Below are 131,466 nucleotides of genomic sequence, written 5' to 3'. Positions count from 1 at the left end.
GAGAGAGAGAGACAACAGCAAGTGATGAGAGAGAGAGAGAGACAACAGCAAGTGGTAAGAGAGAGACAACAGCAAGTGATGAGAGAGAGAGACAACAGCAATTGATGAGAGAGAGACAACAGCAAGTGGTGAGAGAGAGACAACAGCAAGTGGTGAGAGAGAGAGACAACAGCAAGTGATGAGAGAGAGAGACAACAGCAAGTGGTGAGAGAGAGAGACAACAGCAAGTGGTGAGAGAGAGAGACAACAGCAAGTGGTGAGTGAGTGAGAGAGAGAGACAACAGCAAGTGGTGAGAGAGAGAGACAACAGCAAGTGGTGAGAGAGAGAGACAACAGCAAGTGATGAGAGAGAGAGACAACAGCAAGTGGTGAGAGAGAGAGACAACAGCAAGTGATGAGGGAGAGAGACAACAGCAAGTGATGAGAGAGAGAGACAACAGCAAGTGATGAGGGAGAGAGACAACAGCAAGTGATGAGAGAGAGAAACAACAGCAAGTGGTGAGAGAGAGAGACAACAGCAAGTGATGAGAGAGAGAGAGACAACAGCAAGTGATGAGAGAGAGAGAGACAACAGCAAGTGGTAAGAGAGAGACAACAGCAAGTGATGAGGGAGAGAGACAACAGCAAGTGATGAGAGAGACAGACAACAGCAAGTGATGAGAGAGTGTGTGTGTGTGTGTGTGTGTGTGTGTGTGTGTGTGTGTGTGTGTGTGTGTGTGTGTGTGTGTGTTTGTGAAAGAGAGTGTGTGTGTGTGTGTGTGTGTGTGTGTGTGTGTGTGTGTGTGTGTGTGTGTGTGTGTGTGTGTGTGTGTGTGTGTGTGTGTGTGTGTGAGAGAGAGAGAGAGAGAGAGTGTGTGTGTGTGTGTGTGTGTGTGTGTGTGTGTGTGTGTGTGTGTGTGTGTGTGTGTGTGTGTGTGTGTGTGTATACACTCACAGTGCTACAATGCCCAATACCACTTATGTTTGTGTATGGTCAAAGCATCTATATTAGCAACTGTTAAATAGCCTGTTTAGGTCTGTTCCAAACATGCATAGCAAAATCCCTTTGGGGAAAAACGTGTCTGTCATTAATTTTTTTCTGTTATTATTATTGTATGTTGTTGTTGACTTCAAGATCTTTTTTAAATAATAATCATTACACTTGGTATTTCATGTTGTTGTGCAGTCATTTTATTGTAATTTTAGATTTCAGCATTTGCTTATTTACAGGGAACCATTTTCACGAAACCTACAAAAACTTTACTGTTCACTCTATAATCTACTACGTCAAAATGCATTTGTGTAGTGGCATCTAGTGGTGAGATTGCAGATTGCAGGGTATTAACTCCGTAGAAAGCTTAGAACAAAACCTAAAACATGACATGGCGTTGTCAAGGTAGCAATTTAACTGGATCTAAACAAATCAATCTAACCATAGACCATGTGACCAGTAGCGGTGGCTTTCTTAATATATTTAAAATAATTTTGCAAGGGTTCTATGACGTTAGTAGTATATATTTTTTAGCAAATGTTTGACCAAATGACCACCGAGGGTGGTCTACGAAATTTCCCGGTAGATTTTTTGGTCCCACTCCGCCCCTGGTCTTAAGCTTTGACTTATGTGTCAAAAAATTCTTAGTAAAAAGTAGGACTTCTATAAGAATAGGAGACTTTTATAAAGAAGCTAAAAGCAACTCTCAGTAAAGTCTAGGACTGATTCTTAAGTGCTGACTGAAGTGGCACTTAAAGGACAAGTTCGGTATTTTACACTTAAAGCCCTGTTTTCAGATCGTTTCTGAAGAAATACAATGGTTAAGATTGAAATTTGGACAAATGCTGCTGGCCCGAGAATTTTCGGTTTCTTTCGCTTTCCCCCCCACCCCCACAATGGTTGCATAGGTGCATATGAACAATCCTTCCTAATGATCTTTTACAATGGAAATGAATCATCATCGAACTTACTTAAGCTGTACAATGGCACTATGTTCTTCTAGAGCTGCTGTACAGCCCAAACTAACTTTGTTGCATTATTTTCCTGTTATCACTGTAAAGCTGCTTTGAAACAATCTGTATTGTAAAAAGCGACTTGACTTGAAATAATTTTGTCAGATAAATATCTTCACTAAGTTTATTTTTATATTTATATATTTTAAATATTTTAAAATATGAGGGAAGAACAAAACACAATTTTCTTCATATTTTGATGGTTTAAGCAAATTTGTAGGGTCATTAAAAAATAAAAACTACGCACATCACTTTTAGCCACTACTGTATTTGGTGTGGTCAGTGCCACAATAGTGCTATTGAGACCCTGCTTACAGTGGACTGATAAGCTCAAGTCATCACCGGTGCACTGCTGCTTTTTTCCAGTCGGCAACAACGTAATTATTACTTTCCTTTCTTTTCATTGCTATAAAATTTCTTAAAAGTCAGTTCGAAAAAGGATCCCTTGATGATCAAACTTTTATTGTTTGATCAACTCCGTCATCATTTACTGTAACTCCAATACATCATATTTTCATTGAAAAGTGTGTGGCCTCCTTCTCTCTGCGGCCATCTTGTTACTCCTAACTAGGTTAGGAGACCTCTTCAGCTCTCTTAAATAATTTAGGAGCTGAGACCTAGTCTTGACACTTAGGAACCTTTATGAATCACACTTATTTTTAAGTCTAGGAATAAAAGTAAAGTGACATCATTCTTAGAATTTTGAGAGACTTAAGACTAAAATTTTACTCTGAGTGGCTTTATTCATACGGCCCCTGGGCTGCGTTTCCAGATAAAGATGGATCTTAGCATTTACGAGGATTTTCTACGAACAACTTTACGAACATTTGTGTTCATTTCACGTGCGTTTCACAAAAACACACTTAGCACGATCACATGCAGCTGTGCTTTAAGTGCAACTAAAGATGGCGGCGCGCACGAGTGCAGCGGCTTACGGCTCTCTAGCATGGTGCTTAGTATGGAGTTTTGTTTTGTTTTTGATAGTTGTTTTGGAACACTGTCAAGCAAATTATGTCTATAGTCATCACAAACTTATAAACTGTGGATTACAGCTCAATGGAGTGATTACTCAGGACTTCCATCGACCTAACAACATTCCCCCGGCGATAGCGAGACCACCGGGCTCTCCCTGGATTGTTGTCGGCTCCGTCAAACAGCAGAGGTGGCATAGGAAGTGGAAGCAGAAGCAGAAGCAGGGCTGCAGAGCCGGACTACTGTCCAGGCTACGGAAACGATCGCACAAGCCACCGCTACCGAGCATATTTCTCTCCAACGCCAGGTCCTTGGTCAACAAAATGGACGAGATGGAACTACAGCTGGTGAAAAACAACTGTTTGCGGGACTTCTGTGTGCTAGTGATAGCGGAAACCTGGCTCCACCCGGCTATCCCCGACGCTGCGGTACAGTTAGCGGGCCGCACAACGCACCGACAGGACCGCAGCAAAGACTCCGGTAAGACAAGGGGAGGAGGACTGTGTGTATACGTGCACAATGCTTGGGGTTCGAGCAGCAGAATCATACATAGCTATTGCTCCCCTGACATAGAGGCTCTGTCAGTCATGTGTAGACCGTTTTATCTACCTAGAGAGCTGACGGTTGTAATTGTCACGGCTGTATACATACCCCCAAATGTTAATGTTAGCTCAGCACTAGTCCACCTGCACTCCACTATAAATAGACAGCTGCAGGCTCACCCTGACGGTGTCCACATCATAGCTGGAGACTTTAACCAGGCACGTTTAGGGACTGTACTACCAGAATTCACCCAGTATGTGAAATGTGCCACCAGAGGCCAGAACACATTAGATCATGTTTATTCAAATATTAAGCATGCATACAGGGCAGTTCCCTTGCCACACTTAGGACTCTCAGACCATATTTCACTGCTCCTTATCCCAGCATATACATCCCTTAGGAAGAGAGCTAGGCCTGATGTAAAGTCTATTAAAACCTGGCCAGAGGGGGCTCTTACACAGCTACAAGACTGCTTCGAGCACACTGTGTGGGACATATTTGCACAACCGGACTTGGATGAATACACCCAAACTGTGCTGTTCTACATCACAGCTTTGTTGGACACAGTCACTGTGAACAAGAAAGTCAGGGTTTTTCCTAACCAGAAAACCTGGATGAATAAGACAGTACAGACTCTTCTCAAAGCCAGAGATGTTGCATACAGGTCTGGGGATACAGCCAGGTACAGCTCAGCTAGAGCTGACCTGAAAAGGGCCATTAGGGAGGCGAAACAGGACTATAAAGGACAAATAGAAGATCACTTCACAGACAACGACACAAGGAGGGCATGGCAGGGAATAAAGAACATTACAAACTACAAGGGCAGCAACTCTATGCTCTCCAACACAGATGCCTCGCTAGCAGAGGAACTAAACAGTTTCTTTGCTCGCTTTGAGGTAAAAAGTCCAACATCGGGTGTGCTGTCTCCACCTGCTTCTAGCACCTACCCACTCACTGTGCAGGAATGTGATGTGATTGTGGGTGTGGATGTGGGACAGGAATGTGGGTGCTCAGTTCAGTGAACCCAAGAAAGGCTGCCGGTCCAGACGATGTACCTGGAAAAGTGCTTAAAGAGTGTGCTGACCAGCTTACCGCTGTGTTCACCAAGATCTTCAATCTGTCACTCGCCCAAGCCGTCATTCCATCATGCCTGAAGACATCCACCATCATCCCGGTTCCAAAAAAAGCCCTCCCCCAGCAGTTTGAATGACTATAGACCGGTGGCACTACCCCAGTAGTTATGAAGTGCTTTGAGAGGCTGTTATCAAAGCACATCAAAACCAGTCTACCATCGACCCTAGATCCACACCAATTTGCCTATAGAGTGAATAGGTCAACGGATGATGCCATCACCATAGCCCTTCATACAGCCCTAAACCATCTAGAGCACAGTGGGACATATGTGAGGATGCTCTTTGTAGATTACAGTTCTGCATTTAATACAATCATCCCAGACATCCTGATCAGGAAGCTGACTGACCTTGGACTCTGCTCTCATTTCTGCTACTGGATTATGGACTTTCTAACCAACCGGCCCCAAAGTGTGAAGCTCGGCCTCCCCAAATCCTCTACCCTTACTCTCAGCACCGGCTCCCCTCAGGGCTGTGTGTTGAGTCCTCTGTTGTACTCATTGTACACCTATGACTGTAACCCCTCCTACCCCAGCAACACCATCATAAAGTTTTCCGACGACACCACACTTGTCGGACTCATTTCAGGGGGAGATGAGACAGCCTACAGAGCAGAGGTCCATAGACTGGTCACATGGTGCACAGAAAACAACTTGACTCTCAACATCGGGAAAACCAAAGAACTAATTATAGACTTCAGGAAGTGCCGTGCCGACCACCTCCTTCTTTCCATCAATGGGTACCTAGTGGAGAGGGTTCACAATTTTAAATTCCTGGGAACCCTCATCTCGGACCAACTCACATGGACGGACAATACCACAGCAGTGGTAAAGGAGGCACAACAGCGCCTTTATTTTCTCAGACTTCTTTAACCCTTTCGCACGTATGATCACACCGGTGTGATCAGTCTTGGCTGGTCCCTGGAGCGTACGATCACACCGGTGTGATTAGAACGGTCAGTGCATCACGTGATCAACTGCTAAATTCAAATGCGCTTTTGCGCATAGGCTGGCACTGAGCCAGAGACAGGCACGCTCAGAGCTGTCATTTATCACAACTTTTCAGTGTTTTCAACCACATAATGTTTATTTTAGGTTTCAGCCATATAAATTCACACTGATGTCTATTGGAAGAGCCAATAATAATCCTTTCCATTATAATTAGACACGTTTTATTCATATCAGTGTAACGACAATGACTATGACATGCGGTCACATGCTGTTCAAATTAGTAAATCCTGATCTCCAAACACATCCTTCGTTGTCTCCTTAGACAACGAGTTTGTTCATGGCGCCTCTAAGTCTGCTTGAACGGTCAAAATTGCATCTTTGTGGCTCCCTAGAGGGACATTTGAGTCACATAGGGAACCCTGTTTTGGAGAATCCCCTCTAAAACCCCCAGTTCAGCGTGGACTCCCCGTGACTTTTATAGACTCGTGACATTCCAGATACGCACACACACGTACATACACACACACACACAAACATCCTTTGTGTTTAACTTAACATCCTTTAATGTATGTAACTCAGACTTGTATCTGAACTTCCTGTATGCATGTGTGATTAATGTTGTTTTGATCATATAGTTATGATCTTCGAGTGTTTGGCTCTGAAAGGTATTTTTGAAGAATGTTCTCCCAGTAGAATCGCATCCCGTAACCCGATCTCATTGGCAGGTCATAAAAGTTGACCACCAAGCTCATCCAGCCCTATGCAAAGGAGACCACGGGTGCGCAACATTCCAACGCACACACACAAACACACTCTGGACTTTGAAACAGAAACCCCCTACAGAAAAGGACTTTTACCCATAAAGTCACTCTTAACTGTACTAAAAATATCCCTTTTTGTGTTAAGAGGTGTGTGTAAACCATAGGGAAGCATATATGTCCTATTGTAACATTAATAGAACTGCAAATGCCTATACTAATGCATAATAATGTATCTTTGCATTGCTACAACGTCTATATTCTATTTTTGATATCTCTGTAATCCTCTCCAGTTGAATTCCGATAGCAGAATGCAGTGATGCGCATTGTTTTATACAGTTCATATGTCTGGAGAAAATCCTCTCAAGTTAAAGTCAATCATGACTCATTCGAGTGGGCGTGTCTAACCGGACAAAGGAATCTTTCCCGCTCGAAAAATCTCGACAGATGATTTGCCCTTCACGCAAAAGGAGGCGTACACGGGATTCCCTCAAAAGACGGGACTCGCCTGTTACACACTCTCTCTAAACTCTCTCAACTCAACGCTCTCAACCCTCATCTTCCTCTCCTCTACGCGCAGCGCTTCTCCTCCCAACGCAACCAGCGGGACAGGCCTCGCGCTTCCCCTCTGGGACGCAAACCCGCGTCATGTAGAAGCTGCCGTTCTTTTGCAACTAAGTTCCTACTCGCCTTTCCCCGCCACAAGGGAAATGATCTGAACTTTCTCAGTAACGAGCCTTTACATCGTCTTGCGAAACGACCCAAAAGACGAAGCTAGACGCAAACCAGCCGGACACGTGCACGCGCGCGCCCCCTCTTCAGCACCACACTGAAAGAGCACAGAATCTCGCAAGTAACGCTACCTCTCTCTAAAAGCTGATTTCAGGTGTCCAGCTCTTAGGTCTGTGAATTAAGTTACCCTCTATCTCTTCTCTCTGTCTTTCTTTCATTTCATTTCATTTATTCTGACCACGCGATGTTTTATGTTTTGTTTGGTTAAATGTTGTCTGTTTTACTGTTTGCATTTTTACGTACGTTTATATTGTAGCTCATATAATCTCTAGTTTACATTTATTAAAAATCAATTTATACTTTTAACTGTCTCTGTGTTTGAAAACCCACCTTGTAAGTCAATGAAATCAAAAGATCTAAGCTACAAGCTCGATATTGACTACCTTGAGTAGTTTTAATTCATAAACTCAGAAAGTTTTATGTTCGTGGCCAGAAGATAAACTTTCTTGGAGTTTGTAAACAGGAAAACTCCTTCTTAACTGATAATCTTACATTTATTCGCTGGACGAATGATTGATGACGAGACCAGTTACAGAACGAGGTATTTCCGAAAATTAATAAAGTAATGTATATGCGATTTATGAATTATGACCATGAGTTATGATTAGTAATATTTCCCAAATTCCCTATATTCTTGAGCTAATTCGCATTGACCCAGAGTCGTTTACGTTACATCAGATACACATTGTGTAAATAACTTTAAAGTTTACTCTATTCTTCTCCCAGTTCAGCCACTTACTTTTATGTATTTCGGGAGAAGTGGATGAATTCACGTGTTGTAAATCCAACAGATCCGATTCTCTGAACTGCGTCTGCGGCACAAACTAACATGTCGCCGCCCATCGCGCATACAGTTCAAGTAACGCGATCGTTATAAAGGTGTTTAAACAACAAAACACTTCCACTTACATATATTTGACAATCGGAATATCAGATATTTCATGCCATAGCTAACAAATTTGTGAATATTTTGAATAAAAAAGATAAATGACATCAAAACAGATCATCATTCATTCAGCGCTGTTGCAGAGCCCGTCTACGGAGAGCCTTGGCACTTCCTATTAGCCCCATTGTATCGATCTTGGTTGCAGTTCCATTAGAATTCCACTGGAGGTGATCACGGGCGAGTGCAGACTGAATGGGAGTCTATGGAGCTAGACGGCTAAATGTATCTCTTTCTCCTGCTTGTCGTTGAATCAACGTAGATGTTATTGTTGATTCCGCAAGTTCAATATAGATTATAGTCCAAAAGTCGAATGAATGAGTACTTATGTCCTTTCGATTTCTTACAGGTTGGGCCGTTGTTGGCCGGAACACGCTAGCATTCTGCTAATGAATGCCGATTGGTCAGTGACGGACTTGCGACTGATTATGACCAGAGACCCCGTTTGATGGCACCTGAAGCTAAAGCAGAATCAGACACATTATCTTAAGGAGGACTTTCTGTCGAAGTTCATTTTTGCGTACTGTATTTATATTTTCCTGCGGGCACTTTTATTTTCATATCGTTATATATGTATTGTAAAAAGTACATGGGTATAAATGGAATATGAGTGTTTTTTCTATTCTTGTGTTCAATGTTCAATGTGTTTATATACATGGTACGGTATGACAACCTTAAATAATAGTCAATATCCCGCTCAATAACATTTCATTGATCATAGCATAAATTAGAAATAAAGATTGAAAATGCCTTGTAGGTGTGCAGCAATACATTGTTCCAACAGTGGGAATGGATTGTCCTCCTTTTCATTCCCCAAGGACAAAAAAAGGTAATGTTCTTTCTTGCTCCTGTATAAATGGCCATAGGCTACCGGAGGGCTGCACCTGGGAGGAAATATTGGCAAAAACTGGAGAGCGCATGTAAAATCGCACATGAACTATTCAAATTGCGCGCTGCCAGAGCCCGTCTATTAGACATTCTCTGGCGCTACCAAGTGTTGGGACTCGAGTACTTAACTTACCTTAACCAATTGTTCCATACAGATCAGTTGTTTAACAACTTCAACATCTGCTATAGACTGTATCGTTTTTTAGGACTTACTATGTCATGGGCTAATGACCTTGCACATAGTGAAAACAATCTACACCACTTCTCATTGATTTCTATTAATTCACTGATCTTTACAGATGGGTTTGTTGTAAGCCATTGAATTTAATTTGAATTAACCATCTGCCCTGCAACACATTATAAGCTACACATGTTTGTTAAATGAGGAACATGGTCTAGGCTACATAACCTCCTAACACAGACAGATAGATAATCACATTGAAACAGTAATTATACAAAACATTGCAACGGGCAAGTTTATTCACAGTTCAAGAAATAAAAATAAAAGGCATCAAAACATTAAGATAAAGACCAAAAGAAGAAGTCAAGTCAAGTCATCTTCATTTATATAGCACTTTTAACAATGTAGATTGTTTCAAAGCAGCTTTACAGAGATAAACGTATAATTTAAGGTAACAGAGATTGTTTTGGCTTTATAGCGGTTCTTTAATAAAGTTATTTTCCAGCTAAAGTTAGTTTTGATTGATTCGCTTCCGTCGCAACGATCATTTGTTATTAAATTAGGGGCCGCTAAGACGACACCATTCTCTCTACACAGACTTTAAACGCGAACCTGTGAGAAACACTTATGGCGTTCACATGCGCATTAAGAATTGGTTCTATAGTTATGTGCGTTTGAATATATGTGCGCAGGTTTGGAATTCCCTACAAACCAAGCCTAAACAAAGTACTGGTCTTTCCTTATAATTTTTGATACAGAATTTAATTTTATTTGATCAATTCGGTGTAGATACGCAAATTGAGTTTCCCGACGACGCTTTATCTGTAGAGTGGTAAAAGGATCCTCCATAGGGAGAGACTAGTTGGCACTTCAGCACTGCGTTGTCATCGGGTCCAGGCGCAGGTCCTTCATCAGATCTGGATACGGCCTGGATCCGGCAGGCTGCGGGAAAACCTCGGGATAAACAAAGACACTAAAATTAGCGTAGATGCCATTCTTCTTATGATGTAACGAGTACATCAGGATTTATGGGAAGTGTTCCCGGTTCCAGCTGACCTAATCTATGCAGCCTAACATTAAATTATAGAAGTCTATAATGTATTATGTGAATGCTAGGTCAAAGAGATGTGTCTTTAGTCTAGCTTTGAACTGACAGAGTGTGTCTGCTTCCCGGACAATGTTAGGAAGACTGTTCCAAAGTTTTGGTGCTAAATAGGAAAAGGATCTACCGCCAGCAGTCGATTTTGATATTCTAGGTATTATTAACTGGGCGGAATTTTGAGATCGCAATAGACGTGAAGGACTATAATGCGTTAAGAGCTTTCTCAAGTACTGCAGAGCTAAACCATTTAGTGCTTTGTAAGTGATCAGCAATATTTTAAAATTGATGCGATGTTTAATAGGGAGCCAGTGCAGTGTTGACAGAATGGGGCTAATATGATCATACTTCCTGGTTCTGGTAAGAACTCGAGCTGCTGCGTTTTGAACTAGCTGTAGTTTGTTTATTAAGCGTGCAGGGCAACCACCCAGTAGAGCATTACAATAATCTAGCCTTGAGGTCATGAACGCATGAACTAATTGTTCCGCATTTGTCAATGAGAGCATATGGCGTAATTTAGATATATTTTTAAGATGGAAAAATGCAGTTTTACAGATACTAGACACGTGACTTTCAAATGAAAGATTGGTATCAAAGAGCACACCCAGGTTCCTAACCGACGACGAAGACTTAACAGAGCAGCCATCGAGTGTTAGACAGTATTCTAGGTTATTACGTGAGGATGTTTTTTGTCCAATAATAAGAATCTCTGTTTTTTCTGAATTTAGAAGTAGGAAATTACTAGTCATCCAATTTTTTATATCAGCTATGCATTCCGTTAATTTTGTGAATTGGTAAGTTTCGTTAGGTTTTGAAGAAATATACAGCTGAGTATCGTCGGCATAACAGTGAAAGCTAATGCCATGCTTCCTAATGATATCTCCTAATGGTAGCATGTACAGAGTGAACAGCAACGGTCCTAGTACTGAGCCTTGTGGTACGCCATACTGAACTTGTGATCGATGAGACATCTCTTCATTCACTGCTACAAACTGATAACGGTCAGATAAGTATGATTTAAACCATGCTAATGCAATTCCACTAATGCCAACATAATTTTCGAGTCTATTTAAAAGAATGTTGTGGTCGATAGTGTCAAATGCAGCACTAAGGTCGAGTAACACTAATAGAGAGATACAACCACGATCGCATGATAAGAGCAAATCATTTGTAACTCTAATGAGAGCTGTCTCAGTACTATGGTACGGTCTAAATCCTGACTGGAAATCCTCACAGATATCATTTCTTTCAAGAAAGGAACACAGTTGTGAAGATACTGCTTTTTCTAATATCTTTGACAGATAAGGTAGATTCGAGATCGGCCTGTAATTGACTAATTCTGTAGGATCAAGTGAAGAAAAAGATGTTAATCTATAATCTATATAAGTACATCTTATACTACATCTACAGTACAAACATCACACATTTTGAGGAATGCTTCCTTGTAAAAGTGAGTTGTGCATTTGGAAGGAAATGACAATTTAAATAAAAATAATACAATAAATAATACAATTAATAGAATTACTGATACATTGTGCTGCGTGCTTCAAATAGCACAATGGAAAGGCGGCACTCACCAGTGATGCCATCCTTACATTGGTAGATTGCAACAACCCGCCACCACTTGCCTCCCCACCTCTAAAAAGGCGGAAAAAAACTGAAGGTAACAATGACAACTGAGGTCAAGACCATACAAATAATTAAGACAAGACCATGAAATTAGATTTACATTACATTACATTACATTACATTACATTAAATTAATTAACTTTAACTGATCCTTTGATATTAATTGACTGATTCAATTCTCAAAAGCTAAGCAGAGACAATCTGAGGAGCAGGAAGAAGAGAGGGATATAATAGACACAGAGGGAGGGACAGAAAAAAGTACAGAGGAGACACCAGAAATTATAGAGGAAAGGACAGAGGAGACTCTAGAGACACCAGTTGAGATAGAGGAAAGGACAGAGGAGAGCGCAGAAGGGACAGATAATGAGTCAAATGGAGGCACAAAAGATCAGGCTCAGGTGACCATTCCACTCAGCAGTCTCCAATAAAAATACCAGGTGATGTTCTGATCTTCTTCAATTTCAAGATTGTGACTGTAGCATTATCACAGACACACATACAGGATGCCTTTTTTGTTATTACAGAGAATTAAACAACTAGAGGCACGCCTTGCACGGCTGGAAATGCTAAAACGGAGGAAAAGGAAGCCAGCTGCCAGGCCTAAAAAACCCAAGTAATGTCAATAAAAGGCAAAAAAAGCTGCCTTTAGAATTATAAACCCTTGATTTAACAAAAAGGGTATGCATCTTAAATCTTAAAATCTACTTGCTTGTTCTTCCGTAGTCCCCATGAAATCATGGCTGAGATGCTCCAGAGGTGTCCTGAGGGCTGCCGGAACTTCATTAAGGCACAGCTGTCAGGGGCAGGGAAAAAAGACAGAGGAAGAAGGTTTGACCGGAACATGAAGGATCTGGGGCTGCAGCTTTTACACAGCAGTCCAAAGGCGTAACGTCAACTGAAGACGATATTTGCTCTTCCCTCTAAAAGAACACTTAGGCGTTATGTCACTGGACGTGTGGGATATTTCTCTGTAAATACCAATTTATGAAATTAGACTACTCAACTTCGACCAGTTTCATAATTTGAAGATATAACAAAATCTGATTATTCAACTTGCTTGTTCCGACAGCCTGGCTTCCTGCAGGGAATCATCTCCCAAATGGGAGTCATCGCCACCACTATGACCCCTGTGGAAAGAATGTGCACAGTAGTCCTGGACGAGATGGCAATCAAAAAACTATTTGATTATGACCGGAGAAATGACACCATTTATGGCGTATCAGGAGCTGCTGCCAAACAAGCAATGGTCGTCATGGCTAGGGGCATTTTGGGGAAGTGGAAGCAGGCAAGCCATACTTTAGAAAAACATTTTTTTTGATATTGCTGTGTATATCCAAACGCATTTACCTAAACCATGTCTTTCAACAGACCATAGGATATTTCTTTTCCCCAAATTCAATGCCAGCGGAGGAAATTTCGGCCATCATTAAAGATGCCATTCGCCACCTACAACACATAGGGCTGACAGTATGTAGTGCACAGAGTTTTTTTTTTTTTTAAATAGCAGCATTAACAAATGCATTACTGCATTGTGTGGACTTCTACTCCAACCTTGTATTGACAAAATGTATTAACCAATTTCAAAGGTGTAGGCAGTAATATGTGACCAGGGAATCCCTAATGTTAAGGCTGTGCGTAACCTCGGGGCTAGCCTGGACCCTCTGGGAGGTGAGGAGTCCCACTGCATCCTGGTGGGGGTTCAGAGGGTTCCAGTGATCTTTGATGTACCTCACCTTCTCAAATCAATCAGGAACAACCTGTACAAATATGGCCTACAGGTAAGCACAGTAAACAAAGCAATCACAATTGCAATGACTCATACTGAACATAAAATATATGTAGCGTCTGGACCAATCAGACACACAAATTATTCATTTATTTAATGAATAATCTGTGTAAACTCACTCTCCCAAATAAGGCCTGTGAAACGTTCCCCAAATGAAGCTAACACACTGGCAGGACGCGGTGTCTTGTTACAGGACACACACTGAAACTGATTTTACAAGCAAAAGGAATGTCCTGAGATCTGCGACTCCGGCGTGCGTGCATGTTAATCAATGAGTGCATTCACACCAGGATGCAGGAGCAGCCCGTGAGCGTCAAGCAGGAGCGTCGCGTGAAATGCAGTGAAGCGGGGGTTACTGTCATATATTTCGGGAGACATGGATGATCTTGCATGTTGTAAATCCAGCAGGCTCCGAGTCCGACTCTCCATAAGTATTGTAAACAAATAATGGCGGAGCCCATAGCCCGTAATAACATTCCGATCAACATGATCTTTTTTCTCCAAGTATTAAAACCACATTAGGAGTTCCCTTACATATGTTTAACGATGTTAATAACTACAAGTTTGTAAATATTTTGTATAAACAAATAAAAAAAGATTTTAACTGTCATGCATTGCAAGTCTTTTTTCCCGCTGACAAGTGATGTAGAGCTGACGTCACCGTAACCTCACACTCGCCTTTTATCTAATTTAAAGACACAACTTTAATCAAGCTCACCAACTTCAGAGAAAATGAGGAAATTGAGGAATTTTTTTTTAATTCTGATGAGGAGATTTTTGACAGCGAGGCAGAGAGTGACAGCGATGAAGATCTTCCCCCAAACCTTGAAGCTCTTGACAACATTGCAGATGAAGAGACGACACCAGTCCTAAATGAGGCAGAAGTGGTAAACTCATTGTCATGGAAGGCAACCAACCTTTTTAATCCTCCTGGCCCAGGCAATTTTGACAACCAGCTCTGTGGTGTGCAAAATCCACCAGAATCACCCAGTGAGGTCAATTGTTTTAAATTGTTCCTCACAGAAGATGTCATGGGAGAAATTGTGGAGGAAACAAACCGCTATGCCTCTGACTTGCAAGAAAGGGAAATGAAAGGAAAGCTGGTTAAATGGGTTCCAACAAATATCCCTGAAATGTACACATTTTTAGTGTCAGTTCTCCTAATGGGGGTGATAAAAAAACCATCACTTTGTGATTACTGGAGCACAGACCCCATGCTCTTGACCCCATTTTTTGGGTCTTTGTTCTCACAGGATCGCTTCCTTCTGCTCCTCCGCTGTCTTCACTTCGCAAACGACCCGCTGAAAAAAATCAGAAACATATTCACTGCTCTCACCTCCTCCTTTAGTCGCATTTTTGTGCCATACAGGGATCTGTGTGTGGATGAGTCTCTGATGAAGTGGAAAGGCAGGCTGGCATTTCGTCAGTTTATTCCATCTAAACGGCACAGATTTGGGGTCAAGTTTTTTGTTTTGTGTGATGTGCTCACTGGTTATGTGCAGGACATGATCATTTACACCGGATCTACCACTGACATCCAACATTACCCAGGACTTGGGATTTCTGGGTCCGTTGTGATGACATTTTCCTAGGTAAGGTGCTAGAATTGTCATGTTCTTTATGTGGACAACTGGTACAGTAGTCCCACACTTTTCCAGCACCTCTTGTCACTTGGCACTGGAGCTTGTGGAACTGTGCGCGCAAACAGGAAAGGGATGCCAAAGTTCACCTGTAAGATGAAAAAAGGTGAGGTGGAATTCGAAGAGAATGGGTCACAGTTGGCAGTAAAATGGCATGACAAGAGGGATGTTCATGTCCTTACCACAGTCCACCCAACTGGTATGGCAGCCACAGGGAAGCTGGATCACATCACTGGGCAACCAAGGATGAAGCCAATCTGTGTGCTCGAGTGCAACAAAAAGATGGGGGCAGTTGACAAAGCTGATATGATGACTGGTTTTCATGAATGCGCCAGAAAGTCTACCAAGTGGTACAAGAAAATATTTTTTCATGTACTTGACACTGTTTTACTCAACAGCCACATCGTCTACCGGCAAATTACTGGTGAGAAATGGATACAAATCATCTAATAATAAATATAAACAAGATAAAAAGTGATAACATTTTTAATTAATGTAATCTAAAGTGTTAACAAATTCACAATAATAAACAGACCACACTGTCACATACTATTCTATTCTCCTCACTCCCTATTGATGTGCTCTACTATGAGTAGGAAAGGAAATCACCTCCCTACAATTCAGGACAAACCTGATGAGAGGGCTGCTGGAGGAGTACAGCACATTGCGCGGTCCAACTAAAGGAGGGCATCCTACCTTGGACACTCCTCTGCGCCTTACGGCCAGGCACTTCCCATCTGAAGTCCATCAGACCACTTCCCAGGGCAGCAAGACCAGGCGGCACTGCAAGGTCTGCCTCTCCAGCACACGCAAGGGCAAGCAGAGGCGCCTCACCAAGCACATGTGTGTGCCATGCAACACTCCCTTGTGTGCTGTCCCATGTTTTGAGGAGTACCACACACTGAAGCATTATTAAGCCTGTAAAAAGTCAGAGTATATTAACTAATTTATGATGATACTATTTTAATGATTATTTATTGTAATTATATGAAGTATAAAGGTATGTATAATAGTTTGTTTAAAAAATGTTTTAATCAAAAGTCAGAGTATATTTATAGATGTTTCGTTTGTTTGTTTATTATGATACTATTTTGATTGTTATTCATTGTAAATATATTTGTTATCTGTTTTGTAATTATATTAGTAAGTATAAACGTATTGTATTAAACAAAAACATTTAACTTGCATTAAAATAGATTTAATAAAACATACATGAAAGGTGTACACTTTGTGATTTCTTTTTAACAAATGTCATACGTTTGAATTGTATGAATAATGCTAAACTTATACTATACATATCTCTCACTAGCAAAGCAGAGAAAAGCTACATGGTATGACATCGTTAAAGGGATAGTTCAGGTTTGAAACAACTTGAGGGTGAGTATATGATGACAGAATTTTCATTTTAAAGTGAACTATCCCTTTAAATTATATTTCCAACAAACATTTGAGCAAGCTAATAATATAATAAATATATATATAATTGTATATATGTATACGGTCACACAGCTTGCTGGGAACTTGGGGGAACACCATATCAACCATAGTCGGTACACGCAAACAAATTATTTGAGAGGTTTTGAATAAAAAATAAAGCAAAACATTCAAACTACTCACCTGCAGACGGTAATCCATCGTGTGCGCCATTGTGACTGCGAAATGTCACGTGACAAGGTTCATGCGTCTCCATGGAAATTAGAACGCAACTGATTGCAAAATAACGGTCGCAGAAAAAAATTCACGCCAGGCTGCCAGTCTGACTATTTTAGAACGTACGTGCGAAAGAGTTAACACCAGTGAGAATAAAAAAAAAACTCTGTAAGTAATATACATTGTGTAAAATATTCGTGCATTTTCCTTTTTACATTAGCTAAGTAGAACTCTTTGTAACTCGTGTATTAACCGAAAGAGCCTTACCTCAAATAGCAGCTGGTGTTATCGTTGCCGATGCCACGAGAAAGGAAGCCATGAAGCGGAAGTGCCGAAGTGACTCAGAAATTGCCGTAAAGCAGCACCTCAGGCAGAATGAAAATATGTGACGTCATCACATTTTTTGAACGGATTTTTAGAACAGGTAAGTGAACTTAAAAATGCAATTTTCAGCTGAGTGCATTATCTTAGCCCCCCCTTTTGAATGCAACTTTCAAATTATTTGACAAAAAATGACATCCTGAGAAAAGTGGATTCTGGGGGTGAAACCTACGGTGACCGGGAGGGGACATGTTCAGTTCACTTATTTTTGTCGTGGCCACAACATATAAACTCGTGGGAACGTGATATTAAGTCGTGGGAACGTCATATTAAGTCGTGGGAACGTGATTATAAGTCGTGGCCACGAGATCATTTTGTTGAGGTAACGACATCATGTCGTGGCCACACGATGCAAAGTCGTGGCCTCGAGATCATATGTTGAGGGAACGATATATTTTTCTCGTGGCCACGACTTCATATTTTGAGAGAACGACATCTATTTGTCGTGGCCACGAGTTATGTCGAGGGAACCACAGCGGCCAATACTGTAACCGTACCATAGCCTATAGACTGGGCTACAGCAGAGATGGAGATGCCTGAAGAAATTACATTTTACTTTAAATTAGGAATGTCATATAAAGATATAGTGCGGTCTTTGGCATTAAGACATGGGTACATTATAAGTGAAAGACACCTGAAGCGCATTCTTAAATTGAATGGGCTTTTTCGTCGGACATTTGCTGGCTAGAATGAAATACTCGGATTCATCATTGACCAGTTGAACGGTCCCGGACGCCTCCACGGATACCGCTGGATGCATACAAAATGCCTGGAAAATGGTATACGTGCACGAAAAGAAGATGTTCGAATAATTTTAAAAGAGCTTGATCCAGAAAGTTCATTACTTCGTTGTCGACGCCGACTTCATCGTCGGCAATACTTTTCTCAAGGACCCAATTATATTTGGCATGTAGATTCTTACGATAAACTCAAACCATACGGAATCTGTATTAATGGTTGCATTGATGGATTTTCTCGTAAAATCATCTGGCTCAAGGCAGCACACACAAAAAGCAACCCTGCAATCATCGCTGGTTACTTCGTGGAGAGTGTGCAGCAAACTGGGGGATGTCGACGAATTATAAGATGCGACATAGGAACAGAGAATGTGATCATGCGTGACATCCAAATGTTCTTCAGACGAAACGATGTTGATGAGCGGGCAGGGGCCCGCAGCTGCATTACTGGTGTTAGTACAGCAAACCAAAGAACTGAAAGTTGGTGGGGGTTGATGCGCAAAGAAGGGATTGAATTCTGGATACAGTTCTTTGGAGAGTTAAAAGATGAGGGCCTTTTTGCTGGAGATTTTCTTGATAAAGCATTGTTGCAGCTGTGCTTTCGAAATATTATTCAGGTAAGCCAAATGCTATTTTAAACAACCTTTAAAAGGTTTTATTTTATTTTATTTTTTTATCAACTTGTAGCTATTATTATAGCCTACATTTACATGTGACAGTCCCCATGATGTTTCTATTGATTCATTAATTGACATTAGATTAAATAAACTAATTTACTTTTATTACAAAACGTTCGTTTTTGCGGCACAAATCAGCACAAACATAGCTACAAACTAATGTTTTGAGGATTATTTCACTAGCTTTTTTATAAAAATAAATAAATAAAAACTATTAGGCTATGTGTCTGTAAACAAATAATCAGTTTTGTTAATTGCCTAAATTGCGCAAATGTTGTCGTCTACTTTTGTTTTATCTCAGGAGGAATTTAATGAGATCGCGACTGTTTGGAATGCACACTGGATTCGACCTTCAACGAACTGCAATGTTCCTTCCGGGATCCCAAATATCATGTTCATGGCACCTCAACTATACGGCACAGAAGACTTCATTGTACATCAGGACAGAGATGATCTACAGACAGCTGAAGACGCATGCTTGTTCCTGTCAGCAGTGCCTTGTGATGAGGAAGTGTTTGATCTGTGTACAATCTTCATGGAGGAGCGTCACTTAAGCTTCCCCAGGGACAGACATGAGGCATTAGAGCTATATGTAGAACTCAGGAATGTTGTCCGTCCCCAGATTACAGAATAATAGATCGTTTAATTGATAGGATAATTGAGATTTGTAAGTGTCTTTCAAAAATGATCAATTAACAGAATATCTTCAACAATGTCATTATGCACAGTGTAATAGAGTTTGTGCAGTTGCAAGCATGATAGGCATATTGAATGCCAACCTGAGCACTTGAGACTGATCACCTTGAATATACAAAATAGATCTTATTAGTCTCAATAGTCTTACCGATCTACATACCTGTTATTAGGTTTGGATTTTGTGTAGATAATGATTTACTGTCAATACTCAATACCATCTTCTTTAAAGTTGATTGATTTCAAAACTCTGTATAATTTCAACAATAACACTATGTACATATAGCCCAGCATGTGGCAGAAACAAATAAAGAGGCCAATAAGAAAAAATGTCTGAACTCTTTACACTTATTTTAATAAACATTTTAATAAACTTTGAATCCATACATAAACATTTAAACATTTCTTAATAAACATTTTTATAGTTGACCTAAGATTTAAAGATGTAATTCATAAACATTTTAAACATTTCAACTTGACCGGAGATCGTTTTTGATCGATCGATCGAGATCGAACTTTTACAATGAAATTTTAAGCTATTTTAGCAGCAGTCTCTGTAACAAGCTTAACGTGCAATGAGCATACTGGAGAACTGAACTTTTCTGGAATTTTAATGGGTTAGTTCACCCAAAAATGAAAATTCTGTCAGTAATTACTCTCCCTCATGTTGTTCCAACCCCCGTAAGACATCCGTTCATCTTCGGGACTCAAATTAAGATGTTTTTGATGTCAACAATATCTTAATTTGTGTCCTGAAGATGAACGGAAGTCTTACGGGGGTTGGAACAACATGAGGGAGAGTAATTACTGACAGAATTTTCATTTTTGGGTGAACTAACCCTTTAAACTAAGACTGTTAAAGGTTTTGTTTACATTCAATTCGTCTGACATTAAATGCCAAGTTTAAACTGTGTTTGTTATGTATGACACTAAAACTATAAAACATATTTTTTCAACTCAAAACAGTTACCTAAAAGTAATATTATTTGGTCCTGAAATGCATTTTTGTATGAGCGCCAGCACGAATGTTTCGTTTAAAGCATGTGAGTGTTGTATAAATCCTAGGAGTAGCCATAACAGTTAATGAACAAATCTTTTTTTAAATGTCACATAACCATGGTGTAACTTAACAAATCACAAATCAAGTCAATCAAATCACTAAAACAAATTTAAAACTTGAATTTTCAAAATATAAAATCTGAATCTTCCCGAATTAAACTAAATTTAAAGAAAGAAAGAAAATATACATTCACACACCCTAAACATTTTCTAAAATAGCTGTTACTATTTTTAACTATTCCAATTATGTTGAAACAACTATACAAGTACATTTATGCTCTTTTACATTCAATGAGGCAATAGTTGAGGCATGTTGAAAGTGGTATCTGAATGTTGATTGAGTGTGAATCACATTCCAGCTATTGCATAACCTGAAAAAGCAATAAACTGGTTAGAAGGAGACAATTTGAACAATCTCCTTTTTTCAGTGGTCTATGGAAATGTGTATTGTTATGTATTACGATACTCACCAGAACAACGTTTACACAATATCCATCAACCAAACTGAACTGTTAAGAACAGCATTGAAGTCACTGCGGAGGTCTGGATAGTTCTGGTAGTTTAAAGGCAACATGAGATAGCAACCACACGTGTGAGCTTGTGGGCAACACTGGAAGTCACTTGTTTCAATGAAATTCACCATAATATGATTCCAAAAGAGCAAATCAGCCCCTGTGCAGAAGCGTAAAAAGTTTTTTAAGGTGTTCTTGTCTAATTCCATGATGTATTTCTTAAGGAATCTTGATACACAGCTCTGCTGGGCTGTCATGACTTCTGGAAAAACAAGGATTTGCTTTACACGCTTAGGTGTTGGTTTTTGCTCTTGTAAAATCTTTGCTAGATTCTGTGGCGGCAAAGCACTAGCAAGATCCTTCAGAATAGGTCTCCAAGATTCAATCACAAACATAGGGGTTTGGATGAGAGCTTTGTTGCCTAACTGGTCCAAAAGTTGAGGCAAATTTTCTTCAGTGGGCCTCTGATGACAATCATTGGAATCTAGAACATCAAGAAGTGACTCATGATCAGCTGAATTGAAGTCTGCCATTGCCTCTTCAATGACATCTCTCTCATGTTTTGCTATATAGTGCATGAACAAATCTTTGACACTGCTATATGCAGTACCATATAAAGCTTCTTCGAGAAATGGCAGGGAAAGATGTATAGGGAAATACTTGACTGCATGCCATCCTTTAACCAGTACTCTTGCAATAGCTTTCCATTCATCACTCTGAAATTCATGTCTAAGGAATGGGACCTTGACATCTGCACCCAAAGCACATCTGGAATAGAATTCATACCAGAAGTCAGTCAAACAGTCGCGAAAAACACCTGACCCAGTGCCTTCTTCAATCTGTCCATTAGGGAGTTTCATTCGAATATTGATCTGTTTGTCCATCATTGCTGGGCCACTGAAAGCTTGCATTAGATCAGACAGAGCGTGTCCTCTTCGCACCAAAATAACAGTCTTTGACACATCCTCAATTGGAATTGTATCATCCAAACTCCCAAACTCCGTTGAACCTCCTCCAATTGTGACCTCATTATCAAATGATTCCTCAAATGGTGTGTCTTCCACATAAGTTGCAATCTCTGCATTTTGTGATGTGGTATTGGTATTGATTGAATGCCTCTAAGTTCCATTCTTCTTGCACTGTGTTCACATTTTCAGCAGTTAAACTACTTTCCTGACTCAGTGTCTTGAAGATGTCCTCCTGGTTCTCCATCTCAATATGACCGATCATTGTATCAGTCTGCATGACTGATATTTGCTGGTCCATGACATTAAGTGGATCATCTAAAAATGTGAGGTCAATTGTTTCAGATTCTTTGATGCTAGAGCTGTTGGATGCTTGGTTATCTTCGGCACCTTCGTTCAACATGGCATCTGCTTCAGGATGTGTGACTGAATGTTCTGTAGTCTTCTCCATTCCGATGCACTTTGTACATTCTGATTCAATCATTCTATGGGAGAAATCTCGAATGTCACAGTCAACACTTTTCAGATCCAGATGTTTGGATTTACCATTTGGAAAAAACAGATCTTCTGCAATTTTCTGTACATCCTTCATTGTTGACTTCACATCTATGGAGACATGTCTGGTTCCACCACCTTTTGCAGACCGAACTGGTTTAAAGTCATTGTCTCTTGCAATGAAGTTCATCCATCCCAGTTCCACACGTTTAGATTTCTTCTTGGCATTTGTGTTTCCAACACAATTGTCGATGTTCTTCTTTGCCACTTGGGGTACATACTCGTTTTCTTAATCTCTCAAACAATTTACTTTTCCTGGCTGTATTTTCCATGGAACACTGTTTTCTTCGACAAAATGCCACAGTTGCCACTCTGTCCCCATAACAGGGAATGTATTTGGCTAGCTCTGTCTCTGACATCAGTGGTATTACAGATGCATCAATCTGTTGAAATAAATAATTGAAGTTAAAGATTACAAAGTTTGCCTAAAACTTTTGCATTTCTACACATTCACAATATATTCAGTGTATAAATTATTAAATATAGGCTAATTAAAAGATAATACTTTATTATAATTTTTAAATCTGATTATATTATAACAAAAAATACATGGGGTACTTCGAAATTGTACACTAAAATATATTTTCTCCTACTTTAGTTTCAAACTTACAGTTATTTAGACTTAGCAATAACATGATATTTACTAAATGTTTGCATGTGGCCTTCAGGTAATACAAAAAGCAACTAAAAGTGATTAAATTGTGTTTAATATTGTTTTATTCTGATTCCCTTTAAATTATGAATGGCATGACACTTTTGGATTCTACATAAATTAAATTAAATTTTGGGGGAAAAAATTAGATGACGATTCTCTCATAATTCTGAACAATAATTAGCTAAACATAATTACTAGAGGTTTTGATAAAATGATAATTTCTGCAGTCTATTTAAAAAAATAAATTATAATTTGAATTAATAATTGTAAAAAATCTGTTTGAATGAATGATTCAATGACTTGCTCATAAAGACTAGACTTGTTTCGTTACTGGATGAAACAGCGTTTTTGAACAAATCTCTTGAATGAAAGATTTAACAGTCACTTTTAGCCACCTTGTGTCGTTATTGATAGCTACAATCTTTATTTGAAGAAGTTACTTTCAAATGGTGATTTACTCTATTTTAATCGCTACCGTAGACATCAGTGTTATATCTGAACTATAAACTTTTATCCCCGTATTTCACTGACAATTAAAATTATTGTAAGATAAAAATAAAGATAGAAATAATGAGTTTTGAAATTTGCCTTTCTATCAAATCTTTGACAAAGTCACAATGGGACATAACGATTATTGTGCAGCTATTTATCAAACTTAACATACATAACGAATAAAACTGACCCCTTACATTGTAAATGTACATATTAAGAAACAATCAAATTGCAAATCTTTACCTTGTCTCGTTCAATTTTGGTAATGTATCCTCCTCTATGTTGCAATGGCTTAAAAAATCCAAAAGGTCGTGCGAATCCATGTCAGGTCACGAATAAAGTCCCGTTTAAGGCAATGAACAAAAACAAATTATGATAAACTTAAATGAACAAGAAATAAATTAAAGTAAATTATGACCGGGGTAAAAGGAGGAGCCAGTGTACGTTGCGTGTGAAGATTCGATTATTCCCACATGTAATAAAACTCGTGGCCACGAGAAACGGATGAAACATTAAGTCATGGCCACGAGAAATTTATGCTGTTCCCTCAACATATGAAGTCGTGGCCACGAGAAATAATATATCGTTCCCTCAACATATGATCTCGAGGCCACGACTTTGCATCGCGTGGCCACGACATAATGATGTCGTTACCTCAACAAAATGATCTCGTGGCCACGACTTATAATCACGTTCCCACGAGATATTATGACTTTCCCATGACTTAATATCTCGTTCCCACGAGTTTATATGTTGTGGCCACAACAAAAATAAGTGAACCGAACATGTCCCCTCCCGGTCACCGTAGAAACCCCATAGACTCCCACTCATTCTGCACTCGCCTGCGAGCGCCCCCGCATGGACAGAGACGTGTTACTGCAGCCAGTCCAGAAACCGGAAGTAACCAGAGAGTGCCAATTCTCTTCCTATTAGACATTCTCTGGCTGTTGTTGCTGCGGTGTGTCACGTGACAAGCAATGACGCATCACCATGGAAACCATAAAGTGACACGTTCTTAATAACAATCGCCTTGAAAAACTCATGCTGGGGGGTCAGCCAGAATATTTTTAACTTGTGATGTGTGAAAGGGTTAAAAAAAAACATCTGTCTGAGAAGCTGCTGGTGCTTTTCTACCGTTCCTCCATAGAGAGCATCCTGGTGTACTGTGTGACTGTGTGGTACGCTGGATGCTCTGCAGCAGACAAGAAAAGAATACAGAGAGTGATCAACACAGCACAGAAGATCGTCGGTTGTCCTCTTCCCTCACAAGAGGAAATTGCCAATTCAAGACTGCTTTCAAAAGCCACCAGAATTGCACTTGACTATTCTCACCCTGGTCATCCACTGTTTGAACTCTTGCCCTCAGGGAGACGTTACAGATGTCAAAAGACAAGGACTAGTAGATTTAGGAATAAATTATTTCCCAAAGCAATAACAGTCCTAAATGAAGCGAAACTTTTTTTTTTTTTTACTTTAATGATGCAGTTTGCACAGTTACTCAGCACTTTATCATATTAGAATATTTATTAGCCACTTAGTAGGAGAGCGGGTAAATTGTTTTTTTATGTTTTGTGTTATGGTGTGCTTGAGATGTACTCGAGGTGTGTGTGTGTGTGTGTATGTTTGCGTGTGTATGTTTGCAATGAGTTTTTATATACTGTATATGTGTTATAATGATGCACCTTACATTTACATTTATTCATTTAGCTGACGCTTTTATCCAAAGCGACTTACAATTGCTAATTATGTCAGAGGTCGCACGCCTCTGGAGCAACTAGGGGGTTAAGTGTCTTGCTCAGGGACACATTGGTGTCTCACAGTGGATTCGAACCCGGGTCTCTCACACCAAAGGCATGTGTCTTATCCATTGCGCCACCACCACCTTACTAGAATGGCTCTATAATTTCATTGTATTTAAATGCAATGACAATAAAGGCATTCATTAAAAATTGCTGTCTGTTTGTCAAATGCTGAATGTCATCTTGTAGAATGGCTCGTAACTCTAGCACACGCTAGTATTTTAAAATATTTAACCAAATTGTTTTCATCTGATGTGCATTTTCTACGAGGCCAATAATCTATTAAAGCACAAAGTTACGGGTGGAGACACCAGCAAAATGGCTGAACCAAAAAAAACAAAGAAAAGACATTTCTCCAAAAGAGGAGATTAATGTCTTTTTAGAGGAGGTGGAACTATACAAACATATTATGGGCAGTCATACAAATAAACAAAATCAAAAAATCGGGGAGGATTTTGCTAGAAAACTGACTGCAACTATGGGCATTAAAAGATCAGGGAAGAAGGTCAGGAAGAAGTTGCAGGACTTTGCCAGCCCTGCTAAAAGGAAAAGGGCTCTGCAGAGGACACAATTTAATAAAACAGGTGGTGAGCCCAATGATTCCCCCATTCTCACAGCAGAGGAAGAAAAGGCCTTGTCACTACTTGGCACAAGTGCTTCAGATGACATTTGTGGTGGTATTGACATCCATGGAGGAGTGATCCAACTCAACCTGAGTCTGAGTCAGAATCCTTCATGCTCAGAAGTACTATCAGTTTCATCTGCCATCTCTCAGCACCTACCATCTAATAGTCCTCCAAACAACCTTCCCAGGCCTCAGCCTCCATCTTCTGTTGTCCAGACTGCAGCCACAACACCTCAGCAGTTTGAGAATGTTTGTAGTTGTAGTCAGGAAATATGAGAGTGTCCTTACTAAACAGGGAGGAAGATGAAGAGGTGGTGGAGGAGGAGGAGGAAGACGAAGATGGCATGGGACTACATGATGGCCAACCAAGAAATGCCCAAAACTTGGCTGGTTTTCGTGCACATCAGCAAGTTTTTTTTAGTTCATCCCTATTTTACCCACTCTTTGAAGCAGATTACATCTTTTATTTTATTTTTGTTCATTCATTTAATTAAAATTATTAGATAAAATTATTTCTATTTTGTTTACTGCTCTTTTTAATTATTTCATTTATACCCAAAATAAAGTAATAAAGTGTACAATAAAGTACAATCAAAACCTTATATTATAATCACATTGCACTTGAATAAAGTTAAAGGTGTAATCTGCCGGTTGTCCTGCAGGTGACCTCATAACTCTGTCTTCTTACAATGCACTTGGGGATTTATGATTACTCCAGAGCACTCGTAGATCTACAATGATTTTCAAGTGCTACTTAAATTATGATGATTTTGGGGAACAGACCGTAATATTAAGATCAGTTGTAGGATCGTTTTTACAATCTACTTAGGCTTACGATGCTTTTGGGAAACGCAGCACTGGTTGACAAGTGTCAGAATGTCACACCACACAACAAAACAAATCAAAAAGTGATAAGACCCCAGTTCTTCAGAAAGAGCTTGGGCCTCCACTTAAGCAATGGGGTCAGACAAACTCTGCTCTCCCACCTTGTGTCACTCCATGATTTAACATGGAGTGCAATCGTACAATCACACCGGTGTGATCAGTCTTGGCTGGTCCCTGAAGCGTACAGTCACACCGGTGTGATCAGTCTTGGCTGGTCCCTGGGGCCTCATGTACAAAGACTTGCGTTGAATTCATACTAAAACATTGCGTACGGACAAAGCTGTAAATGTGCGTACGCACAAAAAAACCCAGATGAATGAATCTCTGCGTACGAAGGATCCCACGCATATTCTCTTTGTACATCCCAGTTAACGTAAAATTGAGCGCACATGCACGAGCACAACGCCCCACCCAGTCTCCTCCCTTAATTAAATTAATTTAAATTTGGTAATGAGTCCACTTTGGCAAAAGAAAGCAGTAAGAAAATGGCGGCAAGAAACGAAACTTTACAGAAAGTGAATTGGAGGTGCTACTATCGGAGGTAGAAACGAAAAAAAAAAATTATTTGGAACTTTGTCCTCCGGAATTAATAACAAAAGGAAAAAATATGAGTGGGAGAGTTTGGCTGATGCCGTCAATGCGGTGGGATCTGAAAGTCGCACTGTAGAGTACAGTTGAGACACTTTTTGCGTTTTGATTTTTCACACAAAAATAGACACTGAAAAGAAGTGAATTTCCACATGACATGCCACATGACATTTCATTACCTTGTAGACTCATAAAAATAAGGTGCTGAACAACTAAACAATGTGTTTCCTAATAGAACTCTATCGGGGCTACAGTAGATATGTGTCTCAACTATCCCCCGCTGGCCACCTCGCACATTTCTCTAGATTTTGCAATTACCTTGCATGACACAATACCATGAAATACAGAATAACGTGGTGATACCAGTTACGTTTAACAGTCACATAAGGATAATAAGCTATTCATTGTGGAGAGTGCATGGTGAAGTGAACGTCATATCTTAGAAAAAAAAACTTTCCCCGATATCTTCGGATCGGAGATGCGTCCGTTGTTCAAATTTCCCACGATCAAAGAGGACACTAATACGCACGTGCACAGCAAAAATCGTGCACAGCGAACGCAAGTTATTTAAGGTGTCTCAACTGTACACAGTCTACCCTAAATGACCTTAAAAAGAAATGGTCTGATATAAAGGTGGACATTACACCAAAGCTGTCACTGCCATAGACTAAGGGTTGTATCAATTTGCATATGCTTTTATATGTTCTTACTTAATTGCAAAATTGATAGAATATTCCCATAAGGCTCGACAATATGTCAATTATAATATAAATTGCAAATTAATAGCATTGCTTCCCACAGGTGGTGGTGCGATAGACTTGTAGAACAATTCGTTGTGTAATGTTTGCAACTTTACTTCATTGCCTGTAAGAGTCGCCAACGGACAAAAACAATGAGAAATGTACGTACGCCAGACATGAAATTGGCGTGGAGGATCGCACATTCTCGCGTTAATTTCACTGTTAGTACATACGACCGTAAGCGTGAAAGCTGGCGTATGCAACGTTTTTGTGCGTACGCAAGATTGATACATGAGGCCCCTGGAGCGTACGATCACACCGGTGTGATCAGTCTTGGCTGGTCCCTGGAGTGTACGATCACACCGGTGTGATCAGAACGTTCAGTGCGTCACGTGATAAAATGCTAAATTCATAATGTAAAATCTGCTTTCGCGCTTTGACTGGCACTGAGCCAGAGACGGACTCACTCAGCACTTGTCATTTATCACAACTGTTCAGTGTATTTTAATGTTTATTTTAGGTTTCACACACTTTAAATGACATTACACAATAACAAAGATACTTGTAAGAAATAAATATAGTTTGTTATTGCACACTAATATCTATAACAGCAAGATAACCTTTTAAACATCATGTAATATTTTATTCTTATTTCAAGTCTTTTTTCCCCGCTGACAAGTGATGTAAAGCTAACGTCACGGTTACCTCACACTCGCCTTTGTTCTAATTTGAGACACAACTTTACTCAAATTCACCAGTTTTGAACTTCTTCAGAGAAAATGACAGACAATTTATTCAAAAGAAGACAATTAACAAATGAGGAAATAGTTTTAAATTCTGATGAGGAGAATTTTGATGGCGAGGCAGAGAGTGACAGCGATGAGGACCTTCCCCCAAACCTTGAAGCTCTTGACAGCGTTGAAGGTGAATAGTGTTACGGAAAAATTCAGTATTACTTATATTCATTTGTTTCCAAACTGTTAATTTCATTTAATCATCTATTTCTGTGAGGGTTTTCTAGCAGCTGAAGGGGAGGACAAGCAAAACAAACGTAATAAAAGCAGATGGGCCAGGAAGATAGACACCTAGGGCACGAGAAGGGATCCAGGCAGGAGAATGCAGGAGGTAATTTAGGTCGTAAACGAAAGCCTTTTGGTATCTCAGAGACAAAGAACAGTTTGACCAGCCAAGGGGGGTAGAAAACCAGTTGAAGATATCCCATATCTTTAAGGAAAACTACAGAAACTTGGAAGGAGGGGTCATGATGACAGAGAAAACTGTATAAAATGTCTATGTTTTATTGGGTCACCAGGCATTCTGTTTCAAGGCTGGGTGGCTGCGGTCTGTGGAAAGAATCCTCAAAGAATAAACCTTTTCTCTTTATAACAATTTTGCCTCTTGAAAGTTTCTTACACCTTTGATGCTGTTTTTATTAATCTCTGAAAATTGCTCTTACAATAGACTTCATCCACAACATCAGTCCATGTTTTACCCATGTCAAATAAGGCATATGAGGTAAACTCGTCGTCATGGAAGGAAACCAACCTTTTTATCCTCCTAGCCCACACATTTTTGACGATCAACTGTGTGGTGTGCAAAATCCCCCAGAATCCCCCAGTGAGGTCAATTGTTTTAAATAGTTCCTCACAGAAGATGTCATCGGAGAAATGACTCTGACTTGCAAGAAAGAGGAATGAAAGGAAAACTGGTTAAATGGGTTCCAACAAATATCTACACATTTTTAGTGTCAGTTCTCTTTTTGTTATCTCGGGGGACCAAAAAAATGGCGCTCCCCTGTGTGCGACATAGCGTAGCTCTCCGAGTCAAGTTTTATTTGAATTTTGTATTGGTAGTGTCGTTACTGTCCTTTCATGTGAGGTATGTCAGAGCTCATATTAAGTATGATCGAGTGACTCTGTTACAACTAAGAGAACTGAACAACAGAGGTAATTTTGATACAAACGCTCTCAACTCCTTCCCGGAACTACATCTCCACGCTGGAGTGACGCTAGGCCGGGCCACAATAGCGGGATTTCCTGGCACCGGGAGACCGACACGGAAGCGCGGTAGGCGAGGAGGAGGGGGACGAAGACTCCGCCGACTGGTTAGCAAAGGCCGGCTAACTCTTCCGATCATACTTTTCGCCAATGTTCAGTCCTTAGTAAATAAGATGGACGATCTTCTTTGTCGGATGGCTACGAAGAGGTACATTAAGGACTGTTCTGTTTTATGTTTCTGTGAAACATGGCTTGGAGAGAGGACCCCTGATGAAGCCATAACACCGGCAGGCTACAATGTTTACAGAGCTGACCGCAGCGAAACGGAATGCGGTAAAACTCGCGGGGGTGGAACGGCTATCCTTGTCAAACAATCCTGGAGCACCGACAACACGGTAATATCACAGTCATGTTCTGAAAATGTGGAGTATATTACTGTGAAATGTAGGCCATTTTATTTGCCTAGAGAACTGCAGTGCGTTATATTAAGCACAGTGTATATTCATCCCGCGGCTAACGAGTATAATGCACTTAAAGAACTGCACGATATGATTAGTAGGCACGAAAACTCATATCCACATGCTGCTATGGTGGTTTTAGGAGATTTTAATCACTGCGATCTCCGAAAAACTGTTCCCAAATTTTATCAGTTTGTTAATTTTCACACTAGAGGAAACAGGACTTTGGATAAATGCTACAGTAACATTAAAAGTGCCTATACTGCTGTCTCCAAGCCACATTTTGGGAAATGTGATCATCTTGCAATTCTACTTCAGCCCATTTACATCAAGAGGCTTAAAGCAGACCCAGACACAGTTAGAACTGTGAATATGTGGACAGATTCCGCTTTGGAGGAACTGCAGGGCTGTTTGGAGGCTACAGATATGAACACTTTTAGAGAAGCCTCAGAAAACATCCACGAATATACAGACACTGTTAGCAGCTATATTGAATGGTGTACCTCCATCTGCATCCCTTCTAGAACTATTAGAGTTCTCCCCAATCAGAAGCCCTGGTTTAATGCGGATGTGCGCATCAAAATTAAAAACCGCAGTATAGCCTTTAAGTCAGGAGACATCATGGAGTATAAGCATGCCAGATATGAGCTCCAAAAATCCATCAGGGCCGCCAAAATGGCATATACCCAGAGACTCGAGAACTGTTACAGAGAAAATAACAGCAGAAGGATGTGGCAAGGAATACATTCAGTCACCAATTACAGGAGAGTAGCAAATAAAACTGTGATCCAAGACTCCTCTCTACTGGATAATCTCAATACGTTTTATGCGAGATTTGACCAAAATAATGGAGACATACCCTTGAAAGCTCCCCATAACTCAGAGGAGACTGCATTGCAGGTGACACACTCACAGGTCCTTAAAGCTCTGAGAAAGGTGAACCCCCGTAAGGCTGTAGGACCCGATGGTGTGGCTCCGAGAGTCCTTAAAGTCTGTGCTGAACAGCTGGCGGAGGTGTACACGGATATTTTTAACACTTCTCTCCTCCAAGAAACAGTTCCACGTATTTTTAAGTCCTCTATTATAGTGCCGGTTCCGAAAAAAACAAACACAACTGCAATGAATGATTTTAGACCAGTGGCGCTTACTTCGGTCGCTATGAAGTGCATGGAGAAGCTGGTCCTACAGCATATTAACTCTGTGGTTCCAGAAACAGCAGACCCTCTTCAGTTTGCCTACCGCTCGAATAGGTCAGTGGATGATGCGGTGGCACTGGCACTTCACTATATTCTGCAGCACCTAGACACTCCCAATACATATGTACGAGTATTGTTTCTGGACTACAGCTCCGCTTTTAACACGATCCGGCCGACGAAGCTGACGGGCAAGCTGATAGAACTGGGAGTACCAACTACCACTTGTAATTGGATAACAGACTTCCTCACAGATAGGCCACAGGTGGTGAGGATGGGAAAGAAGGTCTCAGCTGAGCTCACAGTAAGTACAGGAGCCCCACAGGGATGCTGTCTCAGCCCTATACTTTTTTCATTATATACATATGACTGTGCCACCAACTCGGACAATAACAATATCGTCATTAAATATGCAGACGACACTACTATTCTTGGCCTCATCAAAGGCGGCAATGAATCATCATATAGGGACATGGTTCACAGAGTCACTGTCTATGGGGAGGACAATGATCTTGTTCTCAATATAGACAAAACAAAGGAACTCCTTCTGGACTTTAGGAAGAGTGCTTCCCCCCTACAGCCTCTAGCCATCAAGGGGATTGAGGTGGAACGAACTGACAGCTATAAGTTCTTGGGACTTCATATCTCCGAGAATCTTAGCTGGGCTAAAAACACTGTTGCAACAGTGAAAAGAGCTCAGCAGAGGCTGCACTTCGTTAGGGTATTGAAGAAGGCCGGACTTAAAAGCCAACCTCTAACCCATGTTTATAAAGGCCTTGTCGAAAGTATCCTCACCAGTGGTATCACAGTGTGGTATGGCAATACCACCCTGGCTGAGAGGAAATCACTGCAACGGGTCATTAAGACTGCTGAGAGGGTTATCGGCTCTAACCTCCCCTCCATGGACACCATATACACCCAGCGTTGTAAAAGAAAAGCACAGAGCATCCTTAAGGACAAACACCACCCAGCTTATGCTTTGTTTAAATGGGTGGACACAGGCTATAACCTGAGACATCGTAGGCCTGTGAGCATTAGCACCCACAAGGCCCGTCTGTTCAAAAGTTTTTTCCCAGCCACTGTCAGGCTAGTGGCACAGGACATTAAGGAGGGAAAAAAGTATCCTATTCCATGTTTTTAATTATTGTAATGATCAGTGTAATAGTAATTTATCCTATTAAGAGTTTTATTTTTTGAATGCACAACATTATTATTATTTATTATAATGTGTATTTATCTAAACTAGAAAGGTTATTTATACATCTGTTCTGTATCTCTTTCGTATTCCTTTCTGTCTAGTCGCTCTTTGCTCTACCTCATGATGTGTATGTGTGTGTATGTATATGTGTGTATGGTGTGCGTGTGTGTATGCACATATATGTGTACATGTATATATGGAAGTATGTGTACGTAGATGTATGTATGTATGTAAGCTATGTGTGGGTGTATGCATATATTTTATTTTTTATACATTATTTTTAATTTAGAACTTGACTTTGAGAAACGCATAAGAATTCCAATGTACCTGTACTGAAACGTACCTGTGCAAATGGCAATAAACTTTAAACTAAACTAAACTAAACTAAACTAAACTAAACTAAACTAATGGGGGTGATCAAAAAAGCATCACTTCGTGATTACTGGAGCACAGACCCCATGCTCTTGACAGCATTTTTCAGGTCTTTGTTTTCACAGGACTGCTTCCTTCTGCTCCTTCACTTCACAAACAATGTGACAGCAGTTTAACGACTTGCAAAAAAAAAAAAAAAACTGAAATGTATTCACTGCTCTCACCTCCTCCTTTTGTTGCATTTTTCTGTTTGGTGTGAAGTGCTCACTGGTTATGTGCAGGACATGATCATTTATCACATACTACTCTATCCTTCTCACTCCCTATTATTGTGCTCTGCTAGGAGTAGGAAAGGAAATCACCTTGCTGCAATTCAGGACGAACCTGATGAGAGGGCTGTTAGAGGATTACAGCACATTGCGATGTCCAACCAAAAGGAGGGCGTCCTGCCTTAGACACTCCTCTGCGCCTTACAGCCAGGCATTTCCCATATCAAAGTAACTCATTCTGACAGACTGTTGTTTAACTGTCATCCACTTGCTATAACTCTGCCATTTCATGATCACTACATGCTAGTGATGTGACATTTGAACCGAGGCGTCGGAGCTTGTGTCGAGCAAAAATGGGCGTGCCAGATGAAGCCGCGATTCGAGGCTTGTATTGTTTAAGTGAAAATCACGTGACTGATGACAAACGAGGCCTCGGTTTGTGTGGATACGTCATCGGTTCGGTCTGAGTGTCGCTTCCGGATAAAAGGGGTTCGAAACTCGCGCCTCTTTGTGGGTGTTGTCAGGAGTTGTAGAATCAGTTGTAGTAGTGTCAGAGAGTTAGAGTTAGAGAGTTAGAGAGTTGTGTCATCATCGTTATTGTGTCATATATGTGTTAGGGCTATATATTATTACATTATATCAGGTTAGACTAGTTATAGTATATTGTTATTATTAATTATAGTAGCTATATTATAGTATTATATTACTTAGATAAGATTATTTGGATTGCTTTGGATTTTTGGACCTGGACTGGACTGCTTTTTGATTTGGATTGCCCTTTTGGATTTGTTTGCTTTTGTGACCTTTTTCCTTGTAATGGAGCCAGCAAGAAAGAGGAAAACCTCCCCTGTCTGGGAGTTTTTTGAAATGGTTGGTCAGAATAAGGTATATGTATTATTATTATTTAAAAAATAATAATCTGTCTTGATATTAAAATAATCCTCACTATATGGCTGTATTATATTTCATGTCTATTAATTTATGTTTCAAGGTGAAATGCTTGCTGTGCCTAAAGGAGCTGACATACAGCAATAACACCTCCTCCATGCTCAGGCATTATCGAGCACTGCATGAGCAAGCACAAACTACTACCAATCCACACAGGAGTCAAAGTAATTGATAATAATTTGTTTTAATTTTTTTTTACCACATTTAAATAATATTATTTAGGATCCTACAATACACCTGCATTTTATTTCATTATAGATTCCAAAAAAGAAATGGTGAATGAGGCCCTGGTGAACATGGTCATCAAGGACTCCCAACCCTTTTCCATTGTGGATGATGATGGGTTTAGGGAGCTCCTGCATGTGTTGGATCCCACTTATGTTATCCCAACGCGAAAGGTATGTGATGAATAAAGTGGTTCATCATTATTTAACAAGTTACAAGTAAGAGTATTTATTTTCTGCATTTATTTTTATCCACAGGCTTTGAAGGTCATGGTTGATCATAAATATAAGGAGGCTAAGGAGAAGGCCAGAGAGCAGCTGCAGAAAGTTGCGGCTATAAGCCTTACCTCGGACATGTGGACATCCCTAAACATGGATGCCTACCTAGCAGTAACTTGCCATTTTATAGATGACAATGACAAGCTCTGCACTATTTTACTAGGTGTAGAGCATTTCCCTAACAGCCATACTGCTGAGAACTTGGCTGCTGGACATATCAAGCTCATGGAGGAGTGGGGCATAAAGGATAAAGTGAAGTGCCTGGTAACTGATGCTGCAGCCAACATGATAGCATGTGTAAGATCATTGAATGTTAGGCATGCGATATGCATTGCACATGCACTAAACCTTATTGTGAGGAAATCTTTTGATGACATCAGCACCTTCAATGACATTCGATCCAAATGTAGGAAACTTGTGACCTATTTCCGAACCAGCACTACAGCAAAAGAGAGACTGGCCCAAGTACAGGAACAGATGGGGAGACCAGTTCTGAAAATGATCATTGAAGTGGACACTCGCTGGAACAGCACTTTTAACATGCTGGAACGTCTCTATCAGCTGAGAGAGCCAGTGGGGGCAGCCCTGGCCTCTCTAAAGACTGACATCACTCCTCCTACAGCCCTGGAGTATGAGGCAGTCCGGGATGCTTTAGATGTTCTTGGCCCTTTCCGCCAGGCTACAGTAGAGCTTTCGGGAGAGAAAAGGGTGTCTGCCTCCAAAGTGATACCTCTGATGAAGATGCTTAATCACGCTGTCACGAGCAAGCTTGAAGGCCTCAATTCAAATCTAACAAAGCAGCTGGGTGACAGCCTTGTACGGAGGGTCAGGGAACAAGCAGTAAATTTAGAATCAATAAGTGTGATGACCATGCCCACGTTATTGGATCCCAGATTCAAAAAGCTGGGATTCTTAAGTCAAGGGAAACTGCAAGAAGCGGTATCAAGATAAAAATCTGAATGTGCTACTGTAATCAGAAGTTCTGGTCTCCAATCTGCTTCCACCAACACACCCCCAGCTCAGCTGCCAGCCTCTTCAGAAGCAGGTCAATCTACAAACAACAGTAAGTAGTATATGTCTTTGTTGTGTGAATGTTCACATTAATGATTAGTACTGTGAACCATTCTTAATGGATTTATTTTTTCTTTATACCTTTATTATTAGGTGACCTTTGGCATCTACTGGATAGCACGGTGGATCACAGTAGAAGGAGCTCAAGTGCAACAGCAGATGCTACTGTAGAAGTGGACCGATATTTAACAGAAGTGAATCTAACAAGATCTGAGGATCCACTAGTATATTGGGCTCAACATAAGCATCAGTATCCTCATTTATATCAGCTGGCACTGGCGTTTTTATGTTCCCCTGCATCCTCTGTTCCATGTGAAAGGATCTTTTCCAAGGCTGGAGAGGTTTTGTCCAAGAAGAGGAATCGTCTAAACCCCAACACACTTGAAAAGATTCTGTTCCTCAATAAAAATAATTTGTAATCCTTCCTTCACCCACCTCAAACTGCAGTGTTGCAGTTTGCTCCTCTATATCCCCAGTCCCATAAGCACAACACTGCACTAAAACTAGTAACAGTTCAATGCACTAAACAACCCAGAAACAATTCTTAATCTTTCCCACCCCACACTTTTCCGTTGTAGTTAGCTTTATTACACTCCCTCCACCATAAGCACTGCACTCAACACAATCTCACTTTTGTTGTTCATACTGTCACTATCCCAACAATTTATGAATAATTAATGAACTGTGTGTTACAGTTGTCTCTGCACAAGTAAATTCAGACAGAGAAAAATACATATTTTATTTTATACAGGCAAAAATGTCTGCTCAGGTTTTTTTATTATTGCAAATGAAAGGTTACAGACATTAACAGTGAGAAGAAAAAAATAAATAAATATATAAAACAGGAGGAGGAGGGGGAGGGGGAGGGGGGGTGACACTGGTTCAGAATGAATTAATTTGTCTGCTATTTCTTTGTACAGTAGCTAGGTGTCACTAGTGAGCAATGTTGAATGAAGCTTTGAGTAATGAACCTTTGGCTGAAGCAATGGGCTGCGAGGTATCAGCGGTTCAGGAAGCCTCATTTTGCCATCACTACTACATGCCTTCTGTAACGTGCTGGAGAAAGCAGGCGAAGGCGAGGAGCTATCTACAGGGTTTTAATGAAATAACACAGAACAAATAATAAAGAACTCCAGGGATAAAGAAACAAAACCATGAGAATGACCAAACTAGAAGCAACCATACATGTACAAAAACTGACAAAGTAACAAGTGAAACACAAGGGCTATAAATACACAGGGGCAAACAAGCTTAACTAGGAAATTAGGAAACAAGATACACCTGGGGAGACTAATCAACATGAAAAACTACATAGGACTACAAGACTTAGCACAAGACAGGAAATGACAAAAGTACACACAAAACAAGTGCAATCAGGAATCATGACACCTGCATACTTGTGTCTTGTGAGATAAATGTTTTGTGTTTTGAGTTCTCTAACAGTCTCTGTAGCAATAGTCGCACGTTTTTTCAATAAAAATTCCAAATTCTATACAAATGATCTCTGTTGCAGTCACAGCTATGTCTATTTGTGTGTTTGTTTCATATTGCATTTGTGCTCTAGAACCAGGCATTAATTTTTGTGTGGAAATTTTCAGATACTTAAAGTGTAAATCTCATGCCATTGATATGTGAGGAACCATGTTTTTTATTTAAGGAGAGTTAAAATGCAGGGTTTAACTGACCCCAAATACTTCACTTACTTTTACTTAACTTTTATGTAAACATCCTCTAAAAAGTGTGAAACAAGTGCAATTAAATGTGTGCAATTAATATTTAATGTTGACAGTATCTACAGTAGTTTCTCACTTCTTTTTACACCTCTTGTTTCTCACCTGCTGGTTTATATAAATACAAAAATATCAACGTGTTGTTTCATGCTGTACCCACATAGTGTATGATGAGTTGTTCTTATTATAAGCTTTTTAAAGTTTAATTCTTCTCTCAAGCCTTTCCATTAACATTTTTGTAAATTTCGCGGAAGTCGATTATTTCTTGCTTTGAACATTACTTGTGCCGTCTTCAATTTAACCATATCAATGAACTTCAATATATGTGACTTTAAGAATAATAAATTGGTCTGTTCCTGATATCCAACATTATAATGATTCTGATTGCTCTCTTTTGTAATGTGCATAATGACTGTAGGCTGGTTTTTTAATTGTTTCCCAGATTTCCACCAAAAAAAAGCGTCTGCCAAAATATAAAAGCAACATAACGAGAATTACATCCAGTTTATTAGCAGCACTGTGCACGAGCGTGAATCCCGCGATATCCATCTTTGATCTCGCAGGTGTCAGATCCACTGCGAGAAGAGAGAACTGTCCGGCTTGCCTGCGCTTTTTTCACTCCTCCTCTCACTGCAGCCGCCTACTCTCGACTACATTTCAGGCGAGGCAAGGCGCATCTCAAACAAGCCTACTGTGTGAATGCAGCGGGAGTAATGGAGGTCACAGCTCTTGGAAATAAGCAGATTCTCAGTCTGTGGGGTTTTTTTCATAGCCCTGTACATTTAATTATCTATAAGCGTTTTACTGATTTTTAAAGGGTCATGAAACCCCCCTCTTTCAGCGCAAGTCTAGCTCACACTGTTTTTGAAAAATGCAACTGAAATGGGCGTGGATGGCTGTGAGAAGGGGAGGGGAGTGTGGGTGTGGTATTGCACGGCAGGGATAACTGTCATTGTATGCAATGACAATGTCATACGCTGATTTCACGCAGCCACCATTTTGAAATCGAAAGTGAGGCTCCGGTGGGAAGAACCCCGGAAGTAAAGATAAACAACAATGCCTTGGATTACCAACCTGAAGCTGCTGCCGCGATTTACACTATTGGATGTTAATATTCAATATAGGATATGTATATAGTTCATTCCTGCTTCTTTTTTTACCTTCTGAATTATGTATAAAAAAAAATATTTTCTTTATAAATGAATTTCACTGTATATAGTCTAAAGTATTAAAGAAATGTATGTACATTTTTAGAATTGACACAACATCATTAAACACAACAATATGCCATCGCATTCACGACTCTCCTGTGATTAAAGGCGACACTTCCGGTTTTCTGCCCACCGGAGCCTCGCTTTCGATTTCAAAATAACGGCTGCGTGAAATCAGCGTATTACAAATGTGTCGTAAAACGTAAGCAAAAAAAGTTGTTTTTTTAAAAGCTGGCAATACACTGACACTATTTCTGTAATTTCAAAAGTAACTGAACGCCCTGTCATCAAATTCTATCGAATAAAACATATTAAATGTACATATTAATTATAATGTCATTATAAACAACTATATATTTTATATACACACTATAAATTAATATATTTGCAAATAATACATTTCCTGTTCAAAAAAAATTCCGTGCATAGCCTAGATCGACACGCCACCTGAACAACAATAGTAAAGATGGACAGCGACATAGAAATATACAGTGATGGCAGCACGCAGGGTTCTGTGGAGGTGGAGGACTTCTCTCCTCCTGCATCACCAGGGCAAAATAGCGAGATAAACGATGGCGGTGCAGGTCCTCTGCCCTATTTATTTGAACCATTAGCCCTTCCCGTGACTGTGGAGGAAAACATGGGCGAACCGGAGGCCGCGCGGATGGGAGAAGTGTCAGAATGGTAGCGACTTATCAGATAACAAAACCCCTTCTGCAGGCAAAAGTCCGACCTGAAATTAGCCTAACGTTTTTATTCATAAACGTATAATTTTGCAACAGGTGTACCTGTGGTCACTGTACCAGACTGTCTCCAAGAGAAAACTTGTGCTGTAGGGAAGTTGCACAGGTAAACGCATCTTGACACTCCTTCACTGTATTGCATTTTAGTATTAATTACATTTTTTATAAATGAGATGTGTCCGTTGTGGATGGCCAACCAGCCGCACGGAGCCAGACTCTAGCCCTGGCAGCATCGCGGGGAAAGCTATGCAATGCGCTTGAACTTTTGCACCACGAATACAAACACTTGCGTCCCATGATCGCCTCTCTCATCGACTACGCAGTGTCACAGTTTGTTTGACAGGTCTATCATTGGAAAGATCCACGTGGTATCATGATTAATTCAGTGAAGTGTCTTCTCATTGGATATGAAGGCTCAGCCTCATTAATAATTATGAGACAACGATGAGTCATCAACGGACGATCCGTACAGAAAAACGTCACATCCTGTGACGTGGACTCGATGAAGATTTCAAACCCGGAAGACGAAAATAGCCGATACAAACTCAAATTTAACCATTTATATCCTATTATTAAATTTTACAGATTATAACATTGTATTCTATGGTGTTCAACACACCTACCTCTGTTAAAATCTCAGAAAAATTGGTTTAGGGTTTCATGACCCTTTAATGTCAGTAATATGTCAGTGTTATACTACTACGCCCGTTTCACACATACTCCGTTTGCAGTGCGTATGCGGTGCAGGAGCAGCACGCGCTATAATGCTTTCACTTATGTTGCGTTTGCAGTGCGTAACTGATCCACGGCTATACCACAAACACATTTACTCACTATTTGTATTTCAAATCTAGAAGTTATCAGCAACTTTTATTTAAAAAAAAGTTTTGTCAGTATTGCGATTCTCTTTGTACACATACACTCTTTAATAGATGTATTCAAGTTTAAACACAATTTAAACAACGTATTATTCAATGCATTACTTCTATATATAGATTATATATTAAGTTGCTCAAGCAATTGGTAACATATTTAACCATGTAGGCTACTTATATTAAAATCGCAAACATTTTAAATTAAAACTTAAAATTGACAAAAACAGCAGACTCATACATTTTCTTTTGCATAATTTAAATCTGTATACAATAAATCTTGCATGTCACAAATAACTTGTTTCTCCACCTCCACGAATGAGACGAGTGTCGTTGATCGCCTTGTTGAAGTAAATGTTGTTTTCCTTGCTTTACCCAGGTCTTAAAGTAAAAAGATGACTGTGAAAAATAGTAGTATTTAATTCAATGCATTTATGGTGGGATTACTACATTTTCATGTCAATTTGTGTTCATTTTGACCACGAAACATGCGCTGTCACTTTAATTCAGCACGTGCAGCACACACAGCAAAAATAGACTCGGAACGGAAACGATCACTGCACTGCTGTATACGCACCGGAACGGTTTCACCGGACCGCATCCGTGTGCAGTGTGAATGCTCTAACCTGTTAACATTGGTACAGAAAAAAATACGCACCGCAAACGGAGTATGTGTGAAACAGGCACTACTGTGTCATGGTTATACATATGAACTAAATGCATGTATTTCCATTCAAATGGATGTAAACCTATAGAAAAGGATTGGGCTTAAACGATTCTTTATCCTGTGGCTTCCTCTAGTGGGCAACATTAATATCACAGCTTGAACCACTAATTATAAGATAGTCCTTATGGATCCAGTAAAACATGCTACAACCATATAACATTTATGTGATATATAAATAAAAAATTGTACAACTACAATACAGTATAAATTTCATGAGATATAAGTGTAATATAAGGTCAGATGTAATAGTTTGCATATTATTATTACTATTGTTAGCCTTAAAATACATTTCAGTATATTTAATTAATTACACTATCGCATGGCTTTGCTTCAGAAGGCCTTTATTAACCCCCCGGAGCCGTGTGGAGCACTTTAATCATGGATAGATGAATAGAAACAGCCATTCACTGCCATTATAAAGCTTGGAAGAGCCAGGAATTTTTTTTATATAACTCCGACTGTATTCGTATGATAGAAGAAAGTCATATACACCTAGGATGACTTGAGGGTGAGTAAATCATGGGCTAATTTTCATTTTCGGGTGAACTATCCCTTTAAGTATGATATAGGCCTAGAAGTAATATAACTGAATAAAATAGTATAGCTTAAATTGTAAATAGTAAAATAAAAATAGTAAATAAAATAGTGAGTTGTGAATAGTACAATAATATACAAGTATAAGTGGTATAGTAATAATAGGCAGCAGAAGTCTCTTGAGCCCCTTTCACACAGCGCGATGATCCCGGCAAATTGCCAGAGTGCCTTCTGTGTGAACACAAACACAGCGGCTCAGCTTGTTGTTTTGGCCTGTGAATGCGACAAAGTTCACATGACGCAGTTGTCTGGCTGATATCTTGGTTTATTCTCGGCCAGTACATTACTTCTCTCGCCCGACGTTTACACTTGACTTCTCCGAGGTGGCCTTCGTGTATCTTTTGGAACATTTGTTGACGTAGTGATGATGGAATAACAAACTTGCTCCCCTTCAACACTATGTCATCCACCACGGTGAGTTCTGCTCTACAGTTCCAGTAGTCTTGTATTTCCGTGGGGCAGTCCTTTTTATTTTCAGGCCATCCTGTCTGCACTGTGTTCTTGAGTTTTTTCATTGTTTCGTCTGCATTTGTCTCTCTCCGTATTTGTTCTGTTCTATCAGCTGTTACCGGCAGAGACGTCACAATCATGTCCACATATGCCTGTATTTCTGCGGTATTCTCGCTGTCCGCACGTTCCTCCTTATCCACTGCTCTAGACAAGGTGTCAGCGGTGTACATGTATTTCCCTTGTGTATATATCATGTGCACGTCATATTTTTGCAGCCTGATTAGCATGCGCTGTATCCGTACAGGACAGTCATTCAGCGGTTTGGACATGATGGACACCAGAGGTTTATGGTCAGTTTCTACTTCAAAAGCTTGACCATAGACGTATTGATGAAACCGTTCACAAGCGTACATGCTCGCTAACAGCTCCTTCTCTATTTGAGCGTACCTGGACTCGGCGCTTGTCAAGGCTCTAGATGCATAGGCGACAGGTAGCCACTGCTCATCGTGTTGCTGCAGCAGCACCGCTCCCAGGCCGTACTGTGACGCATCTGCTGAGATCCTTGTTCTTTTCTTTGGGTCGTAAAACTTTAACACTGGCTCCTGTGTCAGAATCTCTTTCGGTTTGACAAAGCATTGTTCCTGCTCGTGGGACCAGATCCATTCGTTCTTTTGTTCAAGAAGACTCCTTAGAGGTGCTGACTGCGCTGACAGCTGTGGGACAAACTTAGCCAGATAGGTGACCATACCGAGAAAACGTCTGACCTCATCTTTGTTGTTTGGTCTTTCCATGTTGTTGATTGCTGACGTTTTTCTTGGGTCTGGCTTCACCCCCTCTTCACTGACAACATCTCCCACAAAGGTAAGTGTTTTCACTCCAAACTCACATTTATCTTTGTTAAGCTTCAGATTCACTTCCCTTGTCTTGTCTAGCACTTTTCTCAGTCTTTCGTCGTGTTCTTCTCGAGTCGACCCCCAGACTATGATGTCATCCATCATTGTCTCTACTCCTGGTATGTGCTCGAAGATCATGTGAATAGTCTTATGGTAGACTTCAGGCGCTGATAGGATACCATACGGCAGACGAAGAAACCTGTACCTGCCCTCAGGTGTGTTAAATGTGCACAGCTTCGAACTCTCCTCGTCCAGCCTTAGCTGCCAGAAACCTGACGAAGCGTCTAGTTTACTGAACCATTTAGCTCCAGCAAACTGTGCCATGATTTCTTCTCTCGTTGGTAGCTTAAAGTGTTCTCTTTTAATTGCTTTGTTTAAGTCCCTTGGGTCCAAGCACGTTCTCAGAGCACCTGTTTTCTTTTGCAGAACAACCAGCGAACTGACCCATTCAGTTGGCTCATCTATTTTCTTGATGACCTCTAATTTTTCCATGCGCACTAGTTCCTCTTTCAGTTTTCCACGCAATGCAAAAGGGATTTTCCTACAAGGATGCACAACACTTTTATCCACACGTATTTTGTGCTCCCCAGGTAGACATCCAAGTCCTTCGAAACAGTCTTTATACTCCTCCATGAGTGAGTCATGATCATTTGCCGTATCTGATGATGTCACTACAAACACTCTTTTTACCAGATTGAGCTTTGTGCACGCCTTGAGTCCCAGGATTGGTTGTGCATTCGTATCCACGATCAGTAGCAATGCTCTTATCTGCTGGCCTCGGTGTTTGAAGGTTGCGAAGCATCTGCCTTTGACAGGAACGCGTTCTCCTGTGTATCCTGTCACTTTTGTTTTTATAGGATGAATTTTGCTTTTCACAGTCAATGTTTTGTAATCTTCAAAAGATAGAAGGTTTACATGGGCGCCTGTATCTAACTTGAATGGTATTAAAGGGGAAATGAAACGTCCATGTTTTGGCACTGGTAGTAGCTACATATATTAGAAAAATCACCTTGCCAAAAATACGCAATTGATTTGAAATGGAGGAAGACGAACTTGAGAGACCTGTTGAGCCTGTGTGTCCCATTACTTATGCATTTGAGTCGATACGGCGTGGGAACCGAGCAGTGGTACGTCGCTATGTCGAACAGCTGGTGATACATGGCCGTAGCCAGCTATGAGGTCACCGAGGTCCGGACCTCGGTCATTTTTTTACATTCAAAAATAAAATTTCAAGCTCTCTGAATGATTAATTAGCCGTTTAAACCACCTCATATGAGTGTTTGCAATTCATTTTGCTGCGAGAATCTAGCGCAGTGAACGGGGCTTGAGAGCGCGTTGTGAGGGCGCGGATGCGATCCAGTGTTGCCAGATCCATCTAATGGAAAGGTGGCAGTAGTCTTCTGGACTTGTTTTTCTGATTTAATGTCACACTTTAGGAAGTTATTAAAGTGGAAAGTTGCATGTTAGGGTTCGTGATATATTAATCTTATTTCCAAAACACAAGCTTTGAATTTATTTCGGATTATTATAAAAAAATAATAATTGTTGCTTGTTTTTCGTAGCAATATCTGGCAACATTTTACTGTCGGCATTATTAAAAAAAAGCTTATAGAAAAACTGTAATTGCTGACAGGAAGATACCACATTCGGTAAGACAAACGCAATGATCATCGTGATTATCTGTAAGAAATGTATAACACTATCAAAAACAATAGCACAATACAGATCTGTATGTTACAGAATCAAAAACAATAGCACAATACAGATCTGTATGTTACAGAATGAAGCAGGAAGACGGCTTTTTTTATTGAAGAGTATGATTGAAGAGTAGTCCACACACACACACACACACACACACACACACACACACACACACACACACACAAGCTATAACGTTAGCAAATAGCCTGTAAATAGTTTGTAACATGTCTGTAAAATGTAAAACATTATATTGAATAAAAAATTATTTCACAAACATCTACAGTGTGCATGTGCAGTTTGTTAACATAACGTTAGACGTCGTCTTTTTGTCTGGTACTAAGTTAGCGTTATTTAGCTAGTTCATGCTTACAGCTGTTAGCTAACAATGACTGTACCTAACGTTAGTTGTTCGCTGGTTCGACCAGCACATGCATCTTGTTAACGAGCCAGTGTGATGCAAACATGTATGAGAGGTTTGACATGATAATATGATAGCAGATGAACGCTTTTTATGCGTAGTTTAATGTTAAGTTTTATGTCTTTCACTGCGTTTTACTGAACTCAGCCCAGAGACTTTAAAGCCAACCAACCAGTGTTGTGCCTGAACGCGTTCATTGAACGATAGTTCATGAACTCGTTCATATTTTGGGCGAACGTGAACTGAACGTACTCTATTACTGCCTGATGAATGTTACTGTGAACTCGTTCATTCTGGTGGCTGTGAACGGCACGCTCTCTCAGTTTAACTTCGTTCATAAGGGTGCAAGATTTCTATAGAAATGTATTTGTCCCGTTCGGAACCTCCGTTGTCTCGTTTATTGACGCTGATCTAACCACTGATGTATGACTGAATCTGATACAACAGCGGCACTTGATCACGACACACCGGTCATCATCCAATCACAGTCCACACTCACGCGCACCAGACCATACGAATAACAAACTCTAAATTGAGAATTAATTATTATTTTGGGACAAATCATTGTTTGATTTGCGCACAGAATCCTCCGCTGTCTGGTCGCTTCGATCCGGACTCGCGCTACCGGCAAATCCCTTTCACTGTCCGACTGGGTTTTGATTTCGGCAAATCAGTTTTGACGAATTCAAACAACGTGATTATTGTGAGTCCAACATACACCCAGCCACGCAAGAAAGCATGAAATCGTCCTGAGGGAATAATATACTGATGTGATTTGCTGCCCAAGAAACATTTCTGATTATTATTAATAAAAAAATAAAAAAAATCAGGATTTTTTGATGAATAAAAGGTTCAAAGTAAATTTATCCGAAATAAAAAAAACGTAACATTATAAATGTACTTTCTGAATAAAAGTAGGCTATTCATTTCTTTAATTTCTTTAAAAGTAGTGTATAATTACAAAAGCTTTCTATTTCAGATTTAAATGCTATTATTTTGAACTATGGTTTGTGTGTAATATAACTTTAATCAAAACAAATGTGTTGTCTGAAAACCTTTTAAACACATACGAACCTGAAATGACATATAGGCCTATAGTGTTATGTTGGCCTAGCCTATAGCCTACAAATATTTTGAGTGTCCCTCATTTTCCTGTAAAGAACCATGCACGATTGTCCCGCATTTGTTTAGTTGGCAACCCTACCCTCAATGCTATGTAAACCCTGGTTGGATAAGGATTTTAAAATTGGATAAGAAGATGAAATCTGACACATAGTTTCAGTGTTAAAACTGATAACATAATTGCTGTCTGTGGTTTTATATGGGCTGTGGCAATAATTTTGAAAAATAATAGCTCGCAGCAACATGGAAAAAAAGAACTGAACTAGTTCATTTTTTGGAACTGTGAACTTTAGTTCAAAATTTTGAAGTTTGAACTATGAACTGAACTAGTTCATTTTAAAATTTGTGAACTGAGCTTTGAACTAGTTCATGTAGAAAGTGAACTTTCCCAACACTGCAACCAACCCCGTGACATCACATGTTAGAATACTGCACAATGGCGGCGCCCTGGCCGTGAAAGATATAAAAAAAAAATCTTTTTTCTTTTATATGTTTACATTTATCATGTTTCTTATATAATTGTTGATTATAGTGGAAATCCATTTTGTAAATCATGTAAACTTGATTGACTGCTTCATTTCCCCTTTAATGTCTCATTCACCTCAATTGGCACAATCCATTCCTCTTTTTCAGTTGTATGAGCCTGCACCACATCCACAATGAACTCCTCATCATCCTCTTCTTCCTCATCAACTGCGTAGACTTTCTGCTTAGAAGCTGATTTGCAACATCTTGCATAGTGATTGCTCTTTCCACAGTTGTTACAGGATTTTCCAAATGCAGGACATGATTTTGGCTTGTGGCTGCCTCCACATTTACCACATTTGAACTCTGCAGATTTCTCTTTTTGGTCTTTTTGTTTGGTAAATGTTTTCTTTTTCTTCCATTCTTTATTTATTGCATGCACTGTTGTTTCACCCCTCCGAAGCTCTTTTGCTTGTGCTCGAGTGGTTTCTGCTGCTCTACACATTGTGACACACTTATCTAGTGTAAGTCCAGTCTCTCTGAGCAGTCTTTCTCTGAGTGTATTGTCCACTGTGCCACAAACGATCCTGTCTCTCACTAATGAATCTCTCAGGGTGCCAAATTCACATGTTTTGCTTAGTGTGTGAAGCTCTGCTAAGTACTGATCAAAAGGTATTCCTTGCTTTTGGTCATGGGTGAAAAACTTGTACCTCTCAAATGTCACGTTCTGACTAGGCACAAAGTACTCTTCAAACTTTGTAATTAGCTCTGCTAAAGTCAGATTAGCTTCATCCAGCTGAAAGCTATTATATATGTCCAAAGCATCTTCTCCCATAACATGCAAAAGGATGTGAGCTTTCAATTTTTCATCATCACCCCCTGCACCACTTGCTGCTAAATATATATTAAATCTTTGTTTAAAACGCTTCCAATTATCAGCAAGATTACCAGTCAGTTGCATGGAAGTGGGTGGACTTAGCCTCTCCATTACTGCACGTCGGGGTACCAGGACTTCCTCAGCTCTCTCCTGTTGCTGGTTGTCCTCCGATTCGGGCACAAAATCCTCTTCTACTTGTTCGATCTGTCCCTCATCCCCCGCTTCACTTTCACTGCCACTTGTAGACATCACACGCCGTAGCAAACTCGTTTAGCATGTTGCGTTATTAACCCTTTACACTCACGCGACCGGGGACTTTTCCGTCTTATTTTCTCTTCTTTCGTGACTCACCCGTGGCAATTCTTCTCTCCTAACTGCTCACGGCCACTTCTGACACCATGTGTTGTTTGCTTTGTCTTATAATAAGCAGACGAGACGTGATTGAAGATCTCTATATCTTTACTTAACAACCTGCATATCTCCACAACTCTGTGCTTCCCCTATGCTTCCGCGCATGCTCCACACAGGTGTGGCATGCTGGGTAATGTAGTTCTTAAACTAATGTACTCATAACATCACAGGATTGATGCCGGCATCGATGCCAGGTTGGGGACCTAGTAACATTGCCGTGTTCAGTCCCGGAATGCTCGCTGTGTGAACAAAAGCCGTAATCGTAGTGATAACGCTGAAGCCATGATCGTTCGCGAGCTAGTTAAATGGTACGTAATGCGCAAGTTTATGATCGAATCAGAGAAAAAAATGCCCAAGCGTGGTTTCTCACATCAATGTCATGTGTCTTTGCGGGATTTTTACGCGTAGTGTGTGAACACACTCTCTAATTCTGGAAAATCACTGGCAGTGTGAATGAACCAAAATCAAACGAACCCGGGTCACTTTATCCGTGTATTTTCCGGAATCTCTGTGTGAAAGGGGCTTTGGAAATGCAGAGAACAGTCTTTCTCCAGCCTTCCTTGAGGTTTGAGTGTCCTGGTTCCACTGGCTAAAGGCGGGCATATACACTGTGCGATGTCTGTGCGATTTCAGCAAGGTACCTACTCACACTGAACGAGTAGATCGCATGTGATGTAAAGCCAAAGCTCAGGATTTATGTGCTCACACTATACGGTCCGAACGTCGAGCTGCGACTTCACTTCTCACACTATACGTGTGAAATATGCGCGAATCAGCGCGATAAACCCTCGTGCCGGGTTGCGCCTATAGACAATATCATGTTTCCAGAGATATTGTCAAAACAAGCATCAGCTATCAATATCAAGATGATTTAGCATTTCCAATTTATGTATTAAATTATTATTAGTATTATTGTATTATTATTATTAGGGAAGGCCCAGGCTACTTTTATTATTAAAGTGATAGGCTGTTATAATTTAATTGCCACGCAATAATTTTATAGCGCATCACCGCAAAACCAACGCGCTGTGAGGATAATAAAATATTAAGCTTACTCCTCCTTATTGAAAATTGTCTAAAACATTTAGGTCGATTACAATGAATTATATATAATTAATTATTAACAGTCTATAATATGTCCGAACACTGCAATAATTCATCAATGAAAATTAAAAACAGCTTTATTTTAAAAACATTGTTTAACAAATTAACAAAAGAGGCAAAGTGTAGCTAGGCCTACATCGCAGGTGGCTTGGAAGAAGTGGGTAATGGTTAATCCATTTTGCAACACGAACTGGAGGTAAGCAACAGTAATTTGTAGCTTTGAACTACAGAACTTAAAGATCTCCCTTTTTGCTTTTTTTTGCTTTTTGTGCTGCAGATGAAACTTCTGTTTTCGCGCAGGCGCAGTGAGGGAAAAAACACTGAGTTTAGGACAATCGGTTCTTAGCTCTGTTTCAACTGTGCGATATAGTCACGAGGAGCGACCAAAATTTCTAACATGCCAGAAATTCATCCAACCATCCAATTGCCGGTCGGGAGAGGTTAATCGCCTCTCGTTTCCCCCTGTACACTGCACGACAAACGACGCACGACAAAGCTGAAAATCGGCCCGACCCGAAAAAGAGTCGCACGAGTCAGAATTCGGCTCAAAATCGGACGAAAATCGCACAGTGTATGCCCGCCTTAAAAGAGGGGAAATATATAAATGAGCCACGATTAGATGACAAGCAATCAAAACACATCTGTAATTCTGTCCTGTCAGTCATCTGATCACTGGATTGCACTGAAGACTTGCCATTTACATTAGTTCATAATATAAACAATAAAATAAGCTCAGACTTCATTAGAATTGTGTGAACATTATATTACCGCTTATAAAGTCAAATTTTTCATAACTATCGTTATTGCTAGCTATTAATAGTTTGACTTTGGTGGCCAACTAGCTGTCAACATAATGTTATAATGAACCAATACAACCAAAACAACTGTTCAGTCTGACCTGTGAAAGCTAATTCCCCGAGATCTGATCTGGATCGTACGGCGTTTTGTAAAACCTCAAAATAGTCAGGCACCTTTTCTTCAGTCTACTTGGCCGGCAAATATGGCCAGCAGCCAGTGGGCAGTCTATGTATTTGTTATGTCTATGGTCAAAAAAGTGTTGATGCAAGGAGAACATAAACATGTAATGACAACTTTAACAAACCAATTTGTATGAAAGTCTCTAGAATCTACAAGCCAGTAAATACCACATGTAAATACTAAATGCCTTAATATTAAGTATCTGTATAGTGTGTGTTCTTTTAGTAACATTTTTTTATTAAGTTATTTTTTATTGTTTGTCTAATCAGGTGATTTAAGTCCATTAACTCTCACTCTGACTGACTCTCTTAACACTGAACTACTGAACTAGAGCTGATTGAGACGCACCCAGAGATTTAGTTTGGATTTATTTTTCCTTTCTGTTAATTATTCTCATCTTATCGTCCAAACGCACAGAAAAAGACACTATTGTAAATAGTGACACACTATTATAAAGATGGCGTTAATTAAAGAGGAGAGTGAAGACATGAAGATTGAAGAAACATTCAGTGTGAAACAAGAAGATACTGAGGAACAAACAGGTTGGTTTCATTCTCAAAGCTGAACTCATTTGATCCTTATTAAAATGTCCAGCTCTACAGAAATGAATTATATTTTTGAAGAATGTCATATTAGTGTGTAACATTAAACCCAATATCTGAACTGGAACAAGGAAAACCATGTATGCCTATCACTAAATTATGCAACATTAACAAAGCATGGACGTTACAGTAACTAAAATCCAGAGGGTCAAAACATTTTAGACATTACCATAATAAATATATTAACCCCTTAACGCCGTTTGTCGCGAATTCGCATCAAACCCCTCCCATTCAGACTGCAGGCGAGATAGCGTGTGTATTCCCCCCAATGCCTGTTTGTGCACATTCGATATACCTAGGAACCTTTTGCACGCACTGGCATGGTTGCCAAGGTAGCGGTTTTCCCGCACAATTGGGCTATTTTAAAAAAGGAGTCGCGGGAAAAATTACGGAGTCGCGGGTTGCGTTTTTTTGGGCTACATTTATAATGTACCGTGGGTGCAAAAAAAATAAAAAATAAATTGTAGACAAAGATAAAACGAAAAGGGAACCTTTTATTAGTGGGTGTTGATCCTGGGAATGAATACTTGGCAACAACCGCTGCTGCTCGCGAGACGCGAGTAAGCGCATCACATGTGCTTTTGACTCAACATCACAAATCAAGCATCATCACATCACTCACATGAGAGCGTTGTAGAAGCGTCGGTTCGGTTGTCCGTGGATGAACAAGCAGCATTCTAAAATGTCAGGTAAATGGGGAAAGTATGGAAAGAAGTATAGTAAAGAATGGGAGACAGAGAAAGGATTAAATGAGTGGATTTGAAGTGTTCCAAATGATGATAGAAAAGCGTTCCGCAAATATTGCAAATGTGAAGTAAGAGCTCACCACGGTGATAATTCTTTGCTAAATATAATGAGGATTCGAGCTTACATGCAAAGAAGAAACATATGCTGCCATGAATTTAAACCATCACCATGGATGCTTTCTCTCTTTACTGCTGAAATCTATTCAGCACCACCTAAGAAGTGTGGGGAAGAGAGCACAAATGTCTAAAATAAAACAGCCCTGAGATTGTATATAGTTCTGTTCAAAGCTGTAATCAAAATGAGGCTGCACAGTTAGACCATCTAAGAAGAAAATGTTGTGAAAAGATCTGGAAAAAGAGAAGACAAACAACAACAAAAACAAAGGGACAAGTGTTCAAGTTCACCCAGTAAGCATTTTGGTAATAATATTGATAAAATCCAGTGTATGTTAATTTAGTTTAACAGTGTGTTAATTTTAATATTGATGCTTGTGTGTAAACAGAACAACCGCAGATCTGGAGAGAAAAGCATCAGAGATAAGTGCTCAGAAGGAGGGTCAGAAAATATCAGAGAGGACATGTTCTTATTTGACCTTTATTGTATGAGATTGTGTATAAAAAAAACACAGTGAGTGATTTTAAGAATTTGGGTAAGACAAAAGGCCAAAACTTTAAACTTAAACTTATACATATATAAATGTATTTTAAGGCCCTTTGTGGGAATCCACCCGTTGTCTAATCTGATTGGACACTGGAAAATTGGGCTAGTTTTCATTCCATTTGGGCGGGTTTTGAGTTGTCATTGGGCTGGAAATATTTCTGGGACCTGGCAACCCTTCTCGTGGGACCGTTCGGAGTGGGAACTACATCTGGTTCACGGAAGCTAATATTTTGGTTAGCAAAATCCGCATATCAAGGCCGCAAATGTGGAGAAATTGCCCAAAATGAGGTAAGTTGTGCTAAGATAAAAAAATATGTACCAGCTTATTGATTGCTTCTATAGCTATGTTATTCAAATAGACTTCATGTGACGAATATTTTTTACGTACTTTTGTAGATTTCTGTTTGTAGCGAATTCACGACATTCGTCCATAACGGCTGGATTCGGCTATAATGGTTACCAATAATAATGCTGTATTTAGAAGGCTTTCAGCACTCACATGCATTACTGTGACCCTGGACCACAAAATCAGTCTTATGTGTAATTTTTTTTTAATTGAGATTTATACATCATCTGAAAGCTGAATACATAATCTTTCCATTGGTATTAGGTTTGTTAGGATATGACAATATTTGGCCTAGAATCAACTATTTGAAAATCTGGAAACTGAGGGTGCAGAAAAATCGAAATATTGAGAAAATCGCCTTTAAAGTTGTCCATTTCTATAGGCGATTGTGCTGCATCCACTCACAAGAATGAATTTTGTATATATTTAAGGTGGGAAATTTACAAAATATCTTCTTGGATCATGATCTTTACTTAATATCCTGATGATTTTTGGCATAAAAGAAAAATCGATAATTTTGACCCATACAATGTTTTGTTGGCTATTGCCACAAATATACCCTTGCGACTTAAGACTGGTTTTGTGATCCAGGGTCACATTTTATTTAGGCAGATAATTTCTATAATCATTACAAAAATAGCATGATATAAAAGCAATTCCTGTCCTTTGTTTTAACACAGAACATAATGAATGCAACAACGTTCTATGGGAAGCGACCAGGCGGACTTAAAATCAGGATTCCATCAGTCGAAAGTGACGACAGCTGTCTCAGTGACAGTGGGGATAGTGATGAAGACTACACTTCTACACCAGGTGATGAAAGCAGCGATGGTGAGAGTACTGACAACAGCAACAATGATGAAGACTCCGATGGAAATCATGATGTATTGTACATCCTAGCACCAGTGCTATTGCTGCAAGAGGGAAATCAGCTACCACTACAAAAAGAAAAAAACAAAAGGTAGTATGGAAGACAGTGAAGCAAAATAAGTCTGGAAAAGACATTCCAATTTGGCAAGGTGCTCTTCCAGATGCTGATGCAATCAGATTGCCCATTCAATACTTCAGAGACAATACTTTTGATTCTGATCTTTTGGATACTATTGTGGAACAAAGCAATCTTTATTGCACACAACAAAATCCAAATGGTGCCCTCAAATTGGATCAGAATGAACTGGAGCAGTTTATTGGCACTGGAGTGTACATGAGTGTTTTCCATTTACCGAGGTCAAGAATGTACTGGTCCCCAGTGCATGTCGAGTACCGCATGTTGCTGATGTGATGTCCCGAGACAGATGGGAAGAAATAAAACATTTCATTAATTTCAATGACAACATGGCACCCAACAACAGTGATAGACTTTTCAAAGTCAGGTCACTTATTGATTCACTCCTCCCCAAATTTCAGGCTGTCCCTCAAGACTAAATGTTGTCTATTGATGAACAAATGGTGCCATTCAAAGGAAAAGAAAAAGGTCTCAAGCAATATATCCCCAATAAGCCATACAAATATGGATACAAGATCTTTGTGCTTTGTGACACAAAAGGCTTGGTGCATTCATTTGACATCTTTGCAGGGAAAATTGAGCCTGTACCAGGACTACCAGACATTGGGGCAAGTGGAAACATTGTGCTAAAGCTTGCACAGGTTATCCATGGTGATGTCAATCATCTGGTGTACTTTGACAACTGGTTTTCCTCCTTGGATTTGTTTGTTGCTCTTGCAAACAATGGGATACCAGCTCTTGGGACTGTACGGCAGTGTCGCCTGCGAGGGTGCAGTTTCAGTGCAGACACAGAAATGAAGAAGAAGGGAAGAGGCACATTTGAAGAGCAACAGGTTGTTGTTGACAATGTGGAAATAAGCAGTCGATTGGTTTGACAACAGAGGGGTGATTGTTCCAAGTACTTTTGCCAGTGCACAGCCTGTTTCCAACAATGAAAGATGGTATAAAAATCTGAAACAGAAAGTGACTGTGGAATGCCCAAGCATCATCAGCCTGTACAACAAGTTCATGGGTGGCGGTGGCGGCGTTGATGCTCTTGATGCACTGATTGCATATTACCGCATCCACATAAGGTAAAAAAAGTACTACCATAGACTCTTTTTTCACTTTGTGGACATGGTCATTGTCAACAGCTGGTTGTTGTATCGGCGGGATTGTGAGTCACTGACAGTCCCAAGAAAGAAGCAGAAGGATTTGCTTGCTTTCAGAACATCTATTGCACAGGCACTCTGCATGCAAGGCAAGGATCTGTCAAAGAAGAAGAGGGGGCGGCCTTCATTGGATGTTGAAAGGGAGTTTGAGAAGAAGAAACATAGAGGGGTCCAGCTACGGTTATGCCGACACAGGAAGTCCGTTCAGATGCTGTGGGTCACTGGCCAGTGGTTGAAAGTGAGCGACAACGCTGCAAACTCCCACATTGCAAGGGCCAGACTGTAATCAAATGTGCAAAGTGCACCGTTCACCTGTGCCTCAACAAAAACAAGGACTGCTTTCGTGAATTCCACAAGTAAGACTGTTTCATGCAAAGGCACTTCAAGTGACATGGTCACTTTCCACATGACCCAGTTTCACATGACAGATGAAAAGTTCAGTAATTGTTTGTATCCTGAGAACTTTGAAATCTAAAAGCAGGCCAGTAAAGTTTGAGAAACCCTGCCCGAGTGACTCATGCATTCACTAACTGTTTCATGTATCTGCTAGTGATCGACCGATATATCGGTCGGCCGATATATCGGGCCGATATTTGCGGGCTGCTGCGTTCGCCAATAGTTTTTTCCCGGCATTATTTACAGACAGGCGTCCGCAGGCAGCTCTGTGTTGCTGGAGACGCTGCAGTTCACGTGCAGCTCATGCACTGCCCCTCCCACACTAGCAGAGTGCTGGAAGCCTCTTCAAGACAATGGTAAGTTTTAAACTCTCAAAGCATCTTTTAACTGTTTGACTTAGCTGAAATATTGCCATACACTTTGAAAGTGGAAACACGTTGCTCTATATGTGCGTGCAACTATAGCTAAGCAAGTTTGTGGGTCCAAATGGAAAACACGAATGCCTCATCTATAAAACTGCTTGTCATTGTATTTAGGGAGCTGCAAATAGCTAAGTTTGAGGCTAAATTTATCCATATCCAAACGCCAGCTGTTACGAACACTGGTCATAGGATTAAATAATGCCTACGTTGTTCCGTGATTCCGTGATATTTGTGGGAGTTTTATTCAGCGACCACCTGGCTTAGACGTGTGCTCATAAAAAAAGCGACGCGGTTGCGACACACATGCAATGCAGCGCGCTCGTTTGTCCAGGCGCTCCTATGCCGTGGTGAGATGAAAACATCTAAACTTTTCAGAATGCCGCAAGCGCACGCAGGTCATGTGACAAAAAACAACTGACCTTTCCATGACAACATCGAAAGATCGGCCGAACAGCTGATCATAGCTGGACAGGGTGGGTTTTTATTTCTCATCTCCATAAATATATGTAGTGGGCTAGAAATAAATGAATCCTTACTTTCTCGTCATCATGGAGAGTGCAGTTCATGGTTGCATAGCAACGACAGACGCCATGGGAGCGCAAGCGCTTGTAGAAAGGAGAAAGCAGCGCGGCCGTGCTTTCCACACGTTTTTAGACGCGATATGTGAACAGTCCCTAATTCATCATAAACTGATAATCTATTTGGTTTAAAATCGTTTTTGTTTTGTTTAAAATGGAGATCACGATTACATATATCAGACAACTACACAAAATAACATGTTCCAGTCTATTTATTAAAAAAACGAATTTGAATCATTAATTCAAACATGTTTAAAACAAATTAATTCAGTCTCATTCATAAATACCTGTTTAATTAATGGATGATTCACCGTTTTTTAATGAATCTCTTGAGTCTTCTTGAATAAAAGATTAAAAGGAAAAAAAATTGACAGTCGATTTTTGCCACCTACTAGAGTAATGTAATCAACACAATCTTTATTTGAAGAGACTCCTTTCACTAGCCATTTTATTGGTTATTGCTTAAAATTGGCAAGAATAAAAGGAAGAAATATTTATTTATTCTTCAAGTATTTGCCCTTTTCTATTGCCCATAATTTGGATGATATGATTGTAAGATGAATGAAGAAGTGACACTGATCTGTGTTTTTGTTTATTCTTTTTGAAGAAATGGCAACAAATCCAGTGTGGCAGCATTTTACGCAGCCTACTCCAGGTAAGGCTCACAGCAACATCTGCAGTATATTGGTGAGCATGGGAGCTGAAAAGGCAAAGACGAAAAATACTTCCAATATGTGGAGCCACTTGAAACGTCACCACCTTGTAATGCTTATAATGGAGCACAAAAAGAAAAGGATGATCGAGCAGCAGCTTCTACTTCTGCAGCAAGTTCAACAGCCTAATCTTGTGCAGATGTTCGATGCCCAGAGGAAATGGGGTAATTCTGACACCAGGTCCAAAAAAGTTGATTAATCATCCATTTACAGTTGTCTCTGGTGTTGGTTTTAAAAGGTTGGTGGCATTGCTGGAGCCCAGATACTCCCTCAAAACAGAAAAGTACTATCGCACTGACCTCTTTGAAGATGTTCACACAAAAGTAGAAAACAAAATCAAGGAGCTGGTCACGTTAGAAAATGCAGGCCCCTATTTGGCATTTACAACGGATTGTTGGTCTGGTGAGTCTGACCTGTCATTTCATTGACAGTGACTGGGAAAGGAAACAAATTGTCCTCAATGTCAAAGCCATGCATGGCTCTCACACAGGTGAATATATCAGCGAGGTGTTCCTCAGTCTGCTGAGGCATTGGGACATCGACACAGAGAGAGTCATGCTTGTGCTTCGCGATAGTGGAGCCAATATGATTAAAGGGATGAGGCTCACCGAAGTACCCGATCTCAGCTGCAGTGCTCACACACTTCAGCTGATGGTAAATGACGGGATCAACAGCCAGCGAGCAGTGATGGACATTGTTGCAAAATTAAAGTCTTCTGCTACCCATTTTAACCATTCGACACTGGCAAAACAGCGTTTGAAGGACATTCAAAAAGAACTTGACCTCCCCCAGCACAGAATAATCCAGTCGGTGCCAACACGCTGGAACTCCACTCTTCACATGTTGGAGAGCATGCTGGAGCAGAAACGGGCACTTACTGTATATGCAGGGGAACATGGAAAGATATCAATCTTAACAACAGATCAGTGGACTCTTGTGGGCAATTTGATTGACACACTGAGCCCGCTTGAACAGGTAACACTGGAAATGAGCAGATCAGACTCATCAATATCGTGCATAATTCCCAGCATCACCGTCCTAAAAATGCTACTTGAAGTTGAGGGTGCAAAAGCAAGGGGCATCAAAACACTCCGTGACACTATGCTGGACAGTTTAAAGGCAAGGTTCGAAAACGCAGACAAGACCAAATGCTTGGTCCTCGCAACACTGCTAGATCCTCATTACAGGGGTCATGCCTTGGCACCAGGCACACTGAGCACTGCAAAAGACTGGATAAAGGATGAGCATGCCACTCTGTCTGAGGCTAAGAAACAGATAAGGGCTTCCTCAGAAGATCAAGGCCCGGATCCAAAACGGATAAGGGTGGAGGAAGAAGAGGAGGAAGACGCTAGTCCGTCTGACATGCTTGAACAGATGTATGCCAACCTTCTGGGGGCACACGGACCAACCTCTGAGGAGACTGATGATGAGGAGGAGCAGCTTTTCACTCAACAGCTGGATCAATACCTACGGGAGCCGTTGATCGACAGACAGACGGGCCAACCACTTGCATGGTGGAAACAAAATGCATCCCGCTTGCACCTTCTGGCACCACTCGGCAGAAAATTTCTCAGTCCACCCCCCTCCTCTGTTCCCAGTGAGAGGGTATTCAGCGAGGTCAGCCAGATATATGAGAAAAAGAGGAATAGGCTGACGGGAGAAAATGCAGAGTGTCTCTGTTTCCTCCATTATAACCTGCAGCTCCTAAACTGGGAGTATTAAGAACTTTCAGTGAGGGGTGTGTGGGGTAAAGAAGTGGGGCAATGAACATTATGCACAATTCTTTTGATTTTTGTTCAGTATTGCCGTTTACATTTTCCTTATCTTCTTAGGAAAGCCATTTGCTCTACAAGAGATTAAGTTAAATGCACTAAAATTTAGGCCTAAGCATTAAATGACTAGGTTGTAAATAGTTGGTTACTTTTTTAAAATTAAGTATAGAACAATTTGCACTTTATTATGCTGCTTGCTTGTTGCTACTGTGTGCAATAGTGTAATTATTTTATTTATGCTTAAATATTTATTTTCAGAATTTATTTTCAGAATTTGAATGATGCTTAAAGGAGCCGTATGTAAGATTGTGGCCAAAACTGGTACTGCAATCACTTTCAAATTACTGTAGAGCGGTGTATCCCCTCCCCCTCCCCCCTGACTCGAGGTTGCCAGATAGGCTGCAGGATCCAGCAGGAACGTAGGCTGCTACGTAGCTGTGGTAACTAGAGCAGAGCTGGCAACCCCGATGCCGACACACTACTGACTTCGTGATTGGTAGATAGGTGGAGGGTGGAGCTTCAGGCCAAAACACAAGATGACAACATCAACATCAGTTGAGGGCTGCAACTTCACTTTTTAAATGACAATATCCTGGCCGTACTACTGTTGTCAGTGATATAAGTATTTGAAATGAACATGATTTCTTAATGTCTAGTGACATATCAGGGCCATTTTATGATTAATTGAAATACATTTATTACATACAGCTCCTTTAAATATTTATTTTCATTATTTTCAGCACTGAATTTTTTTTATTTTTTTTTTACTTGTTCTACCTCACATGTTTTTAATATTTGTCAAATATTGTTTTTTTAAGTTCAATAAATGTTCCTTTTTTAAATTGAGACTTGTAACATTTGTTATCATCATTGTGTCATTTTTATGATGTAAATTGAGTGTGCAAAAGCAGTATCGGCTCCAAATATCGGCCCAAGAAAATCGGCAGCCCGTATCGGTCATCGGCTAAGGCTGATGAAAAAAAATCGGTATCGGCATCGGCACTAAAAAATCCATTTCGGTCGACCCCTAGTATCTGCTAAACAAATCAATCTCACAATAAGCACATTAGGCAATCATTAGGCAACACTTTAACCCTCTGATGGTCTATATTTATGTCTACACTCGTGTTTTTTGGGGTCTCCAGAGACCCCAGACAATAACATTTAATTTTGTAACAAGATAATAGTTTTTTTTTTTTTACAAATGTAATTTTATTCTGTTTGTTAATGTTTTTACTCAACATTTGTGCAGTTTTTGGAGAATTTATGATATCTTTTAAATTTCTATAAATAAATAAATAAATATTTATTTAAATAAGCTTTTTACAAAAAAACAGCATTTGATGTAAAATTCACTTTATAAAAGACCCAGATTTCTAACTTTCATTCATGGGGATAACATGGATCATTTTAAATGGTTTAATGTAACATTTATGCCCATTTTTTGGAAAATGCAGTTTTAAAATAAAAAAAATATCACTTTAACCACTAGATGGCCATAGAGCTCCACTATATGCTATTTGACTACCTGAAAGATATCTTTTCACAAGTTGGATTCAGTTGGATTCATATCTAAATATTATAAAATCACAATTATAACAAAAATAAAATATTTTTGTCAAAGTTTAGCATTTTTTTGTACTGAAACAGGTTCAGCTATCTAGTGTGAGTGTGAAACAGCAAGAGGAAGCAAGGGGATTTTTTAGACTGTCTTCTCAAAATCATTGGTGCTGTGCAGATGTTGGGTAGGCAGGGCTTACCTTTTAGGGGCCATGAATGTGGTGAGGGAAATTTTGAACAGGTTCTGAAGTACAAATCAGAGGATGACCCCTCTCTAACCAAGTGGTTGACAGGTGGTAGAAAGGATGTATATACTTCAGCTATGGTTCAAAATTAAATCCTGACTTTGTTCAGCAGCGTGATCATACGCAAAATAGTTGAAAACATCAGATCACTTCCACACCTGCAGTACTCTGTGATGATGGATAGGACACGAGACGTGTCTGGAAAAGAGCAAGAGGCAGTGTGTTTGAGATATGTTGACAAGGATTTAGTCCCTCGTGAAGAATTTATTGGTATTTTATGAGGTTTCTTTGACAACAGGAGAAAATCTAGCAAAAGTAGTCATGGATGTTTTGCAGCACCTAAACTTGCCTATCACTGGGCCAAGCATACGATAGGGCAGCAAATATGGCTGCCAAATACAATGGAGCACAGGCCATTGTAAGAAAAACACAACCTCTGGCTCCCTATGTTCATTGTGCTGCCCACTGTGTTAACCTTATTACACAGAGGTCCTGTACTGCCTCAATATCTATCCGGAATTCACTGGATTGGGTCAATGAGTTGGGAGTGTTGTTTGGGCAGTCAGGGAAACTGAAGGACATATTTAAGGGAATTGCAAGGTCTGTGGAGGGTGAGGGTCCATGTCACACTATAAGACCTCTGTGTCCAACAAGGTGGACGGTCCACACTGTGCTAAACCAGTACAAGTGCATAATCAAAGCTTTGGCTGAGATGGCAGTGAGTGAGTCTGATGCGGCTAGTAAGGCACAGGGGCTGTATGAGACGTTTCAGCAGGGAAATGTTGTCCTTGGTCTTGTGTGTGCTTTGGAGATCACAGGGGAGTTGGAGGTTTTGAATATGTCCCTCCAGAGAAGAACACAGACCCTAGCTGTGTCCCAAAGTGAAGGCTGCGTCCTTCGAAGGACACGTCCTTCTAAGGACCCAGCCTACCCAGCCTTCCCAGCCGTAGAAGGACGCTCCGAGTCTAGCCTTCGTTGGATTGTAATTGCCACCAGGTGTTCCCCATTATGCTGTCGCCTAGCAACGCTGCGATAGGAGAGCTGCCATCATACAAGGCATCAATTACAAATAAAAATGGAGCAAGAGCAAGACTACATAATTTTATTTTTCTTATTTTATGTTTTACTGGAGGAGATGATGGGGATGTTTCATCCCAGGCGGCGCCGCCGGGTGATGTATCTCCGGCTTTGTCAAGACCGTGGCCAGGTAAAGTAAACTGGTTTGCTGCATCCTAATTCAGAAGTTGCGTCCTTAATTGCTGGAGTACACAAGTTGAGACTGTACTTGAGTCATGTTATGATAGGCTACTTATGAAAATACAAAATACACATAAAGCTGTTCAAATGTTTAGTTATAGGCTAAGTTACCTTACGAAGATGCGATTTTTATGTAGTTTTATTCTCTTGATCATGGTGATCTTATTCAGGCATGTTTCCAGCGTGCTTTGTTTTAACGCAGTCGAAGCATAAAACACAAAACAATAAATAAACACAGTGAAATATACTTCTTAAATAAATACAGTGAAATATACCTCCTTAATATATATAGGTAGGCTACTCCCGCTCGCCTTCGGATGCAGCCTTTTATATGGCATGATGCATCTGTATAGCAACATTTCCTTAAAATTGTGCTCGTTTCATTTTCAAATTAACCTGTGGTTGACTGTAAGCAAGTACATTCGTTAAGTATTCACATACAAATGTGAAGTAATGAGAGTTTTTTTCTCTTTCACAGGACAGCAACACTACAAAACCATGGTATTTTACAATATGATAACTTGTTCTATAGTAAACTATTCAACAGTAAATTAAAATATAACTACCTTCAACATATTCAGAATTAAAATGCAACATACACATAGCCAAGCAGTAATATGAATGTAACAAAATATCTAAAAACCCTGACAAACAGTTTTTTATGCAGAATACTTAACTGTTCTTTTACTCTTCATATCTTAAGTAAATTAAATACAAGTATGCAAGATAACACTTGTACATAAGTAAGGTTTTAAATATAACTACTAAAATTTCCCCAATGTGCCATTAATACTTACTAAAAGTATTTTAAGTATCACTATATCTTCCAACAATTACTTTGTCACAACTTTAAACAATCTCTCTTTGTTTGTTTCCCTAAATCAGACCACACCCCTGTACTGCAGGATAAACCTGAATGTCCCAGTGCTGGACGGGTTCTTTAATGACCGTGACACACGACCTGATTTTCGGCTGAGCAGGGAGGCCCTGAGAGTGCTGCTGGACCTGTTGAGAAGTGACCGGCAACACGGATGGGGTTCCACAATAGAGACCCTGGTATTTCTTTTCTGGCTGGCGTGTGGTACATCCTATAGGGTCGTCTCCAGAGCATTTGATATGCCTCGTTCCACTGTCCACCGCATTGTCCACCGGGTCGCTGAGGAGGTGGTGGCCATCCGCCACCAGGTCATTCGGTTCCCCAACACCCCAGAAGACCTGGAGGCAGTTTGCCGTGGCTTTGCAGGGCTGGCCAGACACAGAGCTTTCTTGAAAGCTGCTGGAGCAATCGACGGCTGCCATGTCCGCATCAAGCCTCCAAGCGGCCCTGATGGTCAATGCTACAGGAACAGGAAACTGTTCCCGTCCATCATCCTCCAGGCTCTTTGTGACCATCAGGGCCGCTTCATTGACACCTACGTGGGCTGGCCGGGGTCAGTGCATGACGCACGGGTGCTCCGGTACAGCCCACTGTACAGGAGGTCAATGTACCCTCCTCCAGGGCACTTCATCCTCGCAGACGGAGGGTACCCATGTCTCCAACACCCACTCCCCCTCATCACTCCCTACAAGAGGCCAGTACGAGGTGTGGGAGCCCAGCGCTTTAATCTCCATCATTCCAGGGCACGCTCCATTATAGAGCGTGCTTTTGGGATGATGAAGACCAGGTTCCGATCCATCTTCCTGAAAGCGCTGGAGGTGCACCACACCTTTGTACCTCATGTAAGTTAAATGAAAAATACATTTGCAAAAAACATAATTAACTTCTTTCTTCCAGACCATATCTTTTTTTTTTTTTTTTTTTTAGGTCATCACAGCCTGTGCCATCCTCCACAACATCTGCCTTGGGGTTGGTGACATCATGGCCCCGGAGGATGAGCATGAGGAGGATGAGCATGAGGATGAGGGGGAGCATGTTTTGGAGACGGTCAGTGGGGCTCCCTGGCGTGACCAGCTCTCTGCAGAGGTGTCTGCCCTGGAGGAGGTTCCCATTGACCATGATTACTGGTAACAGGCAAGTCAGAGAAGTTTAAAGCTATAATGGCCAAAACCAAAAATTTATTTACATAGAATGGGTTTACATGTTGAAATTTTTGATGCTTTGATTTGAGGATGAGAATTTATTTTATTCTTCCCTCTTTTTGAAATGATTCAGTGAGATGGCAGCCGTCGATTGAGTCAGCCCTGCAAACCTGTTGTTAGACAATGCAGTGGACAGTGGAAATTATGCAGTCAAACACTCTGGAGACCATCCTAGATGATGTCCCACCCACCGGCAGAGAGGCCTTACCAGCGTCTCTATTGTGGAGCCCACTGGGGTCCAGCGGCACCACCAGGGTCTCCCTGCTCAGCTGAAATCTTAATTTATGTACTGTTCATTTATGTACTGTTCATTTAAATTATGTTGTCAGATGATATTTAAGTTATGTTGTAAATGGTTATTTATTATTTATAAAACGTTATTTATCTATATAATTATTTATTTTTTCCAAATGTTATTATTGTATAAAATATTGCCTGTCATTAAAAAAAATAAGCAATGTCAAGAACGGTTCCTTTTTATTTCATATCCCAACACATCAAGTTACTTAAATAAACAGTGCACAGAAATGGAACAAAAGTAATGTTTATTATTCATTTTAAATAAACTGTACACAAGTTTGGAAAAAAATAGATAATTTAATATAACTTAGATTACAAAAATAAACTGTACAAAACTTAAGTTTCCTCTTTCCATTTAATTTAAATTAAAAATCCTCATTTATGTATACATTAAAAAAAAAAACTATTTCTCCACCATGCGCTCAAGAAGCGCAAACAGCCTGTCCATCCGGTCCCTGCTCTCTCGAGCTCTCCTCTCCTCTGCCTCCCTTTGCAGAGCCATGTCCTCTCTAATGAGGTCCAGCATCTCCTCCTCATAGTCCCGCTTTCTCCGTGCTCGTGGTGGTGCAGGTGCTTCTGCTGGTGCTACGGGTGCTGGTGGTGCGGGTGCTGCTGCTGCTGGTGGTGGTGCGGGTGCTGCTGCTGGTGGTGGTGCTGCGGGTGCTGGTGGTGCGGGTGCTGCTGCTGCTGGTGGTGGTGCGGGTGCTGCTGCTGGTGGTGGTGCTGGTGCTGCGGGTGCTGGTGCTGGCTCCTCCTCACTGTGGCCACCCACTGCTGAACTTGGCCCTGGTGTGTCCTCACGGATTGAGGCAATAAGGACAGGGGGATTGGTAGAATGCCTCTGCCCCAACACCTCATCCATGAGGACAAACCAGGGCCACGTTTCAGCAGTGGGTTTCCCACCCACTCCCTCTCCTGTCCCAGGATACTTGCAATCCTAAGGCAGAACAAATTAACCATGGCTTGTTAACAACAACAGCACAATATATTTCAGAAAAGATGTGTGTATTAACTTTCTTACTTTGTATTTTGTTTTTAAGTTGTCCCATTTTTTTTTTGCCTGCATGGGGGTTACCTTCGCCTGCAGGCCCATTTTCTCCAGAATTGCTCTAAAAAAGCAGAAAAGGGTACTTATGAAAAATTATAACACAGGGCTGCAAATTAAATATTAACATTAGTGCATTGTTAAAACTGAAAAAAGACACATCAGGACATGCATTCAAAATAGTTTAGAAATCATATTTCTGGATACTCAAATGTGGTTAAAACCTTTGTAAACATAACTTGCATGACAGCACTACAAAAACACATAAAAGTGAAAACCATTGCATCATCTACTGCTTTTCTTATTGTTGTGGGTTTTCTAGGGTGAATGATATTTATTATAATACACAAGTGAGACAGATTACTGCAAATTTTACAAGTAGGTGTTGTCTTACCTCCAAGCCACACTGGCGGAGTTTTTCACCCCGGTGAATAAATGGTCGTTTTCAGGCCGCAGTGTAATAAACTGAGCGGTCTGCTCCTTGCTCCCTGAAAATTATTAAAGTAATTAGCACAAGTTTTGCGTCTAACCACCTGACAAATAAAGCCACCCAATGGTAACAAATGAGTTAAGATGAAGTTTATAAGAAATAAAAACTTGTGGCTTTTGACTGTGGTTTCGCTAGCTATTTAAGTAAATGAAAACATAATACTTACATTTAAAAGTGAATTTTCCCTCACCGGCCGAACTCGAGGACGCCATTTTTTCAAATGAAAATGCTTTCGTCACCGGCGCGCAATGACTTATGGGGTAGGATAGGCCACTAAGGATCCGTTTTTGTATCCTTCCTTTCACGGGGAAAGAAGGGTGCATTTGGCGTCGCTTTTAGCCTTCATCGCGGCTCGATGACGCAACCGTCCTTCGAATACGGCCTTCGAGGATGCATAACTGAATTGGGACAGCCTTCATCGAGCCGCGGTGACGCAATCGGCCTTCAAATGCGACCTTCCAAGGATGCAGCCTTTGAATTGGGACGTCCTTCGTCGCGCCGCTGTGACGCAATCGGCCTTCAAATATGGCCATCCGGTCTTCAAATACGGCCTTCGAAGGACGCAGCCTTCACTTTGGGACACAGCTCCTAGATGGTATGCTTTCAGCTGTTGCCTGTGTTAAGGAAAGTTTCAGCAAAAAGAGAAACACAGAGAGTTTTCAGGCTCTTTGCACGAAAGCAACAAGGATGTGTGAGACACTCCATCTCACTCTTATTGCCTCTCCTCGTGTCCGTATCCCACCTCAGTGCTTCACAGGTAGTGCTCCTGCACATGTACATGTGTCCCCTTCTGACTACTACAGGACTGAATTCTACAAAGTTCTGGATGTTGCTGACATGCAGTTTAGAGAAAGATTTGAGCAGGAGGGAATGCAAATGTTAAGGCACCTGGAACAAGTTCTCTTAACTGGAAAGATACATGGTGTTGTCCAACAGTACCCAGAAATCAACCCAGACATCCTCAAAGTTCAGCTTGCATTGTTCAGAATGAAGTACAGCTTCCAGTCTAGAACTGAAATTGTTGCTGTTCTTCAAGGGATGACCCCAGAGGTCCGTGGTGTCTTTGACCAAGTCGAAACAGTTGCCCGACTCCTCCTAGTTGTGCCTGTGTCATCAGTAGAGTCAGAAAGGAGTTTCAGCAGCCTCTGAAGGCTGAAAACATGGCCCAAACCCACCTCAACAGTGTTGCTGTGTGCCATGTACATAAAGACAAGCTGGACAGGGTAAACAGAAAAAAGATTGTTGAACAGTTTGTCTCCTGTAAGGAGGGCAGAAAGAGCACTTTTGGTTCTTTTAAATGAGAGGTAGTTGGTCATATGTTCATTGGTCAGTTGGTGGTTGTTGTTGGTTGCATTTATATATATATATATATATATATATATATATATATATATATATATATATATATATATATACGTATATGAAGTGCCATCTGAAATTTTCTTCTAGAATGATCATTTTTATCAAGCTCGTATATTTAAGTTAAATAATTTCACTTAAATGGCAATGCAAATTACCTATTAATTGTCATTTAAGTGAAATTACTTCACTTAAATATTCAAGTTTTACAAAAATGATCATTCTAAAAGAAAATTTCAGATGGCACTTAGAGGCTTTTGCATCTTCATATATATATATATATATATGTTGTTTGTATAATATATGTTGTTTGTATATCTGGAGTTTGTAACAAAAATAATTTCCCCCTGTGATTATTAAAGTATTTCTGATTCTGATTCTTTAGCAAGTCTACTGTTGTGTATTTTCATAACAGAGTTTTGACTTATTTTCCGTGTGTTCCGAGTGTGTTTTTATACTTTTCTAGCATCACTCATTTAAATGGGAAGCTTTTTATATCTTGTATGTTATACCTTTTGTACCCTTCTGTCATTGTATTCATCGTTTTTATTGTTAATAAACAAACCACATCCATCCCCCGCACTTTTGAAAAGCTTGCTACGCCCCTGCTGTCCTGAATAAGACATTTTACATAAAATATGTTTGCACATAGTCCACAAGACAAAAAATTAAATAAAAAAATCTGAATTTATAAAATTAACCCCGTTCAAAAGTTTAAGTACCCCTGATTCTTAATACTATGGAGCCCCTAAAGGGACATGGTGATGGGAGAAAAAATACACCCCATTGTATTAAAATGAGTGAACAAAAATTAAGGTGAGATAAACCCCCTATTGCCCAAAGGGGGGGAATTCAGAAATTCTTTTCTGTTGAGAGGTTGAGAGGACACTTTTCTAATAGGAATGTGGTTGGGAACCCCTGTATTAAACTCAGGTTAACTTGTATTTCTCTTTTTTTGCCTTAGACCTGATGCAGTTGAAAGAAGAGAGTGAAGAACTGAATGAAATGGAAGAAAAAGATCAGTATGAGAAACATTGTGATTTCATAAATGGAGAAAAATCTTTAAGTTGCTCACGGAACGAAAAGGCTTCCTCACTAAAAAGAGGTCAAAAGACAGGAGCTAAAAGTAATTTCAAATGCCCTCAGTGTGGAAAGAGTTTTAGTAAACATGGATATATTAAAGTCCACATGAGAATTCACACTGGAGAGAAGCCTTACTCCTGCCAACAATGTGGGAAACGTTTCACTCAAAAAGGAAGCCTTAAAGTCCACATGATAATTCACACTAGAGAGGAGCCTTACAAGTGCAAACGGTGTGGAAAAGGTTTCACTGAAAACCAAAACCTTAAAGTCCACACGAGAATTCACACTACAGAGAGTCATTACAAGTGCAAACAGTGTGGAAAAAGTTTAGCTAAAAAAGGAACCCTTAAACTCCACATGAAAATTCACACTGGAGAGAAGTCTTACACATGCCAACAGTGTGGCAAAGAATTCCTTCGAAAGGGATGCCTTAAAAAGCACATGAAAATTCACACTGGAGAGAAGCCTTACACCTGCAAACTGTGTGAAAAGTGTTTTACACATAAACAAACCCTTGATTTCCACATGAAAACTCACACTGGAGAAAAGCCTTACCCCTGCAAACTGTGCAAGAGCAGCTTCTCACGAAAAGATAGTCTTAAGACTCACATGAGAATTCACACTGGAGAAAAGCCGTTTGTATGTGCTCAGTGTGGAAAGAATTTTAATCGTAAAGAAACACTTAATTCCCACATAAGAAGTCACACTGGAGAGAAGCCTTACACTTGCAAACTGTGTGGGAAGAGCTTCTCACAACAAGGAAACCTAAGGAGCCACATGAGAAGTCACACAGGAGATAAGCCATTCGTATGTGGTCAATGTGGGAAAAGTTTCTGCATTAAAGTAAACCTTAATATCCACATGAGGATTCACTCGAGAGAAACTGTTTAAATGTCATTAGTGTGGAATGAGTTTCAAAAAGAAATATGTATCTGTTAAATCTGTGTATATCTATGTTCACACTGCAAATGAATGTTGGCCAAATCTGATCGTCCACCTTATTGAATACTTGTTTTATTTGCATTATTATATTCTTTATACTTTGACTTTAGGCTTTTTATTTTCTTTCTCTTTTCTATAGTCAAGTATTAAACAATTTCAATTGTATGGCGACGTCACTCCATTCTTGAATATTGACACCTCAAAATCAAAATATTAGTTTTACTATGAAATGCCAAAATATGAATGAAAGATTGCACATAAAAGGAAATAAACTAAAGATAAATTATATAATGCATTGCAATGTTTATCATTTCATTTAGTGAGTGATTGCACAGATAAGCATATGTTGTCAATCTGAACTTGATCATGACTACTGTTGGGGCTGTAATGGGAAAATTTTGATTTTCATTGATTTACAGTATTGATTTTCATTTATTTTCAGTAGGACATTGAAATGACCTTTTGTTGGACTGTGCGTGGTCTGCCAACCTATAACTAATGTGTGTGTGTGTTTAAAAAACTGGGTAACAGGTGAAACGTCAGGAGGAGGCAGATTTAAAAGGGACCTCTGACCCCTCAGGGATCGTCAAATTTAGAACTTGTGAGTTTGTAAGAATAAACTCAGCAGGATTAGATCACTGGCAGAGAAACCTTCCCTTGTTTAGATAAGAGCCTGTAAGAGGAAGACATTGAAAGCAGTATAAAGACTGTTCTGCCCTCCTTCCTTCGTCGCACTTGTGTCACAGACTGTACCTTTGACTTCTGTGGGCTAGGAACTATACTCTCATTCCTGCGTAATAATCAAGAAACTTTGCTGCCGTACCATGAGTGCAGCAGGCGTAATGATATGACGCAGCGCATGCTGCTTGATAATAGGCTACTGAGCTGGGGACTATTATCAGGCGCTACGTCATATCATTACGCCTGCTGCACTCATGGTACGGCAGCAAAGTTTCTTGATTATTACGCAGGAATGAGAGTATAGTTCCTAGCCATATCAGCCTAGAAAATCGCAACTTTTCATTTTCCATTGGTCTTAGTACACGATGCAACTACAGAAGAGTCAAGTTTTAAATAGGAAAAATATCGAAACTCTTTGTTCATTTTTTTGAGAGAGATGCTAATGGTCTTGTCTGGTTCAATTCATTATGCTAAGCTATTCTAAAAGTGGTACCGCCAGACCCGGAGATCGGCTGAATGGATTCGAAAACGGTAAAACTCAACTGTTTAACTCTGGGGGAGTTGTAAAATGAGCCTATTTCCAAAAAAAGTGGAGTATCCCTTTAAACTCAGTTAACAACACACTGCCAGTGCCAAAATTCAAAATGTGTTTTAATATTTTTAACATATGATACAGTTTAGCAACCTCACACGACGAGTGCTGTTTTCTAGTACCATCACGACTGAAAATGTGACATTGCTTTTGATACAACAGTTCAATAAACAGTTCAAATTAAGTTACTTACATTTTAGACACAATATTGACTGTTTTTGTTCTGTTTCAGCAGCAAAAATAGTTCCAAACAAATATCACAGCATAACCGTAACGCATCTCACAGCAACACTTAACCGTGTTTCATTACTGAATGATTCAGCGTTTTGAACGAATTGGCTGAGTCAAAGATTCAATGTCCCATTCATAAACATGTCTCATTCTTGAATGAATCAGTTGTTTGAACGAATTGTTTGAATGAATGAATGACTCAATGACTCGCTCATTAAGACGGTCGCCTGACGCCTCCTACTGGCGGTTTACTTTCATGTTTAAAAGTATCATTCTTTCCAACGTTTCTTATTTGTATATTCAAAAATATTTTAAACGATCTCATATTCATAACATTATTTAATGCAGTTGTACATTTTCAGTGTAAATGATTTAATTTGATCAGCCCTTCCTAGGGTAACAACAGCCCTATTATCTTATTAGGCTATTCCAATTTAATCTATTGATAAAATTTAAAACTAAAGATGAAGCATACATTGAATAAGATTTGGGGGGTGGGGGGTGGCCCTTTAAAGGTGCAGATATGACAATATGCAGATTTAAATATATCAGAGCTGATTTAACACAGATGAGGATATTTCTTCAGAATAAATTATATTTACAGCACACACACACCAAAAACATTCCGGACAAGCAACTTTTTTACTCGGACAAGTGAATGACACATTTACTTGTCCAGAGGACAAGCACATGAAAAGGCTTAATGTCGAGCCCTGAGTGAGTCGGAGTTGATAGCAATGACAAAGTGTCAAGGTTATTATTCACCTTATTAGGGCTAAGGGCTATGGTTAGGATAACTACACTACAAAATAACTACAGGACACTACAAAAAAAACATAATTGACAATGACAATACTTAATGATAACAAATAAACATTAGTGTACCTAATAGTGTCACACTTATACCTTATAGTAAGTAGTAAGTGGTGCTTTACATACCCCGCCCACCCCACCACACCCCCCAAAAAAGGGCTGCTGCTTGATGTCGTGATGGTAGTAAAAAATATTGTGGAGGTGGTAAAAAAGGTAGTAAAAGGTAGTAAATTCATCTCTATGATTCCTGCATATACCCTGGAAATGTCTCTTACACAGTGATTGGTTGTTTAATGAATATCTTTTGCCACAACAGGGCTCATCTTTTAAAATCTGGATGCTGGTTTCAGGGACAAAGTTGCTCATCCCTGATTTACACAATGCAGATTGCAGCTTAAAAAAGGGCCACCATCTCCACAAACACAAAGTTTAGTTTTTTGTGTTTGTGTGGTTGATGACACATTTGTCCCTGGTGGGACAGGGGTTGTACACAGCAGAATCTCCAGTGATAAATTAACACTGCACAGTGTTTATATAATCCACACTCAAGAGTGTTAAAAAGTAACATTGAGCAGTGTTAAAGTTAATGAGATAATTAAGCGATAATTGACCATTAGTGAACACACTTGCTGTAAACAAACAGAATCACTAAAAGAAGGGGAATTTTGCTGTTTTATTTATTTATTTAATTTGAGACAGGTGTGTTCTATTAGGGTTGGAACTAAAGTCTGCTGGACACTGGCCATTCAAAACTGGAAATGAAGAGCCATGACTGACTGTATCAGATTATCCAAAAGACAGGGTACTTGATCAGTGAGATTCCTTAGCAGATTCAAAAACGCAAGCCAAGTAATAAAGGTGCACAATCCCATAGCTGAGGAGAACTCAGCAGATGTCTGTATAGTTATAGAGCAGGGGTATCCAACTAAAATTTAAAGAGGTCCAGTTAGAGAAAAAAAATTGATCAAAGGTCTGGAAGATCATAATGTCTAACTATTTAGTGTGATATATATTTAAGTAGCCAAGTAGCCTAGTAGTTGTATCAACATCTGCATGTAATCAATACCTGACTGTCGAATCAAGGGCTGCATTTCAAAATAAGAGAAAATAAATAAAATGTGAAAATTGTGAATTTTTTCAAATGCTTAACTTCAGAAAATAAAATAAAGGGAGTTTTAAATTTCCCCTTTTCTGTTTCACATCTTGACTCAACAGTCTCAACCAATTTGAGACTACTTATTTTCTGTGATCTCACTTCAGATTTGAGTAGGTATGTTTGTTCATAACCTTTATGTTTTGCCTCATAATGGCGTTTCACATTGCAACTTTTAATAAGTGCCATGCTTTCTGAACATATGAGACACACTGGTTTAGTGCTCCCAATGGGAAGTATGAACAGAAATAAATCTCTGTCCAATGAAATGCTCTATTTTCGCCGTCCACTTTTCTTTTTTTGGAGAGCGCCATTTGTACCTTATTTTTATCTCCCTTTCTCCATCTCACTTTCGCAGTGCTGTCCATATGGACCAGTACGTGCTTGCCTCGTAGAGGCGATCTGAGGCGGCTCAGCGCAAGACGTACTGCTAGTATCTCGATGCAGTTGATGTGCCAATGCAGTTGAACTTGGGGGGATGTCAGACAAAGGGAATCGCATAGCCAGTCTGATGGTCTGAACGAGCAAGTGAGATGTGCTGGGAGTGCTAGCTAGGCCCCCAGAGACCATAAAAGCAGGACCAGAGGAACCAGACGTTCCTGCAGTGGGGCAGCGAGGCAGAATGCAGGGACCCAACTCGGGGTCTGAGTGTGCAGTGCAACACTTACCTGGTTCCAGTGTTGGGCAGAGGGTATACGAGGAGCAGGGGCGTTTCTAGGTTTTAAAAACATCAGGGGCTGAGCCCAAAACATCAGGGGCTGGGGATGGGTAACAAGATAACATGATTCGATACAGAGAATAATGTATATTGTAGGCTTATATGCAGGGGGCACACTGGTTCATAAATTCAGCCCTGGCAATGTAGCCACACCAGCCCACATTACCACACAGACACGCGCATTAAAATGTGAGGTAGTTAGGGGGGTTCTGGGGCATGGTCCCACGAGAAAATTTGGATTTCTCTGACCTACATATGTGAATTTTAAGGTGTTTGAAGGCCAAAAACTTTTTGGATGACAATAGCTTTAAAAGCATGTCAGTGGGCAGTAGCATAAATTACTTGTCAAGCAGATAACAGATTCTTAAACATGAGAATGAGGATAAATGTTGAAATGAATGATACACACCATAAAATGGAAATGCAGAATGTTTCTGCTTATTGTTGACAATACACAACCACATATTCCAAACAGGAATGGCCTTAAATGAGAAATCTTTCAAAGATTATTTTGCATAGATGTTACATTTCAATCAAACACCAGTGCAATCTTTTTGTGTCCAGAGGCTAATGAACATTAAAGATTGGTTTCAGCAACTTGTTTCTTTCTTGAGTTAATCAATGTTTTTGGACTAATCAGTTCAATTGACCTTTCGCCGGCCCCTCCCCCAAAACGGCCATTGTCCAATCACACATCATAGCAACCGTTACTATGTGAGCAGGTCCGACAAACATTATCAAGATGGTGAAGCGTGCGCCCATGGCGTTTGTAAATCGGACACTAGAGACCCCGAGAGATTGTCTGGAGGAGTTGTGTTCTTTCCATTCCCAAAGCCAAAAACACAAACAGTGTGGACGGCCCCACTCCCAGTTAAATGTGTTTAACATTACGAAGCATAAACGTCTGCTGGCTGTGGTATCGATGGCTAACGTTACTTAATTATTATTTTATTTTTTTCTGATCTGAAAAACTATCCTATCTGTAACTCAAAAAAACATAATATTGTCTGAACCGCGATTTTTATGATCCGTTGCCCCACTAATAAATATTATGGTCTCAACCGCGATTTTTGTGATCCGTTGCCCCCCTAATAAATATTATGGTAAGTGCATTATGAAAGACAATCAAGGAAAGTTATTTAGATGCAAATTAAAGCTATGTCTGGTTAAACAGTTATTGTGTGATTTCGTTTATTGTGCTTTGTCAACTTGAAGCATGAATTTGAGAAAGAAAATCATTTTTGGAAGAAAATGCACCACATACATACTTTTGTCAATGAAGTTATAGCTAAAAGATTGTAAAAGCTTTCATTTCTCCCTGCCTAATTGTAGTTGAAAAGTCAAATTAAGCTTGATTAATGATATAGTGACTGATCAAATAAACTACAGCATCGGGAATATAACTCCCATGTGTTTTGCAGCATTTAAAATTTCAGTCATTGTGTTATGCGAAAAAACACACATACGAAATTATTGCTGACAGCACTTTTATTTTCAGAGAGTTTTTTCTTTCACACAAAAACACAACAGTAACGTTAAGTGTCTTTCAATGTTTTTAAACACTTGATTCCTCGTTCTTTGTCATTTCACAAATGATGTGTGAACACCGGTAAGCATTAGCCTCGATAGAGACGTAGATAGTAGTCGTGTCTCCTTCATTGCGTATTTTTATATTTTGAATATATCCCTCCACTGCACTCTGTAACCCCTTTTGCCTCGATCTGGAGGATATCGCGGAGGTATTGCTCCAAAAATGGTCACTGACACGCACGGGTATACCTCTTTCCGTCATGGCAATCTGTCGCGCTGGTCGTGTTTGACCATTTGTTTGTCGGACGTAGCAACAGTAACTAAGGGGGGTGGGGCTCGGCGAAAGGTCAATTGTTCATTCATAAAGACAGTCAATTGTCGCCACCTACTGGCTTAATGATGCAAGTTGCGCAAACACAGACAAGCGGAGATACAAACGGTGAAAAGGCTGATACTGGTGAAATATTCCAACACATTTGAGGACCATATATATGGTCCTCGAATGTGTTGGAATATTTATATTTATAAACTTATATACTTATACATTTCATAAATATATATTTATACTTATATTTTGCTTATAGTTTCTGTAATTAGCAAAGAACATCTGTGTTAAATAGGAATACATTGTAATAATGTTAATCAAGCTGACTAAATCACACGACTGTGCAGCAGTTCACACTCACAATAAAAATACAATATAATTTAAAACAAAGACAAGCTCATTATACAAAGGAAATAATATTACAGATCTAGACAAATTGGGTTGCTTATAGTTAAAAGAATGTAATGAACGATCATTTAGGCTAGATGTATTTTTCATGACACGAGACAGTTTTGATGACTTTGCAATATTGATAAAATGTTAGAATATTAATAATGAAAAATGAGTAGGACTACGCCAAAATGTGTAACATGTATGTAGCCTACAAAGGAATACAAAAGCCCCGACATAGAGTTTTGACGCAGCTTCTCCCTTTTGGTTATTTCAATACTTAATTGACGACAGAACACAACGTTACATGCTCGTAGTTTCTTTTGCGTGATACAGGGCGCGCCGCATTTGCGCGTGATATTGAGGAGTACGCGCTGCGAGCACACGGCTGATACAACAGGAAAGTTCGTTTTTCTGAGTTTTACTGACATATAGCTTGACAACATCTGGTCTGACAGAGGACTGTGCGGCGGTGCTGACTGTGTTATTTATAAAAAAATGTAATTGCTGTGAGATTGTTTGCGCAAATCCTAGAGATATTCTAGGATAGGCTGAAATCACTCACGTGGTGCGTCTGCAGTGTCTCTTTGTGAGACAGATTTCAACAATCACCAGTCAGAGACAGCAGCAAAGCTAAAGCACAATGAAATAAGGCAACTTATGATTTCGGGGGTTTACATAGGCTATTGTCTGGATTCATATTTGTCAGTCAACTTTTCAAAAAACATTCAGGGCTACACTCAAAACATTCGGGGCTGAAGCCCCGGCAAAATCGGCTGACGCCGCCTCTGATGAGGATGCTTCCTCGCGTCCTCAAAATGCATGCTGCTGCTTGCTGGCGATAGGAGAGGGACCTGAGGGTGGCAAGGCATAGCGACGCGCACCACCAACCACGCCCTCTTGAGACCCAGAGATAGAGGAAACTGCTCTTTTATTGAGAATTTGAAACAAATAAAACTGAACACAGGATTCTCCACCTAGTTCTCCTCTGGGGAGGGAGTGATACGGTCACCATCTCCTGAAGAGCTGCTCCCTCCATCTCTGGGGTCGCCTGTTTCAGGGCCGCTGGCTCTTGCGCGTACCGTCTGGTTTGGGATGGCTTTCATCCAACCGGCTCCCACGCTGTGGCCTGGGTGGAGGCTACTGTTGAGGATGAGTGGGAGCGGAGGCAGCCGCAGGGGGACTGCAGCCAGTGGAAGGCTGGAAGCAGCAGCTGGCTGCGCCAAGGCAGGCCGGTTTGATCGCCTCTGTCTGCTTTTGTGCAGCTGAGAACTGCTGGGCAAAGATCCTAACCTTGTCGCAGAAAAGGCCGGCCTGGGAGATAGAGTCAAAAAAACGATACTTGTCGGCCTCCCGAGTATCCGCTAGGTTCAGCCAGTGATGGCATTCCTGGACCACTAGTGTTGACATCATCTGGCGCAGTGACTTTAATCACACGAAGGGCGAGGTCCGTCGCTGTGTGCAGCTCCTGCAGAAGCCCTGGGTCAGCACTACCCTCTTGCAACTCCTTAAATGAGACATAACAAACACAGTTTCTGTGTTCTCATGGTAATCTTGAGTACCTATAGAGTAGTACTGCATCCTTCATATCTCCAAAGAGTCTTTAGTTTTATCAGATTTATAAAAGACATACGCTGTACCGATTCTTTTCGAAAAAGCTGGACTCCTGGAGGCATGCTGTGGGTGGAGCTAAAGAGTTTTTTTTATCCCTGGATAACACGCTGGAACTGCTTCATCTTTTAGTTTCAAATGATCTGCAAAATAAGCGTTGAACTAGTTTATAAAACCTTTGTCACTGAAATGCCGGGAACAAACCAACTGTTCCCTTAACGCTGGGTTCTTTGGGAAGGTGAACAAGGTTATCTTTCCCTCACAACCAAAAACCCAATTATTTGGTGACATTGTTGATTTCATGGTCTAGAAGTAAAATGTCAGCGCTGCCGACGGCGTACGGACCGTAACCTGAACGAAGCATGTTGATGGGCGTTGCTCTTGCTCTGGTTGATGTGTGCACGCGCTCTTCCAGGAGAAGTGCCCATACAAGGAATTCTGCCCTTTATGACATCACACATCATAATGTTCTCCATAGATCATTTTTATTTTATTTTATGAAAACTTATAATCCCTTAAAGACATACCTACTTACTGTATAACTACTGTAACAATCCGAGGTTGTTGTGTGCATCAGATGCCATGTCACTTAATGTTAATAACATAGTTGCAGTTAGGTTTCGTTTACACTGTCAGTGAAATGTGACCCAATTCAGATTTTTTGCTCATATTTGACACATATCATATGTGTTCTATGACCATGTAAACAGGAAAAAAACGCCTGCATTCGGATATTTCGAGATCAGTTTCAGGCCTCATTCATGTGGAAATAAATCAGATATAAATCAGATATGTGCCAATGCGACTGTCATGTAAATAGGCAGATCGGATTTTCAGAGGCATTAGGCTATCTCCGTGGTTTAATGATGAGAGCAACCCTGACGCACATCTGCAAAGGGATGGAATGGCCCGACGAAACGTGTTGTCGTAGGAGAGGAATGTGGACAAACGTTGACACAACATATCAAAGGTGCTCATCCTAACATTTTAGACCCACTGCTCCTCGTTAAAGCCAATATTTAAACAGAATATGCTCCCGCCAGTCCTGAGATCTCTCTTGCACACAATAACTGAAGCATATGTGCAGGCTGCAATGATGGCACTTTTTGTCCTTCTCCGCCTCAAAGTCATGGTGATGTTTGGCGAACTTTGCATATATCGCAGAGCTAGCATCAAGCATATTTCACGTTTGTCCATCTGTGCAAGAGAATTTAACCCTTTAAGCATGCGCAATGTTTCAGATGGTATGGCAAGTGTAAACACATGAATCGGATATGGGTCACAGTTGAAAGAACGTGAAACGGACAGTCAAAAAAATCGGATAAAGGTAACAAATCAGAATTGGGTATCAAGACCTGCAGTGTCAGAATAATAACAATTTAACTTTTTAAATGTATTAATTTAAACAAATTATTCGGTTATGATTTTTACCACTCTCTGCGCCTCCCCTGGCATGCTCTGGCGCCCCCCTGGGGAAGTGCGCCCCACACTTTGAAAACCCCTGATGTAGATACATATATTGAAACATTTTCAAAGTTTTCGTGCTTTTTCCTTCATAGAAATCGGATCTCAATATAAAGCTCCTTTTCTTTCTTGAATGATGTAAAGCAGCGTTTTTTTACAGGAGAACGTACATTTGTGAACATGGAATTTTGCCATTTGAAGAATAAAATGTCCTGACTGTCCTTGTCTCTACAGTTCTCCAAAAGACCAAATAATAATAACAGTACAATAATAATTTCCATAACAGGTTATTAACAACACAAATTGGCCATAGCCCATGCAGCGTACTTTTGGTGTAACTTTTGGTTGTTTTTTACATCACAGGGAGGGGGATTTGACTTAAAGGGGTGGTTCAGGATTTTCGACATCGGACCTCATTTTCAAGTGAGCCTGGTTGTTATTCATCAGTGGAGACAGTTTTCAAAAAAAATCATCCAGTCCTTACTTTTGGATAGTTCGCCGGTGCTAGGCTAGCGCGAGTCAACGGTGCACGTTAGCCTGCCATTAAAAACAGTTTTACCCACTCCACAGTGCACCAAAAGCAAAAAAATTATAACGCCAGACTATCTATGTAAATGTCTGTTGAGAGAATAATATTAGAAATCAAACTACTCTTGCATCTCAGGCAAAAGTCTCATCATCATCGGCAGGTAAATACACTTGCGTGATTGTTATGTGGACCGGCTCTCTCGGTTTCCTAGGTAACCAAATATAACTCAGCCGCTGCTGTAGACTGCTTATAAATACAGGGAACAAATTATAACTAATGCAATGTGATGAAAGTTTGATTTCTAACATTATTCTCTCAACAGACATTTACATCGATAGTATGGCGTTATAATTTATTTGCTTTTGGTGTACTGTGGAGTGGGTAAAACTGTTTTTAATGGCAGGCTAACGTGCACCGTTGACTCGCGCTAGCCTAGCACCGGCGAACTATCCAAAAGTAAGGACTGGATACATTTTTTTGAAAACTGTCTCCACTGATGAATAACAACCAGGCTCACTTGAAAATGAGGTCCGATGTCGAGGTCCGAAAATCCTGAACCACCCCTTTAATGAGCATACCCGGTCAAAAAAGTCACCGCTTGCCACTGATATATATATATATATATATATATATATATATAACTGATCCATTCACTGTTCTGGATGAGAGCCAAGTGCTTCTATAACAAGTTTTTAATATTTTTTGTGAATATAAATATTTAAATATCAAAGTAACTCCCACTCATTCTGAAAGACTTAAGAGTTATTTACTTGCCATATCTCTGCCATTTTATGATTGTTGCATACTTGCGTCTTGTGAAATAAATCGCTTGTTTTGAGTCCTCTAACATCCTCCTGTCTGAGTCTCTAACAATTGTAGTCACACGTTTATTTCAATAAAAATTCCAAATTCTAAAAAAGAATCTCTGTTGCAGTCACAGCTATGTCTATTTGTGTGTGAGAGTGAGCATGTTTTTTCCAAATTGCATTTGTGCTCTAGTAACCAGGCCTTAGTTTTTGTGCGGAAATTTTCTGATTTTCAGATACTTGAAAAAAGTGTGACAAAATGTACTGAGCATTGATGAATTGATTGAACATTGATTTTATTTGTGGAAAACTGCAGAGCTTTCTGTGGAGTTCAGAATTTGTAAATTGTGTCTGTTCCTTCATTAAATTTGAATCACTCTACATTGGCAGCAACTTAAATGACTCTTGACATCTGAGACTTGAGTTGCTATTTGAGATCTGTGAAATTGTTGATTTTTAATTAGACTGAACTAGATTAATAATTATTTTGTATTGAATTACATTTATATTTCTACTGATTCTTTGAAGATCATATTTCCTTTTTTCCATCACATTATGGACAACAATCATTTAAATAGGTATTTCACCAATTATTGACCATAGGCTCTTTAGGACTACCTTTAGGACTTTTATTTTAGTTTGGCGATATGACGTCATAAGACTGCGCTGTGCTCCTGTCTCTGTTGTGATTCGGCTGAAAGGTTTGTAATTTTAAACGTTTTAAAGTATTTAAATCAATGCAAGCCTTCCAGGCAATTTTACAGTTTTTGCAAACGATGTAAAAATGATGAATTATTATTGAAAGTAACATTTGAATGATTTATCTACATTAATGCTCATCCACACATCAGTAACAGAAAAGGTGCGTCTCATTTCGCTCCCTATATCGTAAGTAAGTTTATTGTAAAAACGATTTCGGTCACTGGCGAGTGCAGATGGAGAAATTGAGTTTTTGAAACCCCGAGTCAATCGAATCAAATGTTTAGCGAAATGATTCAGTGATTCGAATCACCGCACGCTGATCAAAACAGTGTTGATGCAAGGAGAACATAAACATGTAATGACAACTTTAACAAACCAATTTGTATGAATGTCTCTAGAATCTACAAGTCAGTAAATACCACGTGTAAATCCTAAATGCCTTAATAATAAGAGTCTGTTTAGTGTGTGTTCTTGTAATAACTTCATTTTTTATTGTTTGTCTAATCAGGTAATTTAAGTCCATTAACTCTCACTCTGACTGACTCTCTTAACACTGAACTAGAGCTGATTGAGACGCACGCACCCAGACATTTTGTTTGGATTTATTATTCCTTTCTGTTAACTATTCTCATCTTATTGTCTAAACACACAGAAAAACTGAGACACTATTGTAAATAGTGACACACTATTATAAAGATGGCGTTTATTAAAGAGGAGAGTGAAGACATGACGATTGAAGAAACATTCAGAGTGAAAAAAGAAGATACTGAGGAACAAACAGGTTGGTTTCATTCTCAAAGCTTAACTCAGTCATTTGATCCTTATTAAAATGTCCAGCTCTACAGAAATGAATAATATTTTTGAAGAATGTCATATTAGTGTGTAACATTAAACCCAATGGGCCCATCATACACCTAGCGTAATGTGGCACCAGGTGCGACGCAAGTGTTTTTTGCTAGTTTCAGCCCGACACAGTTAGCATTTTCACATCCTGTGCCACGTTGTTTAAATAGCAAATGCATTTGCGCCCATCTGTCTGAAAACGAGGTGTGTTCAGGTGCATTGTTGGCGCGTTGCTATTCTGAGGCAACTGAAATAGACTGAGCCATTGACCAACTGAAACCTGGCCTAAAGTCAATGGCGCAGTATTCTTTTTATTACTGTTTGTGTTTAAAGATCGTGTTAGTAATATGCGCCTATAGGCGGATGCACAACGCACGTACACTCATCTTATTACAAACACAGGGACGTGCAGCAGCACACAAACATTCCAAATATTAAAAATAAAAGGATTACAATGTAAAAGATTATTATTGTGTACATAAGTATATGGTGGAATCTGGCTTTTCCCGTAGGTGGTCTGCTTGCGCGCTTTAACCTCGCGCACGAGCAGATCCGTTTCCTTGCTAGAGAAGCGTTCAGTCTTTACGCTTGCAAATTCCGCCATGTAAATAGCGAATGGCGCGAGCGCAACTGGCTTTTAAAGGGAATGGGAAATGAGACTCTGATTAGTTTATTGCACGTTACTCCCAAAACACACCCATTACTCATTAAAGGGATACTAAAGGGAAAATTCTGTCATCATATACTCACCCTCATGATGTTTCAAACCTGTATGAATTTCTTTCTTCTGCTGAACAGAAAGGAAGATATTTAGAAGAATATCAGTAACCAGACAGTTTCTGGTACCACTGACTTCCATAGTATATATTTTTTCCTACTATGGAAGTCAATGGTACCAGAAACTGTCTGGTTACTGACATTCTTCTAAATATCTTCCTAATTCATACAGGTTTGAAACAACATGAGGGTGAGTATATGATGACAGAATTTTCATTTTAAAGTGGAGTATCCCTTAAAGAGAATAGGGAAAACTCTTTTAGACCATGCGCGCCGACCATTTTTCCCATCATTAAAGGGTAACTAAACCCTAAACCAACTTTTTTTAGTAAATGATCTGTAAGAATGGGGCTTTATTAGTGCTGTTCATTGATTTCGAGTAACTTTTTTGACATTTGGGTATAAAGTGTTTTAATTCTACAATATATGGTGTAAAAACGTCTGAGTGCTGCCCTCTTCAGGTTGAACGGTGGCTACTGCAGTTGAATTTTCCTATTGGATGTTAGCGGTACTACGTGACGTAAGCGGTACTATGTGACGTAAGCAGGTTCCAGCTCACCACGCCCTTGGTATGATGAGCTAGCGTAGATTTATCACAGGTCAGAGTTGCTGGTTGCAACAGCACTGTTGGACTGCATAGCTTTCCAGCAGACTTGTAAATTAGGTGACAGTGGTTGCATGCACTTGGCCTGGAAGACCGTGAGTGTGAAACCTGCATTTTACGCGGAATTGCTCTTGAAACGCAATAGAGGTGGAAATGGGCTTCTCCACACAGCTCACACTGAAAAACGACGCAGTGCCAAACGCTGCTCCTCCTTCATGGACTCCACCACCACAGCGGCGTCTTGATGTGAGTGATCATATATATTTTAATTACAATTTATGGTTAGGCTAAGTTAATCCTCTGGGGTCGACAAACGCGTCGGCGCATTTTGCTCGATTTTTTCACATAGCGGCAAAATATGAATATGCCTACAGAGAGCGCGCGCTATTGACATCAACTCGATAAAGCTCATCAGATGCATGTACTTTACGTCGTCTTGCGACCCTGTGAGTCACTCTCCATTTTAGAGAATCTGACAGCAGGTCTCAGGTGCACTGTTATTTTATAACAAACTAACAATAGATGTCTTCAAACTGTTTAAACATTTGTTAGTTATACAAACAATTATAATCAAAGACACAGATTGAGCACTAAAGAAAACATCTGTTGTGACTTTCACATCTTCTATCACTGTCACAGCTGGCTCAAGAATGTAACATTAAGGGGAGACGACGCAGATGAATAAGCTCAAAAGAAAGAATTTATTAGATATACATTAATAAAATAACAATCAAACCGTCAGTCATCAGTAATATCAGTCAGTATGAAATGCCAGTGAATGGATGTGTTACTATAGAATGTTACTATAGATGTAATTACTATTACTATAGAAGTGCGTGGTTGTGAAACAAAAGTAACATTCTCAAAACTGACGTGCTGATCTGGCAAACTGCTCAAGCAAGCAACAACTTAGCAGCGCCCCGATTAGCCATTGCGTTGCTTAAATAGGAGCCAAGACAGGATTCAGGTGTTCTCAGACCACGCCCCAATCACCAATCAAACCTGTAAAAAGAAACAAAACAACCAAACCCACACAAAACAATCTGCATCCTAACACCCCTCCCCTCCCCTCCCCTCCCTTTAAAAAACACACTATCAACCCATAATAATACTAATAATGAATTATAATATTGGTAGGCGCACACTTTCCTCGTCCGCCATATCATATAGAGACCAAAGCACCATCTCCTTACTCCGTCACAGGGGCACTTGACAAGGTATCAGCGAATACGTTATCAACCCCAGTGTTTCCACTACATTCATTCCGCCACACCAAAAATCATCCCGCCACGGCTGCAGCTTCTCAGTGAGGTCTGATATTGTGCATACTATTGTGTTATTGTTAAGCTTACTAAAGTCTTAAAAAACATTGTAAAGCACCATAAAGTTTTTGTGCACTATATTCCAAGACTTCTAAAGTCATTCGATAGCATAATGTGGGGTAAAAATTTATATTTAAGTTGTTAAGTTGAAGTTAATGGAAACTCATCTCTCCTCAGTCATTCTTCATTCAGCATTCAAACAGCGCGCTGCGTTCGGTTACGACAGTAACACGATGACACTCTTTCCCAGATCAATGTTCCCATTATTATACATTATTTGTAGATAAAGGTCTATGGTTTTGCATAGTTTTTTATTAGGCAAAACTATGATTTCACCGGATTCTAAAAATATCACTTGCTCTGCACTGCTACGCTATACTTTTTTCAGTACACCTGCTTAAAGGTCCCATGGCGTGGATTATTTTATTATTTTATAATGTTTCCTGGGGTGCCCTTATAATTTTGGTATGTTTTTTAGATCAAAAATTATCATAATTTTGAAATAAAGGCATTTTTCCTAGCCTGATTTTAGCCTCTGATTTGAAGGCTCTGTTTGAAGGGGCGTGTCTGCTGTGAGACTTCAGTGTAAATGCTCACTGCTGTGATTGGCTGACATGCTTGAACAATTGGAAAATAATCCAACATTGAACCAACCACTACGGCTGATTTAACCCTGTTTGGTTCACAATCGCGGGACAAATATGGTTTCAATAAATTTACGAGTCTCTTTCCTCCTGTCTGGAGTGGAAATTTCATAATTAATGTCGGATGGAGTATATGGCTCCAAAAACCTAGTGCAGAACAGAGAACCTGGCAATGGCAACAATGCCAAAACCTGAACCCCAGATTGGAATACATGCTGTTCAGAATGACGATACAAGGGTTTTTTCATCTTAAGCTGGGCTTTTTCCAAATTTTCTCTTGCTGCTTGACTAGCTAGAAACAACTGTCTTCGAAATCCATCCACATATTCCAGCAGACTGTTTGGTGGCTGTTTACCCTTTAACTCAGGGGTGGGGAACGTCCGGCCCCTGGGCCGTAACCGGCCCGCAAAACAGTTTGATGCGGCCCGCGAGTCAATTCCTCAAAAAAAAAAAAAAAAACTTCAGAAACAAAAATCTCAGCAATTACTTTTCCTGTGATAGAAAACACAAAATAGGCAAAGTGGCAAGCAGCACGAGTCCACGAGCCGTGAGAGCAGGACGAGGCCAGTAGCGTGAGTGTTAATGAGTCACCTGCGCGCCTTACCGGTTTCAAGTTTCTCAGCTTCGGGGCGCATAAAAGGATCGGAACGAAGACAGCGGAGGACCAGACATGGACTTTGTGTGTGTGTGTGCAGACTGGCTATGTTCACACTTAGCGTCTTTTTTCAAACTGCCAGCGTCTGTTCTACATTATAACCCTATGGAGTAAACCGTTTTTTCAAAAAAGTCCTGAGCGCTTTTTTAGACGCCACCGCCGGCGTCTTTTTCTGCAGCTCAGAGCGTCTTTTTAAGTTGAAAAAAGTTCAACTTTTCTGAAAAGAACGCCCTACGTCAAGCGCCTTTTTGACACCTGACCAATGACAAGCGAGTAGCGAGACCTGTCGTTTCCATAACAACAAGAACAACTGTCTGTCGTGCTCCCACAAACGTCTTTGTGAACCGACATTCTCCTCCCCGGTAACTTCAAAAGCCAACGCAAGAGCCAACTTTCTCTTTCTCGACATTTTTTGCATCACACAGAACTAGGCTACTGTTCCAGCTCTTGTTATAGCAACAAAAGACGCGCTCGGCTGCTATTTGTAACCGAACGCTGCCAGCGGTTTTTTTTGCTAAAAAAACGCCGTTGTCAACTTTTTCTTGTCAAAAAAGACGCTAAGTGTGAACATAGCCTAAATCACACGACTGTGTGTGTGTGTTGCGTGTGCGTGTGCGTGTGTGTGGTAGTCGTCCACGAGGGGCTGCTGCTTTTACTTTCGTTTTGTCATTTGCGTATTAAAGTGGAATGAGTGGCTGACTAAAAGTGGCCGACAGCAAGTGGAATGAGTGGCCGACAGCAAGTAGAATGTGTGGCCGACTAAAAAAAAATTATTTTAACTATAAGCAACCCAATTTGTCTAGATCTGTATTATTTCCTTTGTATAATGAGCTTAAATATTTCTGCGCAGTCGTGTGAATTAGTCTGCTTGATTAACATTATTACAATGTATTCCTATTTAACTCTGATATGTAGCCTATATATATATATAAGGTCCTCGAATGTGTTCGAATATTTCACCAGCATCAGCCTTTTCACAGTTTGTATCACTCCGCTTGTCTGTGTTTGCGCAACTTGCATCATTAAGCCAGTAGGTGGTGACAAGTGACTGTCTTTATGAGTGAACAATTGAAATTTAATTGAACTGATTTAATAGTGCCAAAAACATTGATTAACTCAAGAAAGAAACAAGTTGCTGAAACCAATTTTTAATGCTAAAAAGTTTACATCTATGCAAAATAATCCTTGAAAGATTTCTCATTTAAGGCCATTCCTGTTTGGAATATGTGATTGTGTATTGTCAACAATAAGCAGAAACATTTTGCATTCCCATTTTGTAGTGTGGATCATTCATTTCAACATTTATCCTCATTCTCATGTTTAAGAATCTGTTATCTTGACAAATAATTTATGTTACTGCCCACTGACATGCTTTTAAAGCTATTGTCATCAAAAAATGTTGGCCTTCAAACACCTTAAAATGCACATATGTAGGTCCGAGAAATCAAAATTTTTCTGGGGAGCATGCCCCCGAACCCCCCGAACTACCTCACATTTGAATGTGTGTGTCTGTGTGGTAATGTGGGCTGGTGTGGCTACAGTGCCAGGGCTGAATTTTTTAACCAGTCTGCCCCCTGCATATAGGCCTAAAATATACATTATTCTCTGTATCGAATCATGTTATCTTGTTACCCACCCCCAGCCCCTGATGTTTCGGACTCAGCCCCTGATGTTTTTAAAACCTAGAAACGCCCCTGCTCATTACAATGGCCCTTAAAGAATGTAAAAAAATTGTAAATGGCCCTTTATAGGAAAAAGGTTCCCCACCCCTGCTTTAACTGATTACACACAACAGCAAGCGGACTGCACACCTTGTGTCCAAAAACATTAGTTTTTAGTTTAGAATTAGTTTGGACTGAAACCCAAACTAGACTGAGTGACCTCCCTAGCAGCTAACGGAAGCCACGGAAGCCACGGAACCCCTTTCTCCCAGTCTCATATTTTAATATGCACGTAAAAGAGACTTGGATGAAAACGGTCCAGCGCGCCCTGACTCAGTGGATGGTACGCGCTGGACTGGTGGTGTTGAATTCCCAACTGTTTTAATATCTCCGCGAACATATTAGACGTAAAATGTGTTCCCTGGTCACTCTGAATGACCATAGGGATATAAAAAAAAAATACCATTTTTTTATTTTTTATGATTAGCGACAGGGCCTTAACTACAGATTGAGTAGTGATTTTATGCATCACATGAGTTGCTGGAAAGCGAGTACTCTGACACATTACGGCCAACAAATATTTATTTACAGACTCTGAAGGAGGTAACGGACCGACACAATCTATTAACAGATGCTCAAACGGTTGTTCCACTGGAGGCATTTGGCACAGTGGAGCTCGTTTTAAGGTGTAGTTAGGTTTCCCAGTCATTTGGCATGTATGACAAGTTTTAATTAACTGCAAAAAAAAAAAGTACTTTTCAATAGCGGCCAATAAAAATACTGCAAAACTCTGTCATACGTGTTCTTTAGCCCTAAATGGTCCGCTATCTCGCCGTGAACCAATCGAAGTACAGCATCTCTAAACTTCGCCAGCACAACAACTTGAACAACTTGACTCACCACCGCAATCTTCTCTTTGAGCAAGCCACTTACGTAACAGCACCCCATCATCAATGAAATATCCACTCGCCACATCCTCTGGTGGAAGAATAGCAGCAAACAAGGGTTTTAACCTGAGATCATCCTTCTGAGCATCCATAAGATCTGCACGGGAGAGGGTAGACGAGAGACAACCCAGGAGCGACCGTTTAAACTGGTACGCGAGTATCATGCAAGTTACATTTGTTCTCACCAATTACCATTTTAGCTTTGAAGCGTGTCACCACACAAGACTGAACCTCAGCCAAGTCCTCAGAAACTGGTTCAGGAAGTGGAGACGGGGTAACAATTGGAGAAGGGGACAAATCTGGCCACACACTCTCACCAGCTAAATTGTTTCCCAAAATCACTTCCACTCTTTCCACCGGCAAAGAAGGGCGCACACCCATAACCACCTCCCCATTCACTAACTGAGATTCCAAGATAAACTTGTGCAGAGGGACAGATAATGTTTGAAGTGCAATTCCCTGAATCAAAACATCCTTACCAACATATGAACTTGATGAAAATGAAAGTACAGATTCCAAAATAAATGACTCTGTTGATCAAGTATCTCGTAGAATTCTCATGGGGACACCCTCACCTACTTTTGACTGAGATAAATGGTGCATAACCTGTACTTTGTTCAATGTTGGAGCAATTTCTCTTCACCATTGACATATTTTCTGAATGTAGTGTAGATTGCGTGCAACTAGTCAGTAGTACAGGCGCAGAATTTCTCTTACCGCGTCCCTGTTTGCCTTTAAGAACAGGATATAAATTTTTCCAGTGCCCGACTTCAAAACAGTTATAAAGGAGTCAGTTATCACCTTTTGAGAAGGTGGTCCTCGGCCGTTTCTTTGCAAATATTTAAGGCTATGATTTTCGTTTCCCTGATTCCCAGGAATAAATCGGTTCTTATGTGTTAAAACGAAATCGTCTGCCACAGATGCAGCTTCAGCGGCAGTGTGAGGTTTATTTTCATTAATGTACACTGCAATGTGATCAATACATTTTTTTTTTTAACTGTTCAATAATCATCATCTTGCGCAACTCGCTAAAGGACTGTACATTAGAACGTCGCACAGCAACGATCACAATGATTAGTTAACTCTCTCATAACCTCAATGTGTGTTTGTCTTTCACTCTTCCTCCAAGTACGAAAACATTGGCGATAGGCTTCTGAAACTTACTCAAAAGCTTTAAGGACGGCCAATTTTACACTACCAAAATGTCTTTTCTCCTCCACCGAAAGGGCAGTATGCTTCCTGAGCTTTTCCTACTAAAACTGACTGAAGCATTACCTTACGGTCTCAGGCCACCACCGTTTGTCAGTCCTGACTTGATCTAGCACGATCGGGAGAGAATGTACCATCAGTTTGAAGTTTTAAACTCTCAAACTTTAACTGAAATTCTTGTTGTTGCCGTTCTATGGCCAATTGTTGTTCATGTTTTATTTTTTCAAATTTCATCTCAAGCTGTCTTAACAAATCATCTGATTTAAGCCTTTCCATGTCTATTTCATGCTTTCGCATGTCTTTCTCATGTGACTTGTAATTCAGTAAGCTATTTTTGCTGTTCAAATGTCAAACCCACAAATGACAGAAGGACTTTGAACCGTAGCAGCTACTACTCGTTTTGATGTATTCGGCAAAATCTGCAAATCACTCAATTCTTGTTTTATGTTCTCTCTCTAAGCTCATCCTTCCTCAATCGCTTATCTATTCTATTCAAATCATGTAATTCTGCAATTTTCCACAACTGTTTTTCAGAACAACGATCCAATAATTCCTCAAAAGGAGCGTTACGAAATTCCTCAATCAACATTATAATGCATCAGATATATCCAGTCAAATCTTCATACGAAATTATTCAAATAACGAATTTAGCCTACCCCAAAAATACAATTCAGCCTAGGTAATTCTAACGGTCAAAACTGTGCACAATCTCATCTCCCCACCTAATCCTAACACCCTCTAACTAACTCGCCCCCATAGTCTTCCGTGCACTTCCAACTAGGCCTGTCACAATAACAAATTTTGCTTGACGATAAATTGTCCAAGAAATTATTGCGATAAACGATAATATTGTCGTTCTGAGACCATTTTCATCTAATATAATGATAATGGCATAATAATGCAGGTACACCTTTTCAAAGATCTATAAACTTTTATTTCTAAAGAATATTAAACATTGAAAACGGAAAACATTTTAAATATCCACAAAAAATGAACAAAACAACCAAAAACAATAAACGCAATGGACTCGGTGACTGTTAACAAAAAAATTCACTTGAATAAATACTAAAAACAATAAATAAAATGGATGTAAACAAAATTGCACTTCAAAAAATATTAAACATTAGGCTCAGACATAAATAGTGATACATTCCATAACATGCAAAACTGCCAGTTAGGACCTTTGTAAACAAATAAAAAAGCCTCAACAGGCCATATCACACCATTTTGCACTGTCCTCCTGTTACTTTGTCGACTAAATGCCCGAGTGATTGTGTGCTTTCGGGAAGACGGAGACGCACTTTATTGGTGTATATGCTGCGCACTGAAAGTACTTGGTTAGGATTGGGGTGAGGAATGCGTGCGTATTACACGATATAAAGTGCTTATCATATGCACGCAAAAACTATTTTGGGCGTATAAATGGCACGAGAAATAACATTCGTGGTATAGATACGCATTTTCATGAGATCGGGCTCGACATACCGGCTCGCTCAGGTTAAGTGGTTCAACACGATCATTCGGTTTGAATCCGAAGTGCTCCCACACCGGCAGCTGTCGCGTTTGTCTTTGAAACCAATTCCATCTTTTTCTTTTTTTTCCCTCCAACTCACAACTAGCGTCTTCTCTCTCTCCCGGCAGTCGCCGCAAGCAGTCCCGCTTTCCCATATCAAGACCATGTGACTGACAAGCGCCGCGGCGCCGCCTCCCCACACAAAGACCATGCAACTGACAAGAGGGTTCACACTCCTCGCTAAGGAACCGAGAGTGGTCATCCAGTCTCTTTGGTAGAGAGAGAGACGAGGAAAACAAACAAGCATGCAAATGGAATTATCGTGGGCGGAAAAATGACCGAGCTCATTTTTTTTAATCGTGCGATTAATTGATTTATTGACTATCACGACAGGGCTACTTCCAACAGTCGAGCCCTTTGAATCACCCAAATGCGGATGGCGTGGAACAGAACAAACAGTTCGGAGCCACCACCACGGCAGTGCACTCAACCCAGCGGATGCACAAAAAGAATAAACTAAAACAAAAATCAACGCAAAGCGTTGCTACAATCTAGCTGGGGAGTTTAAACACAATTTTAAACCGCAAGAACTTACCTTTTCAAAGCTGACAACAAAATCGATGCATCAGTCACAACTTCCGTCAAATGGTCTACCCCACTGAACTAATTAAACCTACAAAATTTATGAACGAACCAAATCAAACAACAAAAAATTGGACAAGCCCCCATATGTCACAGCTGGCTCAACGATGTGACATTAAGGGAAGACGACACAGAAGAATAAGCTCAAAAGAAAGAATTTATTACATATAAATTAACAAAATAACTTAATAAAACCGTCAGTCATCAGTAATATCAGTCAGTATGAAATGTGCATGGTTGTGTAAAAGTAACATTCTCAAAACTGACACGCCGATCTGGCAAACTGTTCAAGCAACAACTTGGTAGCGCCCCTACTAGCCATACTGCGTTGCTTAAATAGGAGCCAAGACAGGATTCAGGTGTTCTCAGACCACGCCCCAATCACCAATCAAACCTGCAAAGAGAAACAAAACAATCTGAATCCTAACAATCACCCTCCGTTGTAAATTTACCATTATAAGTTATTCAAGGATGAGAGAGTTTTTTTCTCCTCAACTCCATGAAGCAGCATAATATTCTTCATGTTATATGTATGTTAATTAAATATGTAAATAATTAACCATTGGTCTTCAATAGTATCATGCATTTGTAGATCACAGCCACAGGTGGTTTACATATACCTTGCAGAATCTAAATAAGAGGGATCATACAAAATGCATGTTATTTTTTATTTAGTACTGTCCTAAATAAGACATTTTACATTAAATGTTTGCATAGTCCACAAGACAAAAAAATTGCTGAGGTTATAAAATTAACCCCATTCAAAAGTTGTCATATCCTTGATTCTCAATATTGTGTCGTTACCTGGATGATCCACAACTTTTTTTGTCTGTTTTGTGATATTGTTCTTGAGTCCCTTGTTTGTGAAACTGTTAAGCAGTTAAACTCTTCCTAATGTTCTTCAGAAATATCCATCAGGTCCTGCAAAGGGTCCTGCAGCATCTTTTGAATATTTTAACCCTTTCCAGCAGTGACTGTATGATTTTGAGATCCATCTTTTCACACTGAGGATTGACTCAAACACAACAATTAAAAAAGGTTCAAACATTCACTTAAGCCCCAGAAGGAAACGAGATGCACTAAGAGCCGGGGGTGTCAGTTGTATCAGATGTTTTTCAATTTAATTCAAAGATTGAAATCAGGCTTTCTTGTTTTGTGTAAACTTAAATTAAAACTTAAGCAACAAAATTAGCCCATTGTAAAAAACAAATACAACGAGTGAGCAAAAATTTAGGTGAGATAAACCTCCAAATGCCCGAAGGGGGGAATTCAGAAATTCTTGAGACAGTTGAGAGCGCACCATTGTCTAATAGGAACGTGGTTGGGAACCCCCCTGTATTAAACTCAGGTTAACTTGTATTTCTCTTTTTTTGCCTTAGACCTGATGCAGCTGAAAGAAGAGAGTGAAGAACTGAATGAAATGGAAGAAAAAGATCAGTATGAGAGACATTGTGATTTCATAAATGGAGAAAATTATTTTAGTTGCTCTGGGATCGAAAAGGCTTCCTCACAAAAAAGAGTTCAAAAGACAGGAGCTAGAAGTAATGTCAACTGCCAACAGTGTGGAAAGAGTTTTGGTAAATATGACTACATTAAAGTCCACATGAGAATTCACTCTGGAGAGAAGCCTTACTCCTGCCAACAATGTGGAAAAAGTTTCACTCAAAGAGGACACCTTAAAGTCCACATGAGAATTCACACTGGCGAGAAGCCTTTTTCCTGCCAACAATGTGGAAAAACTTTCGCTGAAAAACGAGGCCTTAAAGTCCACACGAGAATTCACACTGGAGAGAAGCCTTACAAGTGCAAACAGTGTGGAAAAAGTTTCACTGAAAAATACAGCCTTAAAATCCACATGAAAATTCACACTGGAGAGAAGTCCTACACATGCCATCAGTGTGGAAAAAAATTCCTTCGAAAAGAAAGCCTTAAAAACCACATGAAAATTCACACTGGAGAAAAGCCCTACACCTGCAAGCTGTGTGAAAAGTGTTTTACACATAAACAATCCCTTGATTTCCACATGAAAACTCACACTGGGGAGAAGCCATACACCTGCAAACTGTGTGAGAAGAGCTTCTCACGAAAAGATAGTCTTAAGACTCACATGATAATTCACACTGGAGAAAAGCCGTTTGTATGTGCTCAGTGTGGAAAGAGTTTCAATCGTAAAGAAACACTTAATTCCCACATAAGAAGTCACACTGGAGAGAAGCCTTACACTTGCAAACTGTGTGGGAAGAGCTTCTCACAACAAGGAAACCTAAGGACCCACATTAGAAGTCACACAGGAGAGAAGCCATTCATATGTGGTCAATGTGGGAAAAGTTTCTGCATTAAAGTAAACCTTAATATCCACATGAGGATTCACTCGAGAGAAACTGTTTAAATGTCATTAGTGTGGAATGAGTTTCAAAAAAGAAATATGTATCTGTTAAATCTGTGTATATCTATGTTCACACTGCAACTGAATGTTGGCCAAATCTGATCGTCCACCTTATTGAATACTTATTTTATTTGCATTCTTATATTCTTTATACTTTGACTATAGGCTTTTTATATTCTTTATCTTTTCATTTGTCAAATATTGAACAATTTCAATTGTATGGCGACGTCACTCCATTCTGAATATTGACACCTCAAAATCAAAATATTAGTTTTACTATGAAATGCCAAAATATGAATGAAAGATTGCACATGAAAGGACATAAACTAAAGATGATATTAAATAATAAATGGCAATGTTTATTTCATTTAGTGAGTGATTGCACAGGTAAGCATATGTTGTCAATCTGAACTTGATCATGACTACTGTTGGGGCTCATCTTTTAAAATCTGGAAGCTGGTTTCAAGTTCAAATTAGTTCATCCCTGATTTACACAATGCAGATTGCAGCTTAAAAAAGGGCCACCATCTCCAAAAACTCAAAGTTTAGTTTTTTGTGTTTTATTAGGGTTGGAACTAAAGGGGTTCAGAACTGGAAATGAAGAGCCATTACTTACTGAATCAAATTATCCAAAACACAGGGTACTTGATCAGTAAGTTTCCTTGAGCAGATTCAAAAACACAACCCAAGTAATAAAGGTGCACAATCCCATAGCTGAGGAGAACCCAGCAGATGTGTAGTTATAGAGGGGGTAACAAAGTGCTGAACGGGTGTGGAAACAGAACTACTGCATGTATACTGTTGATTGATTGATCTATGCCCTCAACCTTGAGTATCCCTAAATACACATTTGCAGTGCAGGAAAACTTTTTGGGGAACTTGGTGGATGCAATATCCTTTGTCTCACCATTTTTTACAAAAAGTCAACCTTCCATTAAGAAGTAATAAGGGGTTCAAACGGCGGTGGCACTATAGCGATCAAAAGTACTAAATCGCTCATAACTCCTAAACTGTTAGTCGAAGACTCAAGTCCCCTCTTTGAGAGTTCTAATAATTCTCACATAATATACAAATTTAAACCTTCATAAGTCCATTCTGTAGCTTTTGTTTGTTAGCATAAGCCCATCTTCCAGTCATGTAACTTGAAAGTTACAGGCACATATAACTTATTCTGTGTCGTGTCCTTGATTTACATGAGTGTCATAGTTCTTCTCAAAACCATAACTGTTGACAAACGACCCAGGGTGGTAAAATGTCGTATAAACTACATGACTACACAGAAAACCATGTAGCGTAAGAGTTGAAGTCTTGAAAATCCATGGCGCCTGAATAGCTGTGAAGTCTGTTTCCTGTAGAGTCCATTTCCCACGTAGAATCGCTCCAATGACTCGTCCCTCATGAGGCTTGTTCATGGAAATCTGAGGTGATGCTTTACACCAGGTTGCCGCTTGTTAAGACATCATGGCATATACACATACCTGTAACACAAGAAAACAAAGAAACGGCAGACCAGCAGTATTCATGCATGGACTTCATTCTTCCATATCAGAGTTTCCCTCATTTCAGGGTTAACATACTCAGAGTTTTCACTTAACCTCCTTTCTGAAACAGGCCCCTGATCATCTGTGGGTTGGAGAACCGACTGTCTCCTTGACCCATGAAATCCCTCTGAAAATATAAATAGTTGTGTGATTCACCCACACAGGGGGTTGTTACATTTACAATGGTGCACATTAATAATATTGTTTCAATATAGCAACAAACCTGAGGTTCCAGGGCGAAGGTAAGCCTTGTCGTCCATGATGACGGCCACAGCAAACTTTCTCCTTTCCCCAGCCTCAACTCCAAACATATGCTCTTTAGCAAGAGAAACGTGTTTCCTCTGATGGTGAGTGCATTCGTTATCTCTTTCCTGTTTTCAGAGGTTTCTTTGAGCACCAGAGTCCTAAACCCTTCTGAAGAAAACATTAAAACAAAAAAATATACTATCATATTTAGCTGTAAATAATTAAACATTACATAGTTTAATGAAAAATAGTGGCATACACCAACAATTTAATAAATACACATTCTTTCAGGACTCAAACCACACATGCACACATGCGCTAACCCACATAAACACAGTTATAAACAGTCACATGCGCATACAATAAAGCCCTAGAAATGTATATTGAGACCTACATGTCTCCTGCTCTGAAGGGATTTCAGACGTCTTGCTCTTGCTCTGCTATGCACTGTGGACACAGCACGAATCAACGGCAGGCCTAGTCTCAGCCTTCTGTAGTTTGCAAGTTTCAGCAGATCCCGGGACTGTAGTTTTGTCCTCTGAAAATAGCAGAGAATACAAAACTCTGGTTGCCAAGTCTTCCATTAATAGTTGTCAATAGCCATAGTTTACTATATAACAGTATAATGATAAAGGTTTACATTTATTAGGAAAAAAACGAATATGACCCGCACCTTGTGCCCTCTTCTTAATGTGTTTGTCTTCTGCAGTCTGGTCTGCCTTCCTTTTCACAGCTTGTTTCAAACACTGTCTGGTGTATGGTGTCTCGGCTGCCTGTACATTGAAAAATAGTACAAATGCTTAATACCACAACAGGTATTATGTTGCATCAACATAATTTTAAACACCCATAAAAAATGTAAGCTGTAGTGAACGTCAACACATTACACTCAATAGGCATCATTATGAAATGGTGCTGATTATTCTGCTTTAAATGTCTCTGAAGAAGTAATTCTCATTCTCTAATGACTCCTGCAGAAAGCTCCTCTCATTCTTTAGATCAGGGGTTCTCAACCTTTTGCAAGCTGGGCCCCCCCAAAGCTGGTTCATTGCAGTCCTGCAGATACCTGACATAGGTGAGGAGCTGTGCCTGCCCAGCAATATCAATGGATTCGTCCAGCTGCAGCACGTAGTAAGGACTCTTTTTTATGAACTCTATCAGTTGCTCTCTGATATCATTAGACATGTCTGAAATTCTCCTAGCGACTGTAGCTATGTTTCCATCAACTTGTCAATCGAATTATCTGAAGTTCGGTAAAAAAAATCATGCGAATAAAGCTCGTGAAAGTGTGTTTCCATCAAACGGCTTTAAAGCTAATAAAAACCTTTGCGTAATGACGTCACATGCTGTTTTGCGATCAAATTGGTATATCGAATTGATTTGAGACATTTTAAGGTGTTTCCATTCATTTTCGCACTGAATCGCACAACATTCAAGCAAACATTTGCGAACAAAGTTTTGCTAGACAAAATGGATCGCGCCATCTACCAACAAATGTTCAATATTGCACAAGTTGTAATAGTGCAGAGTCCTGCACGGGTCCATTTTTGGAGACCCGCCCCCGCCCGTATCCGCAAAGTTCAGCACCAGATCTGACCCGTGCCCGCGATAAATCGCACACAAGCTAAAATCATTCCTTTTAAAGTGCTTTATTTTTTATCTCGCACCTCTCTCAACATCACAATAGCCTCATGAATGGGCTAATGAGCGCTAAAGTGCGCTTTGTTTTGGGCCATTCAAGTAGCCTAGGCTACCTCCAGTTCACGCGCGGGCGCCTCTCCGTGTCCTGATTATTGCCTGCTATTTTTAGCTCTTATTTATTAAATCCAAGGAAAATGGTTGATTAAACATTGGTTAAAATTAAGATACAATTAATACAAAACGAAATTCACTTTAAAGAAAGTCTTTCTACAAAAACAAACTTAATAAAGTGGTCAAAATCATGCCTGCCCACTCCATTTGTCTCCCGATATTCGGGATCATCTTATCTTATTCATGCTTTTTTTCACTTTTCATATAATCAACATGCAATTTTAAACAAATATATAAATATATATTATTTTATTTAAACATGAATATGAAACTAAATAGTTTTTTAATGACTGGGCTACAACACATAGGCTTATTAGCCTGCCCTACAATCATTGAATATTATTTTGCTTGATTGACGGGTTTTTATTTAAAAGAAAGAGCGTAGCCCAGGCCCGGCTCCACGGGGGGGCCAGGGTGGGCCTGGCCCACCCAATCAGAGGCTTGGCCCACCCTGCCCCACACCACATAACAGCCAATCACAAAATTGGTGCGATATTCAATTCAGCTCGAGATACGTTATTTTCTAATTTCTGCCCAACCCCCTCTTTTTTCCCTCCGAGACAGACAGACTTAGCTCATTCACTTCGCAACCTTTGAGGTAAACGGACGTGCTGAATTATAAAGCAATAAACGACAGTAACAGACACTTCTTTTTTATTAGAACTGTTAGTGAACACGATTACCACACTATAGTAGCCTAATAAAATACAACATGTACAGATTTCTTGTTCCGAAAAGACAAAAGAAAACCACTTTAGCTCTCCAGGACACAGCTACCACCTCCTCATCCATTCGCGGCAATGAGGTCAGAGAAATGGATGAGTCGAGTTCATCAGCAGCTTCCGATGGTGTCAAAAGCACAAATACACCCACTCAAAAATGCAGCAATTCTGTCCCAAATGATTTAAACAGGGCGAATCCTTACCAGCCGGTTCTGAAATCATACCCCCAAACTCTTTTTGGAGGGAGAGAGAGATGTTTTTCGGCCGCTTGGTATCAGTCACGGCCGTGGCTTGAATATTCTGTAGATCACGATGCATGCTTTTGTTTTCCGTGTCGAGTGTTCGGTGTTGCTTTCTCTGAAAATGACACGTTCGTTTCGACAGGTTTTCGAAACTGGAAAGCAGCATTAGAACGTGATCGCGGTCTTCAAAAACATGCGTGCAGCCAAGCTCATTTACAAGCCTTGACCTCATGGACAGAGTTTTGCCGCCGATCGGTGCCGGGGGAGACCGTAGCATGTTTGCTCGGCCCCCAACAGATAGAAAAGAATCGCTATTACATAAAAAGCATGGCAGGTGTTGTGAAGTTTTTAGCAGTCAATGAGCTTCCACTACGCGGGGATAGTGAAACATGTGACAGTGAGGAAAATTGCATAGCTGCGGGGATTTTTGCCAAGTTGTTTAAATACACGTTGGAAAAAGATAAATACCTGGCTGACATTACATCTGGTTTCCCACAAAATGCAAAGTACACTTCCAAAACCATCCAGAATGAAGTGATTGAAATTTTGGCATCCATGGTTCTGAAAAAAATAAAACAAATACGACACTGCTGATTCAGCTGCATTCTGTTTGAAAAGTGATGGCACAAGGGATCGGTGCAACACTGAAAATTTGTCCGTTATAATTCGTTTTGTGTGCAATGGTGTGCCAGAGGAACATCTCATTGGCTTGTTAGAACTCCAGCAGCTTGATGCAGATTACATCACTACTGAAATATTACAACACTTGTCTGAAACAGGATACAGTGCTGATAATATAATGAGCCAGTGTTATGATGGAGCATCAGTGATGAGTGTGGTGCGAGGTGGTGTTCAGGCTTTATTACAACAAAGGTTGGGCAGGCATATCCCCTACATCCACTACTATAACCACCAGCTTCACCTCACTGTCATACATGTGATTCAAAGTGAACCTTGTGCTAAAAGATTCTTTGACTTGTCAGGCTCCCTGCACTCTTTTTTCAGGCATCATTTTGTCTCTCAGAGATACAATTGCCCGTATCTCAAGAGACTGTTGGAAATCCGCTGGACAAGTCATTATGAAGTCACAAAATGTGTGGTGGATAATGAGGAAGTCATTCTTGACATTCTTTTTAAGGTTTCCAATGATGACAATGCATCAGTTGACCTTGCAAAAGAATCATCCGGGCTTCTCTCTCAGCTGAAGCGACGCCATTTTTTTTAAATTGGCAAATTTCTGATACATCTTCTCGCCATTTTAAAACCAGCTAATGCCATCCTACAGTCTCAGCATGTTGATTTGTGCAGTGCAGCTGAAGTTGTGCAGGGATGTCTTGGTGCACTGAAAAATCTCAGAGAAAATGACAGTGAATTTCAGCAGTACTGCGCTGACGTCTACTGTTGAGCCCTCACCAAAACGTCTAAGGACTGTGAATCCCTCCTATGGTGACTCTGTCATTTTTTCACCTTTAGGGCAAGAAGGGCAGTCAGGTTCTGAATGTGCCACTGCAGATCTAAGACGACAGATGTTGAACATACTAGATACAGCTGTATCAGAGATAGAAAACAGGTTTTCCACAAAGAATTTACAGCTGATGCAAGCCCTCTCAGGTTTAATGCCAAAATCCAATACATTTCTTGACATCCAGTTGCTTGAACCTCTCTGTAGTCTTGCAGGGGTTGCAAAAACTAAACTCCAGAATGAAATTCTTGTTGCCAGACCAATGCTGTCCAAAAAACTTCCATCTGATGCTGAATGTTCTGCTGTTTGCAAACTCTTGCAGGAATACAAAGATGCATTTGCAGGTCTTCATAAATTGTATGTATCTGCTATGGTCATGGGTGTCTCTACTGCTTCATGTGAGAGCTCATTCTCTACTCTGGCAAGACTTTTGACACCATTCCGCCGAACAATGCTTCATGAGAGGAAAAAAAACCTTGTGCTTTAGCTCATGAAAAAGCAATAACACATGAACTGGACATGGATGAGTTTGTAACAGAATTCTCTAAAATGAGTAGAAAGCTAATGTTGTAAATATTATAGTGATAGAAGTAGATCTTTTTCAAGACCTGCCCTGTTTTCCTCAAATCTAAAGTCACTAAACTGATTCAAGATCTATTGTGTGGTTAAAAAAAAACAACAAAAAAAACTAAATATAGGCCTACATAAGATTTTAAATAAAATATATTTTATTTATTTTATTATTTGGGGCAGTCATGGCCTAGTGGTTGGGGAGTTGAACTGGTAACCCAAAGGTTGCTGGTTCGATTCCAGAACCGGTGGGAAATGACTGAGGTGCCCTTGAGCAAGGCACCTAACCCCTAATCGCTCCCCGGGCGCCACACAAAGGCTGCCCGCTGCTCTGGGTGTGTGCATCCACGTTTGCAGTGTGTGTGTGTTGACTACTCACTACTCTGCTCCTAATGTGTGTGCATTAACTTGGATGGGTTAAATGCAGAGGTCAAATTCCAAGTATGGGTTACCATACTTGGCCGTCACGTGTCACTTTCACTTTCACTAAATAAATAAATAAATAAAAATGTACAAAATAACAATGGCCAAAAATGTGTAATGTTATACTATATTAACAGACGTGAGAATAATTCTTAAGAAAAACAGCATTTCAGATAAAATTAACATTTTTAGTTTGTAACAAGTTTGTTTTAGTTGATGTAAATAGTTATTTTAAAAGAACTGCCCCTTTTTAACAAAACATTAAAAGAATAAACCCAATTCTTACAGTTCATGCTTCACTCAAATAACAAGTTTGTTTTACTTGATGTAAATAGTTATTTTAAAAGAACTGCCCCTTTGTAACAAAACATTACAAGAATAAACCAAAGTCTTCATGCTTCACTCAAGTAACAAGTTTGTTTTAGTTGATGTAAATAGTTATTTTAAAAGAACTGCCCCTTTTTATCAAATCTAAAGTTACTTAATTGATACAAGATCTGTTGAGGGGTCAAAAAAAATATTACAAATGCAAAATGAGAGACTTTAGATTTGATAAAAAGGGGCAGTTCTTTTAAAATGTAAAGAGAATGTAAAAATAAACATGTTAACCATTTTTACCTATCTATCTATCTATCTATCTATATATATATATATCTATATATATATATACTGTATATATATATATATATATATATATATATATATATATATATATATATATATATATATATAAAGTTAGTTCCAAAATATATACAAAAAATATAAAAAATGAAGAAAACACAAACACAACAATAACAAACAACCCTAACAGTTGCCTTAAATATATGATATTAAAACTATATCAGTAGACATGTGAGATTAAAGCATCTCCCTTGCGATCTTAACGCAAGTTTACAACCGGCCAGTCGGTCGGACTAAAAGGGGAAAAAAATTTATTGGGTCGGTCCTAAATTGACAGGATCGGTCGGGTAACGGCAAACAAGAATATTTTTAAGGATGCCCAAAACACATATTTGCGAGTGTGTAATGGCAATTTAGACATACAAATATTGCACATATTTTTCATCCGCTACCCGCCCGCAAGGAGTTCATTATCCCCGCATCCCCGCCTGTGAATTTTAGGAATGTCACAATCCACCCGTTTTAGCCACTTTTATGCGGGTACCCAACCCATTGCAGGACTCTAGGTGCTTATGTGACAGCTGATAGCGACATTATTTGACTATTATGGCATTTCTTAGATTTTTGCTATAATAGCCGTTTTATTTTTCTGTTAAATTAAATTCAAAAAGTATCTCGTCTCCTCGTTTGTCCACTTTGTTGACACCGGCCATGTGTGCAAACCAGACAGTATATAATGGGTACAAACTGGGCGGAAATTAACTAAAACTTCTTCTTTTGTGGCGGGTTGTACCCATAAAATGACCTAAAACTTAATCGCAATCCATTATTTATTCGGCAAATAACGTTTCCATCAGCGTTTATAGCATAAACCGTACATCGATCAAGATAAAATCCGATGAGACCGACCGTATTTCATTTTAGTCGATATTCAAGAAATTCAATCGAATTTTACTGTTTCCATAAGGCATTTTTTATTCGATATCACATAATTCGGATAAAAACGTGTTGATGGAAACATAGCTTGTGTCATTGGATAATTGTACTGCACCGAGTTTGGCTGCTGCACTATCTTCTATCATTATTCTGCACCTGTCTTGTGCGGCCGGCAAAATGAGAGTCTCGGCAATTGTATGCGGTTTACCCAGTTTACCTATTCTTTTGGCCACTACATACTATGCCTCCAAACACTGTTTAGACACAGTGCTGTGCACTGAAATGGTTGCCTGTTGCAGATGGAGGCCATCAAGCTTTCTTTTATAATATTCAGCCGGTTTATCCTTAATGCCAGCATGCTTTGTTTCGAGATGCCTTTTTAGTTTGCAGTGCTTCATGCTGTCGTTTGCCAGCACCTCGGCACACACGACACACTTGGGTCTCAGATCAGCCGTGACTGCAAACCCAAACTGCAGGTATGCTTCATCATACCTTCAAAGCTTTTTTGTAGCTGTTGGTGCGTCGGTTGCCTTGTTGGTCCTCACTAGAAATCTCTCCATTTTTGTTTGGTTTCGAAATAATTTGGATGTGAATTAGTTGTGTTTTCAATAAAGTTTAGGCTATGATGTAACGATGTGTGCGTGTGTGTGGCTATGTTGTGAGACTAGTATCGGGAGCTAATCAGTCGGGACTTAGGCACGATCTTTAATACAACGAACAAAATAAAGATTTTGTTGGCAATGCATATTTTATTTTAAGACTTAACAATTGTAGTCCTTTGTGAGTGTGTGTGTGTGTCTTAGTCGCGTGGGTGTTGCAACACGGTGAAAAAGGCAGAGGGGTAGTTAGCTAAGTGCACTGCCTAGCAGTTAAAAAATGACTGGCTAGGGCTGAGATGGGGATAATCTTTAAAAAGACTGTTTGTGGGATTAGTCTTTAAAAAGACTTTGGCCCGGTTTCACAGACATGGCTTAAGCCTAGTCCCAGACTAAACTGCCCACTTGAGCTGTCTTAACTCAAAGCGACTTGCACAGATATATATTAAAATAGTCAAAGATTTAGCCTGTTCTGGATTAAACAAAGCCGATTGCAAGAGGAAGGATTATAGCTAGTCTATGACTAAATTGAATCTTAAATTAATCCTTCAAAGAGGCAGGTTTAACTCCTGCTTAGTACTGTTTGTGAGGGAGCATGGAATATTTGGAATATCTAAATGAAAACCAACATGCACAACAGAGGCCAGCCAGAGTACTTGTGGATAGGAGTGATCCATTACATTACTTTGATGACACAGCTTTTCAAGACCGCTTTCGTATGTCCAAGGAAAATGCAGTGGAGATAATATCTTTGCTTGAGCCTAGACTTTCCTGTCTGTCTCTGAGAGGAAGGCCTTTACCCATTTCTCTCCAAGTTCTGCTCACACTGAGGTTTTTTGCGTCCGGGACCTTTCACCGTGAAACTGGTGATTTGTGTGGTGCCAGTGAAGCAACTGTGTGTAGAATAGTTCACAAAGTCAGCAGAGCCATTTGTGAACTGAGGAGTCTTTACATAAAGTTTCCTGATGCTGCTGACCAAGCCAAATATAAAGTGCAATTCAATGAATATGGGCACTTCCCAGGTGTCATTGGCTGTATAGATGGATGTCATGTTCCTGTCAAGTGTCCATCAACCCCTGATGCTGAGGAGTACAGGAACCGTAAGAACTGGTTTTCTATCAACGTTCAGGGTGTATGCACACCTAATTTAGAGTTTTCAAACATTGTTGCGCGCTGGAAAGGTTCAACTCACGTTTCAAGGATTTTTGTCAACTCTTCATTATGTGCTCAGTTTCAGAGTGGACAGTATAGTGGACTTCTACTTGGTGACAGTGGATATGGTCAGAGTAACTTTTTATTCACTCCATACATAAATCCCACAACAGCTGAGCAGCAAAGATACAACAGAGCTCATATCCGAACAAGAGGCATGGTTGAACGCATGTTTGGAATATGGAAAAATCGATTCCAGTGTTTACGTAATACACTTCGCTTCAGGCCAAGGAGATGCTGCAAGGTCATCATTGCTACAGCGGTGCTGCACAACTACCTGAAGCAGCGCTGCTGTCCTGATCCTCCAATGGAAGATGACGATGAAGCAGATGTGCCCATGACTGAGGCAGCCAGTGACCAACGAGGACTTGCACACAGAGTTGCTTTCACATTGCAGCACTTCAGCTAGATGAGATGTATTTCAATATGGAATGTATTCATTATGCCTTATTTTGCCTTGATAATTTTTGTTCTGTACAAAATTAAAATAGTGAGCAGCAAAATTAAAAAAAATTACTAAACCAATACTGGTTGAAAATGTAGTTTGTGGTTGTTTAAATACACTCAGTCATGAATATCTAAATGACAAAAGGTTTATTTTTGTTTTTATTGTTTATACATCATATTGTTCACCATGGCTGGTAATCACAATTGCCTCCTTACTGTATCGTTTTTGGATCATACCTCTTTCTTCCAACTTCATATCCAATTCAACCTGTAGAATTCTCATTTTCATTTCATGTTCTTCCTTCAGATATTTCATTTTTTCCTCATGAAATTCTCTGGCTAACTTTTCATGGATGGTCATCTTGCTTGTTCTCTGCTGAAAGGTGGTGGCAGCATCTTTTCTCAGGGATGCAGGAGCAGATGTGGAAGGCACACACTTACTGTGCTCTGGCTTTTCCAACCCGTTCAGATTCCTTTCTTCTGTGGGGAAAAACAGAGGCACAAATAAATTCACATGATCCTTACAATGAAAGAAGAATAAAAATTGACAGAGTGGAATATATGTACCAAAGGAAGAAATCAATTTCTTTCTAACATACCATTTGTGCTCAGATCTTCATCTGAACTGTTCAAGTGATCATCATCTGGTATACCATCCAGAAGTTGCTGGTGCTGTATTATTCCAGACAGCAAGTCACTCAATTCATCAGTTTTGTCTTTATTTGGTGGTCCACCACCAGTAGTAAATCGCTGTCTTCTGATCTCTGCATTCTGTCGTTTTAAAGCCAGTTTAAGGTTCTTCCACAGAGTCTATACAGGCAAAAATCATTCATTATAAATTGTCCCAAAAATATGAATATGAGAAATGAGCAATGATAATAATGAAGAAATCTCACCTGAAGCTGTTGTATTGTTCTTGTGGTTGCATTTTCATTTGCATTAAATTCATTGCAAATTGCATTCCAAGCACTCCTTTTCTTTTGCTCACTAGCAGTAGTGTGGATTTTACTTTCAATAACTGGATGGTTGGTCAAAATTTGTTTCAGTAGTGTTTTTTCATACTCACTGAAGTTTTTGGAACAAATTCTTTTTGCATCTGCCATTGCTTTGTGTCAAAATGTACACCGATAATAATGTTTTCTGGTCCATTCCAGGTTTTTATGAGCACCATCAGCCCAACGGCATGTGCTTATACTCAACTTAATCAGGCCTATCCCAGGTGTTTTCATTTAAGCTTACTTAATTTACTCCAGGACTCTGTAGTCTCAGACTAACCAAGCTTATTTTAAGCCACGTTCATGAAAGGTTATTAAATGCCCCAGTTTAACTAGTACACATTAAGGCCTACTCCTGGCTTATGCTAAGCCATGTCTGTGAAACCGGGCCATTGGGTTTTGAAGTGTAGGCCTAAGTAAATCAATATCGAGATTGATAAAAGATAGACTAGCGAGAGTTGGCACAAGCGAACTTGGCAAGAGACTAGACCAGAGTGAATGGAGTTTCCACCGTTTTTTTAAATAGGGCCTATTCACCTTCTTTCCTACATTTAGATAGGTGGGCAAATGCATTTTTGTCTCAGTGCATGGATTGTTTTAGTTTGACAGGGTCGGCGCGAGCTTAGCTTAGCTTAATGAATGGAATCCTTTGTTGCCAGCTAGCATGTCCTGAGTAAAAGTGATCAAACCACCTAAATTACTTCTTGTGGCCTGCGTATTCACAACGAGTACAAATAGCGATGCAGATTAACACTAGGCGATTTCCTAGGCAGATATTGACTTGGGACTATATTAGGGTGAAGCACAGGCGAAGCACTGCTACTTGGGCGCAGAGATATCACGCAACACATCAAGTCAATATCTGCCTAGGAAATTGCCTAGTGTTAATCTGCATTGCTATTTGTACTCGTTGTGAATACGCAGGCCACAAGAAGTAATTCGTTTAAAAAAAATATTTTTATCACTTTTAATCAGGACATGCTAGCTGGCAACAAAGGATTCCATTCATTAAGCTAAGCTCGTACCGACCCTGTCAAACTAAAACAATGCATGCACTGAGACAAAAATGCATTTGCCCACCTATCTAAATGTAGGAAAGAAGGTGAATAAGCCCTATTCCAAAAAACGGTGGAGTGTTCCTTTAAGGATTTGTTCAAAGAAATGACTGATTCTTCAGATCATATCATATCAGAAAACTGAGGCTGTATCCGTCATCCCTATAGACCAGGGGTCCCCAACCCCCGGGCCGCACAGAAAGAATAAATAACTTGCCGTATTTTCCGGACTATAAGTCGCTCCGGAGTACAAGTCGCATCAGTCAAAAATGCGCCATGAAGAAGAAAAAACATATATAGCCTAAGTCGCACTGGACTATAAGTCGCATTTATTTAGAAATGTATTTCACACAAAAAAAAAAAATGTTACAGACGGGTAGGGTTGGGAATCGTACGAAATTTTTCGGTTCCGGTTCCGCCTAACGGTTCCGGTTCCGATTCCGGTTCCATTAAAATTATTTAACAACTAATAAATAAATAGTGGTAAGAAAAATGCACAATTCTCAACTCAAACAATCCTTTTTGTGTTTATTACTTACTGTCAAATGAATTTACAGGTTGGCAATGTAAAAAAAAATCAACATATATTAAAGTATTTAGCAATTTTTGCAAAACATTTTTTTTTACAATTTTTCTGAAGGAAAATCAACATGTCTGCTTTCTCTGGGAGAATTCGGGACCTCTCCTGGCTTATTGTGTCTCCAGCAGTGGAGAATACCCTCTCTGAAGGAGTCGAAGATGCTTGGACAGACATGTATGATTCAGACAGGTGAAACAGAACAGGCAATGCCTCTCTCTTCTCCCACCACCAAACAGCAGGGTCTTCATAGGTGGGGATTGAGGACATGTCTTTGTAGAAAAGAAGTTCTCTGTCAACTCTCTCATCAACTGACAAGCCAATGCCAGTAGCATTTGGAAGCACAATCCCCTGCAGAGCTTTATCCTCCTTTTCAAACAGAACTGCTAATGGACACTTTTTTACTTTCTTGCAAGGCATTTCCTAAAAAGCAAGAAAATTTGTGTTAGTTAGTTAGTAATATGAACAATATATATCTTTGCCAACAACACCAGACAATGTATCTTTATCATTGTGAGTTTGCATTCACCTTTGAAGTGTCTTTTTCCATTTCCTGCTCTTCTGACACCTCCTTTAGAGAGAGCTTTGCATTAGAAGCAGATATTCACAGTATACATTGTTCCCTGTGTGTATGTGTGTTTGTGTGAAAGAAAACAACAATACCTTGTTTTGTGCCATTACTGCAGCCAGTTTCACCCTCTCCCAAATGTTGTCTACAAGTAGCTAATTTTTGAAGCGTGGATCCATCACTGTAGCCTCTTCAAGGAAGTGCCTGATGTCCTCATTCTTTAAGATAAAGATAATACATTCAAACAAGTAATCTGTAAATGGTACTGAAGCACTAAGCAGTAATCTGTACTTGGTATTTCATGATTATCATCATCATGAAATAACAAGTGGTATCTGGGTAGTGTATTTTACTGTCTGCAGTACCTGGTACCGCTTGGACAAATCTTCCCAAACCTTTTTCTTGATTCCAGCCACAAAGAGTGTGTCATTCTCTTGAACTTGAAAGTGTTCTTCAAGTTTCTGGAGGATAGGAAGGACTTGGCCACAGGCTGGAGTACTGTCACTCGATACACATAGAGTGGAAGTGTACATTACACTCATGAGCTTTGTAAACTCCTCTGCCTTTTTGAGGTCTTCGTCAGTGATGCGTTCCAATCTGAAATGGGCAAACATTAAATCTGGCATCTAATAAATTGTCCATTATACAATTAATCAGATTCATCACATTCATTCAAGCACGGCGCTACACCGGGGCTAGGGGGCGCTAAAGCCCCGTCAAAAATCTGTGTAGCCCCAGTTAAGCCCACGCAACCAGGGGGCAAAAGACCCGCGCTCTTAGTTCGTACCGGAGTACATCTGACCTCAACACGCAAAAATCCGGTGCAGCATCAAAGTATTTGACGAGCTGCACATGACCACATGACCACATAGCGCGTAGTTGTATGCATGCATCAAGGGATTTGTACGCTCTAATCATTGCTCTTGTATACACACTTGGTGTCTGAATTAGATAATTATATATATCAGGCCATACAATTGCTGGCCACTTCTTGTCATCCACAATCCAAAGATCGTCAGGTATTATTGTATAGGGATCCGGCAAGATCTCACCATTGCTGAGAGTAAGTTTTTTAATATAATCGCCACGGTCAGAGGTAGCCTACTAAGGCTTCCCACATAATCCATCGTCAAATCTTTGATTTACAGTAAAGTAACGTTATATGTGTGCAGAGTGCAGTCATGATATGTTGCAGGTCGTAAAGTAACGTAAACAAGGTTAACTTATATAAAAGCAAATTCGGGCTCTATAGAGGCTATTACATAACTTAGTAGATAATTCATACATGCATCACAGTATGTCCGGATTTTGATTCGTAAACAGTTGGACGTTTTACATAATGTAATATTAATATGAAACACAAACAAACAGATCCAACTCTGAAATTGCAGTTTATTATTGAGTCAACAACAAGAAATTACAAACAATGCGAAATAACGTTAATTACAATGTTCTTTTACAGAACTCGGCATAACAGATAGGCCTAGCTGTTTTTTTGCCCAGTTCATTTTTAACAGGTACGGGGTGTTTGTTTTTCTTGCTGTGACGTTGTATATTATTAATTCTATTTTTGACGTTGTGATCCGAATCATTAGACACCAGTGATGCGCGGGTCAATGTATAAATAACCCGCACCCGACCAACGTTTTCAACTAACCCGCCCGCAACTCGGACCGCAAAAAAAGAAAAAGAAAATATTGTAGATTACCCGACCCGCTTCCTGACCCGCTGGCTATGTCTATTTTGATGTTTCTGCGCAAGTTCAGCAGACAGTGTGGTTCGGGTTTGTTCCGATCAGAGCTCGTGAGCGGAGAGCGCATTTCTGAATATTACGCTCCTCTCACGGTCGCTCCCCCAACACAGAATGGCCTGTTGGTTCGAAAATATGTGGAATAAGGGAGCCTCCGACTAATTTTTTTTCTAGTCGACTAGTAGTTGTTCATTTAAGCCATTCGTGGACAAATCGCCCCTTTATATTAATTTAATTAAATAGGCTAGCCTACAGGATAATAAGCCGCACGCATAAAACTTCCCACAAAGAACCGGTTAAAGTAATGATTATGAATGTGTCTAAATTAGCAAGGAGACATTTAATTGTTTAGTAATAAACTGGTGTTCTCTGTGTCGCTGCAAAGATGAAGTTGACGATGCGGACTCGCCATGAACGCCAGAGAAATGCACATTTCATTTGGATTACATAATCAGAGAGTAGCCTATTTATTTTGGTTTGAACATTTTCGTTTAAAAGTAGACATTTCAAACTTTCTGTAATATATAGCCTATATTTCTCAAATCTGTGAGGCACAAGCTGAGTTTCGGCGCCCTCCGGTTCACGTGCAATGCAAGGCTCCTTATTACATTGTCTGCTATATATTTGATTCTTATTCATTAAATACGGGCAATTGATTGATAAAACATTGATCAAAATTAAGATACAATTTATACAAAACGAAAATCTTTTAAAAAGAGTTTTCTATAAAACAAAACTTAATGAAGTGGTCAAAATCATGTTTTACCAAAAACAGCGCCGTTGCTAGGAGGGCGCCAGCGCCTCTGCCTTTCAGCGCCTCTGCCTCGCGAGTGGATGATAGCCCTGAAGACGCCTAGCAATGATATACCTTTAGTGGTAGTATACCTTTAGTTAAGCTATACCTTAAGAGTCTTTGTAGCGCGCTAAGAGACAATGTTATCGGAAAATGCAGCCCAGGTATGATGCGTAATGGAGATTCCAAAGCTCTCTTCTTTGGTCAGAACCATGGAGAGCGATCGCGGATAGGTCTGTCCTATGCACCGAAACTTTTAATAATGTAACAAAATATTTAAAGAGTATCAAGCTATTAAAATCTATATTATGTATACGCACAGTTAATATAACAGTAGCCTATATTAGTCAATATTTTTTAAGCAGTTAAGCAGTGATTGGATAACGTTTTTTATTTTTTTATTTAACGTTTTTTATTTTAGGCTTAGTTATTTTGTTGACTATTCTTTGGCCAAATCCAGTTAAAGTGCTGTGTATCATAGCTGCTTTTATTGAAAAAACGAGAACCTCTATATTATAGAGTAACTTAAGTAATGAAAATCAATTGTTTTCTTAGCACCCCCACGTATCGGTCCAGCTCCCCATTAGCACCAGTAGAGAAAAAATCCTGGCGCCGTGCCTGCATTCATTCCTTCTACCTGTCCCTCTCCATTGAGCCTCTCAGCCTTGGGTCCATGGAAGCTGCTTGGATGGCAGGATATTGCTCAAGAAATCTGTCTATCATTAGTCTATGAGTCTGTCTATCAACCCCTTCCGAGTTCTGACGTTTAAGATTACTGTATGCTGTGGCAGATCTGAAAAGCAATTAATAAAACTTAATTAATAAAATAATAATAAAATAAAACTTACTAAGGAGATGTTGCTTCTCTTGCAAAACAGTCTTGGCCATTGAAGATCTCTTCAGCCATACAATGACACTTCTGATACGTGCACACCATCGAGAAACAGAGTCAATTGAATAGATTTTCTATGCAGCAATGTTCAGTGTATGTGCAAAGCATGCCATTTTTATAAGCTGGAGTCTACTGACAGCTACATTCATGTTTGCAGCATTGTCCTCTGTGACTGCAACTATTTTCTCCCTAACTCCAAACTCTTCCAAAATTGTCTCTATTTCTTGGGCAACATTAGGACCTTTCTGAATGTCATAGACTGCTTTACTTTTTAGGACTGTTTGTTTCATTTTCCCCTCACTAACAAAATGTAGTGTGACTGTAATGTAGTGGTCCTGTGTAATGCTGGTCCATCCATCACTTGTAATTGCTGCACTGTGGATGTTTTTCAGAGCATCAATTACATTCTGCTTTTCAGTGTACCAAGTGTACCAAGCAGGAATAAGCTGGTTGGCTAAACAGTCCCTAGTGGGTGGGTGGTATTTGGGATTTAAGACACTTGGTCATCTCCCTAAAAAGAAGAAAAAGTAGAAATTAAATATTAAAATTAAATATTATGTTTAAATGAACACCAAACCATTTAAATGAAGACATTTTTATACATTTTCTCTCTCTGTCTCTGCATAAAACCTAGTTATAAATTATATTTGAGTTATTTTTATAGTATATTAATTTACAAGTTATAAGTAGTAATTCAGTTAACTTTATAATAGATGGTAGTTCATCTGCATGCATGTGCCCAAACACTTACTCAATGGTGGAAAAAGGATGTAAACCTTTCACTATAAACCGTGTAACAGCCCTGTGGCACTCATTTATTCTCTTTGTCGTCATTTTTCCTTTACTCACTAAAGTAAACGGAGTTAGTGTCTGACGTTCCAGGGGTCTCATTGTGCGTACGCACAAAACGGGGCTGGAAAGGTACGTACGCCAGTTCCCACGCAAAGGTTGTGATCTATAAAAAACAAACTTGACGGGAGAATGTGCGCACCTTTAAGCAAACTTTGAGCCGTGCGTACGCACATTCTGGAGACAAAGGGAATTGGCGACACAGATAGTGAGGTCGTGAACTGAAGTTAGATTGTAGAAAATAAATGTGAGAAGAACGATTATAAGAATTAATGACATTTAATTTTCACACCATTTCATACGTTATATCCACATTATCATGAAGATTAAATCCAACAGTGTTATTTGTGCCTATTGTTTTAGGGTATATACATCTAGTAAAATCCAAACGTAATTCAAAATGTATAAAAAAAAATAAAAATAATAATCAGCGCTGCCTTACAGTCACATTGTCCACAACGGGAGCGCAGGAGGACATGGCGCGACTACATGTGATACAGAATAGCATGAAATACCCTTTTATTAGAGAACTGCAGAACACAGTGTAAAAGGGAAATATTTTCCTTAAAGCAACACTATGTATCTTTTCAACCTTCATAATATATTTCCAAGATCCTTGTGATGGTAAATCGACTTAATATAGGTTGAATGACACGTCTGCCATAGCCTGACAGGGTCTGTATTGCTTTTACTGGCACTATGTAACTTCGGGGTTCGGGTAGTAACAAGAGCACAAAAAGAACTACAAAATTCGACTGCTTTACGGCATACGTCACTTCCGCCACCACTTCGTCAAATTTGGACGTGAGAGGCCAACCAGCGTTTGTTTTCGGCTTTCGTGCATATGTTTTTGTCATGGGGGCTGTTTACACCTGGCCACTTTATGCGTTTTCTCAGATCGTGAAAAGTCCAGGTTTAAATGCCCTCCCGAAACGCATTTGAGACGGATTTGAATCCGATCCCTCAAACCACTTCAGGAGGAGATCTGAGACACATTGCAGACGAAACTGGACAAGTGTAAATGCATATGGTTGTTGAAACCACATATGTAAATTGTACTCCTCCCAAAAATGCTAAAAATAAATAAATAAATAAAAGTGTGAGAGCGTGTTATAGGTTATATGTTATATCCAGATATGACGACGCGCTGGAACCTATTTTTTTTACAGTCAATGGCTGGAACACGCATCACCGCAGATGAGCAACTGCATCAAGCCAACGTGCAAACTATCGCAAATCAAGTGAAAGTAAGTCGCAGACGCTTAACACACAATCTTCATCATTAAAAGTAAAGAAACGAAATTATCTTACCAGGCTTACTGCTCTCTCTTATTGCGGTGACGTGCACTCCATTAAATCTGCATTTAGCGTGAGAATTGAAGATCGAATTTAAATCTGTTTCGCAAAAATACATTTATGTGACCAGGTGTAAATGGAATCGTTTTGATAAATCAGATAGCTATGCCTCACGAATTAGTTTGCCAGCTGAACTCAGGTGTTGTGAGGTGTATTTATCACGTAGTCCTGAGGGATATCAGACGACGCTGTTGACGTTGATTCCTGCGATTATCATGAGAACAGCTTTCAATATCTCACATAATTATCAGGACATAAATAAGCCTAACGTAGAGGTTGTATAGTGTAAACGAGCACAATTTGCAAACTATTATGATAAATTGCAATAATCATGTCTAATGACATCATAACGGCCAATGTTATGAAATAATGCGACGTACATTTAACTTAATTGATGTTATCTAGCATTTTGTAATGTTTACATTCCAATAAAAACAACACAAATTAAATTATACAGTAGGCCTAGACTATAGACTATTTACTGCAATCATGTAAAAACGTTATAATATAGGCTAATATATTTACGACAGTGCAAGTATTCCACAGCGACTCTAGGGGTCGCTGTTTGACAAAAACACAATTTCTACTTAGTGTGGCTTTAATGTACATATATCATAAAATGTCAAAGTCTGCAAATACAGTCATGAAGCACAATCGCTACTCATCATCGGTCCTAACTATTATGGTGTTCATTACAAAACCATCAAGAAGCATGTGTTCACTATAACATTTTCGTCTTAAATTTTCGCCCACAAATTAGTTATGTGATTTTGTCAAGGTGTTAACGATCAGTCTATTTGCTAGAAATATATAAATCCTCCGGTGACCCGGATATGTAATGCTTCATGATGGCACTGCTGGCACTGTTGGAGGATTACGCCAATGGCAGAATAAGGCTGGACTCACATATCGCGTCTTTTGCGCGCTCAAGTTCATTATTTCAAATGTAGGCGCGCGGTATGCGCGCTCATAATGGAAGCGACGCGGTCGCGGTGCGACGCGCTCATTTTTTCCATGCGCGTCCGCGCCGCATCGAGATAAAAACATCTCAACTTTTCAGAATGCCGCAAGCGCACCGTAGGTCACGTGACAAGAACCTAACACTGTAAACTGCTGCACTAGTTACTAAAAAATATTTTTACTAAAAATATTAATGCTCACAACTGATTCATTGTTAAATCCATCATTGTTTATACAGAATTGTTCTATATTCTATATATAAATGTGTATGTGTTTGCTATTTCTGGCGTTTTATGACCACTTCAGTTATAGTCTAACCTCAGACAAATGCAGATCCGTTGCGCAGGAGAGATGGTTTCACGGCAAAAGCTCTGTTTACTGATGCTTGTGCCAACTTTTCTTAAAATATAATCAAATTGGTCCTGGTCCACTCTGAAATAGGCTTTGAACCGTTCATTGTCCAGGCGGAGCTCCTGGATCAGCTGGTGAAATTCCCCATGTTTTTTGCGTTGTTGGAGTATCGGGTGCACCCACACACTGCGGCGTTTTTTACTTTTCTTAGAAAATAAATCTTGTAACAGAGGGTTTCTGTGGTGGAAATCCATTTCTGAAATTTCCTTGCTGTAACGGAGAGCGCAGCTGATTGCTTAGCAACGATAGACGCCTCCGGAGCGCAACCGCGTCCTAGCGCTTTTGAAAAAGGAGAACGCGACGCGCCTGGCGTTTTCTACGCGTTTTTAGGCGCGATATGTGAGTCCAGCCTAAGGAGAGAACGAGTTTTCAGGGACCATGATGATTTCCTGGCCCATGATGATGACTGGCTAATAAGCCGATTTAGATTCCCTAGAGCTGTGCTCTTGGATCTATGTGCTGAATTGGGTCCAGTATTAGAGAGGGCAATACGCCGGAACCATGCCATCCCAGTCCAAATACAAGTCCTCACCACTCTGGGGTTCTTGGCAACCGGCTGTTTCCAGTGGGAATTGGCAGACAGGTAAATTATTTATATAAAAAAAAACTATAAGTAATCCTCAAATTTGTCTCTAAGACCTTTTTGTATATAAAATAATTCTATTGGAATCTATCATCTCACCCTATAGGTCTGGTATATCACAGCCGTCCCTGAGTGCCATAATATCTGTCGTTTTGAATGGTATACTTAATATGGTTAGTCGATACATCAGGTTCCCCTACACTGTGCGAGAACAGGCCAAAATTAAAATGCAATTTGCAGCAATGTCTGGTTTCCCAAATGTAATCGGCGCAATTGACTGCACTCATGTTGCTATAAGGGCACCATCTGAAAATGAATTTGCTTATGTTAATAGAAAGCATGTGCATTCTATTAATGTGCAAATCATATGTGACTCCAACATGACCCTCACAAACATTGTGGCACGCTGGCCTGGTTCAACACATGATTCCTTTATCTTGACACATAGCAGTGTAGGGAACAGACTAAATGCAGGTGCAGTACGTGATGGCTGGCTTCTTGGTGAGTTTAACAATATTAAAAAGTAGAAACTGTAACAATTTTGTTTTTAATATAATTATAACCTGCAGGCGACAGTGGCTACCCCCTGGGACGCTGGCTCCTCACCCCATTTTTAAACCCGCAGAGCGCAGAGGAAACTCATTATAACGAGGTCCACTCTCATGCCCGCGCAGTTGTGGAGCGTGCCATCGGCATCCCGAAATGCAGATGGCGTGCTCTGGATGCCTCAGGTGGCAGACTTTTATACCATCCAGCAAAAGTGTGCAAGATTGTCAGGGCGTGTGGTGTTTTGCACAATTTAGCACTGAGGAACGGTATTAGAGAGAATAGAGGGCACCTTCCATCAAAAAACTGACAGGTTTATTGCTTTATTGCCCGCAAAGCCACGCCCCTTTTGACCATGGGAATTTCCCACGCTAGCTCCTCCCACTTATGGGCTGTACAGTACACCGTGGGAAAATCGGACTTGTGCCACGCCTCCTTGTGGGTTGAACACCTGAACCGTGGGAAAATTTCCCACGCTCAGTAGTTCTAAACGATATAAACTTTTTAAGAAATGTACAATAAAGACATAGTCAGAGTGTGAGATCAGTGTTTTTTATTTATTAAAGAAGACAGATGTACATTCATCACTTTTAAAACATCAATGAAATAAGTTACAATTACATTTTTCTCTAGAAAGAGTTATTAAAAAATGAGTTAGTGTTATTTCAAGATGTTAAAACATTAAAAAAAGTTAAGAGTTTTTAATTGACAGAAAAGATAATTTTTTAAAAATGTTGATTTGTAAAACTGTTACATAAAACACAAACTAGTTTAAAAAGTCTTACGTTTTTACATACCATTCGTTAAAGGAGTTTAAAAGATATATAAGTGTTTCCTTGTGCAGGAGCAGTGTAAAGAATGTCCATTCAGTCCAGAGGTCTGACAGGATTGACATTTTCTGAAGGTTACAGAGAGACACACGCAAGCTCCACCCCTACCCCCGCTCACAACAGATGTCACCATGGGAAAAAACAACAGTGTCTTTCAGCTCCCAAATAGAAAATGCGACCGGTCACTTCAGTGTCCGAACTTAAAAGACAACAGAAAGAGTGTGCAACGGCCAGAAGAGACCACACCCCTAACACGCCCCTCACAAAGCTCATAGGCTGTGTAAAATTAAGACACACCTCTCAGATGTCATTGGATGACACAAATGACATCACTCATGGGAATCCCCCTCCCAAAGTCTGACAGTTAGAGTTTAAAAAGGAGCGCAAACTTGAAGTGAAATACTACTTGTGGTTTTATTCAAGTAGAACACTATGGCTACGTCAGACCCCAAAACACCTGAAAGAAACATTGATGAAGCTATGGAGGATTTGACCTTAGTGCCGCGGAATAAACATGGACCCTGTTTAACACGATTTCTCCATGAGCCGGCGGAGCGCAAGTGAAATAGCCTACTTTTCACTTGTCTGGAGGACGTGCGTGTAGGCTACATATGATTTTGACAAAAACAATCGTGAAGTCAGATTGGTTAATGGATAACGGATGAGCGATTCACAACGAATACAACAGAGGATCCCAATTTTTTTTTATGGAAAGGGATTGGATTTTATTTTATACAGGAGTATGGAGAGATTTGAAAGATGATGGGAGTGAACCGGTTTTCATAGCAGAGTGGGCTGGATTAACCACGGCTACAAGAAACCCGACTTCTCGCGGATTATATAAAAAAAACACCCAGAGGATTACGTTTACATACTTTTTTGGAATGGATGTACCCGAATGTTCGTGACCTATTTCTGAGGATGAGCATTTAAAATAGCCTACTACGATTTGAAATTCATGTTTCAATTGAAGGTTTACATGTGTTGGAACAGATTTGTTCTAAAATCAGCTTTTTTCAAAAAAGCTTTTTTTTAAATGGAGCACGCATTTGGATCTGTTGATGGATATACGCACCAATAGGATTACCGGCTGTAACGAATGGATACCCACAGAAAAGCATCGATTGGCTGAATACATTTTGTGATTATTTAATCCTTTCTATGTAAAGTACTTTGAATTGCCAGTGTATAAAATGTGCTATATTAATAAACTTGCTATGCCTTGCTTCGCCTATGTCACAGGAGAAATTATATTTAATTTACAACTCTATGCTCTCATCCAGGCTAGAATTGGCTCACACTCACACAAACACCCACCCCACCCCACCACTTTTGGACTGAGCCCTCCAACGTGGGGGAATTCCCACGGTCCACATTTAAAGTTGTACTTTTCACAATCACATACAAAAAAGACATTAAAACAATGTTTATCACTAAAATACAAAGGGTGGTAAACACACATTTGTAAAATGTTAAAAAAGTTTGAATTGCAAATATGTTCTAGAATTAAAACATCTAAAACAACATGTATTAAAATTATATCAAGCAAATACTTCTATTTTCTAACATACATTTGAAGAAAAGTTGTACTTTCGCAATTACATAGTGTTTAAAGGCATTAAAACGTTGTATAAATTGAAAATACACGTATTTAGCGTTCATACATTTGTAAAATGTTAAAACGTTAAAAACGATGTGCTTTAAACTTTTTCAAAAGTGAAGCAATGTATTGGGTAACAGATCAGCGAGTTGTTTTTAATTAAAGAAAAGTTTAGTATTCGTACATTTTACAACATTATCTGAAAAAAGTTAGAATGTGGTCCTTCACATACAGATTTAAAAAACCGTTCAAAACAACATCAACTAAAATACAATATGCTACTAAAGTTTAGTTTTAAGTTCCGTATGTGTGAAGCCGAGTCTCCACCCACCTAACACTACATTTATTTATAATTACACTAACATTTATAAAATAATAGTTGTTTAAAAAAAGTTAACAAATATTCACTAAGTAGGCTAGTGCTTTTTGTCCCTTTCTGCTATCATAGTTTTTCAAGATGGTGGAACGACATAGAAGCCTCCATGGACTTACCCGCCATGTAAATAAAGATAAGAAATGTTTCGCTTACGAGGATAAATCAGATTATTGGCAGAGGTCATTTTACACCAGTGAGGACATATTTTATGAATACAGGCAAATTTCATATGTTTAAATGACAAAATGCCATTTTTTCAACCGAGCGAATCTGCACAGGCCTTCAGAAGTCATAACTTCAGTGGTCAACGGTTTAGGCCAGTTGGCAAATGTGTAAAAATCAAATACTGTATTACACTTTTCAAAGGATAATCTAGCTTTAAAGTTAGAATAAAAAGTAAAAAAACCAAACATATCTTCATACCTGTTGTGTTCTGACACAAGGCCATTAACTTGTTATTTTTGTTTTATAAATGTATTTTGCTTATTTCTACAAATATAAACCTGATAAATATGGACTTAATACACGATTAAACAAGATAATCATGCTACCAAATACGTTTTTAAGAAAAAACTGTGTTTTAAAATACAACTAAACCATGATAACAGATGACAGTCCTACATAAATGCATGTGTTCGAGAAATCTAATATTGGCGTAATCTTTGCGAGGTCCCACTCACAACGCACAACGTTGTGTTGGGTGATCCAGGCATACCTTTACTAAAATAAAATATTATGGAAGTCATTTTTAAACTGTAATTATACCATATTTTATATATTAATATTATGGCTTCATGATGATTTAAAGTTTTTTTGTCTGTTTGATCTGTTTACTTTGGTAAAACCTAAATTCTAGAGGTCAACTGGGTTAAAAGTAAATGCATCATCATGAGCCATTTAAAACAAATACAGAAAAGCCACTATAGTGATCAGTTTTAGCGTTTGAATTGACATTTTACATATTATGCTGTTTACATCTTGTTTTTGTACAGTTTTTGCAAAAAGTATATAGTCACAGAGCGTGGTCGAACATGTTCATATAGGAATGTATGAAAAACATGAACAAATATTGCATAAAGAGAATTAAATGACGGCCCTTCTAGTATGAGAGTGTTTAAAACTAAACAAACATCTTTCTGCTATGTCTATGAAACATGGACGTGAAAGATGAGTATTACACTTCAAACTCGTCTAACTATTACACTTATTTTGTTATTATTACACGATTATTTTGTGTGTGTCACTAAACAACATGGTTAAGCTAATGAATTACAGTTGATACGTGGTATTTTTACGTGAAAGGAGGGAAAGGAATATTTAACATAAAAATAAAAATATTTTAACATATCGTCAATTTCAATTGCTAGATAAATCATCTAACAATCAACAGTTATATGTGAAACAATTAGAGTTGGTTAGAATTAGTCGCATTAGAGTTGGATTCTTGTTTATATTGAACATTGTTATTGTACCGCATGTTTAACAGCGCTATTGTTGTCGGCCTCATCAAAGTTCACACAGTTTTCACCGGAGCATACCGACTCTGAAACAAGACCAAATATTAGCACGTAACATTTTGGACACCTTTGTTTTTAGGCATCTTTGCATTTCTTCTGAAACACCCTGTTTTGAAATTGTTTAACAATTTTTAACATCACTAGCGTAACACTTATCGTATTGTCGGGTGTGATTGTAATGTTTTGTATGGCGTTTTATTTACACTTTCCCCCGGATATCTGTATCCTACAGTTAGCTGTAATGTTAGTGAACTCTTGGTCTTCTCTTTGTTCATATGCGACAGTATTCACATGAATTGACTTGATTTGATAAAATTATGGTTTAAACCATCATCTTCACGTGAGACATTTACATTATATTTTTATACCGTTCTAGTTTTTAAATAGCGCTAAAATGTATATTTTACATTTTAACCCTTTATGCGGATATAGAATGCCGCACAAGGTTCTCTGACATATCTTATCGTGTAAAACATCTATGTAGATCTAGCTATGTTTTTAAAAATACCGCGAAACAAAGACAAGGACACATCTTTCTATAAGCGACCCTCAAAATCTGTGCATACAACTAAACACATGTATGTGTAGCCTACAATGATTTATCAGAAAATTACTTTTGTTTGAAGAAAAACTTAAAATCAGCTGGTCCTTGATAACTATTGAAGCTATAGGCCTTATTCGCAAACACCGGAAGTAGCTAACCGCGGCCATATTGTTGACATGACATCTGTCCTACCCCTAGCCGCACGCAGATTTGAGTTGAGGGGAGCAGTAGCCTAATGGCTTCATCTCATCTGTATCAAGAGAAGATAAGCTTGATTGGTGTGGACCCATATCAAATAGACCCAATAGCCTTAAGTAAAGATCCGTCCTTATTGCCAGCCGTAACTTATCCGGATATTTATCAGAGCTGCCAACTCTCACGCATTCACCGTGAAACACGCAATTGACACTTTTCACACGAAGCAAAGAGGACACGGAGACCGACAGACTAGACAGAGCAGTTACTTATGATATAAAAAATCTCAGCTCTCAGGTTCTGTCACTTTTATTACGAAATTCAAACAATAAATACCGTTTTGGCGCTTGTAAATGTGACGCGACAGACCCCTAGCGGCACGAGAACCGATCATCTCTACTAGCTAATAGTAAATAAACACGAATGAACACTGTTGAAAGATACAGTACAACTTACCGAAATGTATATTCCTCATACATAATATCAACCAATCAATCAAACAAACAAAGGGGTCAATAAAAGCTGGAGAACAATTATGTTACATAACATTTACCTCAGGAAAGCCATTTGATGACCATAATATAGGCTATAGCACATTAGTTGGCTAGAAAAAAAGAGCTATAGAGAGTATTTTGCTAAATATGTGTACTATATTACATATTTATTATATTTTTACTTATATCATTAAATAAAGCTATTATAATAAAATAAAAAAAACGCATTATCTCTGTATGTTTACAGCATTAGGTGAGTTGTTTTTTTCTTGAGAAAAATGAATGCCTATCTTGTGTAGCCTACCTAATATTTATCCAAATGAGTCAATATTAAATCAAGCCACAAGTCTCTCATGCGCTGGCTCAACTCCTCTGTCTCCTTCCCTTCACGTTGTCTGACAGTCGGTATCGCATAAAACGTTTTAATTTTAACTCAATACATTTGAATGCGCCAAAGGTCTATAAACTTTAACATCTTAATAGTTGGTAAAATGAACTTAAAGCCTAGGCAAAATGAAATACATTCTAACTACTTTCTACATGCTTGTTACAGAACTTATGGCGTACAATTCACCCATGCATATGTTTAAAAATATATGTATATTTATATATATATTAATATTTTGGTGTAATTATAGACATCTCTCCTGTGGCATATGCATAACTTCTCCATGACGCTACTTCTGATTCAATGTGGCATTATATGTAATCCTATACAGCTGTTTACGGCGTCATGATGACAACAACCCCTCCAGCGGGGTGGGGTGAGCTGTTGTCCTGATCAATATTTCAGGACTTCGCACACAACCCCGTTTTGCCGGTCTATCATTTTCTTCACTACTTCAATGTATACTCGAAAGTATAATGTTGAAATAAAAAAATTAAAATTAAAAAAAATATTAAATAAAACAAATTTCAAACATTTCTGTTGTGTTAATGTCTGAGCTCATAAAAATAGTATTATAATAGTATCAGAGCATATGAGCGGAGTGGAGCGGTGAGAATCTCCGCTCATCGCTCACGGAACTGTTCACCCCTCCCCTCCCCCGCTCAAAGCTACATCAGGCCGCTCCGCTCATTTTCGCTCAGCGCTCAACGCAGTTTGCTTCGCGCTCCACTCAAATCGCCCCCCACTCGCTCCAAAAAAGGAAAGAAATCTACATGTATATCACTTGTAGCGGTCCCCAACCTTTTTTGCGTCACGGACCGGTTTAATATCAGACAATATTTTCACGGACCGGCCAAGGTGTGGCGGATAAATACAACAAAATAAAATGATACGAACGGCATAAAAAATGGGGTATTTTTTTTTAAATAGCCTATAATAATAAACGTGAATCCAATATGTGTAGGCCATACTAGCAACTTTATTAGCAGCGTCCTCTAACATCGCGCCTAAAGACAACTGAGAAAGTCTGAACACAAACAAAATGCCCCCAAAAGAAAAAAATCTCCATGTTTTCGGTGCTGATGCGTTCATGTAACATAAGGGTGGCGCTGTCAATAACGCACCTAAAAGCTGTCACAACGAACCGGCAAAATTAATGATTATGTATATGTAAAATATAGCAGGAGACATTTTAATTGTTTACTAATAAACAATTTTTTTTTATGTCTGTGTCGGCTGGAAAGATGCTGACGGATTACATAAGAGAGCAGTCTGTTTTCATTCGTTTTGAATTGTTCTGTTTAAAAGTAGACATTTCAGGCTTTATATATATGTCTCAGGTCTGAGTTTCGGTTCATTTATGAGACAAACTCCAGGTTCACCCGCCGGCGCCTTCGTGTCGTGATTATCTATTTTCTAATATATTTACTTATTTATTAAATCCAGAAAATTGGTTGATGAAACACTGATCAAAATTAAGATACAATTAATACAAAACGAAATTAAATTTAAAGACAGGCTTTGTGCTTTCTGTTTGAGGTCTCAGTGAAAGTTTTAAAGCAGTCGTTTAGTGCCGCTGTCAGAGCGCTCACGTCCGTAACGGAGAACTGTCCCATCTGTAACATTTTTTTTTTTTTTTTTTTGTGAAATAAATTTCTAAATAAATGCGACTTATAGTCCAGTGCGACTTAGGCTATGACTATATATGTTTTTTCTTCTTCATGGCGCATTTTTTGACTGATGCGTGGCGTGAGCGGAGCGGAATTGGAGCGGGAAATAGGGCGACGCTCCGTCCTTTTGAAATTGCCGCTCTGCGCTCTGTCCAAGATCCGCCCGCTCGCGCTCCCCGCTCGCTCCCGCTCCACTCCGCTCACATGCTCTGAATAGTATACATAATAATAATATTTAGAATAATTAAAAATACTACATGATTTAAAAGATTAAATATTTCAGAGATCCTTGTAAAGAGTTGCGGAATGTTTTCTACATTTTAATTACTGTATTCCCGAGGTGGCAACCATTTCCATACCATGCCTGGATGCGCTGTGCCACGGACCACAGAGGCACATCGCGTCTCTGAAATATGTGTGGTGATTTTTCAAATGATACAACTAATTTGCCCACTGTGTACAGAACAGAACAGAAGAAAGGACATTTTGTAGTGTTGAACAAAATTCGATTTTGTTCTTAGCATCGGTTCCTGCATCACAGAGAGAGGAAGCACATACCCCCTACGTCGACCTTCTATCTGTTCAGGAGTTCATAAAATGTTTTTAATAAGATTATGTGTTCTGTCATGGATGACTAGACACTAGTCATGGGATGTCCAGCAGAGAGAAGGGCTTGAGTGGACACGCCCTGTGGTCACATTTTTACCCCCCACCGCAAACCTCCTGTCGTCCTATCACTCTGCCTTTTCCCCGCCATCCTACAGCTTTCCGCCCCTGCGACACCCGTAACATCGACCACCACGGCATCCGTTTCAGGCCAAACGGAGGAGCAGGAGGGGTTACTTAAACCTGGGCCTCCAGTCCCATTTCCTCCCGTGGAGTTGAGGATATGTCTCACCAGCAACCTTTGGCTTGTCACAATCCTGGCATGCGTCGGGAACAGGAACGGCTTGACACCTTTCAGAATTGGCCTCTTGCTACAGTAACTCCAGCCGAGCTTGCCAAAAGTGGTTTCTACTACCTTGGTCAGGGCGACAGAGTGGCTTGCTTCAGTTGTGGAGGCCAGCTTAGCAACTGGGAACCGGGAGATTGGGCAGTATCAGAGCACCAGAGGCATTACCCCAACTGCCGCTTCGTTCGAGGTGACCGTGCAGATAATGTACCTTTATCTGGTGGCGGCCTTTCCAATGGATCTAACTCGGCAATGCAACAGTGTGAAGAAAGGTTGCTCACATTTGTCAACTGGCCCTCAAGAATAACTGTTCGACCAGACCAATTGGCTAAGGCTGGTTTTTACTATGTTGGTGAAGTGCTTTTGTTGTGATGGTGGACTCAGATGTTGGGAGTCTGGTGATGATCCATGGGTAGAACATGCCAAGTGGTTTCCAAGATGTGAATACCTGTTGCAAGAAAAGGGCCAAGAGTTTGTTCATCAGATTCAAGCAAGATTTCCAAGACTATTTGAACAGCTATTGACTAATGGAGACAGCAACTCAAGAGAATTTGTTGATCCAGCTGTTGTACACCCGGGTCCTGGAGAAGACCGTTCAGAAGATGCAGTGATGATGAACAATCCTGTGGTGAAGTCTGCTTTAGAGATGGGATTTGAGCGTGGCCTGGTGAAGCAAACCGTTCAAAGCAAAATTCTCGCAAGTGGAGAAAATGACAAAACCGTTCAAGAGTTGGTGTCTGATTTACTAAGTGCAGAAGATGAGAAGAGAGAGGAGGAGCGAGAGCTTCTTGCTGAGGAAATGGCATCAGATGGTTTTACTTTTCTTAAGAAACATCAACTTGTCATGTCACAGCAGCTAAAAAGTGTGCAGAGCTTAATGGACCATCTTCTAGAGGAGAACATCATCTCACAGAAAGAGTATGACATTATTCGTAACTGCTCTACAGTCAAGCAGCAGACAGGGCAGCTCATTGATTTAGTCCTGTCCAAAATAAATGCAGCAGCAGAGGTCTTCCGCAACTGGATCAAGAAGAATGATGTCTGCCTGCTGAGAGAACTGATGGCCCAGACAAATGAAGCTGCATCACCGAGTCAAGATCTTTCAGACTTGCCTATGGAGGAACGGTTAAGAAGTCTTCAAGAGGAGCGCACATGCAAAGTTTGCATGGATAAGGAAGTGAACATTGTCTTCATCCCCTGTGGTCACCTAGTTGTGTGCAAAGAATGTGCGCCTTCTCTGCGCAAGTGCCCCATATGTAGAGGATTGGTCAAAGGCGCTGTCCGTACTTTCCTATCATAAAGTGAAGATATTTATCATCCAAGTAACAACAGTTTTTGGATGTGCAAATTTACACCAACTCTAATTGTTTCACATATAACTGTTGATTGTTAGATGATTTACCTAGCAATTGAAATTGACGATAGGTTAAAATATTTTTATTTTTATTTTTATATGTTAAATATTCCTTTCCCTCCTTTCACGTAAAAATACCACGTAGCCACTGTAATTCATTAGCTTAACCATGTTGTTTAGTGACACACACAAAATAACTGTGTAATAATAACAAAATAAGTGTAATAGTTAGACGAGTTTGAAGTGTAATACTCATCTTTCACGTCCATGTTTCATAGACATAGCAGAAAGATGTTCTAAAATAAATATGATTTGATTAGTCTTAAACACTCTCATACTAGAAGGACCGTCATTTAATTCTCTTTATGCAATATTTACATTTACATTTACATTTAGTCATTTAGCAGACGCCTTTATCCAAAGCGACTTACAAATTAGGACTAAATTCAGCGAGTCATCATAAAGAGGCAAAAGCAACAACAACGCAAGAAGTGCTCAAAATACAAAGTTCAGGTATTATTCAGAGTAGCATAAGCCTGATAAGTGATGTTTCGAAGGGAAAGGAATTTTTTCTATTTTTTTTTTTTTTTCTATGAGGTTAAGTGCTCACGGAAGAGATTGGTTTTCAGCTGTCTTTTGAATGTTGTCAGGGATTCTGCATTCCAGATGAGGGTGGGGCATGATATTTGTTCATGTTTTTCATACATTCCTATATGAACATGTTCGACCACGCTCTGAGACTATATACTTTTTGCAAAAACTGTACAAAAACAAGATGTAAACAGCGTAATATGTAAAATGTCAATTCAAACGCTAAAACTGATCCCTATAGTGGCTTTTCTGTATTTGTTTTAAATGGCTCATGATGATGCATTTACTTTTAACCCAGTTGACCTCTAGAATTTAGGTTTTACCAAAGTGTGGAACTTTGTTTAACGGCCTCGAGCTTGGATGAATATGCCTCTCTCAGTGCAATAGTCAGATGTGATTCTGTTGTAATAGTTTAAGTGTAAAACAGCATGCACTTTGTGTAATTCGTAGATAGAGGGAAAGTTGCACTAAATTAAGTATCAATTTAGTCAGACAGAAAGACTATCACTTAAATTCTTAATTGTCATTTATTTCTATAGACAGCTCTCAAAGAAACGTCTTCACCTAAAACACATACAGTCCAACATACAACATGTGAAACAGCGTTGTGCTATCTGAACAAGATGACTAAATCTAGCGGAGTAATAAAACCATCATTTGGAAACTTTTGTGTATTTATTATAAACAGCTCTTTTCTTAGTGATTTGGTCTTTTGAATCTTACATGGATTGTAAGGACACGTGTGATTCCTGTATAAAGATTATGTTTTAAAGTTAGTCCATAGGGTGTGTAAAAATACACCCAAAGAATTAAGCACAACTATTTACACACATACTAAGTAGGAGAATATCTAACTGTATATTGTAGATTGTGAACAAAACTTTTCTTTAATTAAAAACAACTCGCTGATCTGTTACCCAATACATTGCTTCACTTTTGAAAAAGTTTAAAGCACATCGTTTTTAACGTTTTAACATTTTACAAATGTATGAACGCTAAATACGTGTATTTTCAATTTATACAACGTTTTAATGCCTTTAAACACTATGTAATTGCGAAAGTACAACTTTTCTTCAAATGTATGTTAGAAAATAGAAGTATTTGCTTGATATAATTTTAATACATGTTGTTTTAGATGTTTTAATTCTAGAACATATTTGCAATTCAAACTTTTTTAACATTTTACAAATGTGTGTTTACCACCCTTTGTATTTTAGTGATAAACATTGTTTTAATGTCTTTTTTGTATGTGATTGTGAAAAGTACAACTTTAAATGTGGACCGTGGGAATTCCCCCACGTTGGAGGGCTCAGTCCAAAAGTGGTGGGGTGGGGTGGGTGTTTGTGTGAGTGTGAGCCAATTCTAGCCTGGATGAGAGCATAGAGTTGTAAATTAAATATAATTTCTCCTGTGACATAGGCGAAGCAAGGCATAGCAAGTTTATTAATATAGCACATTTTATACACTAGCAATTCAAAGTACTTTACATAGAAAGGATTAAATAATCACAAAATGTATTCAGCCAATCGATGCTTTTCTGTGGGTATCCATTCGTTACAGCCGGTAATCCTATTGGTGCGTATATCCATCAACAGATCCAAATGCGTGCTCCATTTAAAAAAAAGCTTTTTTGAAAAAAGCTGATTTTAGAAAAAATCTGTTCCAACACATGTAAACCTTCCATTGAAACATGAATTTCAAATCGTAGTAGGCTATTTTAAATGCTCATCCTCAGAAATAGGTCACGAACATTCGGGTACATCCATTCCAAAAAAGTATGTAAACGTAATCCTCTGGGTGTTTTTTTTATATAATCCGCGAGAAGTCGGGTTTCTTGTAGCCGTGGTTAATCCAGCCCACTCTGCTATGAAAACCGGTTCACTCCCATCATCTTTCAAATCTCTCCATACTCCTGTATAAAATAAAATCCAATCCCTTTCCATAAAAAAAAATTGGGATCCTCTGTTGTATTCGTTGTGAATCGCTCATCCGTTATCCATTAACCAATCTGACTTCACGATTGTTTTTGTCAAAATCATATGTAGCCTACACGCACGTCCTCCAGACAAGTGAAAAGTAGGCTATTTCACTTGCGCTCCGCCGGCTCATGGAGAAATCGTGTTAAACTGGGTCCATGTTTATTCCGCGGCACTAAGGTCAAATCCTCCATAGCTTCATCAATGTTTCTTTCAGGTGTTTTGGGGTCTGACGTAGCCATAGTGTTCTACTTGAATAAAACCACAAGTAGTATTTCACTTCAAGTTTGCGCTCCTTTTTAAACTCTAACTGTCAGACTTTGGGAGGGGGATTCCCATGAGTGATGTCATTTGTGTCATTGTGGGTGTGGTCTCTTCGGGCCGTTGCACACTCTTTCTGTTGTCTTTTAAGTTCGGACTCTGAAGTGACCGGTCGCATTTTCTATTTGGGAGCTGAAAGACACTGTTGTTTTTTCCCACGGTGACATCTGTTGTGAGCGGGGGTAGGGGTGGAGCTTGCGTGTGTCTCTCTGTAACCTTCAGAAAATGTCAATCCTGTCAGACCTCTGGACTGAATGGACATTCTTTACACTGCTCCTGCACAAGGAAACACTTATATATCTTTTAAACTCCTTTAACGAATGGTATGTAAAAACGTAAGACTTTTTAAACTAGTTTGTGTTTTATGTAACAGTTTTACAAATCAACATTTTTTAAAAATTATCTTTTCTGTAAATTAAAAACTCTTAACTTTTTTTTTAATGTTTTAACATCTTGAAATAACACTAACTCATTTTTTAATAACTCTTTTTAGAGAAAAATGCAATTGTAACTTATTTCATTGATGTTTTAAAAGTGATGAATGTACATCTGTCTTCTTTAATAAATAAAAAACACTGATCTCACACTCTGACTATGTCTTTATTGTACATTTCTTAAAAAGTTTATATCGTTTAGAACTACTGAGCGTGGGAAATTTTCCCACGGTTCAGGTGTTCAACCCACAAGGAGGCGTGGCACAAGTCCGATTTTCCCACGGTGTACTGTACAGCCCATAAGTGGGAGGAGCTAGCGTGGGAAATTCCCATGGTCAAAAGGGGCGTGGCTTTGAGGGCAATAAAGCAATAAACTTGTCAGTTTTTTGATGGAAGGTGCCCTCTATTCTCTCTCTGGTATTCCTCTCCCTCCTGATCTCCCTCTACCCCAGCATTACGACTCCGAGCCACAGCCCCCTGGCCGACAAGAGGGATATCAACGAGGTGCAAGAATCCGTGAGGATGTCATGCGGCGTTTGTAAAGAAAGACAAAACTCAAGGTTCATGTTTTAACTGCATCTTTTAATGATTGTGCAATTTCTTGCATCACTTCTCTCATCTGCCGTACCTCATCTGCAACCCTGTTGACAGCGTTTATTGTCTCTCGCTGTAACTGCAGGACTGCGTCAGTGAGTACCCGACCACTTTTGGACGTGCCAAACGCAGAAGGGGCACTGCTTTGAGCCGGACGCTGTGCATCTGCATCTGAGAACCCCTCACCCTGAACCTCCTGTTCATCCACAGCTTCAGACTCCGGAAGGACTGGAGGACAAACAATTGGCAACATTTATCCATTTATCACCCCACACACTCAAATGTACAGCGTTAATGATAAAAAATCTGTTTAACCTTGCTCCTCTGTGGTTTCAGTCACGTCAGTGTCTCCCTCCTTTTCCGACACAATACCACACTACCACACACGCTGACCTCCCCAATTATAGCCGCGATTTTGCTGTCCACTGATGTGAGATCAGCTGTACTTGGGCCCCCACCAGTTGCAGCCACGCTCTGGCGGTGGGTTTTCTCTTTGCCTCCACCTTGAATGAATGAGAAACTTTATTTCACATATTTTGCATACTGTAAGCACATGTAAATAAAACTTTTTGAAAATCAATATTGCTATTTATATAGGTATATAGCCTAATAAAACACAAATGAAATATGTTGGAAAAAATTAGTATACCTTCAGGTCGGACCATTTTTTCTTTAAAGGGTAACTAAACCCCTGGTCAGAGCCTGACTCCACCCACTGGCAATATTTGAAAAATGCTGGAAAAGTAGGCAGAGCCCAGTGGAGAGGGGGCGTGCATCTGTGACATATCTCTCTGCAGGCAAGGGCGTGGTTAGCTGGTACCCTCTGATGTCAGAGGGTACCACAACTTCCAATAGGAAAATTCAACTGCAGTAGCCACTGTTCAACCTGAAGAGGGCAGCACTCAGATGTTTTTACACCATATTTTGACAACTTTAAACACAAATGTCAAAAAAACTACTTGAATCAATGAACAGCACTAATAAAGCCCCATTCTTACAGACCATTAACTAAAAAAAGTTGGTTTAGTTACCCTTTAATTCTGCAACTGTCCGTTCTGTCCCACTGACACAATTGACGGCAGAAGCAATACTTTGCCACTCGCACTGCTTCTTTTTATTAGTGACCCCACTGCTGTGGCCACCAAATAACACAGTTTTCCGAGCCTCCACCTCCCCTACAAGTGTTTCAATCTCAGTGTCTGAGAAATTACGTTTTTTCCCTCTTTTCTCACCTGTCGCCATTATTCAAAGTAACAGAAATACACGTTTTCACTTTCTTGCATTAATTAATTGGCGGGTCGCATGCCAGTTTTCCAGGTATATATATGGGATTCCACTCTCATTTACATGCC

The 131,466-nt window shown here is 39.7% G+C and overlaps 6 protein-coding genes, 1 long non-coding RNA gene and 1 pseudogene across 15 annotated transcripts; 6 read left to right on the top strand and 2 right to left on the bottom strand.

The window, feature by feature from the left end:
- Nucleotides 1-34,412: 34,412 nt before the first annotated feature.
- On the top strand, nucleotides 34,413-36,196 carry LOC309497658 (E3 SUMO-protein ligase ZBED1-like; the record flags this gene model as incomplete). Of its 2 annotated transcripts, XM_082167957.1 has the most annotated exons (3): nucleotides 34,414-34,906; nucleotides 35,001-35,140; nucleotides 35,225-36,196. In XM_082167957.1, the coding sequence occupies exons 1-3, from the start codon at nucleotides 34,744-34,746 to the stop codon at nucleotides 36,194-36,196; spliced, it is 1,275 nt and encodes a 424-aa protein (XP_082024083.1). In that variant the 5' UTR covers nucleotides 34,414-34,743. The 2 variants fall into 2 exon arrangements, with proteins under 2 accessions (XP_082024084.1, XP_082024083.1); XM_082167958.1 differs by having other exon boundaries at nucleotides 34,413-35,140.
- Nucleotides 36,197-49,794: 13,598 nt separating this feature from the next.
- LOC309497667 (uncharacterized protein) lies at nucleotides 49,795-94,463 on the top strand. Of its 4 annotated transcripts, none has more exons than XM_082167974.1 (3): nucleotides 49,795-49,830; nucleotides 51,030-51,154; nucleotides 68,305-69,534. In XM_082167974.1, exons 2-3 carry the CDS (start codon nucleotides 51,070-51,072, stop codon nucleotides 69,312-69,314), a joined length of 1,095 nt encoding a protein of 364 aa, XP_082024100.1. In that variant the 5' UTR covers nucleotides 49,795-49,830; nucleotides 51,030-51,069; the 3' UTR covers nucleotides 69,315-69,534. The 4 variants fall into 4 exon arrangements, with proteins under 4 accessions (XP_082024100.1, XP_082024099.1, XP_082024097.1 ...); XM_082167971.1 differs by lacking the exons at nucleotides 49,795-49,830; nucleotides 51,030-51,154; nucleotides 68,305-69,534 and adding exons at nucleotides 80,857-80,909; nucleotides 81,563-81,691; nucleotides 93,107-94,463; XM_082167972.1 differs by lacking the exons at nucleotides 49,795-49,830; nucleotides 51,030-51,154; nucleotides 68,305-69,534 and adding exons at nucleotides 80,927-81,096; nucleotides 81,563-81,691; nucleotides 93,107-94,463.
- Nucleotides 55,139-60,075, top strand: LOC309496596 (zinc finger BED domain-containing protein 4-like). Of its 3 annotated transcripts, none has more exons than XM_082166623.1 (3): nucleotides 55,139-55,355; nucleotides 55,398-55,876; nucleotides 57,128-60,075. In XM_082166623.1, exon 3 carries the CDS (start codon nucleotides 57,594-57,596, stop codon nucleotides 58,953-58,955), a length of 1,362 nt encoding a protein of 453 aa, XP_082022749.1. In that variant the 5' UTR covers nucleotides 55,139-55,355; nucleotides 55,398-55,876; nucleotides 57,128-57,593; the 3' UTR covers nucleotides 58,956-60,075. The 3 variants fall into 3 exon arrangements, with proteins under 3 accessions (XP_082022749.1, XP_082022748.1, XP_082022750.1); XM_082166624.1 differs by lacking the exon at nucleotides 55,139-55,355 and having other exon boundaries at nucleotides 55,539-55,559; nucleotides 55,767-55,876; XM_082166622.1 differs by having other exon boundaries at nucleotides 55,139-55,876.
- Nucleotides 61,685-64,375, top strand: LOC309496019 (putative nuclease HARBI1). Of its 2 annotated transcripts, XM_082165938.1 has the most exons (5): nucleotides 61,685-62,017; nucleotides 62,546-62,568; nucleotides 62,953-63,786; nucleotides 63,872-64,078; nucleotides 64,220-64,375. In XM_082165938.1, the coding sequence occupies exons 1-4, from the start codon at nucleotides 61,819-61,821 to the stop codon at nucleotides 64,073-64,075; spliced, it is 1,260 nt and encodes a 419-aa protein (XP_082022064.1). In that variant the 5' UTR covers nucleotides 61,685-61,818; the 3' UTR covers nucleotides 64,076-64,078; nucleotides 64,220-64,375. The 2 variants fall into 2 exon arrangements, with proteins under 2 accessions (XP_082022064.1, XP_082022065.1); XM_082165939.1 differs by lacking the exon at nucleotides 62,546-62,568 and having other exon boundaries at nucleotides 61,883-62,017.
- On the bottom strand, nucleotides 64,557-66,303 carry LOC309496020 (uncharacterized protein). Its single transcript, XM_082165940.1, has 4 exons — nucleotides 66,148-66,303; nucleotides 65,886-65,979; nucleotides 65,468-65,555; nucleotides 64,557-65,383 (listed from the first exon to the last, which is right to left on the bottom strand). The coding sequence occupies exons 1-4, from the start codon at nucleotides 66,191-66,193 to the stop codon at nucleotides 64,850-64,852; spliced, it is 762 nt and encodes a 253-aa protein (XP_082022066.1). The 5' UTR covers nucleotides 66,194-66,303; the 3' UTR covers nucleotides 64,557-64,849.
- Nucleotides 94,464-95,727: 1,264 nt separating the features above from the next.
- On the bottom strand, nucleotides 95,728-96,419 carry LOC309497716. The gene is made up of 3 exons (XR_014205676.1): nucleotides 96,295-96,419; nucleotides 95,878-96,068; nucleotides 95,728-95,781 (listed from the first exon to the last, which is right to left on the bottom strand). It is a non-coding gene; the product is annotated as an uncharacterized lncRNA (long non-coding RNA).
- Nucleotides 96,420-103,643: 7,224 nt separating this feature from the next.
- LOC309497674 (putative nuclease HARBI1) lies at nucleotides 103,644-105,364 on the top strand. The gene has a single exon (XM_082167994.1). It carries the CDS (start codon nucleotides 103,880-103,882, stop codon nucleotides 104,903-104,905), a length of 1,026 nt encoding a protein of 341 aa, XP_082024120.1. The 5' UTR covers nucleotides 103,644-103,879; the 3' UTR covers nucleotides 104,906-105,364.
- A 14,906-nt stretch (nucleotides 105,365-120,270) lies between these two features.
- LOC309497651 (baculoviral IAP repeat-containing protein 2-like) lies at nucleotides 120,271-126,263 on the top strand (annotated as a pseudogene). The gene is made up of 2 exons (XR_014211784.1): nucleotides 120,271-120,577; nucleotides 124,192-126,263. The product of XR_014211784.1 is annotated as a baculoviral IAP repeat-containing protein 2-like (transcript).
- The last annotated feature ends 5,203 nt before the right edge of the window (nucleotides 126,264-131,466 follow it).

The sequence above is a fragment of the Leuciscus leuciscus genome (assembly GCF_965113295.1).
Source record: "Leuciscus leuciscus genome assembly, chromosome: 4".
NCBI classification, from domain to species: domain Eukaryota; kingdom Metazoa; phylum Chordata; class Actinopteri; order Cypriniformes; family Leuciscidae; genus Leuciscus; species Leuciscus leuciscus.
The sequence above is the reverse complement of the archived record's forward strand: the minus strand, read 5'-3'. Positions and strand labels throughout refer to the sequence as shown.

Excerpts from the sequence above, each read along its gene's own strand:
- LOC309497667 (XM_082167973.1), top strand. The coding sequence starts at position 51,070 with ATGGCGTTAATTAAAGAGGAGAGTGAAGACATGAAGATTGAAGAAACA. Across the intron at positions 51,155-93,106 it reads AGATACTGAGGAACAAACAG|ACCTGATGCAGCTGAAAGAA; the intron begins GTTGGTTTCATT and ends TTTTTGCCTTAG.
- LOC309496596 (XM_082166623.1), top strand. The coding sequence starts at position 57,594 with ATGCAGGCCCCTATTTGGCATTTACAACGGATTGTTGGTCTGGTGAGT.
- LOC309496019 (XM_082165938.1), top strand. The coding sequence starts at position 61,819 with ATGCTGTCGCCTAGCAACGCTGCGATAGGAGAGCTGCCATCATACAAG. Across the intron at positions 62,018-62,545 it reads TTTGTCAAGACCGTGGCCAG|GACAGCAACACTACAAAACC; the intron begins GTAAAGTAAACT and ends TCTCTTTCACAG. Across the intron at positions 62,569-62,952 it reads AGCAACACTACAAAACCATG|ACCACACCCCTGTACTGCAG; the intron begins GTATTTTACAAT and ends TCCCTAAATCAG.
- LOC309496020 (XM_082165940.1), bottom strand. The coding sequence starts at position 66,193 with ATGGCGTCCTCGAGTTCGGCCGGTGAGGGAAAATTCACTTTTAAAT. Across the intron at positions 65,556-65,885 it reads TCCGCCAGTGTGGCTTGGAG|AGCAATTCTGGAGAAAATGG; the intron begins GTAAGACAACAC and ends CTGCTTTTTTAG. Across the intron at positions 65,384-65,467 it reads ACTTAAAAACAAAATACAAA|GATTGCAAGTATCCTGGGAC; the intron begins GTAAGAAAGTTA and ends GTTCTGCCTTAG.
- LOC309497674 (XM_082167994.1), top strand. The coding sequence starts at position 103,880 with ATGGAATATTTGGAATATCTAAATGAAAACCAACATGCACAACAGAGG.